Raw genomic sequence first — 144,179 nt, forward strand, 5'->3', positions numbered from 1 at the left:
AAAATAAAAGTGGGTAGTAGGGATTTAGAAGTCTGCGTAAAATATATATGTGGCACTCGATTACGGACTAGTACCATTAAACTACTAATTAAAGTAGGGTGCTTGTAATTCGCTGATCAATTTATAATTGCAGATTTTCATCGATTGGCAGTCTTGCCATAAGTGACTGGACATGATGATATATCCACGATCACGTAAACGAGGCAGTAAGTTTAGAGTAGACTCCTTAATTTTTCAATTTTAATTAGCATACATAAGAGTGTGACGAATTTATATCAGGTTGCGAGCATAACTATCGTCAAGTGCTATTGCTCTACCGAACCGGTTGTATAACAACTGAAGTTAGTAGAGTAATGGTGAGGATATATAGTATGATCAATGATCATTGGCAGTACCAGTGGGGACTTGTACGAGAAATTCTCTAAATGTACCTTAAGAAGTCCCTGCACTAGTACACTATATTTTGTAAGTCTAGACATGGACTACTTGAAGAAGTCTATGATCTAGTATAGCGATGCTATGAGGATTATCTGAAAAAGTGGTAAGTCAATACTTCCACTGGACTATAAATTTTATTAGAGCGAGTGTGTAGGATCAACAGTGTAGTAATTAATTGATACAAGTCATTACAGCTTTATGCCTGTTCTATTTCCTCGCTACCAGCTTAGGAGCTACGTATTAAAAGTAGGAGAAGCTGACGGAGAAATAACATAACATGGAATGTACCTTCTTTTATAATAGTTCATTAATTAAATATAATTGATGGATATTTATTGACCATTTGTTATTGCTAGAGGGCTATAAGATATACGAGTATATGACGTTGATCCATCCTATCTGGTACAGTATCCACAGCGCACAACAGTACAAAGGGGTCTATAAATCGCTGCCAAACGCTAATTTAATTTGAAAGAGCGATTCTAGGTAAGGTTAGGTAGGCAAGGCGTAAATGCATGTATCGTTGTTATTTGCAAGTCACATCCTACTCTATAGACCTAGGCTACATGGTTGTGAGATGATGATTGACTATCCATTTTTTGGGGGCAATTCATTAAGCTTAGAGTATCCTCGTATTTAGGTGCTAAACATAGTGGATGTATTCATGCCATGCAATCATTACAGTATATTGAGGGATGTACGGTAGCAAAAGAAGTGGCTGCTACGTGTTTTTTTTTTATCAATCAATTAAGCATGGCAGGCATTCCATCAGCCAGCAATAAGATATTATCAAAATTGAATCATTACTGCCTAAAATACAAAAAAATTTCTCTGGTACAACCATACTGCTACGACTGGGCAGATCGATGAAATTGATCAATGCAGTTTGCATCTTTTTAATCGTAATACATAAAATTTCAAGATAATGTAAAACTTACTCCGATCATTGAACCGGCATGTGAGGAACGTGGAAGATTATGCCGGACCAAGTCAAGGCCAAATTGTGCTGTTTTGTGCCAACGTTGTGTTTGGCTGAATGCTTTTGTAGATAACTGTAATGCCATTTTAGAGAACTCGTATAATAACGTTGATTGAATCAAGAGGATGAGATCGGTAATTTTACGATAGGAAAATTAAATTTGGAGTCTGTGTTGCGGTTAACGTAAATAAAAAACCAATATTCCAAATCAGCAATTGATGATGATATATCCACAACGATGAAGAAGAAGTCGTTGTTGACGATCGAATTCGCTGTAATAATGATATCTTGTAATCTAGTTACTTATATACCGATAGACTGCTAGCAGCGATTCACTTAATCCTAATATACAATGATGAAAAGAATCGTCGGTTCTTCTTCCAGGTAGTACAGTACACTGAGTTGGTGGCGTCTAATGGCGAATCCGTTTACAATCACTCCAATCGATGTTGGTCTCGATTGAAAATGTTGTTCTTGGCGATCGAATACAGTAGGCTGTAGTCAATAATGATAATGAATTAATAATGAAGATTGATTGTATCCCAGTAGAACTGTTCACAGTTATTAACTTGGACTAGATCTACAAGGAAGAGAAGAATTATTCTTCCAAATTTAGCCTAACGAATACGAATACAATCCACTATCTACGTCTAACCGTAGATTTTTAGCAACGATAGCAGGCGATATGCAAGGGCAACGTTGGTTGTGATCGCAATCCTTCTCCGGATAACCTTGATGTCTAGCAAGTAATTGGATGATGAAATGATTTTCCAGTCCAGCGATGAATGGAAAAGTTCAAAGGAATTTCGCCGATCTAAGATTTGAACCTCCTTGTCAGCAATGCTAATAATGAATTAATCAACGCTGTAATTAGTCATCTGATGTTGTCGGTATGATTTACTGGTCGATAATGCCGCTAGCCGATAGTAAATGATTTTGAAGTTAGCGCAGCGTTGGCGTCCTGCCTGCTGATGCAATATGAAATCATCGATTGACTGGCGGCAATCTGAGCGAATATTGCATAGTCGACGCATGAGCTAGATTGGACGTTGGGTCTACGATACCCCTAGTCTAGTGTGATCTGGTGTAGCGCCAAGTACAACAAGTTGAATCGTTGTGTTTTCTATGGATTTTCTACTACTGTTACAGTGGTTATCTGGCAATTCTATTGCAGTACTCTACCGATAATGGCCACAGAAAATTAAATTTGTAAAATCTTAGTCGAAAAGTGGTTCAAAGCTTAAAAATAAAAACACTTCTTATTTAGTATCCATAGAAAGAAGTTCTAGCTTTATGATGTATGATTATTATTAGAAGTCCCAGCTTTATTATCCTGTTTCTATAGGATAGATGGGAGATATTGAACAGGTTATACCACACATAGATTATTGTATGTTGGCAAATAAATCAATTAATATCCCCTTTAATGAATTATTATTATTTTTATTGAAACATTTTTCTGCAATAATTACCAAGATGAATCAATGTTTCTACATTATCTCCTATTGCGTATGCTCTTTAGCGATATATATTGGGGTAGAACTACTACAGTAAATCCCTCTTCTTAATCTAGCTAGCGCTTGATATACCCAAAACAAAAATGATGTCGCCCCTGCATCGTGTCATTGGTATCGCTTTCGATATTCTGTTTTCTTCTAGGCTATACCTGAACTCTACCCCTAGGAATAAAAATAATGTCGTCAATTCCTCTTATTAGTCTAGCTGCCGCTTGATGTACCTAAAACAAAAATGATGTCACTCCTGCATAGTGTCATTGGCATCGCTTTCGACATTCTATTTTCTTCTGCACTATACTGAACTCTACTACACCTTGGAACAAAAAAATATAATATCGTGCCCGCTGGAGTGTAATTAATGCGAACGATTCCGGACAGCATTTTAGTTCCAGATTTGTACCTTTGCCCAACAGCAGTCTTGAAAAGAAAAGGATCAGTTTGAAGGACAGTCCATAACTGCCCAGAAATTGCACAAAAATTGATAGATGATACTCAGTCATCCATAGATAGCTTTACATTTACCAGACGCCTGTGTCCTCCATTAATTTCCTCTAGACTACATAATACTGTAAACTCTAGCTATTATCTATCAATATAGAATTTAGAAAGCCTCATTGATCTCATGGACTACAAAATACCACCAACTTAGCAGTCCATGATCAATGCGTCTTCAATTCGTTTACTGTCCTCCATTAACTTCCTCTAGACTACATAATACTGTAAACCCTAGCTATTATCTATCAATATAGAATTTAGAAAGCCTCATTGATCTCATGGACTACAAAATACCACCAACTTAGCAGTCCATGATGAATAAGTCTTCAATTCGAATACAGAGTATTAAAATAAGTCAAGCTGATTGCATGGAGGGTGGATAGAGAGAGGGAGAGAGATGGATTGATTTCGACTTGTCCTGGACAAAGTCCAGGAATTCATGGCAGCAAAACAGACAGACACACGAACGGACGCACTCTTGATGTTGCTTAAGTTTGCGCACGCGTGATGCCACCCCTCGGTTCCCTTGGAAATATCTCTCGCAAACGAATGCCACAACTGAAGAGAGTAAGCACTAACAGCATTAACTATACTATTTTATACTACCGGAGAATAGCATAAATTGCCTTCGAGTTAATATCAGAGTTAGCATTATCGACTGGTTAGAGGTATACAAAAACCAGTAAACACCGCTTAGAGTACATTGTGACATATCGGTTATAAGGATGCCGTCGGGAAAGGTAAATATAGGAATAATAAAAATGATCTGCTAGTAATAATCACAAATAGTAATAATACGGGTAGAGGATATTGAAAATAGCTAGATAGTCTTAATTTTATCATGGATCGAATAGAACATCGAATAAAGATTACTTGATGACTTCATGTCCTTACCCGTTCTATAGACAAGGACTAAAGAAGATACCTGGAAGGAAGATGATTTAAAAAGAGCTATTAAGGTAAGATGCCGCGATACGGCTATCCTATGCTTTGCTTTTTACTACTACCTTAGAAATCTTTTGCTTTTAGATAGAAGAACATGGTGGTAAAACTTTTATTGTTTACAGTGATGTTAGCTTTTTCTGCTAGAATTGATTCTAATACGGTACCTGTATAGTCGTAGGGTACATGTATAGGAACGCATTCTGCGGTATTGCAATAATGAGAGAGAATAGTATAAGACTTGATGATAGTACTGGAATAGTCAAACTTTTATCATTAATTTATGACATAATATTACTTTCATATCTTTATATTAGGGTAAAGATGAAGGAAGACATCGAAGTGAAAGGAGGTAATTTCAGTAAATTAGTTTTCTAATGGTATTTATGTTTTGCCGGATATACAGCACATAACTTACTCAATACTATCTCTTGAGTTTACATGTTATAATTATCGATGATGATAATGAGTAAATAATAAGAGAAATACATCATCACTGACTATATTCACAATATTACCGTATACTTCTAAAAGCAATAATATCTACATTTGTTTCTATCTTATAATCTGCGAATATCAACATGTAATAGACTACGACAGCTTATTGATTAAACAGGTCGTGTATTTTCCGCTTATACATTGGCACTTCATGGAATTATCAAGTCTCGCTGTCTCTTAACTAACCCATAAAATAACAAATATCATTGAACTTCAATGCACATATCTTACCATTATCTACTTAATACCAACATTAAGCTAAATATTGAATGCCAACGTGTTTATACTGTATTACATAAGAAGTCGTCTACATAAAAATGTAAAAATGTTATGAAATTATACAGGATGATGGACCATCAATTGACAACTGATACCACTTATAAGCAATATTTTTTTTTAATAAACAGGAGAAATCATGACGATGATAAGGGTTCCAGCAGACATGCTAGAAAAGAAGAAGGTGGCCAAGTAGGAGATGATAAAAGAAAAGAGCGACATGATCGACCTGAGCATAGAGATAAACACAGGGAAGCACGTGAAGGACGAGAGCATGAATCGAAGAAGGATAGAGATGAAAGACATCGAAGTAGAGAAAATAGACATGATCGTAAGATTCGTCAAACTAAGGATGATTACGGTGAGGATGCGAAACATGATCGAGATCGAAAAAAGAAAGATGATAATGAAGAACGGCATCGAGAAAGAAAAAGAGATGGCAAAGATGCTGATAGAGAGAGGAAACACCGTGACGATAAAGGCGATAGCCACGATAGGCATAGGTCTTCCAGATCAACCGCTAATAATCAAGATGATTCAGAAAGGAAATTAGAATCCAGTCGTAGACATAAGGAAGATAATCATTCTATTGAGCGCCCAGAGAGGCATCCCCGTCCTTCTGAAGATAAAGAAGCACGAGATCGGCGCCGTGATAGGGATAGAAAATATCGTGAGAAAGAGCAGAAAAAACAAAGTGAGGAATTGAAAGACGATCATCGACCAAGACACAGAATAGAGCGACCGTCACATGAGGGTGTTGATAGACAGGATAAAGATCGAAGTAGAGATCGTAGACGACATCACAGCAAAGAGGGTGGTTCTGAAATACAGGACAAGGAAAATCGCGTAAGTTTTAGAATTGGAATAGAGTTTACCCATTCAAAATAGTCATAGTCTAAGTACTATCGATAGGAATAGCGATTAATTAATTACTCCCCTTTCGAATAAGTGTTTTGCTGTTATTTAGAAATAAAAGTCAGTTTTGTCAATTTACATAAAGACTTTATACAATCTTGGTCAAGCATGCACTAAGTTATTAAAAGGGAATGATAGCTACTAAAAGATCACGTCCAATGTTGAAGTACCATATAACCTTAAATCATGCAGGAACTAGGCTACAAGCAAATACTGTAGGAACTTTGCTCTCATTAATGTCTATTAATTTAAAATCATTATATAATGTATGGTATTCAGTCTAGAGTAAAGTTTTAATCAACTAGTACTTGAATTATCAAATACACCTCCCACATGTATAAATCAATATTTGATTTTATACGGATACTATGAGTATTAAACGTAAATTAATACCAGTTATGTTAATTTGAACATTTGGAAATTGATATGTTTGTGACTCAGCGCTCTATGAAGTTTTAATAAGACCAGTGCTAATACTATGTATATCGATGATATACAGCGACTTCGTGATGCAGTATGAGAATAAATAAATACCTCAAGATAGTACTTTAATCATTATATTGCTACCTTTTACTAGGATGAAGATAAAGAAAGACATAGAAGACATGAGGTAGGAATTTTAATGTTAAAATTTTTCGCTATTGTATGAGCATATCATAGTTAATATAAAAGGATTGCACAGTATATCAAACCGTTAACTTATTTTCAACAGACGGAGGAAGAAAGAGAAGAACATCGACGTAGAAGAAAGGAAGAGGTTGATTGTGACGTTAATTAGACTATGCTATAAATAATGAAATAAGAATTAAGGATAGATATATTATTTTAACAAAGACCGAGGAAGAGAAAGAAGAGCGCCGACGTCGACGAAAGGAAGAGGTTAATTGCAATTTTAACTAGACTATGTTAATAAAAATGAAATAAGAATTAAGGGCAGATTTACTATTTTAACGAAGACCGAGGAAGAAAGAGCTGAACGAAGGAGAAGACGGCATGAACGAGAGCAGGTATAAAAAATTTTGATATCATCAAAATGTCTGCAGTGATGGCTAATATTTGATACATTGATAGGCTGATGAGGAGAAGGATGAACATAGAAGACGAAGAAAAGATGAGGTTTATATGAAAATGTTAAATTTGCCTTTATCTCAATCAGAATCTATTATATAATCATGAAATTCTAAAAATTTATTATTAGACTGAAGAGGAAAGAGAAGAACGTAGGAGAAAACGACGAGAAGAAAGAGAAAGAGAAAAGGTCTAGGATGTTTCTATGATTTAGAATAGACAAATTATTGACAAACTATTATAGTTCATCTATTTATTGCATAACCATATGAGCTACTAGATTTAGAATTAAAGCGCTCAAACTTATCTTCTATGATATACCTAATATATACGCAACATTATAGGAACACATTCATGAGGGAGAAGATCACCGACATCGAAACAGAAACGAACAACCAGAAGGGTAATATAAATGAAATTAAATTCAGTCATGATCATGATTAAAATATAAGGCAATATATTTACGTCCTCCAAAAATTTCAATTCTAATTTAAAAGTGAAGCAATCGAAGATTATACGAAGCACAAAGATCGTCCCGATAGACCAAAAGTATTTCTTTCTTTAAATTGCTTCATCGTCTTTATTTCAGTCAAAGTTGAGCTCATTATTTTTATAATACGTCTCTAGAATCAACTTGACATCGCTTATTTTACTTCTTAATCTAGGAGGCAGGGTCTAAACGGACAATTATAACTGAAAAAGAAAGGTAATGAGCCATAAATTCAGTTGTATTTGAAATTATTTTTACACATTTGATAGACAAATTATCATTTCTTATCAAGATCGAATGATAAAAGACTTGATTTAATTCTATTATTATGTCTATATGCAACAAGTATTTAAGTATATCCATAACAGATTTGATCGGAATACATATGTCTGCAGACTTGTAATAGCATAAAACGACGTCAATATCGTACATTTCGGTTTCTAACCGTAAATTATATTGAAATTTGGACGTAAAATATTAAATGTTCAACACTAATTATTAGGAGAGCGTATATGGCATTAAATGACAGCGATGATCAGAAAACTGATAAAGAGAAAGAATTAAGGATTAAGGAGAGAGAAAAGGCCATGCTAAAACAACTCAAAAAGGAGGTTGTCAATCAATACGAATAAATATGATAGCTTTATTTTAAAGGATAATTAACTCAATATACCCGCTTTGCCTATTATTTGAGAATTGAAAAATTTAAGCTGTAATTCATTATCAATTACGACAGCAATTTTAATATTTTGGCGTAATTTTCTTAATAACAGGAACGCAAGAAAGACATTTTAACTACTGATCTAAAGTTCCATACTACAAGTGCAGAGAGTGCAGTAAGTGATTCGATTTTGTTGTAGATTACTGTCATGGGATTGGAGTTATCAGCAGGCAGACAGGCGAGATATTAATTAAATCTTTATTGGATTATATGAAATAGGATGTAGTAGATGACGAAGAATCGGCACCGAAAGCTGCTTCGGCAGTTAGTGCTGCGGAAGCTAAAAATCTATTACAAGATAGTGATCTACAGACATTTGGTAAAAATGGCCAGCAAGAACCACAGGATAATTATGAAGACGATTTTGAGGTATTCAAACTGCAATTTTCTTTAAACGATCTGTCAAGATAGAATTTGGTGAAGGAAAAATTACTTCTAGCTCAAGCATTACGCTGTTAATTACTGCCGTTCATCCTTTACAGGATTACGAAGATGATTTTGAAGAAGATGGTGACGAAGACGTCGATGAGGTAAATTTTCGACATTAGTAAGATATGGAAAATAGTCAAAAGAAATGTTATAATGGCTTATTTTTCAATCAATCATGTTTCATGCTTGCCTATTTTATAATTCCTAGGACCTACGCGAGGTAAATTTAGCATGATTCAAAGTTATATAATCCTATATTATTTGATATAAAACAAGAAATAGAAGGTTTATCAATATAAATCAATACATCATACAATCTGATACCTTCATATTTTAGGTAATGCAAGCCATGAGAAAAGAAAATGAAAGCTTAAACAGAACAACAGCGGATGAAATAATAGGTAAAATCGGGAAATTATGATTCGGATCGATAACTTTAATAGTCCTATAGTAAATTAAAGAATGAATTTAACTTGCCTTGCCACTTTAAACTTCAGAATCTAAAACAACGGAGAAAGAAGCACGACCAACTAAGGGATTTATTAATTTTACCGCTGCAAAACAACGAACATTAAATGCGAAAGTAGCTGAAAAAACTAAAAAAAGAGGAAAGGTAGGGAACTTCCGATACTTTTACATACTATTTAGTTTATGTTCTTATCTATTAAAATTATTTTAGTTCATTAGCTAAAATTAATGCTGTACGATTAATCGAAATTTCTTTAGGAATTATTAAAGTTAATTGATTTGGATAGCGTTGGATTTAATATGTTTGAACTTGAGCCCTTGAATGAGTATTCCCTATATATGAAAAGTTTTGGTCGGACCAACACCGATCAAGCTTATGTCCAATGCGGTGATGATAATCTTGATCAAGAAATTCAAACTGAGGACATTACTACTACGGATAGATGGGTTCAATTTCCAGCTGAAGGAACCCTTAGTCACGGCGCCAGTCAAACTAGAAATAGTAAGTTTATACAGAGACTCCGTATTCTTTTAATTTTCATAGCAAATTTATACTCGTCGATCTTCATTATCATCTGATGAATGAAATGAACAGTAAATTTAAAATTAAATATTTCTTGATATCTAATTTTATAGATGACGATTTATTCAGCGATTCTGAAGCTATAGTAATGCAAAATGATTCATTAAAATTGTCGCAGTTTCTTCAATCTGCTGGTCATGTTTGTGCCGCACTGTTAGAGGAAGAAGATGCATACCGACAAGGTAAACGGGTTCAAACTACAAATATAGGTAGTCAAGTCCAGACTCAAGTCAGTGGTGATATCTTCACTTGCGGTAGTAAATTATCATTTTTACAAGGTAAGAACTAATCGAGGTTTACGTAGTTGCATACGTGACAATAAATCCATTTTCCTTTGGTAAAGTCAAACAAATAGTGATACATTTATAATTAATTTTAGGTCGGCCAATCTCTCGTATGCAATTTTTGCATAATCAAACTCATCTACTGTTGACTCTCCACCAACCAGCAGCTAATCCAGTTTCGGTTAGATAGACTAACTCATTTTCGTCGAAATTACATATAGAAATAGAAGCTAAAATTGGGTTACTCCAGTCTGATACTATTAGCTAAGAATCTTTTTACTGTATTAATCTATCATTTATATTATCATTTATGTAAAAGGTTAAATCCGCCATCACCAGTGATATGTCATTTATATGCTTATGGAATATCAACGAACCATCGCAGCCCCAAAAGTATATTCCATAAAATACCGATTTAATGACTTATCATAATTAAAAGAATATCTTTGGATTAAAAATATTAAGGTTACAAATACATTTACTCTTATAATTTAATTAGAGTACTTATTAGTGACGATATGCCAAATTGTTGCTGTATGTCACCCCAAAAAGCATCGTTGGCGTTCGCTGGAACGGTAAGTTATAATGCTTGCGATGATATAACTTGTTAGCCCTTTATTAATAACATTTCTACTGTATGGATTTGATTTTTATGATTACGTTATCTTGGTGTTCTAATCTCAGATGGATGGTGCGGTACTGGTTTGGGATCTTCGTGAAACGTCTTCACTCCATAAATCTTTCACTATCGATGGTGTCGACTGGTATTTAAGACATCCAACTTATTCTACAAGTAAGTAAAAGGATATAAAATTTTCATAAATAAAAATTTAAGCTTTATTTATGAAAAATTTAATATCAATGCTTAGAATATAATTGGGATAGTAAATCTGATACCATATATATTTAATCATCTAATCTCATTGCCTTAAATTAATAGATGGCACTTTACAAGATACTAATCATCACAGTCCTGTCGTATCTATACTACCTTTGGTATCTCTTGATAAGTATGCTCATAGATGGAGCCATTGCTAATTATTTTAGGCAAATAGCTCCTAAAATACACCAAATTTTTTCCTGCCATATGAACAAGTAATATCATCGAAACTAAATTTTAGATTTTTCTTATTGATTTATCAGCAATGTCAAAAACAGTAATGCCACCTCTAAGAATAATGGTAGGAATGAAATAAATGATAATTTTTATCTTACGATAGTTGATCAGTAAATAGAGAATCGAGAATTACTACATTACATCCATTAATAGTAATGACAATTAACTGGTCTTAGATATAATTAAAATATTATTAGATAGTAAGTGTACTGTATTTAATGATATCGTTAGAGCGATATTGCCGTATTGGATAGATAAACCAAAGCCTATTTGTTATAAATTTCACTAATGTTACTTTCTTAATTAATATTTAGATGAATCATCGGGTTTATCATTTCAACTAGCATCATTAGAGAGAGAAGGAACAATAAATATTTGGGTTTGTTCTTTACTTTGATTGATGTCAACGATTACTTTACTTCAGTACGGACGGATCTCGTTTTAGGCTACTATTATTCTTAGATTCAATTTATTTTCAACTAGGTCGTAGTGGAAATTTCTCGACCAGATCTCGCCGGATCTACAGTAGATCTTGGTAAGCTAAAAATAAAACAATTATTTTGTCTTATAGCAAAAGCGAATTTAATTTTCATCAATATCTATAGGATTATTACCTGGAGGCCGCGTTAAATTATTAAAAACCTCTTGGATAAATATAAAAATTCCACTCACACAGTGCGTAATTGCTCAAAAGCTTCGCATGATTAACAGATGATGATTTAAATGTTAAGCTTAACAAAGTTGAATGTTCTACTTTAAGGAGCCTCGTAATGCCTACAAGTATTTCAACATTGGGCTTGCAGTTGGCACCAAGTGATCCTAATCACTTTTACATTGTCACCGATATGGTAAATATAACTGAAATAGCTCTATCATAATTGAAAAGCTCTATACACATTATGTAGTATCAGATTTATTCTTTGACGCTTTTGAGAAATTATATTTACAACATTTTTTTAATTGGCTTTGTGTGTTATATTCGATTTAACTATAATTTTTAGGTGTATTATGATTAACATACGTACTTGTCTGTAGGGTACAGTAATACATGATGTTCGTTCCGGTAGCCGGCCAAGTATTCGATTACATAGATCTAAATACGGTTTGTAAAGCAATGGAATGCTGATATTTTTGCTATAGATGAATATGGCAGAGCAAATATCTCACTTAAATATAATTCTTGACATCTTTTGCTTTAGCATCTCCATGTGAAGTGGTCTCGATTGAATTCTCTCCATTTTTACAATCCTTTTTTATTGTTAGTTTTAATAGCTGTGTTTGCATTCTTGTAGACATTTGAAGCCCTTTATACACTAACCTATTTTAATCTAACTTATACTTATGGATGATCAAAATTATTAATTATAATCATTTCAATCAGATTGGATGCAATGACTGTACGGTTCGACTATATAATACAGCGACAGGTAGCTATAGTTATAGCTTTTAAGATAGATAAATATTTCGCTTTGCCATTTATAGATGAGCTAGCTTATTATGATCGTTTGCGGTGTATAGACCTTCCTTTGCTTACGTTACGTACGAAGAAGGCTGTAGTTAATGCTTCATGGTCTCGTAGTCGACCAAGTGTAATCTATGCCGTAGATGAAAACTCAACATTTTATGTTTGGTATGTTGAAATTAACTATTTCATAAATATACATGGAATAATATTATTTTACGTGTCCTTTCATTCACAATTTTTTCCATAGGTCACTTCTGGAAACTGCTGCTGAGCCAGCTATAGTTGATAAATTCACAAATAGCAAGTAAATTGATAAAGAAATAATTTAATTCATGTCTGTCTTTATTGTTTTTAATTAATAACTATAATATCCATAGTAAACGAATAATATAATTAATATTTTAATTAGGATAACGACATTTGTATTGTCGAACGATGTTGCAGCTTTGGGTTTAGGGACTCCTGGCAGACCACCACAAATGGTCAGTATTTTTGTGCCATTATTGCTACGATTTTATTCTTTATACATCTAACTGATATATATCGGTTATTTTATATCAGGCTATTTCATATGACAGTGGTCGAATGGAAATTCACACTTTCAACACACGATTTGGATCGCCTGTAGAAAATGAGCTTCAAAATCTAGAAAGTTATTTTAATAAGATTGTAATATAAGTTTCATCTGCAAAATTAGCGTCTTCATTTATCTTAGCAGTCAGAACTTGATAATCCAGCATTTGTATCTGCATTTCGCTATACATGAATATACACACAAATCACTTCAAAATTAATTACGAATGTACTCTTTACTTCGGCATTACAATTAGATATCAAATGAGCATATCTTGAACATTCTTAATAAGAAGATTGTTATTAAGGACAATGTTTATAACGCGATAATAGAATCTTCTAGAACTAGCATGTTTAAATCTAAATATATTCAGGCCAACATAGCAACTTAACTATGTGAAATTTTAAATTTATGACAATATCTTGTGATTGATGTGAACATTTGCCTATATCTTTCTGTAATCTATTTTAATGCGTAAATCATTAACTGTTTGACCTAGAACATGATGTGTACTATAGTAGATCACCGGTTAGGTTCTTGCTATTGAAAGTTTTATCTCTACGTTGATAAACTAATTTATTCCAGATCGATAGTTTCGACCGCAGTTATCAAGTTTATGATCACATTCAAGTTTTTTAAATTCTGTTTATATCTAGTAAATTATTTTAATGTCAGTACTTCAGAAAAAAATAATAATTATATTCGACTAGGGCATTATAATCAAGATACGAAGATATGTCATAAATTGATTATATATATACTCTGATAAACAATTGTCTAGAGTTTCATTGATTAAAATAATTTATCTCTGTACATTTAAGCTATTATAATAAATTTATAAATACTGCCAGAAAAATTGTGTAGCTAACATTATAAGATAAATTCAAGAAAACTAACATCTATATGGATACAGCATCTTAGTTATCATTTTAAATAATTAATATATACTTAATTGGCTACATCTATTACCCTATTGCAGTCAAGCACAAGCACCTTCGTAGCTTAAAACATGGTTAGACTTGGTATACGTTTGAATGTACGGTATGTGTAAATAAATGATATTCTAAAATGCCGTTATACCGAATGTGTACAATATTTTTGCTTGGTACGGTATACACTTTTATACAAATATACTGATCACTGATCAGTATACGTATCTTTAGTTGATCAAATTTGTTTTATTGCAGAATACCTCAAATTAAACTTTAAAGCGTATGCCTGGTTTATGAATGTGTATTGAAATGATATCATAAAAATATGCTTGAGATCTGTATATCTTGAGCCAGACTGTATGGCTTAGGTTAATTATATTTTGTTTGAGCTTGCGCGTTGGTTACTAAAGGGAAGCTTGCCTCAAGTTACCATGACAATAAGCGATGAATAATGGATTGCAGTTTGTCTTCTTTATCCATTGCCACATATTCATCATAATTAAAGAAAATTTTATAACGGAGGAGTGAGAAATAGTAGGATAAAATTATTGAAGGTTCCGCAGAGCTATACTGGATTATGGTTGTGTAGTTAAAATAGTTCATTTACTCAGTATTCTTGTTACTGATATTGGGTGAAGTGTAACCGCTTTTACAATATGAACAGCTCAAGGAATAATAATTCAGCGGACTTAGAGGATGGTATCGTAGCTTCTAGGGTAAATTTGTATCGGAATAGACCCAAAAAGAAAATAAACAAGACATCGTGCCGTGGCAAGAAGCATCAAATAATTAAGAAATGTAACACGACGCCAAAGATAATAACAAGTAACGTTGATAGTAAATCACTAAGATCGAAGACAGCTCCGGCTAAAGTTAAAATCCAACCCAAATCCTCAATAAAGGTTAATTCGAAGATAGACAGCTATAATCTAAATTGCAATGTAAATAGTAGCAATGCTCAGATTAGTCCACGAACAAGAACTCCTAATATTACAGCGAAATCAACTATCGACTGTTATAATCCTAATCGAATATCGATTAGCAAGGGAGTTAAGATCAATTTTGGCAAGAAGATTATTACTGGCGATGTAAGCGTTCGAGTTGATTGTCACAAAATGGACTATAGGCCACCTAGGACTGACATTAAATTGAGCCCTCGAAAGGAAAGAATGGATTTAAGTAAGGTGAAAAGCTTAGTAGACTGCCATAATAAAGTACCTCAATCCACCCTTGAATGTAAAGCAAAGATTAGTAAAATACGAACTAAAATCAACCTGGAAAGTGTATGTAGCAAGATTGATAATTACAACGATAAGAGTTTAACGTTAAGCTCAAGAAAAGCTAAAGTTATCAGTAATAAATCAAGACCCAACGAAGTCCAAAGTAGTCGTATTGACTGTCGAAATAGCAGTTATAATCATTCAGCTAGCAGTGTTCAAATCTTGAATGAACCATCCGTAAAAGTCGAAGCTCATTCCCGTCTTCCTATGGATTACGCTGTAACTAAAAATCATTCTAAAGATCATGTAACTATATTTCAAAATTCTGTTGATTTTAATCCGGTTACTGCGAAGGTTGATAGCTGTAACTATAACTTTAACAATTCAGCAAACAGTAAAGAGAAAGTGATTGTTTATCACCGTTCTAATGATATTGATATAGATGATATTGGTCCGGCGATAGATTGCCATAACAGGTCATTTGCTAATTCTACTAAAGAAGATACGAGTACTTTGGTCTATGATAGTCCATTAGATATAAGTAAAGCGAATACAAGTAAAATTGATCATCACAATATTACATATCATCCAAAGGAGAGCTATGCTAATATTAAGCAAGACGCAATTTGCTACCACGTCGATGCAATAGTTAGTTCGATAAATCATTCGTATCGTCACAATGAAAATAATGACATTAGTGTTGTCAGTAGTACTGCTAACTTTAACGAAATTAAAAGTAAGATAGATCATGAAAATAAGAATTTAAATCAGGATAAGAAAGATTTGGCAAGGATTAAATCGAGTTTGATATCCTATAAAGATATTCCGGCGAAAGTCAGCAATATTAATCCAAGTTATATTTTATCCTCTTCTAATGTAAATATCTGTAATTCCAAAGTTGAATGTGATCAAGTTGTACCTAAAATCGATTGCCATTTAACACAATATCCTACTCGGTGTAATATTTCATCCATTATTAGCGATAAATTAGATTATTCTAATATTCCAGGCAAAGTGGATCACAGTAATATCAAGTGTCGAAAAACAAAAACGAGAGCTGAAATTGTACAAGTGCAAGAGAATCGACAATATTACACTAGACCAGAGATGAATAAACGTAGATATAACCGTCATTACGATAGTGTCAAGTATACGTCTACATCAGATGTTGATACTTTAACGAAATATCATGATCCAACGAATGTTCAATTTGTAAGCCGAGGCAAAAAAGCTATTTCTTCAACATATCAGGCTAATATTTTGACTTGTCCAAATGATCATTATAGTAATGTAAAGCCTAAGGTTGATTGTTTTAATTTTATTAGTGATAATTATCATCGAAAGCAGTACGATAGTGCGCGTTATACAACGATGGTTGAGGTACTTTAAGCTAGATTTTGATAACTATTCATACATTCGACATGATATGAATCTTCTAACTGTATATTTGTATGCTGGTGTTTATGCATGTCCCCTTGTCCATGTATATTAGCGAATGCTGTGTCATATTAAATATTTTATTAATGGCTTGATAATATGAATTTATTGTTGCATATTAATTATCCAATTTAATTTAGTATTTAGAATATGTTAGGATTAGATGCAATAAAGAAGATGAACAGTTTTACCATGCTATTCTGAGATTGTACTTGCATGGAGTTTTGCATGTATATCAGTATACTCATACTGAAGTGAACTAGGACAGTCATGAAAGAGTATAAGTTCTGCTTTATCGGTTGGATATCTGTGATCATTTCAGGTAGTCGGCATGTGCAACTAGGCGTACAAAAAATAGGATATGTATAGAAGTGATCCGGTGATCCAAAGAGTAGCATCATGTTTAGGAGAGAAATCTCCATATTTTGTGATTCGGAATTTCAAGGTATTTTATTATTACTACAATACGATGAAATAGAGAGAGAAATTTCAGTTATCCTTGATTGAATAAGGAGATTCCTGGTTTGGCTATCCAGTTACTCCTTAGCTGACTGAAAGGAGTGCAATCGATAAAAAATCGATTAAAATCATTAAGGATGGACGCATGAAACTTTTAAAATACTTGCTGTACTTCCTGAACTTCTCTCAATTCGTTATTGCTGCATGCAACCAGTACACTAGTACAATACTGCGTTTTTTATTTTAAAGTTTAATATCTCTAAAAGTACAAAACCTACAGCTTTAAAGTTTTCAGATTATGATAGGTTATTTATTTATTATTACTCTACTCGGTTTGATATCAATTACATTAGCAATATTTTATCTGCATGAAGGCAGTCCATGTTGAATTAAACAATAAGATGCCGGTATCTTCTAAGCATTTTTATTTTATTTCTTTTGTTCTAAACTTTTGACTTTAAATCCAATTTCCTCCGTGATGCGATATCAAATCTTATTCCCGATTTTTACAATCTAATCGTTCAACTATTCAGCAATGTACTTAAATAGTCTGTTTTTAAGGATTTTACCTAGTTTTACTCGAAATTTAGTATTTTTTCGTAGCTAAACATTCCATACACCCTCATTTCGGTACATTTTTTTGGCAAATTGCTGTACGATTTGGCAATACTAATTTTAAATTTGTGCGCTGGGATAATTTTTGGACACCCTGTACCTAGACTGGATCCTCCCTTGGACGGACAGACATGTGGTTATATTTGGTCAACAAATTGTGTCAAACACTTCAATTTGACAGTACTTTAGTATGCACACGATACCCTTGCGCAGTTCAAGGATAGTAACAAAAAAAAAATAAATCGGCGAGATTCGCAGTTTTCTGATGAAAATTATAACGTTATCTCGCGTTGCGCACAGCTTAAATCTAGTTTAATTTGCTTGATTTAAGCGAGAATGACTTGGAAAAGACTTCAAAAAACCTACAAAGCAAGCACTGTGAACGACGTGTTCAAATAATTGCGATCAATCCCAGATGACCTAATGCACACTCATTATTGTACTGCAGACAATCGATTCTGAATTCACAGATTTTTTCTAAATGGAGTAATATTACATTGTATTCCATTACCTGTTAATTAACTAAGCTCTGCTTGCAGGCAGTAACTTTAGATCCTAAAGTGTTCTTTAACTTAAATGAGTACAAGTGATTTAGAAAACAGATACAAAAGATCCATACTGAGTAACTATTTTTCGGCCTTGTCTGGTATGAAAAGTCCGTCCACCCAAAGTCCATGTGTTTTTCTAGTGGTCCCTGACCATAGAAGAAAGAAAAAATCATATAGTACAGTATTACAGTATGGCGCTAACTTACTGTACTGTACAGTGTACAGTACCAGTACCAGTACTCAAATAGTACTGTATTAGTGTATTGTACAGTACTTTACACACATGTGCTTTACAGTACAGTATACTGTACAACTGTACAATACTGTGGTAAAGTTCTAGATTGATCCAGAAAACGAGTGCAGTAGAGAGCTATTGATACACAAAGCCAAGCATTGTCTCTATTAATAAGTACTACAATAGCTGTTATTGTTCATTGTAATCTGGAAAAGTCCTGATTGTTCTCATCTCAAGAGCAGGTAAAATATATAAGCTTTGCGAAATGAATTAATTTGCAAGTTTGCAGTAAAATTTCAAAAGTTATTCCGAAATTATCGTATTCTGCAGGAAATTACTGTATTGTAGTGAATTTTCATTAAACTTGATCACAGTTGACAACTTCTTTACTCTATCTCAACTTGAAACTGTACCGCCGTATTTCAAAGTTGAAATTAAATCATTATCTGGAATATTTTGTTGACAAAATCTAACTATTGCAAGCAATGTTACGTTTCAGTCATCCGTGGTTCGATTCTGTTATGCCCTTGAATAGAGGTTTTGCTGGAAGATACGTCAATCAACCCCAAAGAAGAGGTAAACAATATATAGATACTTGAACCAGCTATCCAACTACAGTACGAGAATGATGAATCGATGCATGCAGTACATTAGTAGTAGCATACTGGCTGGCGTGTTATTTAATTGAAGCCAGATTGACTTCATTATACAGTAATTACTAATTTAGATATTTTTCAATAGTGTCAATTAATAATCAGAACATTAATATCATACTCGCATAGACTTACCAGCATCTAAACTACTGCTTTTATCCCCCATAGGCTATATCAACCCCTTAATGGATGATTATCATGATGAAGAAATGGAATACGGGCCCAGAGGTTATCAGACTTCGGAGCCCGAGCAATCATTTCTAGCGTTTTCCCCATTTGAAAATCGATGGCCGATGTATTCATCTCATTCTACTGAAAGCCGATATTGTAGCGAATTTCCTAATCGCTCGACGAGCAATAATTCGATACCTCGACAAAGAAGGAGGCCTACAACAAAGTCTAGAAATACGTCTCATACAACATCATCACCTCGGTCATCAGCAGCTGATCATAAGCGCGATACCATTGAATCTCGATTCGATCCATTTGGAATTTTTCCATGGTTTTCTAATCGTTATGATGAAAAAAGTGATAATATGCAAGAAGATAGTGATCCAAAACTAGAAGAAAATGAAACTTATGGTGCCTGTGAGAAAAATTTAGCAAATATTAATGAGCAGCCATTAAAGAATGCAGCTTCGGTATCGTCCGACGAAGATATATCAAGTGGCTCAGACGACGATCAAGCAATGGAGAAAGAGGTAAACAAAGATGCAATGGTTGAGCAACATAGGTCACTTAATACCGAGAGCACCCAACAGAATTCTTCCTCTCTTCCAAATAATGACCAAGTTATCACCTCGTTGACTTCTGAAGAGGGATACGAAGCTGACAAATCATCATCATGCAGTGATGAAGACGGTATTCATAAATCAGATGTACCTCACAACTGCCAAAGTAGTATGGTAAAAGAAAGTAACGACGTTTCTTCCGATGAAAACCATGAAGAAAGTGAAGACCAATCTAAAACTACAGATGAAGAAATGACAACAGAGATAGTAGACTCCAATGATACTAGTAGTGATAAAGAATCCGCTGAATATTGTACTATGCAATTGGAAAAGGTTAAATCTCTAGAAGATACCGTTCAAGAGTTAGCATTAAAAGTTGAAACATTTTACGGAAGCAAAAAGGATAAGGAATACCTCTATATTGATGAATCGCTCACTCGAGTACTCTTAGAGTTAGATCAGGTTGAAACACGCGGAATACAGCAAATTAGAGATGCTCGTAAGTTAGTTGCAACCTTTGTGAACAATATTATTGACGAATTGGAATTTCGAGTTAATTCACATAAAAACGATTCGTCATAGTCATAGATGATATTAAGATTCCATTTTGTGATAACTGTTTATAAGATTTTTAATGTGTATATAATTAGTATCAAGGTATTGCTCTATTGTATGGTAATGGATGCATATGTTTGAAATGCGCTGTATATCTAAATTATATGTCAAATCATGCAGCTAGGATCATTTTCGGCATCGTTCGAATTAAGAAATGTTAAATTATTATGATTATTCTATTTGTAATGTAATTAGATAAATATTTATTCATCGTCTTACAATTGGTTATTATTAGATATGGTGTATGAAGATTACTCTTTCACCAATAAATATCATTATTATCCAAAAAATGGCCTATTAGCTTGCTAAAATAGAAATTTATTAAGAGCCTGACTACCGTAGTAATCGATATCCGATAAATCAGACCTTTAGACTGGAATATGTTAACAACCTTAAATTTTTACTTACGCGTATGTTATATACAGCAGGATTTCTTGCCAATTATGTTATCGTGCTCTTCCCCGTATGAAACAAGAATAGTTATGCTGTTTAAGTTAAAGGATAAATAATATCTACTAGTTAGCACCTTTACATTGGGAATTTTACTAGAACGAGACTAATATCTAGGAATTTGCTATCAGATCGATTTCAGAAGTTATTCAATTTATAGGTACCATCGTTTATTATATATTAAACGTTATTCTTACTGGAATAGCAAGAACTAGTTTAATAGATTTCAGAGTACTGTAGCTGAATATAATGCAGCAGTAAATTGTTAGAGGGTATGGCCACGGGCCTATGACTGCAGACTTGTAGTTTATGATAGGGTACTAGACTAGCCTAGTTTTATTATATAATTATTGCGGCACAGTAGAATGCTGCCATTTCAGATTTACCAACTGTGAATAGTTTACAATGCATTTTACCGTGTTGTGATAACGTAAGAAGTTTGAAGTACCTAGATGTTGGTGATTATCTTTTTTTAAGTTATTGTAATGAATGTTAAGACCTGAAAAATTAACTCCATGCAAAAGCTTCTAATAATTGGAATTGGAGATAATCAACCTTAGTTTATTACAAGATTTGAATTCATTCATTCATTAATTAATTAATCGATCAACTTGAACACAAGTAACCACAACTAAATCATAGTTAACTATAACAGTCAAAAATAAGGGTATTAGAATGAGCCACTGCTAACCGTAGCTATGATATTGCAATATATAATGTCCAGATTGGCAATGGCTTGTACCCGCCAAGTTACAACTTCAATTGAATATAAATGAATTTTATTTCACTGATATTTTCTTAATTTATTGATAAAACATTCTTCCACAGGAGTGATCATTATAATAATGTTGATACAGTTGGAAGATGTATCCACATGTCTTAAAAGATCAATATTTCTTAAAATGGACTCTAACAATGGAATATATGGAATAAAGTTTTCTAAAGTACAAAAGGGCCTATTCTGAGCAACAGTTTTCAATCGTTGCCGCTATCTAAATCCTATAATCGATAATGTTACAATATGGTCTACAGATAATAACGGCACGATAGCCCTATACGGCATATGCTTGAAGAAAAGAAAAACAAATATTGTCTAATGATGTTTTGGTGTTTCAAAAAAATTTGACTTCACCGTTTAGATAAATTTATGCAATTCTAACAAGTTTTGCTCGTCAACACGGAGTTAGTAAATTTCTATCAAGAACGCGATAAATTGTGACGGTGCGTAGAATAGGCACCATAAATCATGAACCGATATCGTACTTTGATTCGCGTGCAAATGCGAATGTTGGATAGTAACTATCCATTTCTATAGTGATATTTACAGCATCGGTAGCTACTTTAAGCCAGCCATAAGTAGTCATCAAGTGCTTCTATTGTTTGCACGTTGAAATGGTGGCGTGATAGCTATATCGATGTCATCACTTTAAGATCAATTCGAGATAGAAATTGTCATTCATAACCACCAACTCACAATCGGTAGCATAAGTAACCTGGATCCAGCCGGAGATCTTTGGTGGAAGTACTGTTCGTCAATGCGGATAGAAAGTTGCATTATCGTATTCACCAATCAATCGAAATGACAAGCATCAGCAAAACCCTACTGGGCTAATAAAGTAGTGAGCTAGGTTGTGTTGGAAAATGAAAATTTTACTTGTATTTCTAGTCTTTTGACATTTCTGGATACAAAATGTGGACCTTGTGTTATTATGTCTACGCAAGAGCAAACTGAAAGTGTCTAGGGTATCAGCTATAATATAATTATATCCTATGCTTTATTACTGCGAAATATTTTGTCTGTCAAGTGTAATGTAATCGCAGCACTTAAGGTATAATAATTAATAACGTACTTGATAGCAGATGCGTTCATTTGAATCTATTTACAGTGTGAAACGTTATTAACGTCGTCAAGGTTCAATTTTTTGATATTCCACATTGATGTGGCAATGTATCTTCATGTTGTACCACATAGGAGAACTTTATTATGTCGTGCTATCGATGATATTGCAATAGGTTTAGCCATGATTGACGAGAAATGGCGACTCATGATCATTATATAATTCATTATAAAGAACGTCCAATATATTATTACTGTATATTATATTATGATTTGGATATCGTAATTCATAAAGTATAAAAGGTATAAGTTATAGGCACTAGCTGTGCCAGCTTTGATGAAGATTGAACTTCTATAACCCAACCATGTAATCTGGGCTACCGTCGGCAACACTTTTAAAAAAGCGTGATCGAATTTCAGCATTGACACGTGAAGCTTTCCGTTCTGCATTTATCACTGGTTCCTTGTCCATTCGTCCTATCCAAGCCCATGTATTGGAGAAGCTACCACGAGGCAATTCAAAGGTTAGGGTGAATGCCCGTTTTAGTGCTGGTATTAACTCCAGCCATGACCACACCATAAAATCGATATAATTGGGCTCATTGCCACCAAAGTATGGACTACCTTGTTTTTGAAGTCGATTCTCGACACGTAGTAGCTGATCTAATAAACGTTTAGCTTCAATTCCTTCCATCATTGCTCGTATCACAGGAGGCAAATTGGTATAAATCTCATGTAAGAATATTCTATCCATTGCTCTAGTAGCTGGATCAGATGATCGAAGTGGTTTATCCGTAAATGTATCTTCAAGATATTCATAAATGATGATTGTTTCATAGACAACGGTATCACCATGCTCTAAAACTGGAATTTGGCCATTAGGATTTAATTGTTGTAGAAAATCGGGACGATCAGACATTTTGATGGAGTAGAAATCGAAATCTAAACCTTTGCGTCTCATAATTAAGCGTAAAGCCATTGAATACGGATCAAATCTCATGCCATAAAGTTTTAAATCTTTGGTAGATGAAGGTTTGCTATCGCCTTTCTGTAATTGGATCACTTTCGCCATGGTCGCCAATTTGGAAATAAACACTGCACTCTAGAGGTACCGAAAGAAATTGGTATTTGCGTGATCCAATAGAAAACAATGTGTCAGTACCAGTATACAGTAGGAATCTTTTACTACCAGTAAAGCCCTTTAGCCACTTGAAAAATTGGATGATTTAAATGGAAAGGCTAGTTGAGTCAAAGATGGTTAATTGACGATCACCTGCTTCTTGTTGGCTAATTCAATGAATAAATAAACTACTGCCCTCGTTGCAAAGCCATTAGTCTCGATGTGCTGTATACTCCTAATTATATACTGTACTGGATATTGACTGCAGTCGAGTGCTTTCTACCAGTTATGATTTTTGCTTACGTCTGGCTGACAAGTGATTTTCAATCAAAGCGGACTAACCTACTTGATGCAGTAGCAACGAGCAAGACGCCACTGATAGTCATCGTGTCCATCCAGTAGTACAATCTCATACAGTACGGTAGATGTGTGATTGATCCATGTGTTTTCCTACAAGAATGCTGCATCAGCATCACGTGAGAATTATATAAGCATGAATAATTGGGAGAACTAGTCACGTGACTAGACGCCAGTAGCGACCCTCGATGATAAATGGTCTCTCTAGTGTAGACGATAGTGCAGCAAGGAAAATCGAATCGGCGCCATAGACTGGCTCGATTGTCAACTTGCGAATTCATAAATGAGTTGTATTGAATTCAGAGCGAAGGGGCAGCACTAATGAAGTCTTCAAGTTGTTCAGTTTAGTAAAAGCCTAAAAATATCACGGGTTCGAGAACGTTCGATCACTTCGTTGTTAGTCCCAGCTGCTAACCCTAACCCCAGCTATACCTACTGTATGCCAAATGCAGTACACTATATACTGTACTGTATGTAATTGTCAGCAGTATAACTAGAGTTCGTCCGATGATCAAGTATTGCCAGTAAGTCTAGAAACGAATATCAATCGGTGAGATAAATTAAAGCAAGTAGAGTACTGTATAGTAGTATTATCGCTGTTGAATTAATTAACAAGTCGAGAATTGAATGACAGGTCCCCACAATCCCCTTTCAACCATGGCAATAGTATCATGACCGCTAATACTCAATTTTTAGAAGAATTGGATGCTCTAATGCCTGATATTACTGAAGATGTCCCGTTAATTTCGACGTAGAATTGTTTATTTATTTTTCATTTGTACAATATAGTAGGATCGTTCATGCAGGCATATTACACAAGTACTATGTTAATCATCTATCTCGGATTCATCGTGCTGTCCTGCCGTCCATACAGTAACACGTACAATGTACAGTACTGTACATTCCGAACTACTGTCAAAACTGTGCATTGTACTGTAGACTGTTTGCTTAATAGACTGTAGAAAAAGACAATACTGTACAGTGTATATCCTTGCTGCAAAATACCAATGCAGTTTTACAACGTACTGCGCTACAGTAAGCCAAGTCTCAGTAGTTTTACAACTTGAATCTAGTATCTTACTAGAAAATATACCAATTTGGGGGTGAATATCAATCAATACTAGTCATATACTAAGTGGTAAAAGTTAAAAGAGCTATCACACTTCAGTAGTGCCAAGGTAGTACTGTAATTTTCGATTATTCTCTAGTCAAGAAGCAGGATAAAAGGGGATCGGATGGACAACTTATGGGTGTTATTAATCCTCTAATTGGATAACAGCAACACTACGCATAATGAACATCCAATTTCCCTGCATATATACCTATCATGAACATGTAAAACATTTTACAGGTCCAGACGCCAACTGTACTAATTATCAATTAGAATTGGTTTATCGATGATCGAAAAATACTAGTTTGTCTCAACCGAATTCAATAACACCCAAGATATGATCTGGATGCGTTCCAAGTGATACAATGTACCGTAATACTTTTACTAGTGATACAGTGTCATAAGAATTACTGTACTATAGACTGTTATTGTCGATACTTGAAGAACCAGTATTCAAAGTTTCAGTGTCAAAGTGATTTTGGAAGTAAATAGCCCACTTAGCAGCTTCTACCAAATTTCAGGACAGATACAGTAGAATGTTTTTTATTGTATAAGCATAAGAAAAGCGCACAAGGACAATCTTTTAACGCTATATTGTAAGATCTTAAATGATCACAGATAAAAAGTATCCTAGCAAAATTATCTGCAATTACTCACGATCATCATTCAGTGCGATGCACAATTACAGCTAAATGTAAACTGTTTTCTTGTGATATAGAAACTTGCGTCTATGCTAATACTGTATACCTGATAATAAATTACAGTACAGTATACTCCATGTTGACGAGATTTTATTCATTGAATCTGTCATCTTCTTTAGAATTCTGGGCGTTCAGACTGTCTGTCAGTGTTTGCTTTCACAAATTCTTTCCTATCAACCACCACAAACTAGAGTTTGCGAATAATGCATCAGAGAATAATAGTCAATAGACACGCCAGATTCATGTCGATCAATACAGAACAAGAGCAAATTATTGGCATAGGATAGAAATGACAGAAGATATATTAGCGAAGGTTATAGAATAAACGCAAATTCTCGTATTACTCATTTTAGCAAATAAATACGCAGTCATGTTGCCATAAGATATCGTAGGTAGACACTATAGCAAGTTAGCATTCTTACCTTTGTATTTTCATTGGGACCGACCTCTAGCCAAGGATAGGGATTCTTCTTACGATTCCAGCTAGAAATATGTTTCAAGAATAAATCGCAATTAATATCAATTTATAAAATTTGAAAAATTCAACCAATGATTTAAAGAAGCTTTTCATAATAGATTGGCAAGTAGCAACACACCATACGTACTAGCTGTTGGTGAAATCATACCAATATTGTATATACAAAAGCTGTACAGTACCGTATTGCATCAATTTAACAAATCAGCAATTACTATAAATTCCATTTCAACCAGTTATTCAACTAAGATAAACGTCTGTAAATATGGTATAGTATAATTACCGTTAAGAAATAGACGAAGGTAGTGTACATTATATAAAGATGCGATAGGAGCAAGGCATCAATAATTCATTGAAATCTTTTATAGTGATTTGTAAGCAATCGACTTGACATTATCCATTCTACTTACACAACATCGGTTGTATGAGTGGCAAGTCTGAAAGTGTAATAGCCAGCACCGGCGACGCCAATTCCGATGATTACAAACAGTGGGATTAACTGTTTTAAACAATTTCAAAAAAGAATCAGTTAATGGAGGCGGTTTCATTGAATTAGATTACGTCCAGTGTCAAAATTGATCGAGTGGAAATAAGAAATTATTGGATTCCTTGCTAAAACCGGTACATGTTTGTTTTACGTTTCAAATGCTTCGCACCCATTAAAACGATTCACCTAATTTACCTACACATCCTATATCTGAAATGCTGTATAATCTATTGCATTTATTATATTGATCGCTACATATTAACTGATTCAATTGATTTACTTGACGAATACTGCTAATTCCTTACATTGGTTACATTGGATTTTTTTTGGAGGGGTGGCTATACAGGGTGCATGCGTGCGTACGTGCGTGTGTCTATACTGTGACTGTATCTGGATGGTGGATTATCATGTCCCAGTGGGTGTTTTTAAAAGATCTGTAGCTACAAATTTTTCGAAAAATGCACGAGTATATAAAATAGAGTGGAAAAATTGGACTACAGTGTAGGAAATGATTCAAAGGTGTTGGTTTTATGTTACTTCTTCAAGTAATACTAGACATTGCTACCTACTGCCAGCGCATGACTGCAAAGTGATGCCTTTTCCGATCGGTTACGATGAAAAAAACACACAGTCCAGTACAGTATCAACAGAAGATGGGCATTGTCCGGAAAGTGCAATGTGATTTTCCACAGTTTTTTATGACTATGTTACATCTTTCACTTGACATTAAACTATCTACTCTTGATGGAGTTTGATGATTAAAATAGACATTACTTACTCCTGGATGTTTAGCACCAACGTGACGTATGTTTAAAAGAGAGACCATCTTGAAAAGGAGAGGAAATTAGTCAATATGGCGGTCAACAGCGGCGTTAATGCGTTCCAACAGCAGTAGAGTACAAGTATGTTGCAGCGTTGGGGAGTCACCAATTGTTATAAGCGTCAACCGGTCAACGTATCATCCGTGGTGGCTTCATACTGCAAGACTGCCGATCCAGGGCTACAGTACTGTACACTACAGTACAGTACACGGTAGCACAGTATAGTACTGTAGGTAGAGATCCTAGAATATTTTGGGAGCCAAGTTTTATAACGCGAGTGCGCAGTACAGGACAGTATAGTACGGTACTGTACTGTATTGATTTCTACTCTACGATACTGTACCGTATCTGAACTGTTGACAAAATCGTGGGACAGCATCGTTCAGACAGACATTTTCTATTTTCAACAGCCTCAAAATAACAGCATTGCTTTCAACCATACTGCCAATCAAAATGTCTACATCGGCTAAAAGGGTCTATTACTATAAAGTCGGATATGAAACAAGGAAGAAAAACGTTGTGGAATTATGCAAGTAAGTCAGTAACAGTACGTGGAAGTAAAAAGATACATGGATCGTACTGTATACGACGCTAACTTCATTAGCACCATGACATCACTATCTCCTACAGTATCCACTTTTCATCGACGTTAGATAAAATAGATAACGTCTATCATGATGGATCGATTCACCAACATTGGATCAATTATTTCCAATCTTGGAGATGGAAAGGGTAATGGATTCCTATTTAAACTATAAACGAGCTATAAATTTATGCAAGAGTACGTCGTAGCGATCCACCAATGGTGAGCGTGATTGGCGTTAACTTCATTAACATCCAACCCTATCAATTGACATCACTGCGTCGTGTATCATCAACATGGAGAGACTAATGAAGTCAATCCAATTGAATAGATATCATATCACCAATGGCTAATTATTTTCACCCTTCGTAATGGAAGAGCAATTAATTCATTAACAGATACTATTGTATAGGATAGCCCAGAGATGGAATAACATGTCGTAGTTTCAACATTGCTAGATTTCGTCATTCGCGTGGTATTCTCCTACATTAATGACACCTTCAGAACAGCAATTCAATAAAAGCGCCATCATAATGACTGGATAGATCTATCACGATTTTGCACCCCAATTATTTCTAGACTCAACAGTTGAAAAAAAAAACTACGCGTTTATTATCAATTCGATAGAAAATACATGTCGTAGTTTCAACATAGCTAGATTTCGTCATTCGCGTGGTATTCTCCTACATCAATAACACCTTCAGAACAGCAATTCAATAAAAGCGCCATCATAATGACTGGATAGATCTGTCACGATTTTGCACCCAATTATTTCTAGACTCAACAATTGAAAAAAAAACAAACTACGCGTATATTATCAATTCGATAGAAAATACATCACCAAAGAATGCAATAGGATACATTACTTTCAGTCAATAACTTAGTCCTAATAACAATAATCAATATATTGTATATAATCAGATCAAGATATCAGTCTTCTGTCTTGTAAGTAGCTAAATAAGCCCAGATAGGATAGCAAGTGTTTTCATCTAGTCCAAAGTAGTTCTTTCCAATTTGCTTCATAGTTTGTTTTTTGGAACCATTTACTCCTAAGGAAGGGATAATAACATTGCTGTAGAATGATAATCAATACTTCTCGCACTCTGTTGCTCTTTGTCAAGATGGATAAATGACGGTGTAACTTTCCTAGAAGTAGATATAAGTGACTAAAATAGTATATTCTTCACCAACGGTTGTTGTTATTCACAGATTAGGAGTTAAAAGCATCCTCAGTAAAGCAGCCCTTGGATCAATTGATGATAGTAGCACAGAATTACAAAATTTTTGTGTCGCAGTGGAACAGATGTTAACACTAGGACTAAAAGGTAATCAAAATGCTGTTATTAATGATCAATCACATAATGGGCAAGTGACAACAGCTCCGCAATTAATTTTAGATTACAATCAAATAAACTGTGACTATGATACGGTTATATGCGCTTTGATTTTATACATGCATCATGACAGCGTAATTGCGGTACTTGTGAAGAAATGAAGGACTCAAATTGAAGTAGATGATAATAAGCGTGCACAATGTCCTTATTAAAATAGTCTTACATATCTTAACAATTGTCAAGTATCACAGGCAAATTTTAAATTTCCCTTTATTCTGTACACCGGGCCAATGACAAAGATTGTAAAATTATTAACAATGCTACTGCTTCTTTTATAGGTGTTAAACCTTGGGCAATGCACGATACCAGCATTACATTTTGGAATTATATAAGAGATGCATGTAAGGGAATACCGCAAAATTGTATTGCTAGTATCTCACAAATGTCCAATCCAAAAACACCGAAAGGAAAGGTAATTCGTAAACACAAAAAATGATCAACTATAATCTATTGATTATTGATGATTTTCATTAAAAAAACGTAAATTTCAATTATTGATTGTACGATCAGGTTCATTAATAAATAAGGATTCATTATACACTCAACAGATTATACGGTAGCAATAGCGTGTATTATTAGTAAAGAATGACCAGCCACTTTTCTGCCAGTAATTTATCGAAATAGCAGATGTATCGATTTACTTTGAAGACTTTATACTGCATACTAGTCAGCTATCACTTTGAAAGGCGATGAAATGAGATACCATACGACAAGATGGACTAGTAGCTTTAGTACTTCAATTCTTCGTATGTAGTATATTATAACTTATACTATTTTGGTAATTTGTTAATAACGATGACGCTAATTTTTTCTTAGGTAAGGGCTTGGATTAGAATGGCACTGATGGAGAAAAGATTATCAGAATACTTAGCAACAGCTGTACAAAATAATTATCTAACGAGGTAAAACTAGCGAAATGTATAAACTTTTTGATTACATACTCTTACATTAATTAAAACCCATAAAAATATTCGTAATGGCTACCTTATGTAATCTCGTATAATATACGTACTGTATAATTAATAACTTGTTTCTACAAGATTTACAACATTTCGATGCAACCTAATACTTCGTAAATAATTTTTCTTGATTATAAAATCTGCTTAACCTGTTTTTAAGATATTTACACTTTATCAGTGTGCTCGCATGAATCTAACGTAACCATTGATGCACTCCTAAATTCTTGCCAATCCGTATATTTTATAAAATAACAGGTTACACTACCACGATGATGCAATAATACTAACTGAAGATGGTACCGTACTTATTGGCTATTTTAACTCATTGAAAACTGTTGATTTTACGTAAGCTTTCTTTCTTACTACTTTATGATCTTAGCTATAAAGTGGCATACTGAAAGTATTACTCGTCGGTAGTGATTACAGTTTGTGTATAAGAAAACGTAACATATTGTTTACTTCATTCTATATAGTAATAATTATTTAAGGTTTGTTTAAAAATTATTTGAATTAAGGTTTTAAATTTCTAAACACTCTTTAGCTTATTCCTTAAGAATACAGACTTAGATTTGCAAAATACATTAGAGATCAATTATATTCCATATTTAACCTTCAAGGAAAAGTAAGTATGGCCTACATTAAAATAATGACCTTTGAGCTTTCTCGGTTAATAATCATTAAAAGTCACTAGCAAGTAGCGCTTGCGTTGTTTTAAAAACTCACATTTTTATTTACATTCTTGCCATTTCGCCATGTAGTTCAAATTCTGGAGCCTCCAACGATTATGAAAGAGTTACTCTTTCTGCACAAGTTACTACTGTGTCCGAAAGTGAGGGTAAGAAACAATCGGATGTCATAGAGAAACAGTTGAAAGCCAAATTGGATGATTTAGAGAAGAAATATCTGAGAATGTCAGAGCAAAAGGTATAGTACTAGTATTAGATATCATTCATGAAATTAAACATATATCTTTTAGGTAAAATATTGTAATTGTTGATATTTAGAACTATTTAGAGGAAATATTGAGACAGAAAGATAGTAAAATTAAGGAAGCTGTATCACAACAAGTGAGGTTAATGGATAGATTAACCACCATAGAGAAGAAAGCAACGGAAGAAAAGCGAGAAATGGAAGAATTAATTGATGAATTGCAAGAGGAATTGTAAATTGACTAACAGAATTTAAGAGAGCGCATTATATTTTATCATATATTTATTATCGTCGTGATACAATTATAATAATTTTTAAAAAATTGACCCACATTTGCTATTTTCTTTATAAGGAACTATTATAAAAACCTTACTGGAAATAACGTTTCTAGACAAAGCATACCGCAGCAAATAAGCGGGGAATATCACGCAGATGTCTACAATCCTCAACCTCAACAACCTCCTTATACGCAAGATTATCGAATTCCACCGGCAGAAGAGTTGCAAGACTATAACCAAAATGATAACTATTCGGAAGATTCATTTCAAATGAATCAACATAACTATTCGTCGAAGGAAAGTTTGAATGAACTAGATCATAATCAGCTTGATAATCAAGGTAGATAATAAAATGTAGTCATTTTGTAAAATCAATAGTTAAGTGATTTCTTGTAGATATGCAATGTGATATAGCTAAGTAAATTAGTAAATGCTAATAAAATCTATTATGAAGTTAAAATATTGTTGTAATCATGTCAGAATTAATTGTCATTACACCTCTAATACTTGCGATATTATATTACAGTTTCAACAAATAATCCTCCAAATGAAACTGAAACGCATCACATTACTGATGATGTTACAGCTTCAACGAATAATCCTCCAAATGAAACTGAAACGCATCACGTTACTGATGATGTTATAGTTTCAACGAATAATCCCCCAAGTGAAACTGAAACACATCACGTTACTGATGATACGCCAGAAAAAGAATCAAATCGTAATGATAATGAAAGTGAACATAATGCTTAAAACTAATGCAAAGATGCTTTCAATCGTGTAAATTGCTGTTGAATACCAAGATCTGTTAGCGAAATTTGCCACCGGTAATACCTGCCCTACGATTAAACTTGAAATTCGCATTTGGTAGATTGGTTATTGATAGTAATAGTCTATAATCTACCTGCTATTGTATTGTTCTGTTCACAGCTTTGCACTTTCATTACATCTGTAATATTATACTAAGTTGATTATTGCAATAGTCTAAGAGTTACTTTGCATCGTTATTTTGTTGTTATGAAGGAATTGCTGTATTCATACAAGTAATAAGGCGTATGTATAATAAGTGTGCTCGATATAAAAATTCTATGGTAGATCTTTATTATTGTACTTACTGATTATTATCAAGGTATAAAATTTTTAGCTTTCTCAATGTAATATTATTTACCTAATATCATATCAATAACACTACTTTCGTTTTAAATTTATATTTTCTTGTAATTTCTAACGCTTAAGAACGTTAGAGTGTCAACTATTATCTAACATTATATTCTGGTTAGAATTTTTTTTAACTAGTAGCTATGAAATGAAAAAATTCTTAATTAACGTTTTATTATTGCCGGTATAATCACATTGTATAGGCAACGACCGATTACATAAATATTGATGTTAGTGTATGAAATTGTGCCGTCAAATTTACTTATAAATTCGTATCCAAGTCAGGAATGTATCGAACTACGTCAATTACAGGTTTGAGACGATCACTTTTAACAGATCTTTATTAGAGTAAGAAAGCTGGATTTTCATCAAGAAAATATAAGTTTTAATGTTTTCAATCAAGAATACAATACATGAGATCAAAGATACAGAAATCGAATAAATAAACTACATTATAACAATAAATCTTAATGTTAAGATATGAATTTTTATACTTAAAGTGAAAAAGCAAGCGCATTAGTGATAGATAAAGTTATAATAAATTTCAATGTATTGCTATTTAGGGAACTATATCTCACAAGGAATAAGTACAGATATTAAATAATAAAAAAGGCAAAAAATTCTAAATTCTAGATTATAGTTTCTCATGGAATGCAAATACTATGTATCAAAATTTGATTTCGAAGTATAAAATTTTGAAAAAAATTACTATTTCTTTGTACTATTGTTAGTAAAATAGTTTTTCAATGGAAAAAATTAAAGAGAATCTATTTTAATTTGATAATTACAGTTATCCATGTCAGTTGACTCCTCTGTTTTAATTACCTTCGGTAAATGTTCATTACCACTCTACAATAACATATGGAGGTCAGTGCATGTACGTATGCAACACGTAGAATATTTAACAGTTACATGGTAATCTGAAAGAAATGATTGTTTAAATACTTTGATAGAAAGAGTTACAAGGATACCTTTTCATTATTTATCGCAAGTTTTCTTTTTTTACCAGCTGGCCAACCTCTCTTCCTATCAGAGCTTGGACGCTAAATAGTAGTCAAGTTATGTGCATTAGTTGAAAACCTTGTTTTACTTGCTAATCATTTGACTATTTATATAAACAAGAGAGTAATATGAAATCTAAAATCTAAGCTTACTTTCCATATATTTTGTGGTGTGAAAACTACCGTTGGTTTTCTGTTTGATCTCATTTGTCTAGGAGAATTTACGTTGGTAATCATCAGAGCTTCATCATCGCTATCGTCACTTTTTACGCAATCGGAACATTGCCTTAATGTGAAGAAGTTAGTTTTTCGTTATACTTTACTTAGCATCATCTAGTAAGCAGAATCTGAATTTGATGCTTACCAGCCAAATTTAGCTGTTTTCCTGGGCATTTTCATTAAAGGCGGCGATAAACACGCCAAATGATAGTATTTACGACACGTGTCACAAAGCGCCATAGAATATTCACTATCTGGAAGTCCGCATATTGCACATCTAAACAATACAAGTGTGATCATTTAATTTGTAAGATTTCAGTATATATGATTGTGGGAGTTATAAAAAATTTGTGCGAAAGAATTGGATAAGCAGGAACAGCTAAACAAATTATTCAAGAGAAAGGTTATAAGATAAAGTGTATTTTATAAGAAAATTTGACTACTTAGCCATAGTGCTAACAATTCTAAAAAATGAGGGATAAGGTTAACAAATACCTCATCTTAGTATCTTTACTTTCGCGCTTATTGTTCTCAGCAACTAGGGAATCTTGTAAAGATTCGGGAAGTCGAAATGGCTGAATACAAACAAAATAAGTTCATCAACATGAAATTGTTTGATATGCTACAGAAGTGAAAGAGAATGCAATAAAGAGTATAGTGAAGAAAGTGCTTTCTTGATACCTTATCGGATATTTTATTTACAATTTGTAAAAGCTGCTTTAAAGCTTCCATACGTGACTGTCTTTCGTCTTCATAAGTTTTAGATTGAGCTTTAAGCTAAATGTAATATAGTGATTTACATATATTAATTAAATTTGATAGAAGATGTTGCAGACATGTTACTGAAATAAAAATTAAAATAAAGTAATTAACTCAATAATTACACTTTCTAATTCTTTTAAGTATTTGCTTTCCGTTCGTAGAAGTTCTATTTGCTTCTTTTTCAAAGTATTAATATTTTCTTTCAGAAATGCAACTCTTGATTTACGTTCTAGTAATACAACATCATAAATATACAATTTTAATTGGCATCGCAGAATAGGACTGCAGCGATTGAATGAATTTCTTACCAAAGTAGTAGCACACAAATTCGCAAGTGAAGGATGGTACAATACTCCATCTACGTCGGACTGATTTTATGCTTTCAATCGCACTATCGATAATATTACTCTGTAAAGTTAAATTGAGATTAGCTTATTATACGATGTAAAGAACATACAATTTCAGTTTCGTAGCGTAAAGTAAGTGTTGTACCTGTGGAGCAATTCCCATCAAGTCTGCTTTAGTATGCAATTTTCGACAAGCTGTACAGGGAAGATTATATCATTTTTAATCGGAGAAAATTTTCTGATCATCAGTAAAATATTTAATGTTTCTACAAGATATTTTAGAATGTACAAATACCTGGTGGGCTTGTACATAAATCTCGTGCTTCAAATTCGGTATAAGCTATTGGTAATACATAGTGAAAATATATTAAGTTTGAATGGGTTACTCTTACTATTCATAAGGTATTCAATACTTACTTATAGGCTTAGGAAGACTTTTTCTATAATTGGAATATTTCTCTTTAGCGCGTTCAAAACATTTTTGGAGTCGTTTCTACAATACATATCAAATATCGATGCTAAATTTAGTTAACCGATTTAGAATGCTAACTTAAATAAGTCATACTGACATCTTCTAGAAATTTTTTCAACGGTGATGTTTGCATAAATAAACTTCGACTAGCTAACCAATTTCTTTTCTGATGGAAGAAGGAAGAATAAATTGGAAAGAGTTACCTTTTTCCATAGTATTAAGAGCTCGAAGCAACTTTACCTGCTTTCTTGCTAATTCTTTATCACAATGTAATTTACAATAGGCAAAAAATGGATCTGCAACTTCCTGATACGGTAAATAAGAAATTGAAATCTCAATAATTATATCATACATATTGCATCCATTCGGAGAAATACTATTACCTGTTCGCTAGTTTCTTGAAGAAGAAGACCATTGCGTTGTGCACTAATAGTTAATAAAGAATGACTCTGTCAGTATATTAGCTACTAATAATAACAGCATTAACGTTTATTATTTGATGCACCATTATGAAAGGAATTTTATCAATTCAACTTACCAAGTTACGTGAAAATAGGTTTTACACAATCCAGCATCACACGAAATACAGATGCCAGTTTTAGCGAAGCGTTGATCTTCACAGATGTAGCACTCCTGAACAGTGAATACATATATTATCATACTTCTGGGTAGTTTATAGAATTTCACATTAACTCTCAATTCACGGAAATGAACTTCCAAGTTTATACACGTTAAAGCGTGCAGTTTCGTCTAATAATTTTTATTTAAAATTTACCCGATTCTTCCATTTTTCGGACGAAATTTCGGAAAGAATTACTGGCTTCAATTTATCCACGTCACCAAATGCTACACCAGCAGTATACAAGGCGCATACTAAATGGACCCATCTATAGCATATGAAAAATCCATCAGCGTAGACTAGCAGAACTTTGGCATTCAGAATACATTTTATGTAAATGTAGAAATCAGATGATGTCTATTGTGTGGCATATTTATCATTCTTAGCAGTCCTCGGAAGTTGAGTAGCAAGCATTTACCTTCCAGTATCGGTTTGTTTAAGTATACCACCGTGATTTGGGCATAGTTCGCAATCCTATTAGGATAACAATAAAAATCTTTTCTTAAAATTAAATGACGAAACTTTATTAATTTTAGGTCGGATGCCTAACCCTAGCGTTATTATCGTCTAGACAACAATCACAAAACCATGGCTCGGTAGTTTCTGTAGGATCATCATCTAATACAGATTCATCTTCAACGCCGTAACAGCCTATAAGTGAAATCAATTATACTATAGATGAAAATGAACTTGTAACTTGAAGGTTATAGATATTTAGTATAATATCGTACCTTCGTGGACTGATATACCACATTTATCGCATTCAATAATTTCTCCGGAGTCTTCGCTGAAATTGAATGATTAAAAATAGGCGTAATTAGAGTTGTGCGATCTTATAATTTGATGAAAATACATATAATTGATAGATGCTAACCTATTACTGAGACATATAAGGCATATAGGCTTGGAACGAACAATAAATGAGTTAGATTTTGCAATATTCTTAGCTGAACTTATGTTTGTAGTACTCTTTCCATGCATTTCGTTAATTGGCTATTGTGACATAAGCAGAATCGAGCTTCAGTATCAAATCCATCAGGTATTGTAAAGACAGTTTTATTCTATAGAGGCAAGTTACACTTACTTTATCATCATAAATATCTACATCGCTTTTATCTACAGAATCGTGACTATTATTGTCTTCTTGAGAAGAGCTACCATCAGAATCATTACTACTATCAGTGGTCGATGATGGTTCTTCACTTTCGATATAATCTTCATCGTCTTCGTCGTCATCATCATCATCATCATCAACATTGACGTTGATACCGTTATTAGCAGGTGAAAGTTCATTATCATCGCTGCCATCGCTATCGGTAGCGATAGTTTTGGAAGTATTTTGCACTATAGTTAAGAAATGATTGACTGTTAGCGTCAAATTGATGCTGATAGATTTAAATCGTATAATAGAGATTCACCATCATCTTCAAATTGGTAATCTTTATCGTCTTCGCTATCATCTTCAATTATAGGAACATCAATGATGTGCTTTTCTACCGGCTTAATGCGCCGTTTATTAGGTCCACGATCAACTATGTTAACATCGAATGAAAAAAGTTCATGTTATTTATTTTAATAGAAAACTATCATGAATGGCTGAGATAGATACTAAATCGGTGAAATAAGCAATTAAAAACGTGTTTCAGTATCTAGCTATTGCTAATTACGATTAGTTGTCGGTTTTAGTATATAATCTTTATTATAATGGTATAACAGCTAGACCATGATTGATGACTGCTTTTGGAGACATTTAAATAGGAACGATTTATAGTTTAGTAACGCGGCAATTTTTTCATTTAAAGTCATGAGTCATGATATCAAGTGTTAGGGGGTTAATTTAAAGTATGATTTACAAGTTTTACGATTAGAATTACGAACATCGCATTTAGTGAGGGTGAAAGAAATGTCTGACGAATTAAACAAGTCATATACAGCTTAAAAGTTGAATCCTCTGACTTTATAAATTTTAATATTTATACTGAGTATCACTAAAGTTTAAAAACTGTACCCGTCCATCTTATAAATTCCAGGTGAATTTCGCGAAATAATAATTTTTCAAGTGTACTGTATACTAGTGCCGGTACAGCAGTCTTGTATTTATTAATTAATTAATAAATACATCAACTTTGCTAATGTTGATTGTGATATTAAGTAATTTACTATATATTGGATACTTTAAAGTTGTTACTATTGCGTTTCGATGTTTTTCAATATTATATTATCTAAATAAGGTTCAAATAGCTTTAAAGTGAAAAAAATCTTTTAAGATCTTAGCCAAAATGATATTTCAGCATCTAAAGTAGATTTGGATTTTCTTTCTTCAGGACAGTAATGATAATAATGAATTGGGATATAGCCTATTCAAAATTTATAACATTGTCTTTTAGACAATTTATAACTGCAGCCTTTGATTCACATGTCGCAGTGATTGATAAATAGGAGAATATCGTAGTAAGTTATCAATGAAGTTATTGCAATAAAAATAGTAGAAGGGTAATATATTTAGACAGCTAATAATTAATATAATTATATTAGTCTATTTTTTTTATACTGTATCATCATAGATCTCTCACTAATAGGGCAAATTTTGATCAAGTTGTCGTCCATCATTGTAAGGCAAAACGATGATATTGAGATCGTCACGATAAGAATATACCGTACTTGTGCAGGGTTAATTGATCACTCCTTTTTCCATAAAAAGTAAAGTATAAACAAATCATGTAATAATGATGATTAAGGTTCTTTATTTAAAAAATTTTTTATTAACATAATAAATCGCGTCTTTATTTTCCCTTTAAGAATCGCATTCGTTGATACGCGTAATTCTATTTATTCACCAATAATTAATTAAAGTCCTCTCGTTGGCGTAGTCTAATGTTAATGTAAAGCCATTATTAATTAATAAATATGTCATATTCTATGCTGTTGCTTGCATATAACTTCGATTGGACAGAACATTAGACCATCTGTTAAGTGGTCTACACGTCAAAAAATTTATGATGCAATTTATGTATTAGGGATGTAATTTGCAAGGGGTCTATTGACATAGAGTAATATCTTATTATTAGGTAATTATAGAGCAATGAGTTGTACATACGAGTAGATATTAGATAATAGCAAATGGGTATTTGTTCAATTTTACACATTTAACAGAGCAATCTATGATGCTCTTGGTTGATGTTCTATCGTCATCAAGCATAATATGATTGTCATCTGAGATTTCAAGAAAATTGAAAATTTCATTTGCATGGTATTTACGGCTTGTGATACTAGCAGCACAGTAATTCTTATTTTAATCCGTATGAAAAGTTGCACGTAAATATTTGGTAGATGTAAAAGTAATAAGTGTAGTAGATAAAGAGAAATTTGGATCCTAACTAGTTGTGCATGAATTTCGATCTTAACTAACTAAATGCTACACAAGTAATGTAATCATAATGGAATTATATGATTATCGTTATTTGCCAATGACCTACACTATTATATTGGATATTATAAGATATATAATGACAATAATTTGAATTAAATAATTGGTCGCTTACATCTAATTGCCGCTAAAGGCAAAGGTGGACATACCCCCATTTATACTACATTTTATAATTTTTCGAATGGTCCGTAGACATATTCCGATTTTAAAATTGATGGAGTAGTCTCATTAATGGGCTACATCTACTAAAGAATGTTGAATTAAACAAATTAATGGATAAAAATTAAAAAAAAATTAAAATCTAAATAGGAAAACCTTGCCAGGGTAAAGCTACTAAGGAAAATGATATGCTAAGATATGGATACTTCACTTATACATGCTTTCATTCTAAAACTGTGAACTATAACTAGCAGTCAAGAATGTAACTAACTGAAATGCTTTAATAAGCAATTTTGATCGTTAAGCTCGTTATAGCGCTCACTTTATTAATTGTAAAGTGTATGAAATGATATCCCCCACCCCTGATAGTACTAACGGTGACTTGCATAGATTAAATACAGTATCATATTCGTATCCTATAAGAATGTTTATGTTGCGTTATTTTCACAGTAAATTGACTACATCGCTATTATCGGTGTCCCATACATGTCAATAAAATTAACATACACGTAATTCTACGATTGTGTAATACTATTTCAAAACTAAGTTCTTTTCCTTGATATTTCATGATTGCAATACAATGTACATATCTACTTTTATACAGTAATAAATTGATGATGGCGATTATTACAAATAGACATACATGCCATAGCCAAAAGCTATGCAAATATATCGACATTAATAGATATGAAAAATAATGCTCTATCAAGGGATATGTTGACTCCAATTTAATCTATTTATTATCCATTGGTATTAAGTCACCTGAATATCGAAATTAAAAATATCGTAACACAATTGAATGATCTTAAGGCTACTTGCTTAATGCTTAATAATTAATAGTTGCAGTAAAATATAAAGCCCATTTAGCGAGGAGCTTGATTTGAGTGATCTATTAATAACGAAGAGCGCAAAATTTGGCAATGTAAAGGAGATCAATTTACTTATTATTCTATCCAGATTTTCTAACAAGTAGGCTTAAGTTAGAAAAGAAAGATTAATGAGTATAAGTTGTATTGATGGCCATTTACAAATTGTTTGAGTGCCAGTCCATCGTTCACGAGTAAGTAGTAAGACGATCAGCTAATAGTCATTTTGTTACTTTTCTTCGAATATTAAGGGAATATTAATTATTGATTAGGTTACAATGTTCCAATAAGGGTAAGAGACTATTAAGTTATTCTAAAGCGATCAATCTGTTTAATTAATCTACACTGCAATTAGTGCTGTTACCGCCATACTAATAACCTTGGTGACAAGTAGCCTGTGGTGTATCCCGATGAAGGTATAATGGTGTACGTATATCTTCCGTGTACTAGATTATTTCATTTAACTTGGAAAACTTGATAATTTGTCCTAATTTGTCAAATTTATGATATTCTGGTCTTGCTTTACATTAATAGGTTAAATAAAGTATTTAATGCACAGAATGTATATTATATAAATAATATATTATTCTTATATGATATTATTAAATTATTCATTGACACGTTTTAAAAATATTTAGCGTCCCCGTCTTATCGTTACCGACAAAGAGAACCTCATATATAAACTATGTTCCGCTCAAAGATTACAGTATCCAATTAGTACTGTTATAAATTGACTGTTGATAAGCAAAATAATCTTAAAGCTAGTGCATCTACTTTCATTACTGATAGACGCGTACAGCAGATGAAAGTGTGCATAACTTAGAAATTATTTACTTGAATCATATATTAGCAGTATAAGGCCATTTAACCTGTTCATGATAGCTCGGCGAATTGATTTCAGTTTTACTCATTATCTTAGCAATCTACGGTATTTGCACAATCTCTCTGGTATGAGTGCTACTTTTTCTTCAAGGATACAAAATTGAATTCAAAATAAATAACATCTTTGATCAGTGCAATGGATAATTATAGTGATGGCATGATTTTCTTTCTGTAAGAATATGTCATGACGATTGTGTAAATTAGAAACTATATGAATGATGTTGGTCGTTAGCATTGTAGTCAATTGGTAGTATCTCGTGATAATTTGATAAGATAATAAAAGTATTGACTACCGGCAACCCATTTAATACCACAGTCTGTATATAGATATCTTTGCTGCAGAATATTGGCAAAGATTGTGATATAACTATATATGTACGCGTACTGCATATGCACGCTTCCAAGAATGTCATGTTGCTCATTCTATTTTGATAGCTTCTTTACATGGTGATGTGGGGATTGTTGGCGGTCGTGCAAATAATTTCGTAATTTGGTGGATAAAATGAATAGGATTTAATTGAATAATCAAACGTTGGTAGAAATTGTACAATCTATCCTCCGTTAATCAGATCAAGGGTATCACACATTATCAGAATAAGAAGTATTCTAGCCAAGTAGATATCAGTGGATGATATTTAGTCTTGTCGGTAGACAAGATATCACAGGGTCTATTTAATATGCTCAACATGAAATTATTCAAGATATTTGAGTTCATGCTTCCGCTACTATACGGTACGTAACAAGTATTTGGCAATGATTATAAAAGAAGAAAAAAAAAATTGCCGCTGTCTGTCATTAATTAATATGGTCAAGATTGGAGATAGCATATCAAAATAGGATGATGAATGCGATTTTAATATAACTGTATATTGATACATTTTATATTGACTTTCATTTTAATAATGGGGCATTTCCAGTACTCCATCCAGTAGCATAATTTATAAATGATATTATTAAATCTTGCAGTATCAGTACGTTATCACTTGGCTATTGAATTGACAGAGTACACAGAGTAGAGTATACATAGATACTGTACTGTATAGCCAAGAGAAATGACTTACGCATGGAAAACAGAAATGCAACTTCTTGATGTTGTCTATCATCGTCAGCAGCCATCTTTTTTTTACAATGGATAGAAAAGGAAAGAAGCAATTGCTATAATAAAAATAATTTGCACTTTGGATAGAATTTCTAGAAGGATGGTCGCAAATCTGATTTTAACTTCAACCAAGTCGATTTCGACGGCCTTTGTTTCGATGCAAACTCACCGATTACCCGGGGGTTCTGATGATTTGTACTACACCGGTTGCAGACCACACTGCCACTGCCCCAGCAGTTCGTTCTCCTTATAATAACAATGATTCAAGACTTGGCACAATATGAACTGTATGAGAATGGCGCTGCTACCACGGTAGTCTAGTCGATAGATAGACCCATGGTAGAAAGCACTGTAATGTCTGTACGGTGTATGTCCGTGTTCTGTAGGACTTGTACAGTAGTCCAAAGTCTGTAATGCTACAACATGATACAGTATGAGTAATTGTACAGAATTGGTGCCGACAGTCTAACGATAGTACAGGGCGTCCGGAAAGACGTCTCAGAACATTGCTGTTTGCGATATTAAAATCTCCAGAACACGATCTTACCTGCATACAAAATTTGGAAATAAAGTTTGTACACATCTTTCGTACAGAAATAAATTAGATTAGATTTGTCCAGACTTTCCGGACGCCCTTGTACAGTACTGATAGACAGACTATGGCACCGTTATGCTGTTCAATGAACATACTGTAATTAATTAATTCATTAATAATTAATTATTATTATTATTGTTATATATTGTCAATGATGACCGTGTTGTAATGGCGATTGACGAGCGAACGCATGAGCTGACCTCGACATCGGTAGCTGTGCAGATTCGTAGCATAGGACATCATGTCTGAAGTGCAGATGCAAAAGCAGTAAAATGCCGAAAGTTGTTATCCGAGAACATGAAATGTATTACCAGGATAAGGGGAAAGCATCTTCTCACACACTTTTATGTGGGATCATAAGATGTGGGCCTCACAAATTGAAGAACTATCCAAAAACTATCGATGTATCAATATTGATTTATGAGGCCACGTAGAAAGTGATGCTCGACCTGAAACACAAATTTCTCTAGATCAACTTGCTGAAGATACGTGGCAACTTATAGAGATATTGGATCTTAAAAAATTGGCCTTTATCCGATGATCCATCGGCGGTATGCTAGGAATAGCACTCGCTTTAAATCATTTAGAAAAGTTTCAGTCTTGAACAGTCATGAACTCGTACGTTGGTGCAGAGCCAGCCAGGACTCAACAGGAATACTTAGCTTTACTATCTAAAATTGGCAAGCTTGGTTTTTTCGCATCCGAATTAAGAGAGAGGTTATCACCCTACTTTTTTAGCCCTAAGACGTACAAATCTTGTACTCAACTTATTCACTCTTTTAAAGAATCATTAGATGCTATCGCCCCAGAGAAAATTGATACCATAGTAGCCGTAGGAAAAGGCTTCTTTACATGTCGTTGTTTGTTATCAAATCTAAATTCAATGAAAGTACCAATCCAATATGGAGTTGGTGCTGACGACGGTCCACGTCCTCCAAAAGAATCTCAAGAAATGGCTTCTTTAAATCCGATGTATAATTCTCAATAATATACAGTCTAGCTATGCAACATTGCAAGTATGAATTGGCTGATTTTTCACCAAAGTAAAGTCTGGGTTTAATACGTAGCTTAGTCTGGTGCTTTACAGCTTCAGTTACCGTGTTCTCCTAATGGACTCGCTATACGCTTATCGGCATATTCAATATTGTACGGTACATAGTAATACTATAGGCAACGTTGACAAATCCATGTACGAATGTGAACAAATTATGCTAGAATTGCTGCAAGTCTAATTCAAGCAGAGGCTTTTTCAACTTACTGCTATATACCTGTTTTTTATTCCAACAAGTAAAACCAAATTGGGACGATGCATTTTTATGCAAGTCCAATATTAATCCCTATTCCCTGCAACTAACTCAGAATATTATCGATGTCTTCAAATTTACATCTACTGTACTGTACTGTAATGGAGCAGTGCTATACTGTACAGTATGCACTGTGAGTGTAGATGATCAAAGTGTACAGTACAGTACTTCCCGCATTGATTACAAGATTACCAAAAGGTAATTTATAATTCAGCGCCTAGGGGACTCAACTCTATTTCAATTTGTGCAAAAGGATCCGCAATATTGCACCATTGATCTGATGCTAAAAAGGTAGATATCAGGTACTTTGCTTATGATTTAATCGATCACACACATACACTAGACAATGTTTGCATTATTTTAGTCCCTGATTTTATTATATTATCAATAGGGAAGTGCATTTGGATGGTAGATAATGATAAGGGCAAATAATATAATTATTATAATCTAATTACAGTATTGAAAAAAATATTGATACCCTCACTAGCAGTGACAGCTCGTTTCAAGCATTATTAGTGTGGACTTGAAGAGAAAGAGCACCTGTGGATGAGGGCTTGTAGCACACTATGAGGAATAGTATTATTAACATTCTATGACTTTGTACAGTATAAGATGCTACATTGATAGCGTGTAATATAAACTCTACAGTATTATGGTGTACAACATCATGCTGTTGCAATAAATAGAAATGATGGAAAAGTAATTTAGTTGTCTGTGGACTAGCTTGTCAAGGTCCGTGCACGTACAGTACTGTACTGTACGTGCAATGAAGAACGAAAGATGATTTCGCGGGAAAACGTACTGAGCAAACAAATAAAAGTCAATAAAGGCTTGTACAGTGTACAGTGTACAGTACTGTACAGTGAAGCAAAAGAGAAGTCTAAAAATGCCGTCGACAGTGTACAGTACAGTACTGTAAAATACAGGAAAAAGCACTGTACTGTACACAGTACTAGACATGCCAAACAAAGCACACTTGACTCGTGGTACAGTACAATACTGTACGGTAGGTAGATAAAAAGAGAAAAAAGTTTTTCCTTTCTTTTTACTGTAACCGTACAGTACAGCAAGCCTCCAACTACCGTACCTGTACTGTACTCTACAGTACTATGTCTGTGTCCTGCTTACTGTGCTGTTCCGTACTCAAGTCTAGTGCTTACAGCCATGTCTGTGACAGTGTGACTACAGTACTGCAAATGAATGTACATTGTTTGAAATCTAGTGACGTCACAAGTACCACATGCGCCGCCAAGTTTTTTTCTCTTGTCCTTTCAGTAATCGAACTAATTTTCACAAATAAGGCCTTTAAGGTATGAATATTTTATCTTGATTTCGACTCAGTAATAATGATTCTAAAGTTAATACCGTAACTGGCCGTAAGTAGAAAAACATCACTTACGCTACTGGTATCGTCTCATTCTAACGCCATCACCCGTTACCAGAAGTGGTTAGAGTTGGTGGTGGTCAATGCAAAATATCATTTCCACAATTTAAAGCTCTTTTTTTCATTCATTCTCAAAGTCCATTTCATATTGCCAGGTCTCCAATCAATTTAGAAGAACGTTGCCCAGTTAGTATACAACAACAACAAGATTTCAAAGGAGAAAAAAATCAAACATTAGACATTTTCCTATCAATTTTAATTTCTCAATCAGACTCCCGTATCAGTCTTTGACCGGGTATATAGCTTTCACATCATACAAAAGAAGTCAGCATCGCTCTTGGCGTCATCTGCTTGATCTCTCAACCTGTTTCGAAAGGCAAGTTTTGCAGATTGATTAGTTCTTGACGCTGTGTTTAGGTACATTCATTAATTCTAGCCTTCGTTTTGATTAAAATGTGGATACCGGTTAATTCATTGCTCGTATACTAATGGTTAAAATTCAATTTTGTTCGTAACGAGTTTGCCGTTTTTTTCTTCAACTCGTCACTGTGGTAGAATATGCCGCCGTGTTGTTTTTTTCAATCGTGCCTATAGTGTTGTCTTTCTAAATCTCTGGCTAGTCATAACTGTGTTCTGATTGCTGACGAAAATTGACCCCAATGTAAGATTGTACCAAGAGATGAAGTTAAAATGACGAGGGTCCAACGTGTTGACTACATACTGCTTGTTTGTTGCTTTTACTACTTACTGTACAGTATATCGCATCTTCCACTACGCCGACTACGGCAATCACTTCATTGATATTGCTTGCAAATTGAACTTGACTTTCAACAAAATCCTATCATTTTACGCTAGCTGATTCATTATTGGATCCTAATCCTTATGGTTGCACAGAACTTTGAATGAGATTCGTGGAGTAAGCTGCAGAATTTTCGCTGCTCTTGCAAATATGAAATGAAAATGTGTAGTTGTGTACTGCTATAGCACTTTATTGCATAAGCGGCTCCTGAAAAAAAAAGTGATGCTTTTTAATCTAATAATAATTAGCCAAGGCGTTGTGAAGGTTAAGCGCTATGAAGCGTCGCATCAACCTACCCGTTGATGCATCACTGCTCTTGTAAATAGTACCAATCAGAAATTTCATCAATAAAAAACTCATCGAGTTGTGCTGCAGTTATTTCAATAGTGTAACGCATTGGATCTTTCTGCAGGACTTGTTGGCATTCATTTTATTTTATTTGAAAAATTAAATAAACGGCTTAAAATTGTTTGTAAAATAACCTAGCAAACGTGATATGCTGCAGTATCCTTTTCCGTTTCTACATTTATCGCCGATCAAAGCAAATGAAATTTTTGAGTCTTTCAATCTTGATTGAGATAGTGTGTATTCACTTTCGAAGTACAGTACGTCAATGGCAGTTTTCGTGATCTACTGACTCCATTGATTTTCGATGTATGATTTTGATTCATTAAGATGTATCATCGATTACAAATCGGTTGTGTTACAAATATGCAAGTGTTGTAGTGCAATACAGTATCTACGGTAATCCAGCAAATTGAGGACGTCATTTAGAACTACATAAACTGCATTCTCTGACCTGCTCTGACTACAGTATGTAACCCTAGCAAAGGGTTATGATTTGAAATCATTGCCCAGTATCTCTTTGCACTTGACTATCTACTTCTGAAGTCAATTTTGAATCTGCTGCTATTGGTATTTTCTTGGATATTTATAGTTTTCTTGATAAATTTTATTATTTTAACTTTAGGTTATGGTATTGATATAGTTCGATTCTCATGGAATCCAATCAGAAGCATAGTGCAACCGATCCAGTAACCGGTGGGACAGTTGATGATGCGGCTGCTTCAGGTATTATAACCTTGATAATAAAATATTTATTGCGATCATGCTGGAGCCAATTTAGAGGCAGTTTATAGCCTAGGTCAACTTGAGCATGAATAATTAGAGTGTTTATATATTATCTACTCTTCAGTGGATAAGTATGCTGTAGTATCTGTGTCACACATATGTTGCCTAAATGGAAGAGTGGAGAAGGATGCCACTTTGACTGCTGAATTTGAAAAAAATGGACTCTACCCTAGCATCTTGATGCAATACGTTATAATTTGTAGCTAGTAGAAATGACATAGTATAGCGAAAAATAGGCCAAGTAATTCTACAAGTTGTTCATCGTTCGCATGGCTACATGATGCTAAATGTCCTTTTTCATTTAGCGTTATTTTACTTTTACTGCTAACCACCGGCTAGATTGATGAATCTATACCAATTAATCCAGTACCAAAGTAATCTACTCGTACTGTACCACTATCATGAAAGATTTCTTCCTTGGCCAGTGGTTTTGTTGTTGCTCGATAGGGGCCTACTGACACACTCGACCCTGCTGTATTCTTCTCTTTTGTTAACGTTGGCAGTCAGCTCACTTCCTTTATTATCGTCCACCACTGTACGTATCAAGTGTCATTCAGCTTGTGATGATGACCGTACTGTACTGTGAAGCGCACGCAAACTCCATCGTCCAGTCCAATACTGAGGCTGTAACGTTTTGTACTGTACAGTGCAGACTTGGATGGATGAATCGATCGATCGATACCGTAAGGTGAAGCGTTGTCTGCCTCACTATCCCCCCCCCCCCCAAAATATCCTCCAATGTTCACAGTAGCCAGGAACGTCACCCTAGTACAGGCTGTCCTGCCTTACGGTACTGTACCGTTGGAGACGGTTGCAATTTCACCATCAGACGTTTCTACAACCTACACGGCTAATAGAATATTGCGATATGCAGTGTGCCTGTAGCTACGTACGGTGCACATAAAATTCCCATTTTATGATCTAGTTGCCCCATAACTGAATTTCCTCTTTACCTTACGGTATTAGCACGTTAAAATAGGGATTATTCCATTATTTTACTGAAGGACAGCGTGAGCAAAATACACTAGTTGTATCGTGTTGACGTGCATCTATCCTACAAAGATGAGCAAAATCGATTTGTAATCAAAAATGACGTCGGATGTCGTTGGTCTTTCAATCAACGTTTCAATATTAGCACGTTAAATAGGGATAATGCCATTATTTTACTGGAGGACAGTGTGAGCAAAATACACTAGTTGTATCGTGTTGACGTGCATCTATCCTACAAAGATGAGCAAAATACACTAGTTAAATCGTGTTGACGTGCATCTATCCTACTAAGAGGAGCAAAATCGATTTGTAATCAAAAATGACGTCGGATATCGTTAGTCTTTCAATCTATGTTTTCAATATTAGCACGTTAAAACATGGATAATTCCATTATTTAAATGGAGGACAGTGAGAGCAAAATACACTAGTTGTATCGTGTTGACGTGCATCTATCCTACTAAGATGAGCAAAATCGATTTGTAATCAAAAATGACGTCGGATGTCGTTGGTCTTTCAATCGATGTTTGAAATATTCCCACGTTAAAATGGAGATAATTCTATTATTCTACTTGCCATCTGTAGGTCTAGTTATCAGCGATCGATAGCAAATTAATTCAATTTTTTCTCCTAATCAAAAATTCTGAGACTAGTTTGAATAAGACTAACTTTTAATACGAATACAGTGCACGAACTACTGTAGCATCCTTCGTTGGTTCACATTTATTTACTTAAAACAGGACCAGCTTAATTGCTCTCTTGATTTATCTACTTACCTCTATGTCATATAATAAATTGCCTGTGTAGAAAATCGATGAGCGGCCATATAGTCTTGTACACACCAACCTCTCATTGCTTTCTTCGTGTTTAAATATATCAATTCCATTCGCTAGCTGTTGGTACTTATAGGAATCGACAATTTTGCGTCTAAAAGTACGTCGTAATACAGTATTATAAGCTGTTACCATGTCGCCTACAGGTAATAGCTTAAAAGTAATACGATATAGGTCCTTAGTATATTTTCGATTGAACTATGTACCTACTGTATACATGTATTTTTACACTTGGATAAATTAACGATTAGTCAAAAAGTTACTTACTTGATTTATATATGTAGATTTACTCTTCGCCCTGATTATGTTGAGATAATTTATGATACCAACAACAGTATTACAAGATAGAAGGTTTTAGGATACCAGAGGGATTACACTTGAGTAGTAATAGTCATGATATTGGGTTTGTTTGTGTGGCTCTCATTTTATTTTTATTTTCATTATCCATCTTATCACTGTTACATATGCAAACTGTACAGCAGGGTGATAATGATGATGTTTCATTGTAGACTGATATCTTTATGTGCATGATAAAAGCTTTTGTACACTACTGCGCTCGTCAATCATATTATAGTTAAGAGCTGGTATTTCCTATTCGTGATAAATGACGACGTCTTATTGCTTGAATTCTGAAGTCTAGTTTATCTGGATTGAATTGATTGGAGCTAAAATTACTGGGAATATTCTCGAGATAAGAATAGATTTTATTTATCGGTTAGCAGATCAATCGAAAAAAAGAGAGAAAATGTTTCCATAGCTCTGCCAATGCACCACATTGTACTATGATAATAGCACGATTATTATGGATAGTTTCTCATTTTTATCCGATTTTTAACCGGGATATTGTACTGTACGTATATACTGACTGCACTTACGGAATACCACGATACAATGGAAAGTGATTAGAAACGTCATATGAGTGTAAATTCAAAGATACTGTTACGTTTTCAGTGAGAACTCATTCTTATGTCGCTACTCTACCTGAATTTTATTACTACAGTATGTGATTAAATAATATTCATGATTAACTTTGGCTATCCCCAAATTTAACCAACATGAAACGTGGTATAGCGTGGTATTTTTTGGCCTTTACAATTATGTATTGGTAATGTCATTAGTATACTCTTTTTAACAATTATGATGGCTAGTAACATTGTACTATGCCATGTCCTGATGCAGTGTATAGTATACCTCAGTTCATCCATCTTGCTGATCATATAAAGTGCTGTAGACTACCTGCATATGTTTGGTTTTCCTTATAGAAGATGTGACTTGTACTGTATTTTCAGTGCTAACCAAATTAGTTCTATTTACTACGAAAATTTGCTTACATAAGCTACTATAACAACTTTGTGACTCTATCTTTACTGATATGATGTCTTCTCTTTATTATGTACAGTACAATATAATAATACCGAACTGTACAGTACTCTATTTATTTGATCTGTATGCTTATTGAAGTATTTACGTTGTCCATTTTATACTTACGTCATGGGTACATGGCTATATATTCTTGATTGTGAATTTGCGCTATATAATATTACTGTACTGTACACTTTACAGCTCCAAACATCGAGTAGAAACGCGTTATCGGTTATTTTAAGATTTACTGCACTTACGATGTGACAGTAGACACTAGAAATATCCAGTAGTCTATTCCACGGTATAAAGATTATTGTTTCATTCATTAGTGCTGACTTGGTAGGCTGTAAGCATTGCTAATTTTTAAATATGTAAAGATACTGCACTGCTAGTCTTTGACGTTTTATCTAACTGGTAGTCAATAAAATTATAATAACTTTCATTTACGAAGGATGACATCCACGGCACATGGAGGTAGATTATAGCCTATTTTAGATTGCTGTACTGTATCGTGCGAGCATCAATAATAAAAATAGTGCATTATTATTATTATTAAATCCCAATTGTGCTACATTATTCACTTTGCCGTTGTAATAAATACCTTCGTCCAGGTGTGATTGTTGATCTAGGGCAACATTGAGATGTTTACGTTACTATTTTTATTGGATAAAGTTTATGATAGTTCTTATCCTTCCTTTAATTACAATTAACAGTATGCTTATATACTATTTATAATATACTATCGACAATCACATTAATTATTACGTATTAACTGTAAACTCGTATGCATTCTTTTTGCCTGCAGGAGTACATCCAATTCGCAATGTATCATTATCACACGTTTCAAGTACAAATTCAGATTGGTTGCCTTCAGCTGATGACTCTCAAAATTGTTCCGATGCTGGTGTGTCTTCTTTTCCTAACACAGATATGCATAGTTCTGCTTTTCCATCTGAAACTTTAAATGGTAATGCATTATCAGAAAAGTATCGTTCTTCGTCTAAGACAGCGAATACATTAGAAGAAGTTCGTTTACCTTCTAATGTGGATAAAATAAATAGCAAAGAGAAATTAGTAGGTGATGAAGGTACAGGTCTTAATCAAGCTATATCTAGTGCAAGCGACAGTGTTGAAGTTAATACATTAAAATCGCAGAAGAATATTGCAAACGGTAAAGGTGTACGACCTGCTGCTAAACGAACTGTAGATCAGTCGGATGCTAATAGTAGATCGAAACAGCCTCCAGCCAAAAAATCGAAATCCGAAGTGGTACCACGACAACAAGTCCGTCCACGTATAATAACACGCTTACCAAATATGAAATATAAGAAGAAAAAGATGGAATCAAGTGAGGAAAGTTCCAGTGACAATGAATCGAGTGATGATACTGGCGATAGTGATAATAGTGAAGAAGATGATGATGACAATGAAAAAGAAGGTGTAGAAGACGAAATTGAAGAAGAAGAAGATAATGATGATGATGAGGAAGAAGAGGATGATGAGGATGATAATGAAGTAGAAGAAGAGAAAGAAGATAATGATGAACAGACGACGGAAGATGATGAAGAAGAAGAAGACGTAGAAGTAGATGATGATGGTGTGGAGATGGAAGATGAAGAAAATGACGTTGACAGTCAAGATCGTGAAGATGAAAATGAGGAAGGCGACGATGATGAAAATGATGAGGATGAAGAGGAAGAAAGTTCTGACTCGGAAAGTGAAAGTGAGGAAGAAAGTAGTGATGACGACGATACTTCATCAAGTAGTAGTGATGATAGTGAGGAAGATGGTAGCAGTAGTAGTTCAACAACGACATCAACGTCATCCTCTTCATCGGATTCCGATGGCAGTGATGAAACAACATCAAGTAGTGATAGTGATTCATCTTCTACTAGTGATGAGGAGGAGTTGCCACCTGTTAGATCCCGTGGTAGAGGTAAATACAAAGCTAGGGGTCGGCGTGGTCGGGGTAATATGAATTTCTCGCGTACAGGTAGAAGGATTAACGGTGTAAGGAAACTGAAAGGGCCTTCAAAGCGTAAGTTGATTTTGTCTTGTATGTTATGAACGATACTTTCGATTTATTTGATATTCGCTATTTTTTTTTAATAAAGTTATGGTCTATCAAATTATTGACAGGAATCTCAAGTGTGTTTTTATTTCTGGTTTATGTTACTATAGCGACTCCACGTAAGCGCTTACAGAGTGTTGATGAAGATGACATCCAACTACCATTGGATCAAGGGTACTTGAAATACGTTAATGTTTGTTCGATATATGCACATGATTGACTAGCTTACGTTTAAGATAAAATTTCATCATATTTATAGATGGCGTCGTCAAACCAGGTTACGTCGGGTTGGTAGAAATTTAAGAGGAGACGTTTACTATTTTGCACCTTGTGGCAAAAAGCTTCGTATATATCCAGATGTCACAAAGGTAGCAATTTATAATACTATATACGATTTCTTGATCACTCCATCTGGCATCTATATAATATCACTACTGTATTATATTATAGAGCTATAATTATTAATAAAAAACATCACTGTTGACTTAGAAGATAATATAACCTTTTTCTATGCTTCTATATAGTATTTAAGAAAAAATAGCATCTCTGATTTAAATCTGGAGAACTTTAGTTTCAGTACTAAACTATACATTGGAGACTTTCAAATATATAATGAGGTAAGTCATATATAAGGTGTTAAAATCTTCTTTCTGGATTTATTGTCAGTTTATTTTATCAACGATAAAAAGTAACAACCTTAACATTGGTGATATACTAATTCTTTAGGATAGTGGTACCTTTGAACCTATGGATGAAGATGAACTACATCGGCGCAGGCAAGAGGCATCAACTAAGAAGAATCAAAAATTAGAAAAACTTCGAAAAAGAGATGAAAGAAAAAGATTAGCTGCAGGTTTGTAGATATAGATGTAGCCCTGATTTACCAGAACTTTACATTGCCATGTACATATTTATTAGGTTATATCGAATTACAACTTTGTTAGGTCTATAAATAACTTCGGAGAATGATAACACTGAAAATGAAATTGTATTTTATTGTGTTTGTTTAGAAAAGGCGAAAAAGATGCAGGAGGCTAAATTGCAACGAAAAATGGAGAAACAAAGAGCAGCAGCTGATAAACGAGAAGAGAAGAAAGAAAGGGGTAAAATTGAAAACAGACTGGTATTAAGTGTTGAGGCACGTAACTTAAAAAAGTTGTTCATCTTTCCTAATGTAATGCAAAATTGATCTTTTTTAAAATAAGCAATAAAAGCTGCTATGGAAAGGAAAGCTGCACGTGACCAGGCAAAGATGGAAAAGTTACGTGAAAAAATGGCAAGACACGAAAAGATTAAACAAGAAAAAAAGAAAAAAAAAGAAGCGCTGATTCAAGCTCGGAATAAGAAAAAAGAAGATGCGGAGAAGAAAAGATATCAAGAGGCGTTGCAGCGGCAAAAAGAAAGAGAACTAAAGAAGCAACAGGCTAAAATTCTTAAAACTAAGGAAAAAGAAAGACGAAAGCAGCAAATGTTATTAGTCAGATCATTAGAAATACAAAGAAAAGCGGAAGAAAGAAATCGTGTTAAGGAAGAAAAGAAATTACGGAAGCGATTAGTTAAAGAAAGAAAGCAAGAACAAAAACGGTTAGAAATGGCGGTGTTAAGAGATTTAAAAATGCCAGCTGAAGATATGAAGCTATCTCATGATCACGATATTCCAAGCTTGAAAACTGTTCCTGGATTATTGAGTGGGAATTGTTTTGCGGACATGTTATTAGTTATTCAATTTATCCAAACATTTGCTGAACCATTACAATTGGATTCGGATGATTTTACTTCATTACGTGACCTTCAAGAATCAATTCTTTGTAGATCAGATCCTGATGAAGATGTCTATACATATCTATGCCAACAGCTATTTTATAATGCTCTTAAAGATCCTGGTTGTACGGGTCCGCAATCTTATACTGCTTTAGGTACACCGTTAATATCAGTAGAGATTACTAATTCTAATGTATCGGAGTTGTTGCGTCGTTATATGTGGTCAAAGCTTAGTAAAGAACATGAGCTTGTAAAAACGTTGGAAGTTACACCTCTGCAGGCACTATCAGCATCCGATAAGTTAAAAATTTTAGTTTTTCTCGTGAATGAGTTATTATGCAGCAAGCTTATTTGTAAAGAAATTGAAAGTAACATGGAAGAAATATCAAATTTAAGAAGAGATAAATGGATAATTGAAGGGAAAGCGAGAAAGTTACGTGCTGTACATGCTAAACGATTTCCTGCAGTTAACAGCAAATCTACAGAAGCTAAAACTCGTGGAAACAGCCAATTAAACTCTTCTAGAGATGAAAGTGGCTCAGAGGGTAGCAATATGGATGTCGAAGTTGATGTAAACGTCGGAAGTGAGAAGAAAGTACAAAAAGGAAAAGCACGAAACGGCAAGGAAGGAGAGGATGTAGAAGAAGAAGAAGAAGAAGAAGAAGAAGAAGAAGAGGAGGAAGAAGAAGAAGAAGAAGAAGAAGAAGAAGAAGAAGAAGAAGAAGAAGAAGAAGAAGAAGAAGAAGAGGAAGAAGAAGAAGAAGAAGAAGAAGAAGAAGAAGAAGAAGAAGAAGAAGAAGAAGAGGAAGAAGAAGAAGAAGAAGAAGAAGAAGAAGAAGAAGAAGAGGACTCAGCCGATGATTCTGAAAGTGGGGAAGATGAAAATTATATGGATATCGATCAAAATTGTGAAGATTTATCTAAAGAAGACCTAGAAAGAGCTATTGAAAAGCTAGAAAAACAGCAGAAAGTGTATAAATTTAATCTTAGTAAAATACACACTACCCTTAAAGGTTTACTCCTTGGGCAAGATCGCTATCGACGACGATATTGGGTATTCCATAATATACAGGGTATCTTAGTTGAAGGAATGTTAGAAATTGAACATGAAGATGTTGAGGTAGTCGACACAGAAACTGAATGTGAAGTTGCTAACATAAATGAAAATGTTGAACCTGTGACTGAAGTAGAAGACAGAAAGGAAGTTGCTACCGCGATTGATAACACGAAACATTCTACAGAATTAAAAGTTGATCCGAAGAAAGAGACTGTAAACAGAGCCAACAGTGATTGTGATACTAAACGTACCAATAAGATGAATTTGCAAAACCTTGAAAACATGCTTAAACAGAGAGAAGAAGAAGAAAAGCAGAAAACTGAATTAGAAAATGGGCAAAATAAAGATGTGAACCCAGAAGATGAAAATGCTGTATTTCACTGGTTTGACTTATTACCCAGATTACCATGCACACGGGGTTCCATTGTTGCTCCTGTAAAAATAGAAAGTAAGTGTCAAGTTGAAGACGAGATTGAAACGAAAGTGCAAGAAAAATTAGCGAAGTTGCAAGCGCCGAGAACAGCTGATCCAATCTTGAATGACAGTAATGTCGAAGACGAAATTGCGGTTGATATGTCGTTCTTGACGACGCTTACTCGTGAGGCTTTTGTTGAATTGTTGAAGCGTATCCCGGATCATAAGCGTCGAAAAGAGTTGCAAGATTTGCTAATTTTGCCATCTGCAAAAGAAATCAAGGGTATGGATTTAATTTACTAAGTAATTTATTATAGTACCATAGTACTTCTTCTTATTGTAAACTAAAGTAGTAGTGAAACAGATGTTGATGTAACTTGATACATTTTTTGTATCAATTTCATAACCATTAATTGCTAATGCTATCACTGTAAATTATGATATTCCAGCTGCAGTTGCGGCCAAATTAGGATTGGAGGAGAAAATGATAACTGTTGATGATTTAGAAAAACGAAAAGCGCAAAGTATTCCTAATTGTAAGCCTAAATTAGACGAATCGATTAAACGCGTCTATTTTCTATTTTTAAAAGCTATACCTTTCATTGCTTTAGATTTTCAAAATAAATGGTGGCATGTGAAAGACCTGAAAGAAATTAAAACCTTAATTAAGTCACTCAACCCTCGGTATGATTTATAGTGTCTATTTACTACTCTCGCTTATGCTTTGCCATCGTAACTTTAGATTTTCTCAACTTGCTAATTTTAGCGGCGTAAGGGAGCGACAACTTATTAAATCATTGACGAAGTATAGCGAAAATTTTAACGATGTGGATGGTAACGCTGATGCAGGTAGCTTGTCAGCTTTAGAAATCATCGTCGTTATGAAAATGAAATTAATCTTCTATTACTGTAGCACTTATTAATGCTTACATCTTTTGATGGACTCGTTATAAATTATAGCGATAGGACTGATTACGATTGATGGCGAAGACGATATGGAATGTAATTATAGTCATGGAATCGAAGCAGAATTTCCTGAACAGAGGTTCAAAGCTGAGATTGCATTGTTACAGGAAATCGAAAATATGGAGGAGAAGGTGTCTTCGGCTAGCCTGCAAGTTAAGGTGATGATACATGCATTAAACATTCGACTTTGCTAAGATTAAACAAACTTCAGTAACATAATACTCTGATTTAGGGATGGAAAGCTCCATCAAAGGCATCCAAAAGTCTACGTTTTAATAATACTGGTTAGCTTTTAGCAGAGAAATAACCAATTGAATAAGCTTGCTTTTTATCACGCACTTTACTGTACTGATCATATGTTTATGTAATGCCTTCAGATGTTCAGCCCCTGGAAATAGCGCGAGAACGCTTGCAAGCTTTAGAAGCAGCGCTAGAAAGACGCTACGTGAAACCGCCCCTAAAAGAAAGGTAAGATATGAACATCTGTAAAGTGCGGATATGTACTTGTATGATGGACATATATTAACGACATACTTTTTAAGTAGTAAAGCCAATAACCAGAGTAATAGCGGAAGTGTAAATGGTGATGAGCCAGTGGACGACAATAGTGAACGGTAATTGTAAAATCTATCAGTGTATGGATTTTAAGGATACTGATCTGCGATTACTAAATTTTATTTTTTAATTCTCATGATTCGTTGTAGGAGTGATAGTGGAAAATCTGATATCAGTCCAGGACTACATAATTGGCGTGAAGCGGTCGTTTCTGCCACGTCTGCGGCACAATTAACGTTGTGTCAATTGCAACTCCATTCGTCGATAGCTTGGGAAAAATCTGTAATGAAAGTTGTACGTTTTTCTATATCATAAGGCAGCAATGTCTTGCTAACAAAAGGCATATCTAATCTCATAAAGAATACTCTCATTACTTACAGTTTTGTCAGATTTGCCGGAAAGGTGACAACGAGTCGCTCTTATTGTTATGTGATAAGTGTGATTGTGGTACTCATACCTATTGTTGTACAGTAAGTTGTTATAGTTACTCTCAATTTAATAATTTGTAATCAATGATAGTGTGTTTAAGCGGATATTGACGGGTCTGTACCTTTAAACTAGCCAAAGTTAACGTCCGTTCCGGAAGGGGATTGGTTTTGCCCGAAATGTGCTAGCGAGGTATAATACTTGATATAGTTTATTTAGGTATGAAATAATTAAAAATGATATTAATGTGATTCACAATTTCTTTTGTTTCTAGTGTGACAAAGATTACTGCTGTATTTGTGAGATCGATGACAACGAAAAAGCTATTGCTTGTGAAAGATGCAACTCTGTGTATCATTTGGCCTGTCTAGATCCTGTTATAAAACGGTATAATGATTTCATATTAGAGTTAGGTATGCCAAATTGTTATTTTATTAAATTTTGTCAATACCTTGGCTACATATTGCAGATATCCGAAAACTGGTTGGTATTGTCGCGACTGTCGAAAGGTTGTAAATATAATATTTAAGTTAAAATCGTTCGTAATAACTATGGCTGATTTATTTATCTATGTAGTTATAGCAGCATATAATGTAATGTCTATTGTAATATTATTTTTGACAGCGTATTTATAAGAGACAACCTAAGAAAGGATACGTTATGAATGAATCTGATATGGAGGATGAAGATAGTGATACGGAAGATAGCAAATTATCTACCAGAAATTTTGGCGTCTGTAGAATTATTTTAAATGAGTTAGAGCAACATGAAGATGGTTGGCCGTTTAATGAACCAGTTAGCGATAAAGATGTTAGTGAGGCGATAGCAGTATATAAAAATCTTCAATCTTGTTAGTTAAAAAGATACTTATTTTTTCGTAGTGTCCAACGTATCATGAAGTTATATCGAATCCAATGGACTTGCGTACAATGAAGAATAAATTGCGTGATTTGCAGTGAGTTTATTTACACTGTTAATTCTGTTAAGTTAAGGAATCACTGGAAAGTAAATTAACGCGATACATGCGTATGCATTTGTTTTAGGTATTCTTCACACAGTGATTTCCTTGTAGATATCGGTTTAATCTTTAGTAATTGCAAGTTATTTAACGAAGATGATTCTGAGGTATTGTAATTCACTGTACAGTAGTACATAGCCCTGGTTATAGCTTTATTTAGAAAAGAACTAAATTATTGTTTTTGCTTGCCGTACAATTTTCATTCTTAAGGTTGGTATAGCTGGTCAGAACTTATCGAAATTTTTTGAAGAGCGCTGGGCTGAATTATGTAAAGATGTATAATAGTATTACAGCAAAGGATGACACGATGACATAACATGCGATAATGATAGTACTAGCCAATAATAACTATAAATGGTAAATCTGTGTGACAGCTTAAGCTAGAAAGCTGTACTTGGTATGATTTTGCCGTTTTTTACTTTAAATTTTACGGATAATAGTTCAAGCGTATTATTAATATGTTATTTTATTATAAACTACGTATTTGATGTTGCACTAATTGGATGAAGTTGTATTGTATTGTATATCAGCCGCAGTAGAATTTGTGTAATCTGTATAATTGTAGCCATCTATTAATAGAGAATACGCTATTGCTGTATGTTCGCTTTACTAGTTTATCAAACCTTTTATTCTATAATTTGATAATATCTATAATCCTGTCCGATATACGAAACGGCGAATAATTTATTAATGCGATTCATGTTTGTTTAAATCGAATGTGAAATGCAAGATTGTACCAATTTTCTTGCTCTTAAAAATCCCTAAAAATATTTGACAAATTTTTTACAAGCAAGTCGAACAAGTCATATATGGTATATGGTTATTTCTAAAATTTCGCAAACACCTTATGGTAACATAAAATACTGCTAATAGTTTAAACTGTTATCGTAGTAGCCAACAAAGGACTACTCTAGAGTAGCTTGCATAATCCCTTATGCTTTATGATGATAGCTTGTGATAGTGGTTCACTTTTGATGGGTAATTATTATATTTGCAGTTGTGCTTGTTATGCGAAGTACGCGTATATTTGCTGGCTTTACCTACGACGTAGACTTTTCTTAGCGTACAGGAAATTATGCATAACTTATATCCGGTGTAATATTATTTGTATTTTCACCCGGATGTACGTATTTTCATCTAGTCATTTAAATCCTATCATTTGTGCAAGGTACGAAATTATAAAGTAGGAAGGATATTTCATTTTGTTCTTTTGTGTATAGTATTTTTTTGTTCTAACTCTTAAATTACTGTTATGGTGCACAAACGATTTCGTTATTGCTGTTGTATCATACAAGTCGTTAATCAAATCGAATTTGTTCTTTATGGTGCAGACGACTAAAAATAAACATTTGGCCGTGACATATTTAATTATTGTACTGTAGCGAAGATATTGAACTAGTTGTATATACTACGCCTGCATACTGTACTGTATATTAAATTAAACTAAATACGATGTTAGCAATAGAGGCAAGGAAATCCTCATTTGCCGCGCACAGCAGTAAATTTTAATTATAACTCGAACATTTTTTCAATTCGATTACTCTATATTTGTGTATCAGTTAAAAGAAAATCCTTTCATGATGATCAAAGTAAGTTTAGGCACAACTGGATATTCAGTGAACCTGCGTGTATGATTGATTGACATATACTGTACAATGATGGACATCTCACAATTTTAAGTAGACGTCAGGGGTAAATTTATCACCATAAAAGAAAATGATAGCTACTAAAAGATAAGTTGAAGTTAAAAATTTATTGAAAATCGTGGCTACAGATTAGTAAGTTATTATTAACACTAGGATCATGATAGTTAATTCTCTTCATCTTCGGAATCTGATTCTGAAAAATATGAAGTAGAAAAATTTAAGAACTATTCTAGCGAAAAATGTAAGAGTAGAATCATAATGCAATGTAATAACCTTCTTCAGCATTTTTTAACCATTCAACCATATCTTTCATCTGTTGTAAGAACACACTTTTCCCTTTCGGTGAATGCGCTTCGTTATACCATTTTAAAATGGTATCTTCACTTAGAACATCAGCTGAGGTAAAAATTAGTAACTAGTTTTAGTTGAGTTAAAAGTGCATAGTTATTCTCATTAATGTTTACCAAAGAATTGAACGATACCTTTATAGAAACGCAGCACGATTTTATGAAAAACTTTAAGGAAGTTCATGTTATCATAACAAAAGTCCTGTTATCAAATTTATGAGAATGGGGAAGATTAATCACAGATATCTATCTATATTACAATTATTGTACTGTATAGTCAGTCTATTCAGTGTTTACATTTACCTGAACGCGGACAATAAGCGTTAACTCTGATCTTCCCTTCGTAGAAAATGCTTCGAATAACGGTGTGTAAGGCTATAAATAAGGAAACAATGCACAGTAGTCATGTAGTTATATCTGAGATCAATCAAACAGTTGTCAATAAGAGAAGATTTTGTTAATAAAATTACTCTCAAATGTCGCAAAGATTGCTCAGCAATCAAATCTTCTTTTTTACTCCATTCCATAGCTCCCATAACTGTATCCCAGATCTGTGCGGATAAGATAGTACGATATTCTATTAAAATTTTGTTGTAAATGCCACAACTAAATACGAAAAAATAACTAGAAATTTTATACCTTTCTAATCACAGTGACATAAAAATGAATACTTACGATAACAACAACATTGTGTTCTTTAAGAGAGTATGATTTCATATCTTCTTTAGTGTTCGCTATCATCTACATGGCATTAAAATAACATATAGCAAATATTTTAAATAATGCGTCCCCAATGAAATAACTCTACTACGCCACAAATACTAGATAGCTATAAATTACGCACTTCTTTAACATTTGACCCACTTTCCATTTGTTCTTGTAAATTCTTTTGCAACTTCTTCTTTGATACCGCAATTTGACGATGGCGCTATCAAGTAGATTTAATTTAAGCAGTAAGTGAATAAAGAAATCTAATAATACGGTAACTAATTCTGCAAGGTATAGCAGAATTATTTAGATGTCTCTAATATCTGAGTATTACTTCAAAATCAACAAGTTGTTCGAGTCCGACTCCATTAAAGTATCCTTCGAAATGCTCCATTGATCGTTTGTTGAACGGAAATAACTCCTGTAATTGAAAATTTAAATTTTATAGGTGAAAAATAAAGGGAAGGAAAGAAATCTACTTACAAGCAATTTACTATCTTGGTGTGATTTTTTTAATGCCGAACTGATATTAGATATGTCTCTTTCTTTTAGCCATGAAGTAAACATTAACGTTGCAAATTCCAACGATAGGCCTGCAAAATGAAGGTACTATAGTTACAAGTATTATAGTTTCTTAAATATCAAATCTAATATAAATTAAATTCTTAACTTAAACCAGATACCAAGTTTAAAATTAAGCCCTATATGATAACTTACCATCTCGAACAAGAATATCATTGGTAAATAAGCTAGTAAAAACACTCGGTGTTACTATCCCTACGTTGTACAATTAAATAAACAATTATTACAATGGTTGCCTTTATTACGATGGTAAGTTAAACAATAGTAATAATTCATGAATACTGTAGCACCGCAACCATGTCTAATTATAAGATAAGCAGAAAGGTTATACGCGTAAAGCCAAGCTTTACCATTAGCTAGAAGGTGTCCTGTTATGATGGCTAATTTTTTTCGTTGCGGTTCAGTAAAATTCTTGATAAAACCAATAACTTTGGTAGTCTCTTCTTCCAGACTCTTCTTTAGGTATAAGTAACGTCTTAATAACTTGTTGAATATCTGATAAAAATAAAACGCGAGTTAGTTTAAAATTATATTCTATCTGCCACATGATTTTATGACAGATTCATTGCCATATCATCGTCATGTTTGTTAACGTACCTGGAGGAAAGCTCTTAATCCTTCATGGCTTTCTTCAGCTTCGAATACACAAATGTTTGTATAGATCGAACCTTTCGATTTATCCCCTTCATCTTGTAGTGTACCACCGGGCGCTGCAAATTTAACAGTACAGAAATCAGGTATGAATATGATGACAGAAGACGGCTACTTATTTAGATTTTTAAAATAATTAAACATACTATGCTTATATTATATCAAGATATGGTCATATTATTGACGACGATGTATATCAAGTATTAAGAATTACCTAGAACACCACCAGCAAATAAGATATCAAAAAGTGTTTCTGCATATCGTCGATAGTCTAATTTGCCGCCAGCACCATCCAGAAAACGTTCCACCTGATCAAAGTCAGATTCGCATTCGTTTAGACCGGTAATTATAGCGTCGCGAAATGTACTAGGATCAAATTTCTCTTTTTCATCTGTAAATAGTGATAAAAGACATGACGAAGTTATTATTAAAATTTATACTATAAATTACCGAAAAATCGCGGAAAATTTATAAAATGAACCATTGATAACGTTATAGCCCCTGTAACATTAGTGGATCAGTGCATATATCACGGGTCAAGTATGAATGTCAAATGTATGTATGCGTACATACATTTGACATTTATATTTCTATAAGTTGAAGAATATTAATGTAATGAATGAGTATGCCAGTCACTGGTCCACCATGAAATCGTTAGTATATTCATATTTAACAGTATTGAAATTTAACGTACATTTATTCGCTATCATACAGTTTAATCGTTAACTAGTGAAAATGATCAGTTATATATCCTGCATGTTTACTTGCCTCTTTTTCGTGCTTTAATGCGCACGCCCGTTAAGGAAGGTTTTGGTTGCTTCTGACTCATAAACTAAGCTGACTTGAAAAAACAATCAAGAGTTAATATATCCAGAAGCTGCGATCACATTCAAAATAGTAATTTAGGCCACAGAATATCGATTACTATTTTCTTTGATGCATGTATAAATACACATATGCAACTTGTATGGTTTCGATTATTTGTTGTAGATAATTCAGAGACTCAGTAGAAGTTAATAAATTTATGTTGGAATATAAGAACACGTGCTCTATATTACACACTTATTGTACCTACTATAAATTGGTGTCGAATCAAGAGCGTAAAATATACCCTTAAGCCATATTAAACGTGGTTAAATTTTGTGCCCGTAGTATAAGAAAGGATCGCTTTTTAATTTGTAATATATCATGATAATTTTTTAAGATACATTTTTGCTAATACACAAAGGTATTGAAGACATACTGTACAATGTATATTGATGGCAAAAGCATGCGAAGTACTGTAAATTGTTCGTTAGAAAAATGATGACAGATTCATTTTGTTGATAATTTAAGTTAGGATTAGATACAGTAGGTGTCAAGACTTTCACAAATTGTCATAAGTTAGAAAGTAGAAAGTTTAAATATTGGTCACCCTTGATATTGGCAAACGGAATTAGTTATTTGAACGACAGCATCTACTACGTTAGAGCATCGGAGAAGGTCACGAGGAGCATAACCCATTAAAAATAATTTTTAGCCTTATAGCAAGATCTGTCAAAATAGTTCAGAATTTGATTTCTAATTCATTTGCATAGTAATTTGTTTCAGATTCAAAGTTAGTTAATTTATACAAACTGTACGAGCGCAACTACTGATAAAAGTGATTAGATGAAAGGAGGAGGTAATCAAATCCAATACTGTAGCCGAGTTTAGTATTGCAGTGAACATCTTCAATTTTGTCAACGAAAAAATTAAAAATTTGCGTATGTACAGTATGTCTTTCTTAATTCTGCTAGCTTGAAATTGGTACAAGAGACTAAACTTTGAGTGCTAGCTCCGGTAGTAGACTGATAATAGCCTATAGGTAGTTTTGTTTCATCTAGTAACAATAATTAATTAGACAACCATTATACTGTAGTACAGCATTGAAACTACTTTTATTACCCTAAAAAAACAGATCACTGCAGTCCGTGAACCGTGTAGTAATGTATTCTATGAGGATTCATTTGTATTTTCACAGAATTGAACACTGTACAGCTGAAAATTTTATTATTATTACAGCATTGAAACTACTTTTATTACCCTAAAAAAAACAGATCATTGCAGTCCGTGAACCGTGCAGTAATGTGTTCTATGAGGATTCATTTGTATTTTCATAGAATTGAATACTGTACAGCTGAAAATTTTATTATTATTACAGCATTGAAACTACTTTTATTACCCTAAAAAAACAGATCACTGTAGTACTGTGTTCTATGAGGATTCATTTGTATTTTCATAGAATTGAATACTGTACAGTTGAAAATTTTATTATTATTGTTCAATTTGGTGTTTATTCTGAATTACTTTTACCTGTCAAAAATCTTGAAGCTATTATTTAAAGTTACAGTTTTAACATTACAGTTAAAGTTTCGGGCAGCTTGAAAATTGATTCAATGTGCTCATAAACATATACGGAAAGATCAATGATGAGGGTAATGACTGCTTTCATCATTGTAGAAAGTAACATCGCTCATTCCTTTCATGTTTCAAATAGTTGCAAATAATGACACAGAGATGATAGCATCCAAAATAACACTTTTCTTCAATAGTCTACTACCTGAATTTTTCTACAATCTATAGTTGAATAGGTCATTGCAATGCTCTTCCACGTTTACTTAGTTTACACGTATATCAATCTGCGGATGTAATTAGATTAGCATGATTTAGGAGTATAGTACCGTAAAATAACTACAATATCGAAACTATAGATCAAGATCGAATGGCATCATCCACTCATCTCTCATGTACACTGTGCAGTATGTGTCAATGAATAAACACCATTTCGATGCTATACTGAGTATGATGCCGACAGAAATAATGATGGCTGCTACATTGATCAATTTCTATCCATTGATCTTTCTGGTAGTCTAGCTCTGTTCAACATGGAAACTACACGTGTTGATATGGGTACAATTGTCAAACAGTGATGGTGTTGTCACTACTGTAACGTCACTCTTGTATTGGTACCTTTACAGCTATAGTATCAAATTTGCCAGGGTAGCCATCATCAAGTGCGCTGAATCGATCTTTATGGTGGGTTTAAAGTTGTAAGAGTAAATTATGACCATTTTACTAATTGTACGAGTTTAAAAAGAATTATTCTGGCAGTAATCAAGTGGCGAAGCTGATTTCATTTGGTGCTGTATTGGCTTTTTTTTTTAACAAGGAAAGGCGAGTTAGCAGTAAATCTACCAAAGGCAGACAGTTGGCTCTATTCCAGTCTATAGCGTGTGAGCGAGTTTCAACAGTCGCTAGCAAAGGCAATTTGGTTCTTGTTATGGATAGTCATGCTTTGGAAAGAGTTGGATAAAGTAAGATAACGAAGGAATAAAGTGAAAACATGTTTTCTAATCCTTTACTACTACACACTACAGGATATTCTTGCACTTGTCCTATCGCGTCTACACTGTAAGCGATTTGATTTGGACATTTCACTGACGCTTGAAAGATGGAGAGTGAAAATAGTACGGATTTCATGGCATAAGTGAAGCCATTTTAGCGTATTTTTATCACTCAATCAGTATTTTAACTTTAAGTTTAGAAATTCAATGTAGAGCATACTCTCAATCCAACAAATTTAATGGATTACATTGGGTTGAACATTGGCTCAATGACAGTCCAAAAATTGCAAAAGAAAAATTTTACCTTTCTTCTTCTTGCACAAATCGGTCGGTACCAACGTACTGTATGAAGTGAGTGATTGAGGATAGAAAGGCTTGGTGGTGTAGTCGTTGATAGGGTTCGTCTTTCACTGCACCGTGGTGTACTGACCGGTACTGTCGAGTGAAGTGTGGTGCAGCACACACAGTAGTGTGACGGTGCAGTACAGTACAGTACAGTACAATAGGCAATCTACAGTACACAAAGGACTACAGTGTATAGTCTACAGTACTCTGCTGTAGACTCTGCATGAACAGGGAACAGGAGTAACTGTACCATACTAACTACGGTATTTTACTACGAAGTTAACTGGCTAAGTACTGTATTGGTCAATAACCGGTATCCAACGGCTGACACTGGTATGATTGTGTTCTGATCGGATTCAATCTCACAGGATGGATGACTCACTAGACAAAAGAAGAAAGTCATTTCTATCCGATTACTACTGTGTACTACTGTCACACTACTACTGAGTGTGTAGTGTTCATAGAGGGTCTCTCGTGTGCACTTGCGCACTAAATGTGCACAAAGATTTGGACACACGAGTTGTACTGTACAGTACAACTCGTACAGTATGTAAAATCTTTGCTTCCCCTTGCTGTACTTACAGACTGTAATGTGTATATGGGGAAATTCGTAGCTTTAGCTATGAACTGGACTATTCATGATTTGAAAAGTGTGTTGTGTTTTAAAATTGAAAAGTTCAGATTGGAGTAGTTCAAACTCAAACGAATCGCTTGAATGAATGCAGTTGCACAGTATGATAGTATGGTGCACTGTGCTGAGTTTTGTTGGATAGATTTTATGGAGAGTATTGCTCCATGATTGCAGTCGGGTTACCGCGATAACGTGTGGTAGTGACAGCATGCATGCAGACTCGAAACCAGTGTACTTTTGCCGTATTACAATCTCTACAGTATACTGTAATCATGATGAAAGCGAGATTACTTTTACTGCATTAAGTGAACGATCTCCTTTCTGCTAGTGCTGGATGACCAGCTCGGATAGAGGAGACAACTGCAATTTTTCACATCAGGTTCCACCATTTGGCTTGGCAAGCGTGCTGCAGTTTCGCGCCATACTACAGCCTACGAGCAGCAATCACGTGCACGAGGCTTGAACCAGTACCATACCGTAATGAGTAAGTACTGTACTGTACAGTCTGCGCTAAATGCGCTGATTGTAGAGTGAAACTGAACTGACTGTGTCGCACTGAGTGACTGCACCTTCAGTTCAACTGGACTACTAGTTAGATCACATGATTCGATTCCAAGTGGACCAACTCGAGTCCGATATTCAAAGAGATCAGAGAGAGTTGATTTGATTTCGTATCCATGATACAATGTCTAGGAAAGAAATGCCTCCCGCTATCGTTAATAATTCACTTGCTAATAGTCCAATTGTCAAGTTAATGAGTCAAAATTTTAAAATCCGAGGTACTGCTTGTTGATAGTCTATCATGCGCATACCCCTTTTTGTAGCTGGTACTCCTTGGCGCATCCAACGTACACCTGTAGTGGTCAATTCTTACAGTAGTATTCTGAAAATTCAATGTGCCCATCTGAAATTCTCCATCTGTTACTTGCTGTAGCCTTGAAAAATTGTTTCTTTTAGCGAGTAGGAATTGCTCAATACTGGATTAAATCAGTAGTTTAAAAAGGGCTTTCAAGACATTCGTATCCATTTCTAAATTTCCTTTTAATGCTATACAGGAATTATTCCTCATAGGACGGAAAACAGTCTTACTTAATGTTATTAATTGTAATAATAATAATTATTATTAATTATAGGATCAATGCGTCTCTATATTAAAATGGATCACTAGATCTTAGACCACTACATCAAGTATCTAGTGGTCTAAGATATTGCAATCATATCTACTTGTCTATAGCATTCTGTATTGCAAATTTTAATGAAGAATAGACGCGTACATTCCATTTTTTTATTTTTGAATACTACTGTACAGTTATGACGCGTACAGCTGCTAGAGGTGGCATAATTACACTAGTATACATGTATTACAAATGAAGTAATTTCTAACCTACTCGCCTACCATTGCCTAGATCTATTTTGCATGTATGGTATATTGCTTAGACCAAGGACTTTGAAGTTGGTTCCACTTTTAATAATCTAATGTACGCGTACATTTTAAACATTCATTTAGCAGTTAGTGTAATGTAGCCATTGGACAAGTTGCAACTCCTGCACAATTTACACGTAATAGTTTGTTCTTTTTGAACAGGAAATAAGCTCATCAGTTAGTAACTATTGAATTGGATTTTTTCTCTTTTTTCACCATTTTTTATAGTTACTGCCGCAACTTTGGAAAATACGTGCATATTCTCCACGGCTTCTCTTGCTTTCATAATCTTTGAAGCAAATAAATTGCATTCTTCCGGACAAGGAAATGTCGCATTAGTTGATAGCCAAATTGTTACTTTGTTAGTATTATTATTACGAATGATAATTGTATCAATTAATGGCAAATCATGTCTATGTAATTGCTCTAACAAGCCATAATCTCTCTCACACTCTTTCAACTCTTATATACGCTTCGTAAATAACATGAGATATTCTGCATAGGTAAATAGGCAAAGAAATCATCATAATTGATCAAACAACCATTCTCGTACATAAATAGGATACATAGAATAAGCAGCAACTAGTTGATAAAATACTTACAAATAATCCAATTTATTATTGGTGAATAGGTATGAGTTATAATTAATAGGTGGAATCGTATAATGCAGTATATTGATATACCCGTAGGATCGATAGATTTAGCAAACAATTGAAGAACGCCTACATGATTATACTGACTGGAAATCAGTTGAAGCAAACAGAAATGCAAGCCATAAATCAATTACAACATCGGTAAGTAGGAATATATAAACCATTAATTAATTATTTATCAACTAACGAGAAGAATGGTGCAGCTGACACTTCCTTTATGAAATATCGAATTATTTACTTCTGACTTTCATAGTCACAGCACTATAAGTAAGGCTTTGGCACAGTTTACAGCCTCTATTCTTATCTCTTAAAGATATGTATATATTCTATTCCATACCTTTTGACAGATTTCTAACTTCTGAAATGAAGATGATGTTATTGCAATATGACTTAGATTGTATACGAAATATGAACTACATGGTTCAGGTAAATAGATTTCGTAATTTATCCTAAACCTTGAGTGGATCACTGCTGAAATCTCCAAGGGTTAGAAAGAAAATAAATGAATTTCTTTCTATATATCAGCCAAATATAAAGCAAGTAATGTTATGCTTACTTGCCTATTTGATGGTATTTTATAACATACCGTTAAACTAGTATCTACGTACAATTTCTGCTTCTTAACATGATATGAATGATGGCCGTTTACAAAATAGAATTGTAGGCTTGTGCTTCTGATTTTGTGAACTATATCACTTAATTTCAAAGCATTTATCCTTGTTGTTGAACGCGTGTAGAGATTAACCTTTATACAACATAATTATGTCATGGATATGTGACGAAAATTCAGCATTTTTTTAAGAAAATGATATCACAATAATGGACTGTCTTGAACCATTAGAATACCATCAACAGGACTTTAACCGAAAACTGTATAATCCAATCCTTAAATCGTAGTGAAGATATGGAAACTGTATACCAAATTTTGTCATCAGTTGGACTGAACGATTATGATATCCTTATTTACCTGTGTGATGGTATTATAAATTAGTGTACTGTACTATGTTACTGATGATCTCTACATAGTTATATAGATATTGTAATTTTTGTGCATAAGTTGCTAGTTTACTGTATACTAAATTTATGTCAGTGTTTGACTTCAATTTAATGCGTTATTCCTTGATTTACTATCTACAAAGTCATCAAGTCCTAATTCATTATGGTACGATAGCCAGTGTTGCTTTGGCTAATACTCAACAATTGATGGACTGCAACTTAAGCTTTGAAACTGCCAGCAAAGTTATTTCGTTTTTCTCTGATTAAAACATTGATAAGTTTATTCATTTATTTAGTTGTCCGTTAATATTTATTCAACAAAGATAGTTGTTAATCATGCTGGAATAGAACCGAACAAAGGTGTTACTGATTATTACTGAAACAAAATATAAACCAATTTGCTGCTTCTTGTAGTGTACTCGCAATGCATAGACTGAATCAGTACAGTCGCCTATAATTAAAAATGTAATCGCTGAAATAATCAATCCATTTGTATAAGTTAATAAATAATAAATAAATATAGTTATATATGGTTATATCGCTCGAGACTAGAGATTTCATCATCCCATTAATCAGTCACAAAATCCTGTGTCGGATAGAAGAAATTTTGTACACAGATACACTGTAAATTCTATAACATTAGAAATTATTCTACATAAATTTACGAGCGCTCATCATAACCATTATCACGGCAAATTAAGTCATAATTGATTCAAGATAAATTTTTCAAAGTGATTAAAATAAAAGCTATACAGTTAAAGAGTAAGATAGCAAAAATTAGAAAAAATTTGAACCATTTATAGATAATTAATTTACATTAAAGATTTGCTTACGCACATTGAAATAATTACAACAGTAAAAGATGATGTCCAAAATAGAGCTCGGAAGATCACCAATTGTAATTTGTGAAGCGCTTTTTGAACGACATTAAATACAAAAAGGTAACATGATATTAAAAACAAGAAACTACTTCTATACAATGTGAATCAACACAATTTCTTAATCCATTAGATGTCATAACTACAATAATAAAATAAATGTTAGGAAATCTCGAATCCTTTTTGAATAGTTTATTGTATCTCAGTCCAATTTCAGGCCGGCACGTTTATCAAATTTTTTATAGAAGGATGCTAGTTGCAAACGAGAATATAAGGCTTTCCGAACGGAAACTGTAATTTGGGTTACCAAGCAGAAAGCTGTAGCTCCCTCAAATAGAAGATTGTAACAGAAAGTCAATGTGACATTTTTCAACCAGTCGAATTGACCAAATTCTCCAAGTAGATCAAATTTGGTAATGCCTAGTTAATTTGAAGACGTCAAAAATTGCATAAAAGCGTATCCTAAATGCAAGCTATTACTACTCGCTTGAATGTTTCCAATATTTAATCAGATTCAAATTTTACCTAAAATTTTTGATAGTAGCGGCAGAGCAGAGCTTAGTATGAGCAAGACGATACAGTTTGCAATGATCTATTAAAATCCAGGACGCCGCATTGAGATATGTATACGTTATTTACATGTGATCGCATAGCATTCATTTAAAAAACATCGTAATAAATGCATAACTTACAATTGGCATAGACGAATCCTTTTTCTGAGGAATCATTTGATTGAAAGGAAAGATATTATACAAGCCAACCAATGATGCAGCCATGATATAGCTTAGCAAATTTATTAAGACAAATTAAATCTTAATATATTTTATATATTTTAAAAGCATTATGAACAAAATATTGGATAATTTTATAACTATTTATTAGAAATCGGATACAATATTATCAGCATTTGTAAAAAGACGCCAATGAATCCAAGTTTAGAGTAAGAAACTTCCCCAATAGTGTACTGCATGTGTAAAGTTTATAAAAAAAACAGTTTTCGATTATCTTGCATACTCAGTTGGGCAAGTTAGTTGAGATACTTATTATCGTAACTGTTGATTTAAAATCACCTTAGGTTTGTTTCCTACCGTCTCGGTACGAAGGACTAATTCGAGACAATGTAAACCTACCATTAACATTGATATTGCCTATAAAGAAGAAATCCAACAGGAATTATAATAATATAGTTGTCATATGTGAACTGCTATTTAGAAAGTCAATAATCAATTACTGTTAGAACTAATAAAATAAGTAGGCAGAAAGGGTAAACTAGGTTTCTTTGTAGAGGTGATGCTTCTTGTTTCCTTTCTGTTTATTTACAATAAAATTTAATAACGTATATAAGTACTTTCTACACTTATAATAGTTGATATCGGAGCAATTGCATTTCTTATCATATCTATGTTTTGTACTACCGAGTTCCATGCGATATTTTTGAGCAAGTTTGAATTCTTCTTCTAGTTCTGTTCGTAGGCCATCCGTAGCAGCTATTGATAATAGAGTTGGGTATATATTGTTTAACTAGACACTGTATAAACTACGTAAAGACATTGATGAAAACTTTATTCACGATGAAGCAGTTAGCGTACTTGAGTGTTTTCTACTTAGCGTCTCTTCTTTCAATTTCGCAATGTAAATTTCCTCATTTAGATTTTGAAAAAACTATTGAAACAAATTATGGTGGTTTATGTGAACGCCACGATCAACAACTCCTGTGCGAGTGCATATTACTTTCTTTTTAGAAATACCTGCGGCTTGACTACTAGCTGACCAAGGACGGAAAACATTTTACTTAGTCCAAGAGGGGTACAGACTAAAAGTAATCATTTTTAAGCGAGTATCATTGTTAGCAAATATATACATAGAGATTGAATGACACTTTAAAAACGCTTTGGTGTATTTAATTCGAATACCTAAAAGGGTCATCACACCTAGCGAAGCCAGCCCAGAATACAGGTGGGGTAGATAACCCCAAATATCTAAAAGTCGTATTAGAAAAGATTTGGCATATTTCGTCTAATTAAAAGGATTTTTGTGTCAGTATGATAATTGAACAGTGATATTAAGTTATTCAATACAAATATGTAAACTGGACTAGTTCAGCTAAAAAGTAAGTTACCTGGAATATAATGTGATTCACTTTTACTATTCCAACCAAATGTAGATAAAATCACCCAAACAAATGAGAGCAGCATTCCCGTAAGCAAGATTAGGATGATGAATGCCTCTAAAGCTCTGGCTTTCAAGCCCTATTAAAATACTCAATATTAGAATTTTACTCGACAGTATAAGACACTTTGCAATTATTGATGGTAAACCTTTCTAGAACCGCTAAATCCCTCAGATTCAGTGAAAAAGTAAGCGAACGGCATAAGAAATAGTAAGGAAGTATTGGATGCAAAAAAAATTTTTTTCCATAATCCTATTTTAGTGAAGTAATAGCGTATCAGTAACATGCGTGATTGTTCTGTGTGTTAAACATTAGAAAAGCAGAAGTACCCACATGCCTTTTAATAATGATTATTGTTTACTGTCAATACTGTAATAGTTATTATCATAATTACAGGATAGGAAATAGATATTAAGAGCTACAATACTAGGGAAGTGCAATTTACTTATCATACCATAAATTAACGAAGTATTCAACCACTTCACGTAGTAACTATTTGGTAAAGCCAGTAGTACTTCGTTGCTCAATATTGTGACTGGCAATAAGAGAACAGCACCAATAGCAGTCGATAATGTGAACGTGCATAGCCATAGCCTTAAATACAATTAATCAATAAAATTGAATGTTAATCTTCAAAGCAACTCTATCTACAGTATATAGGATGTCATTACAAATAATATTTGCATCGTAAGTCTAATCTTCTGTTGTTTGCATAATAAAGTCTAATGAAGTTGTAATGTCAACATTGGCGAAATGACGGCTAACATACACGTTGGTAGACTATTTCATTCTATCTGATCCAATTTTTCGTATCATTATTCATGCGTGTGGTTATGATATTAAGAACTACACAGTAATTATTTCTTTCATATTAACATATTAAAAGAGATATCTAAAATGTTGCTAGATGATATATTAGAATACTAATTGATAAAATAAAATAGTGCAAGGCTAAACATTAATTGAACGTCATATAATAACATGGTGAAACAAAAAATTTTAATTGCTTCTTTTATCAGTCTTACGCGATGCGATTGACAACAGCATCTTCGTTATCTGCCAAGAAAGAATATATCAAAAGAAAATCAATTGGTAAAATATCCGTAAAAAGAATTACTGGTTGTAAACAAAAGAGTACTAGCTATTAATTCTCCAAACAGAATAGAAGTTAATCTAGTTATAACTTATACGTATTATGTAACAGGCTGGCTACATTCTAAGGAAATATCTAGTGGACATTTACTAAAGTCTGCGATACATATCATTGGCAATTTGATACAATTTAAAGTATCTTCAAATAAATTGAATTACCAAGAATATCTTCGGTAGGCTCTCTTTTTCTAAAATGGGTTACGATAGCATAAGAAAGGACATAGATGATCAAGAATAGCAAAAGGGAAATCTGTGTAGTAATAAGATGAAATTGAAATTATTAGTTAATAAGGTAGTTACGATGCATACGTGTAAAGAATCAAGATAATATTGATTCTAATTATTAAAATTGAAGTCAAAGAAAGAAAAATTAGCAGCTGCAGTAGTAGTGGATAGACAGTACTGTACGTAGTCGATTTCACATGAGCCCAATGCTCCATTTATCTCTTTTGGATGTGTGTTTTTATAACTACAATATAGCTCTTATTTTCAAGTTTGTAGTAGAACATAGGTAGCGATTGATACATTATTATTATTATTATTAGTGTTACCGAGAGAAAAATAAGCTTTCTACATATACGATACAATATGCCTCCATGACTATATTTCAGTGTTACAGAAAACTGGCATCATCTTTTGGAGGCTGATGGCTATACGAGTATTTAAGCAGCAGTATACAATGCATTTCCTCTTACCACATATTCACGAATTAAGTTATAAAATTGCTCTTGATCGACATCAACTTCGGATTCCATATCATCATGAAGTAACGAGTTTGGTAACTGTAAAGAGAAATAAATAAGAAGACCGAACGAATTAAGAAGGGTATTGATGCAGTCTATATAATTAATGCACTATATTGAGATGTGTGGATGGTCGAAATGATGACCATGAGCGATTATTTGCTCATTATAAGATTATGCCAATGCTTGCTATGCAACTGAATTGTTTAGCATTCAGGTAGTGATTAGTGCAGCATGTTCAACATACATGAGAAGTATCTCAATAGCAAGTACTGTATGAAAGACTTGCAACTAGGCGTGCAATCCGTGCCATCCTTTCAACACTAACTTAATAATATTGAACAATAACAAAAATAATAATCCTTGATTGCTCTTTCTTGGCTACAGCAATTGTTGTAATTATTCAGGTTGACCATTGAATATAGGCAGAAATTTGAAAATAATTGAACAATATTGACCAACTATGCTATAATAGTTTGAAAAAATGACGATAAAAATAAATTATAGCTGTCCCCATTTGCATTATTTTATCAGAAATCAAGTTTGATCGAATGAACAAGTCCTTGGCAAAAGAAAGCAATCGCTTGGACTGTCGTTGGAGAAAGTGATCAACGAGTGGATGTCAAGTTCATTTTTTTTCTTTTCCAACATGTGACTATCATCATCGATCAATTATGGATGGAATGGGCAACCATGCTATTGGAAAGAGGCATTTTTGAAGCATATAGGAGTGGAAATGAGCCTTTTTTGCCGTCATGAAGAATAATGAATGTAATGATGAAGAAAAAGAATAATAATGATAATAATAATAATGATTTATGATCTTCAATGTGAATATTGGCGCACATTCCGTCCATGACGAAGTCGACCAAGGTAAAATTATGCGTAATACCTACGTAGAAGAAGGGAAATTTTCACTGTCTAGGCAACGTTGATGAAAGCTCGATCTCTGCCTGTGTAGAGTGATCGAGAAAAACCAGTTGCAAAGTGAATTATTACAAATAATTCCGGCCGGTTGCCATGTCAATAGGCTCCACTTGCAGTTGCGACTTCATCTTGCTTATGATGCTGACGCGTAGATAGGCCGTCAACGTTGGTAGCAATGAAAGCCAGTGATTGGCTATTGTTTTCGACGCTTTCCAAGAGTCATTATTAGGGATTGCAACCGGTGCCAAACTGGGCACCCGGGTACCCCCTTTCAAACCATCACTCTATCCAAATTGGCCCGGGGTATTTTACCCGCGTGTGGAAACACCAGGTGCAATCCCTAGTCAGTACAGTCGATATCAAGCGTAGTGTATCGGGTCTTGACTCACTCACTCTTCAACTTCATACTGGTAGGGGGCGTCGAGTTTGTACTAGTGTCCGTACAACTGGTTGACCAGTTTAGTACAGTTACTACAGTAGGGGTCCAGCTGTCTGTCGGTGGCTAGCTAGCTGTGTGCAGTGTCCACCACCAACAATAACAATTTGGCAGTAGAGAGTTGAAGATGGAAAGATGGGATGAGTTAAGAGCTTTGGGGATCAGAATCAGATGTAATCTACGAGTCGCTAAAGCTATTTCTTATAATTCGTCAGTGGTTTGATTTTTATGAGCTATAACATACAATAATCAACGATCACCTCAGTGTTCCAGCTCAGGTGAACTCGTACTGAAAATAGGGATGGTGTATCAATGATTCACTACAATACAGCGACCTTTATTGGTACATTTTTGTGTCGGGATCCCCAGAAGTTTGAAAACAGAGACTAGCAAAAGGGAGACGGGCGTCAAAAATGGCCCTTTCTATACTCCAGTTAGGCTGCTGAACCCAACCCTTGTAATGCACTTGCATTGTTAGCCAAAGCCTGCCAGGTTGATTTTCTACAATACAACGTATAACAACAGTACTATAATACAGTAAAACGACCATCCAATAGTCAGTTGTACCAAGAGAATAAATGGACTAGGCACTACTCAAAGTGCTTAGGCTTGAGGACGGTGGCGGGCCGGGCCAGGCCGATCCGATACCGTACCGTTCTCATGTACAGTGTACAGTGTCCGCTGTACAGTACATAGTACTGCTTATCTTGATGCAGGATACTGTACACACTGTACTGTACAGTATGGACTACTACTATCGATGCACATAATTTAGTAGTCGCTGGTTTGACACTATCTGTTGACTTACAGTATGAACTTATGTCGTAAAACGGCAAAGACCTTAAAAAGGATCTCTAGCGTACAGTCATGGACTACTGCGTTCAATCTTGCCGGTAAGATTCAGATTTACTCGGCTAAAAAGAGAGAAGGTATGGTATAGTACAGTACTGTACAGTAGAGAGTAACTGTACAGTGGACAGTATACTGTAGGATCATTAACAAATCTTGCATCACCTTTTGTCTTAGTACCTTACACAGTACAGTGTACGTACTGTACTGTACTGTAGTCAGAATCAGCTACCGTATTGTACGGTATCATGCCCATTCTGATCGGGAGATTGCGTAATACAAAGATTGCTGTTGAATGTGGTAAATGTGCTCGCCAAGCCCTTGTGGGACCAGTTGCTAGTACAGCTTCGGCTGCAGCCAGACAATTTAGTCGACAACTTCAGCAAAAGCATCTAGTAGTACTCTCTGATGCTCAGAATAATGATAGTCAATTAAGGCGGATAGTACAGTAATCGTTATGATTCAAGAATTCAACGGAATACACTGGAATTCAATCATTACAAAGTAACCATTTCAATATCATATCAATCAATATAGGACGAGAAATGAGCAGTTGGTTGATCTCCTTCTCCAAGCATGGCATGCGCTTGTGTAGATCAATGCCCAACGAATATCAGGTATGTCTGAAAGGAGAACTTTTTAGTTACCCTCATATTCTATCTTGAGTAGACCACAACTGTACTTTGATTGGAAAGAATTTTACTAGCAGTGAAGGTCTTGCATCTGCGACCATTCAAAAAATTACAGTTGTACAGTACATAGTATCGGTCCGTGTTGCACTGTTATCTACTATTCGAATACATCAATCCGTACGTATAGGTAGGTATAGCAGCTATCTTTGCGTTGTACAATCAATCAATCAATTATGATGATTGTGGCGAGCTGTGATTCAATCACAGCATAGAGTAACAACGATTGTAGACTATTCTCGTATTTCGTTATTCCCTTCGATCCCTTATTGAATTTATTGAGTATCAGCTTGTACAAGAACAGTCGTTAGAGTTATGATTAGTATAGAGGATCGATCATTATATGTGCACCACACAACATACGTGTACTCAATGGCCTGGTGTAATTGTTAAAATAATTACAATCAAACGATCAAGTCTTGTCTTCATATTCTTTTTCTATTCAATCTGTACAGAGCCACTATGGTCTAGCATGTTATGTCTTTAGCCGTACACTTGTAAATCGGTAAGTCTAGTAAAATGAATAAGAGACTCATGTTATGTTGCCCTCTCTGATGACAGCCACTGTAAAGTTGGATCAAAAAGTAGTGTGTCAATTAAATGGCGTTATGATGGGATACAAACGTAGATAGACACAAAAGCAAGTCAATCAGGAAATAAAGTCATCCAGGATTTATATTGTATATATACCAGTATGATTAATATCAAGTACTGTTGTATCAAAAATCCCCACTACTTGTACAAATTACTTGTGGCACTCTATTCAGTGAAGGATGGCATGACACTCGAGTTTCTAGGATCTGTGATTGTCACAATTATATCTTCTAGATATAATCTTACCAACTATACGCGTATATCAATTACAGATTGAGCAGCAATGCTCGAAAATATCAACAGCCGGACACTGGCTTTAATAGAGATTTAACAACTTTATTAACTAATATTCGTAAGGTTTGTACAAAAATATCCATTTGCATGAGTACTATGCTTACGTATTATATTGCTTTTATTACTCTTGTATTGAAATTCGAATGGAAACTTAACTGCAGTTGTGTTATCCTAGGAATTAGTGACTATGTTACCTCAACTGCGGGAAGTCAGTAACTATCTATTTGATGAACGTGGTAAACAAATTCGTCCAATGCTAGTTTATTTGACTGCAAGAGCTTGCAACTATCATACCGATCCAAAAAAAGAGAGGTAAAACGCTTCATAAAAGCTACCTTAAACTTTCCAGATCGAATCTATAAACTAGTTTCAACGGCACAGATCATTGAATGCATACGAGTATGTAGAGGATATACAAATGAATCGTGGGAACGATCATTTGTATGCTAGATTCAGTTTACAGAATATTTTACTCTGAATGGATAACAAAAATAAAGCTTGCAGTGATTGCTTGTACAATGAAGGAATAGAGCTATAATTGCTGTAGTAGTTTAGCAAATGAGTAATATAAGTGTAATAGTTGACAATGTTCTTTACTGCAATAATCATGTGTAATTTCTGACATTATACGCCTGCATATAATCTAGTGGACAAGTTGGTAAACGCTAATGACGTATATTTATTTATATTTTGGGGACAAGACCATTATAAATTTACTGTCTTTTCAGGAATGTATCATCACTGTAGTGTGTTTGTAGCATTACACTTTAGGCTACTGCAACAAGTAAATCATATCTACCAATTTGTGCTCTAAACTATAGCAAACTATGATGATACCAGTGAGATGCTAATATACTGTACATCTTATTTTATGATCATTCCAGTAAATTGACAGAAGGGCAGAGTGCTATTGGTGTAATTTCAGAAATGATTCATACAGCCAGTTTAATTCATGATGATGTCATCGATGCCGCCCATATTAGAAGAGGCAAACCAACCATCAATTCGGTATGGGGTCAAAAAAAGGTAAATACAGCTTTTCCCTTATAATGTATCGTAGTATTCTCCTTTGCTGATCGTTGATTTACTATATTAGACCTGTATTCAAGATCAAGCCTTTCTACTCCGCATAGTATTTTCAGATTACAACGATTTTTATCATTACTTCCTATTATTTCATATTATAGGCTATTTTAACCGGTGACTACATCTTATCAAGAGCTACTGTTGCCTTATCAAAGCTACGCAACGAAAGGGTTGTTATAGTACTATCACAAGTACTAGACGATCTTGTGCAAGGTTATAAAATAGCTATCACTCTGACATTTGAAATTAATTACTGGGATAGAATAGACGTGATGGTCTAAATTAATTCTTATATACGCGTACAATAACGATCGGTTTAGGTGAATTCATGCAGTTAGGATCTAAAGAGGATCGCGGCGAACGATTTAATCATTATATTAAAAAGACCTTTAGAAAAACCGCTAGTTTGATGGCTTGTAGTTGTAAAGCTGTAAGTTGGATTAATTAATCAATCAATTTATTGAGAATAATTTGGTTGAATTGCTGCATTAATCCTGTAGTAGGATATGATTATAAATTTAAGGCATTGCACTTAACGCATTGATGGCTGGTTGGTTCATAGATTATCATATTATGATTGCGTTCGCAGGTTGCCATACTAGCCGACCCCCTAAATCAATTCTTACATGATGTTGCTTTCAATTTTGGAATGCATTTTGGTATATCATTTCAGGTGAATATTTTTGATTCTTAAAATGTGATTTTAGATCATTTCAGATCTACCATTCTAATTTCAACACTGGACTTATTGGTGTACATTAAATTTATTAGTTAATAGACGATTTATTAGATTTTATCGCATCTGATGATGTTATGGGCAAGCCAACATCGACAGATCTCCGATTAGGATTAGCGACTGCTCCTGTGCTATATGCATGCGATCGGGTACTTTTAACTATTAGTATAATTTAATTATTTTTATGTCGTTGCTATTTCTTGTGCGACTGTTGATATTTGATTTTTGGTCGGTCAATATTGAAAAGTTAATTTTGGGGGAAAATTTTTAAATTATAGTTTCCAGAACTAGATGCTATGATTATGAGACGTTTTACTCAAAGCGGTGACGTACAGAGAGCTCGTGAAATAGTTGATCAGGTATTAATTAATTTATTTTGCATCTATCATAGGTAATACGGTGTCTGCTTTATGTGCATATTGTAATTAGGTAGATGTTAACGAAGGATCGCTCTAAATGCCTCGTAATATTAACTGTTTTCATTGAATGTTCTTATGTACAGAGCGATGGTATGGATCAAACTAAACGTCTAGCTTGCTTCCATCGTGATGAAGCAATCCGATTTATATCTCAATTAGGAGAATCAATGGAAAGAAATGCTTTAATTCAATTGTCCGACGACGTAGTTACCAGACATAAATAAAATATTTTATCATCTTTACCAATAAATTATTATGTATGAATGTATGAATTAATGTTTTAGATTGGCTAATGTACATAGATGGCTAATGTTATTATATGTGGAGTTGCTAGCCTGGATTGATAATAGACTTAATCAAGGTACCTTGGTACCTTCTTATGCGACGATTAAAAATTTACTTGGAGATCTTTTAATGAATCGCAGAAACCGAATCATTTGCTAAAAAAATTACCAAGCTTTAAGTTCCTCATTTCAGTTTCTCTCGGTTGTCAGCTTGTATGAATTATTAACGCGTCCGCTGTTACGATTGTCGTAAATCGATTGTTATAGCATTTTATTTAGTTCAATCTAGCAGTTACCGTATGGCAATAGTAATTAGGTTAAAATACTTTTGATTTTCACGGATAAGATACTGCAAAATTTTACTATTATAACTGAACAGAAAAGTCTATCATCAAATAATTCATATAATACACATTGGAATTATAATTTTGCTCAAGAAACAAATTGGTTGGCTTTAAACAGGTTTCTTGATATTATTGGATTATGTATGCCACACAGCTGAAAAAGTAGCCTGCGATCGGGTAGCAATAACCAGGTTGACGTGATAATACTAATGTCAATAACATCAACAGAACTGCTGATTGCAGAAAGAATATTATACCCCTAGATAGACGCAGTCATCGACCGTCTAGCTGGCGGCAGCCATGGTCATATGTGATTGATCGTTACCACTGGCAGTAGAATCGGGATTACCGAAGTTAGGTACAATCTTTCCACATATTCGCCAGGGCGAATTAGGCTTTGCGAGATGTCTCTCAAAAACGACATACTCCGTCGGCTGTTTATAACGATCTTCACTTCCAGTCAATAAACGGTTATATTGATCGTAAACTGCTAAAATCTATGCGTTTTGTATCGAATAAAATAGAGAATTAATCTTAAATTAGAATAAGATCCAAATTATTTCATTAAATCCGACACACTTGCATGTGTAGTACCACGTCTAAATATGGATTGTACATTTAATTCACCAACCTGTTTTAATTGTAACTTAACAGTGATTTGGGCAAACGTATTGGTCTTATCTTCCAAGGGTATAACTCTAATGTTAATAATACGTGGTGCAGAAGCAGTTCCTAAGCATTGCCACTTTATCTGTCTGTTCTTGAATGCACTCCTCAATTCCTTGTAAAGACAAGATGATATTATTGATACAGTCGGAAATGAATAATTTCTTATGGAAGAAATGTTTAATTTCTAAACTTACATGAAATGCTATTTCTGTTGTTAATGTATGTAATCTGGTTTTATCTTGGCTGGAGTATTAAGTATAAAACAAGTAAATTGATTACGCAACTTTTTTATTATGAGGTGAATAAAATGTGGTTACTTTATTAAAGTAAATACCTGGCTAAAGCTTCATTTGTGGCAATATATATTTTCTCAGCTTGCAGTTTAAAATCAGAGATATTGAAGGGTTTAGCCTTTCTTTTAATAACAGCCACGCTTTATACATCAAGATTGATCAAGAAATTGATATTAGCTGTGAATTAACATGAATTACTCAACCTTATGAATAATGATATTCATTCTAGTATAGATAACGGAAAGCATAAATGGAATTTATAATATGCAAAACGTACCAGTAGGTCGATTTTAGAAATGATTTAAATGCCTGCCATCTCTGCTTCAAGCCCTTTTAGCATTAAGAATTGAAAAGTACGCGTATGATTACTTACGCTTTTTACCAGGCATAACATGAGTACATTTAGTTATCAATACTGTCTACGTTACGAAAATTTGGCGTATTACAACATAAATTGCAGTGCTCTAATTGAGCGAAGGTCTTAGATGAATTAGTCAAGTATTCTATCTGATTTCTAATACAGACCGTTGGTGATAGGAAAAAGTTTTTCTTAGATAGAGGGATATAAGGATCAATAATTTGACCTAGTTATTAAAATAGGAGGCATACAGACAAGGAAATGCGCGTTATTAGCGAAGCAACAATATTAATATTGTATAAACTAATTTCCTTTAAGATGTATGAATTGATGATAGGTGGATCAGTTCTGAATCATAAAAACAATTAAAATAGCCTATGTCTATTCAATTCACCTAAGGTACTTATGACAAGAGGTCTTTTCTTGAGATTTCTTCTCGATTTACTTAGGCCACTGCGAAGGAATGCATCATCGATCATCTCCATTTGCTTGGCTTTGGCTTTGCGATTCTTATCAGAAACTGATGGATCTTTTTTAGTGTAAGCTGAAGATACTTTACTTCGATTTGGCAGTACCGTTGCAATTGCTAAGAACTGAGTTTGAGATGCCTTGGAAGCTGATGCTACAACGACCCCTCTTCTACTTTGTAATCGTAAAATAGTCTGCAAATTGAAAACGACAAAATACGATCTATTTAACTCCATTACTAACGAGAAATGTCCAAGTGCTTACTTCAATTTTGAGTCATGATTGAAAATTGAAGACCAGTAATCCTACTATTCTAGATAAGTACGAACATTCTAGTTGATGACAGTCATTTTAATACCTGCAATCTCGTAAATGTCGCCATTGATGTGGTTAATTTCAACCTTTTTCTTAGCTTGTATAAGTTAAATTAGAAGGATTCTGCAATCCAACTTAGCAGCAACGCATAAGTCAAGCCTGATCGTCGGCAGCACACTTTCCGTTTTGACTGTACCATCTGTACGCTGTCAGTCTACTCCGTACTGTCTGTACCCATGACTTGACGGTACCGTACCGTTACGTGTGAGGTTGATACTGGTACAGTACTGTACTGTACTGTACAGTACTGTAGTACAGTACAGGGTGTAGAAATTCGATCTAGATTTAAAAAAAACAGATAAAATGATCAAATCTTTAAGCAGATATACAGTTTTATGGGTTTTATTCGAAAATAAATCATAAAAATATTCACTGACTTACCTAAAAAGAAATTCTACACCTTGTATGTACAAAAGGCTACAGTACATAGAAAAGTAATACTGTACAGAATGAGCTTCGTACTGTACTATACATTGCCGTAAAATGGCGATTTTTAGAAGAATTAAGGGTACACTGTTCATCGTCCAAAAAAAACAGTGGAAGGCTAGTATTTCACTAAAATAAACTGCATAAACAAATTCACCAGACCTTCTTCTTTCTAAACGTTTAAAATTTTGAGAATTTTACTACAAAAATCTTCATAAAAGTATGCACCTATTTCTGTAGAAAGAAATTCTACACACTAGAGATTGAATTATACAAGTTATCCTAGCTCGACTACTGTAATCGATAATTATAATGAAATACATAAATTAGTCTATTTTCTTGTTCTGTAGCTCATAATAATTATAATTGTTCTGCTTATACGTATCGCCACGGATAACAAAAGCTTTTCAATCCGTTTACACTTGTCATCATTATGTATATCGTCGATATACGTACGCCTATCTATAAGCGTACGGTATATATTCTTGTGACAAGGATACATCAGACGCACTCGTATTTCCCTGGTCTTCTTTTATTGTAAAGTATTCTTCACGATCATTACTTCGTGATAACTATAAACCTTTTACTCAAACTTCACATCAAGGCAAATATAGACCGTCTCCTTACGCGTAAGCAATAAATTAATCATGATTAAACTTTTATTTCTTTGTGCATTAAATTAAGATTCAATACTGTTAACACGTTTCTTATGCAACTCTATTTGCGCAAACCATGAAACACCGGTCATATCATCCGAGGCTGATAACATACTCGTATTACTACTTTATGTCGAAATTAAAGAGCCTACTGTCACCATAGAACACTAATTAATATTATCCAATTAATACAGTACATAGTCTTATTATATCATATGCAAACACTCACCATAATAGGTATTAATCTAACTCTAGAAATATACATCTGTTATATTATCTAAACATAGTATATGTTGCAGCTATTTCTAGCATAAACAGAACCATTTCTATAGGATCTCTGGTGGATTGAGTCAAGGACTACTAGAAGAAGATCTAAGATCTATCAGTCATTAACTAAGTCCTACCTCTATGGTAGCACTGGCAGGCAGTACTGTTACAAATTTCAATTCAAAATCAGAACAGAATTAAAATTACAACCAGGGCTAAACACGATAAGTCTACTGTCAGCTTTGTCCTTCCCAACATCTACCTATCGTTAGGGGGAGCAGAAACACCGCTAGTCTCTCCTAGACATATACTGAACACAAATTTTATTAAAATGTTGTCTAATTTTTAGTAAATCTACGTAAAATATTACTTATATTAAATTCTCAGTTCAAAGACAATATTGTAAATTTAACTATAAAACAATAGATAACGTCATCGATAATGCTATTCTCCAAAAATATCAAAGGATGTTATCAGATAAAAATAATAATATAGGTATTAGTTAGCAAAATCAATTCGCGATAATGATCTATACAGGTTTTTGGAGTATTGAGACCACCGTAGAAATATAAGAAAATGTCTACGGAAACTACTAAAGAAAAATTTCTTTCTCTCTCTATCTTGATTACCGGTAGTTCGTGTCAGCGGCATGCTCTAAGAGTATGTCAGCTCAATGCTACAAGCTGAAAATACGTCTATTATTACAGTCTTCAGATTGGGAATCTGTTACCAAATGAAACTAAATTAAGCGATGACTAAAAATGAGAACAATACCCGTAATTAAACCAATTTTTTCTTCCATTATTCAACACCGTAATAGAATAACACACAATACAGGAAACTGCCAAATTAGAAACATTGGAAATGATCATTTACGTAAAATTTAATTTTGGTGACTCAATTTACGATAGTAGCCACTCATTGATTTTTGATTTAAACTACAGTATAGAATCTGCTATATAGAGATTAAAGTTAAAATACTCCTGGAATTCTCAAAATATTCTAGTATAGCTATGATTGAACAGAAGGCCTATTGAAATTATAAATTTACTAGAGACTATTTTAAGGGATAAAAGACAATGGCATGATAAAGGCCCTCCAAAATATTATAACAAGAACTACGATGACTTGTAAAATTTTACTTTATTACAAGATTAATTCGTCTAGTAATATCAAGAACTATCTATTTTCGATGGAGTTAATTATAATAGTTGTAGGATTACTTTTAGCAAATGTGCCATATCTTGCCGATTAAATCACAAATTATTTTGATGTTAAGCTAATTTTAGGACAAAAAAGTGATACATTTAGACAGGTTGGGTCGTAATCATAATACGTTACAGGATATCGGATAAATTAAATTTCTTATCTTTAGATTATGTAAAAATTTCATCATTGCTTATATTGTATCCATATTAATCAACCGCGGATTCTTATACTAGCTTGTTATACAGGCACTTTCTTTTCTCTTTCTCAGCCTAGGAAATGGATTAATGTAATAAATTTTAAAATCATTAGACAAAATTATTCTTAAACTCTGCAAAATTACCATGGATAAATACTTCTCTACTTGTTGTCACGGTAGTATTGCCGTTGATTAGCTATAATAAAACTTACTTTCATATTAAGTGTAGACTTAATGGATAAAATCTTATTAATGCTAACCAACTCTTAAGTTAGGAATAGATAGATTAAAATAGTAGTTGCGAACTAGTTTAACCAGAGTTTATTGTTTTCCTTGATGATACTAAATACTAAAAGCATAATTTTTAAATTTAAATGAAATGTTCCAGTACGGCAGCCTTATATAAGTTTACTAAATTATCCAGGTGTTGATTAATTTTCATTCTAAAGCAGAAGTTTAAGATGTTAGACCGTACTTTTGACGTTGGAAGTCAATGAAGGTTTAGTAGGATTAATTACGTAGTTTTGATTATCATCTAACTAACTGCTAATTTGTATCGGCCAAAAATTTATCGTCTAGTTATTCCTGGAGTTTTAAAGCACCTCACACCACATAATTTGATTTGTGTTACATATTAAATCGATTTTCGGCTGTCTATGATAGCAGAGCTAGATATGATGTATACTGTAAGTAAATAAGACCAATTCCATTGATGGCTAAATATGTTAATATTATAATTATCGATAGGCGATTATAAGAGGTATTTTATGATAGAGCTTATACTATTCCGTAAATGTAACGTATTCAGATATATGAGCTACGCAAGGAGGAAGGAGTATTAAGTACATTTTAAAATGTTTAAAACTTGGATAATCAAGATGTGCGTAAAGAAATTGAGGCTTTATGTTAAAAAAGCCGAAGGCACAAGATATGTCATAATTCTTTACTTTAGGGTATTATTCATACTCACTTCGTTTAGTAAAGAATAAGTTTTATAGTTCCAGTACCGGAAATGAGCTTGAAAATAATCAAGTCATTATATGATATTCAATCATTCAGCTACAATTTACGAAATATTCGCAATTGTAACCTCTCAATTATGCAGCTAAAATTGTAAATTACTAGATGTAAGAGAACTATTCTAAAAATAAAATTTTTGGATTTAATAAAAGCGACGTCGATACGCATTAACAAGATTTTTATAATAACTTATATTAATAGATAAACAATTTTAACGGATTAAATGACAGCTAAAGTCTATCACGAAAAAAGTACAGTCAAATACATTATTAAAACTACATCTGTAATCCTTATCCATTATCATATTGTTCAAAAAGTAATTACTATGAACTCGACAGACTTCGTGTGAACATATAGTTCTAGATGTTATAACTTGTTTTATTATAATTTCCTGGTGAACGTATTCATCTATGATTTTAGTTGACATTACTTAATATAATTTAATTTATATAATGTATAATTCACAGTACGTATATTTTTCAGGTGCTATTACAGTTGTCTTTGTAACAATTTGATCAATACATGTATGGCATCGTTCAAGTTTTAATCATACTGTATAATGATGCCTTTCTACAACGAGACAGCCAACGTTATATAAAATATAATTAATTTGTGATACTGATACCATTGAAATAAAATAATTATCATTAAAATATTTTATTTTTGATTTGGAAAGCTTGAAGAAATTCAAATACTGTTATCTACCTATAGATCATACATTTAACGCTCCATTTGCGCCTACAATATCCAAGCGAAACACTTGGAAATAAATCCTTAAGAAGGCTAGTGAAGATAAATCTTGCTGTGGAACCAATCACCTAGAAATAAAAAAAGATACAACCATGTTTTTCCGGTTTTCATAATTAATGAATAGTATGCGTATCTATTCATCGATTTGAATTCAATTAGCTTAGTCATTAACATCTATTCTTGCTTAGAAAAATTTTGATTAAAAATTTTCAATTCACCTCAAACTTCAATTTCGGAAGAAAGCTGGATTTAATTTTCGAATAGATCAATCAAATTTCTCGTTCTTTATTGTATAGTGTAAAAACGGTATATGAATGTAAGATAAACGTACCGGTTTGGCCAATGATTTGAAGTAGATGACTTAAGAAAACAAGAAATCAAAATCTCATTTGGTATCGAAAAATAATTTTTCCTGAGAGTTACTTGATCCAAATTAAAACTTAAGTTAGGCGATCAGCCTATCAAGCCTACTTCGAAAGGATAATATTCGTCTTCAAGCAAAATTTATAGACAGGATTATTTTATTTGGCAAATCTTTCTTAAAGAGAGCCCTTACATTAATACCGATATAATGATAAAATTCATTATTAAGCTTCAATTCTACGTGCTGCTTTACTCCTTTTCCAATTATGGTAAGACTTAAAATTTTATGATCGCATTCCTATTTATTAACTCTGTTACAGCAATCTTATTCTGTAACTGATTAATTTACCAAAAGGTTAATTTAAATTGAAAAATTCTCTTAAATTTAACCTCCATAAATATAGACTTTAAGTTTTACTTGCAACAATGTTACCACTGTGTAGGCAAACGCAAAATTATAAGTATAGTAAATAGATCAATTGATCTGCATCAACAGCAGTTTTGTAAAGCAAAACCGCGAGTAGAATAAGGAAAATGTTGTGTTTATTTATAAAGTTGCATACTACGCACTATTATTACAAATTTAAATTTGCAACGAAGAAAAGTAAAATGCCCACTATCAGGTTTATCCTCCTAACATCTTCCTACAGTACGAGACTCTAATTGCCGACGATCGGAGATTGTCAGGAGGAATAGAACTCCACTAGTCTCTCTAGCACAAAACTGAATCCAAACTTGATTGAAAAATCAGTCAATTCATAGTAAATCTACATCAAGATTAATTATAATTATCAGATTATAGATAGTACTATACGTCTATCTAGTTATCTATTAAAAATACGTAAAATGCCGTAGATAAATAAATACTAACACATTTCTAGATAAGTTATCTCACGGAAATTATATCACGACAGTTATGCAAATATTACTACACAATACCGCTATTATCATATTATCATATTATTGCCTTAAGTATACTATTAATTTCAAAGATTTTAGTAGAAATACGGATAAAATGTTATAATAATGTAATATACCAGATAAATCGGATCGAAAGACGTTTGTTCATTACGCCCCTAAACTATTCCTAAATCTTTAAATATTCTATATGCTTAGTACTAGTTACAATCTTAACTGATTGACAGCGATAAGATGGAACTCCATCCGAGGATTTTATTCGTATTAATAATGATTTACAATATTCGATATCATCGTTTTTCATGTCCATGATGATTTTAAGCTTGAGGATATTATAACAATAATTTGCACTAACCTTTTCAACTTGAATCACATTACATCAATGTAGGTTACAGTGTTATACACTGTAATATCTAGATTAGAGTAGAAATATCTATGTTAGGATAATTTTGTTGATTTACCCTTGTTCTAATAGTTTCTAATTTAGATATATGATGTTTAAATATAGCACTAGCGTTTATGTGGATATATATAATATAGATACAGCCTACTGAAATTAGAAGTTTAATTAGGAAATCGAGAATAAACTTCTTACAATTTAAATCACTGTGATTGTAACTTACTTATGGTAGATTGTAGATTATCATAGAAATGTTCCGTGATAGAATATATTGTAGTCTGACAATTTTGTATTAGTCATTCGATGTCTATGTTCCGTAAATTCTCTTGTCTTCATTAGGTAGCAGTAGATAAAATTAGCTTCTGATTCATTAGCAGGTTTAACTTTAGTATTACTAACTAGGATGCCTTTGCTATTGCAAAAGAGTATTTAAATACGATATATCGTATAATAAAGGGAGTTCTTAAGATTAGTGTTAAACATAAGATACGAGGCGTCTAAGTCTTTTTGTAGTCTACTAGTCTAAGAAAAGTGTTCCTAAAAGAGTTGATATTGCTCCCTGATACGTGGTTTAAGGAATCGACTTATTGATCGTACGTTATGTTACCTTGTTGCAAAGCTATTTTGTAACAATATACGACACCACTGCTATACTTTCTAGGTATACAAAGTAAAACGCCTGATTGTGCAATGTATTGCACTTGCCAAAAGGAAAGGATGGAATGCCATAGCTCTAATTTATATACCATGCCAACTGTAATAGCTGAAACTCAATCGAAGCTTATAACTTTGTGAGAATAAAAGGATATAAGACATAATAAGAAATACTAGTTATTAATCATGACTCTATTTTTTTACCTAGATCTTACATTACTATATAGCTTCTTTTTAACAATATCTCTTATATAATTAGAAAAATTCTAGGAACGGGAATAAGAAAATTATCGAATGCGAGCTTTTTATCCTATCAACGGCTACGCAATCTGTAAAATAACTTCCATCCTCCTTTTAATATAAGGAATTATTCTATAAATAATAAGAATTTTAATAAATTTTCGCATATTTTAATAGATATTTGGAGTTTAATAAGATTCAATCAATTGAGGAAGGTTCTTTTATTGGCTTGGAAAGATTAACTAGACTGTAAATCAGTTGATAAATCTATTGTATATGTCGAATTCACTCTTGACTGATTAAAGTGTTCTATCCGTTAATACATCTGCTTGATTATTAAAATTCTTGAATTATCTTTCTTATTAAACTGATAAAACTAAGGGATAATTTTGTACTTTTATGTGCATTAGCGATTTAACTGGCAACAGAATTAGCATTTTATCCCAAAAGATGTTTACTGGATTGAAGAACCTCCAGAGATTGTAAATTGGAGATTTTACTATCGTTTTCGTTTTTATTACCAAAAATTGGGGGAAAATTTCTGTTAATATATTCTAGAAGCTTTACTGTAGCGTAAAAAATCAAAATTAAAATTTGATTTCTTAATATCATGTTTCTATGCAAAAAATTTCATTAAGCGAAAATATATCCGTACCCATGATAATCACTAATAAACTACCAATTTAGTCATTTAGTTATTTTAACCATTTGACAATGCTAGACGATTAATATGCTATTTTTAGTTGTATGCTTCAATGCAAATAGGTGGAAAGTTTATCGATAACAAGTAGTTTTGTCTAAGTCTTCATTAACGATTGATCTTGATGTGCTTATAAATTTATAGAATTTTAAAGGATAACACAATCACTCAAATCTTTGTCGATACATTTAGCCAACTGAAGCAATTGAGATTGGTGTTAAGTATTCAACATAAAATATATCAATGACTATAACTTTATATATCTTTTATTATTATATTTCTCATATAATTTTATTTCTTTCTTAAAAATTGTTTACAGAAACTTAGATGTTAATCGAATTACAGAAATCAAATCTCGAACATTTTATTATAATAATCAAATATACTTTTTGTATGTATTATAATTGTCATGATGAGCTGAGAATAGTATTTAATGTCTTTGATATCAAGTGATCCTATATGGATTAATTACTGATTACTGGATTTCTACGTATAATTTCATAAGTCAGGAGTTGCTTTATTCTACTATGATAAAGCAAAAATTTCATCGTGGTCGTTACATGATTACATCAGTTTCCAATATTTCAACTAATTATATACCATTATGTCATTTACTGTCGCGTTCAGTTGATTCGATTTTAAGTTAGCCACTATTAAAGGTAGAAATTATGCTATTGTGAATTTATTCTACTGTATAATCAGGATTTATCGATAAATTAGACGAGTAAAATTACTGATTAGGTATATTATCTAAAAAAATTTTAGTGTATACTTCTAATCCCTGATTGGATTTATTCTAATTAATATTAAGAAGATATTTGTACTAAGAAGTAACTGTTTGGTTTGATTTCTTAAGTATCAGCACCTAATACTTTTATTTTTTGATTTAAAAGAAACCTCAGGTATAACTTTATCAGGAATTTTACCCATGCAGCTTTTAGTGAAAACAATGCACTTAAAACTTTGTAAGCAAATTAAAAATCGAAATATTTTTATACTGAACAAATTATATAATATTGTATTTTGAATATAGCCTTAATATTCTAGCACGACGCATGTCATACATGCAAATATTAATGCAGTAAAGTGGACTACTAGGTTATTTTAATCTTTATAGCCTACCATTTCTTTTCGAGCAAGCCTACTTGTTAATCTTGTATAAATTTATCACTGTTTATAAATTAATCTAATTTAGAGCTTTGAATTATTTCTTCTTTCTATTTTAAATATAACTAAGGAAAGTAGTTCGATTTATTTTTAACAACTAAAAACTATTCCTTCGTCGTTAAGTAATTCATCAATCCTGTTCTATAGTGAAAATTAACACATTCCACTTTCAAAACTATCTTAATTTATCATTTATTACGTATTTTTCCTTCAGGCAGCTCAATGACAATTCGATTACTCAACTTCGACCAGGAACAATTGACAGACTTCAAAATCTAAGTTCTTTGTAAGTTAAATATATATAAGGTTAATGTTATCCTAATCATATGTTAGTTTTATCATTGTTACGGTGATATTTAAGCTGATATTATAAATTTCTAAGCCGTCTCAATGAATTATTCGGACAATTAATCTTAGCAGAAATATTCAAGATGATCGTTACAATCGCTAACGGGTTATTCGCAGTTTTTTAAATCTACGTTGGATTTCTGTCAGAGTCAAATTCAGATAATAACTATTTGTAATACAATCGTAATTTTATTAGAGTACATTAATGCAGAAATGAATATTGATGTATTATTTCAGCAAGCCATTGTTATAAATCCAGATTTTTAACGAGCAACTTAAACTGCAACTAATCTAATATCAGGCTTATTTTCCTTGATAATTGCCTACAGTATGACTCAATACTCATGATCTCTGATAATTATTAGGAGGCGATAGTAACTATATATCTCTTTCGAAGTAAACTATAAACTCAAACTCAATTGAAAAACCAACTAATTTATAGTATAATTAAACAAAATGTTAATTATCAGTATTTAGATAACATAAAATTCCGCTAATATCTATGTAAGAACATTTAAAACGTCATAAATAAATCGTTACTAGTGCATTCCTAAATAAGTTACCTTACAATAACTATGTCTTAGCCGCTATATAATAGTTTATATTGACTCGAAATACCCACATTTTCTTGATCATAAAACCCTGATTGCTGGTTTATATAAGTTAATTTCCCTATAAGTATTCTAAAAATAAACACAGTGTGTATTTATTACATTCCTAGGTATATAGGAGGGAAGCATTTCACAAGATTTAAGGCTGACGATTTAAAACAATTCAAAAATTTAAAATTATTGTAAGTTCACTATCAGTAGTAAATACTTCTTTTGATTTTGAATAACTTTGAACAAATAAGTATGCAAATTATGGTAAAATCACTAATTAAGTTGGACTATTTTACCGAATAAGTAGGTAAATGAAGTATTTAAAATAGTAATAAATTGATAGAATATTATTTACGTTCTTTTTGCCTGGTAAATATATTGAAAGGCAGTCTACGCACTCTTACCCTGTAATATATATGAAACAACATTAGAACATTTAAATCCGTTGCATATTTACTTAGTGATGCTTAATGGAATAATTGTTACCATTTTTAGATTATTTGTTTAAAATTTTAAATTATGATCAATTGGTTGCGGTAGTGCACATAAGTTCATTATAATAATTATCGATTTCAACACTAGTTTCGTCACGATAGTGTCCTTGTGTAATATGCAGTAACTTTATGAAGGACTTATCAAATCAGAATAGAGTATAGTTGTTGCTAATACTACATAATAAAAATGGCTGAAACTAATATGTAACATCTTGGACATGATAGATACGTCCAATTTGGAAATTTTTCTTCTCCTCGGATCAACTTTCAAGCATTTGGCAATTTACGTGCTTTAAGTTTTTTGTTAGTAGCTAATAGATCTGCGCAGAAATTATTCAATAACTGCATCAAGCCATAATATAGGACAAATAAATTGTCGATTTTTAAATTATATTTTAGAGCTTAAAATAAATTTTCTGTCAATGTCAAATACGCAGATTGCGAATTATTTTTTTAAATCTTTGGTATTTAGATTCATCAAAGCAATTGATAATGGGATGGTTACGATCACCTCGAGTGCATTTTCAATGAATCCAAATTTAAGAATACTGTGTGTATTAGAAAATAAAATATATTCAGTCTAAATTTAAAAAGTTGCTGTTGATATATTAACTTAGTTTTTACGAATTCCTTAATTTTAGTTCATCAGTAGTGTTGTCTATTGAATTTTTTAAGCTCCTGATATCGAGCATGTAGTCACATTTACTTTGAATATAATTAATACCGATTATAGCTTCTACAAAGTTAAATATCAGAAATTAAACAATATTAAATACGTTTGAACTTTCGAAGTGTACAACTGGCATATGCTATAACGTGCTTTTACTTTAATACAAAAAATGCAATCTTATCGCTAAATTCTATGATTCATACTTCACGATGTAAATGGAATTCTGACGCTACTAATAGCGTAATTGTGTTAAATAGAATCTCGATTTGACATTTTTTATATGTTGCTCTAGTTTTATAGAATATTGCTATGGTGTTCGGTATATAGAGAAAGGAGCTTTGGATAAATTAAAGAACCTTAAGTTCGTGTAAGTTTCTTACTCAATTTGTTTCGAGATTGTATTTCTTGCATACTTATTTTAAGCAATATTATAGCAATATCATATACACACAAGTGGAAAATTTACCAAATGGTCTATTTAGTGAAAAACCGAAATTGGCAAAGTTGTGAGTTGACTCTCTTTTTACAGGCACAAAAATAATATTTCTATTTTGATATGCCTTGATCTAGCAATTTCTTCGAGATACGAAAGTGAATTTAGCAAAATAAATCTAGGGAGTTAATAGCTTAGTTGAATGTCAGAATTTGCAGCTAGTATTAGAATTTCGGCATTCTGGTGCTTAGAAAGAGATTCTAATTTGGGATTGATAGTCAATCATTTAATTTTTATATTGTAGAAAGCTACGGATGAACAGCATTAGAGCAATACCTTATGGACTTTTTAATGGCTCAACAGCAATTCGAGAAATGTAAGTTCTCACCGTAGCGAGTTATCAAAGGTCTTAAAAATAGTTATCTGCGAAACATTATAAATTCACTGTAGTAAGTATTAATTTCTTTATTTTATGCTTTAATTTTATTTTTATTGTTGGTAAAAAAATTTAAATCTGCATCGTATTTACTGTAGCTAATTCTATGCCCAATCAAAACTATTTTTATTAAGAACAAATAAAAGAAAGAGAGCACGTATATCATGTTTTCTAGGTGAATGGATGCAATTTCGCTGTACCTAGATTTGCAATAATCTTGTATTGATTTCCGCTAATTGTAGTAGTATAGCAGGTGGCTAATAATAATAGCAGGAGACTATTACTCGGTCACTACAAATGTGCAACCCAGTTTTAAATTACTCTTTTAAGGGTTCTGCATAAAAAATCGAAAGAAATCATATTTGTCCAGTTATAACCGGTTAAAGTATTAAAATATCTCACTCAGAACTTTTTCAAATCCAGCGAAGCCTAAATAAACTCAGATTATGTCTCAATCACGTTTACAATTCAAAATTATCCGGAGTAAAACTAGATTCTACTCTCGTAACCTCTCACCTAGCATCTCTAATACACCGTACTTAGTTTAGGACCTTAGTCACAGCCAAACACAGATTTGAAACCTAGTTAAATCATTTTATTACAGAGATAACGGGCGCTGCTAAGTAACTCCGATGACAACTCGTCTTTAATTACTTTAGTATCTGACTTATATACCTGTATATCGCTATTTACAGATTTTCGTGTAAGGAAATATCAATGAAAAATTTAATAGATAAGTTACTTGACCGAATTCGGTACAATCTCTATGCTAAAAAATCATAAATTACTTAGACTGCTAGCACTATTTATGGTTCTAATAAATTTCGAAGCTCGCATTGACGTTCTTATAGAAGTATAGCCAAATTACTAACTTTAGGCTAGTAAAATCATAATACTACATCAATCACTCATTGTTGTTGATATCTCTAACTTTCATTACACCCACTTATTTCTCGTGCCGAAATACATCCTACTCCAAAACTATTGCAAAAACTATAGCGCTCTACTATTGTGGTACTAGTACAGCAATTATCCTTTGCATCCTCTTATTGTCAAATAAATACGAAAATTTATTTTGATAACAATATCTAGTTAAATAGTAATCTCCTAACTCAAATGACGAGCTTACTTTCAGCTTATTTAACAAAATAATATTGAATGTAAGCTATGTGATAATACTTGTATGCAGTGATCATAAATTGAATAAATTTCATGTATAAGAAAATGTCATCGTTTTGGCTCGTGTACTAAAATCTGAAATAATATGCATTTATGTAGGGACTTGTATAAGAATCGAATTGCATTGATCCAAAATGGAGCGTTTCGAGACTTAGCCAATTTGAAGTATTTGTAAGTAAATTTTAATAAATTTGCTTTCGTGCTAATTATTGATAATATCAATCAAACAAGGTTGATCATTTATTTACGAGAATATGTACAATTTATTATTTATCAATTTTCATTTTCTAAGATGGTATATTTAAAGTAATGTGAGACTACGAATTTAGATAGTAAGTTGTTGACACATAATTGATGATATTGCGATTTAGATACTTGAATAGTAATAACATCAAAACCATTGGCATGGAAACTTTCGCTGGCTTAACTAACCTTCAGCGTTTGTATGAATTTAATAAATAAGAAATATTATTTTACTAATTGATAATTATTATAATGCCCGTATTTATATTAAATTGCGTATTTGCTAGAATTTGCTCATCTTAGTAGAAATTATATAAGAAATTGACGGTAATTTACAGTACGACGTATTAATGAAATACCCATCTGTAAATATGCTTTACGTTAATAGTATCTGATATTAGTATTCTCATTTCTGATTAGAGACCTCAATCATTTGCTAATATAAATTTCATCTTACTATAGCTTAACTTCTTTATGGCGAGGATATAGTATACTTTGGTGTACTTCATAAAATCTATTATTTACTTCTATCGCCATTACATATGGACTTTTTTAATTGGCTTATTGCTTACGTTATGAATATATATTTTGATGTGTTGATATGTACGCGGTCGATATTTACATTTTACGTAAACATTAAATTAATGAGATGGTTTACTTTATAAACATTGCCGTAGCTTAATAGTAGTCTCATTATAGGAGGTTTTCAGGCCGATTACATTGTCGTTTTGAATGTAGAACCGCCGTTGTCCATTTCTTATAATTTCATACTTCTTAGTTACAGAATTATTATGTAGCTTAAAAATTTCATTCCAGTCGCATTAGTATAATTTAACTATCTTCTTACATTTTAAAATTTAGAAAGTTATCTTCCAATCAAATCCCTCAATTGGTTAATAACACTTTTTCTGTGCTATCTTCACTTGAAGAGCTGTAAGTCTGGTTCAAATATAAATATTATAGTAAGAAACTTTGAATAAAATTATATTTTTTGGATTGCTGAGATCATGCTTCATGTTAAATGGAAAATTTAGGCTGTCACCTAGCCAGACATTAAGATGTTTTATTTTCATTATTAATAGTGAATTGTCTAGTAACCTTATTGAGATTATTGAATATCATGCATTTACTGGCTTGATTAGTATCAAGATTATGTAAGTGGTAAATTGATTTTAAATATAACCTTATTTCATCGTCTGAAGCTATTATGAGAGCAACGACGATTTTAAAAAATAATAGATGTCTTGGTTAAATATGCTCGAATAGTAGGGTTAATAACTTTTGAATTATAAAATCATAAAATGTTATGACATATATTAGAGCTCTTTCAAGTAATAACATCAGCAGGATTGAATGGCAAACTTTTGCAGGTTTTCCTAAGTTGGAAACGTTGTAAGTATATCTTATATAATCTTGGTAGCATTACCATTTAATACTCATTTTGCAAATAAACTTGGAAAGAATTTCTAAGGAGTAAACAATATATGTTTAAGTGAGCAAATCATTATAAGATTAGATTATATACTGATTACTACCTTCATAACGCACTAGCCTTTGCATTACTTATAAGGTATTTAGATAATAACGCCATAGACAGCATTGAAACTGGAGCATTTGATGGCTCAAGTAGATTAAGAGAATTGTAAGTTCTGCAGATTATTGTCGTATTTTGTATCACAGTGAAATTAAGTTTGTGAATTGTCATACTCATATAAATTAAAATTTAGATGGCTACAGGGAAATAATTTGATCATTATAAGCAGTGGTATGCTATCGGAATTAAATTATTTACAGATCTTGTGAGTATCGTTACAACTATAATTTTATCAATTTGAATTTAACTAAAATTAAATATCAAACGGAATAAGTTCAAGTCCTATTTTTATTATCGTACGTGCTTGTATCTCTATGTGAATATTTCAGTCAAATGATAGTCTTAAGGCCAGATATATAAATATTTTTTTAGAATAGTACTACTGTGATGAGTTAATTGAGATTATACTAGGTATTATAGTGGATGATTTATCTAATTTATTATCTTAGACAATTATCCGACAATCAAATAAGTCATTTAGATAATACAAGCTTAAATTCCCTAATTCATCTGAAGCTGTTGTAAGTAGCAATCCGACATATTTAACTAGAAGGGTATCATGATTTCTATAGGCAAAAGATTATAACTGAATTGACTAGTGGTTATACGGTATTTAATACGGGTGTTATAGTTACTTGTGAAGTACAGTATATATAGCTCATTATTTAATAGCATTTATGCTTAACTGGTAATGTGTTTATTCCTTAGGAATTTGGCCAACAATAGACTTGCGAGTCTTTCTGCCATTGCCATGAACAGTTTAACTTCTCTAAATGTCTTGTAAGCATTAAATATATTGATCAATCTTGTAGTTATGATGAAGTAGATTTAACAGTACTAGATAAATGCGAAATGTATAACATCGATACAATATACTGTCATTTCTAGTTTATAACAATTTTGTTGTATGAATTTAATATATCATATATAACATGTTTGTCTAGATACTTGGATGAGAATGGACTAAAAGAATCTACTTTTATTCAAAAATTACGTTTACCTAAGCTGCGTCAATTGTAATAGGATACTTAATTGTTTTAATGTCAAATTACTCTGAAAACTATCTTATATGGACGCTGATTTATGATTTGCGATTGGTCTTGTTTTCTCTTTGGAAGATATTTAAGAAACAATCAGATTAGGGTTTTGGGACAAATTGTAATAGATGAATTATACCAGTTACAGGCTATGTAAGTGCTGCTTGACAAATTATAATTACATCCCTAAATTATCATTTCTAGAGTATAAGTGGAACTTAAATTAACCTTATTACAAAGGCTTGAGCTTTAAATTGCATCACGGATGTCGGTTGGCTACTCACCATTTCAATTTCGTTATTTCGTTTATAGAGCGTTAGATGGCAACTTAATTGCCAGTTACGATAGTATTTTATCGACTCATAATATTAAAAAGATGTGAGTAAAGACTACATTTTATATGCTTCCTTACTTTTATAAATTCTATTATAAGGTCAATTCAAGCTGTATGTTTTTTCATCACTACATAGTATTGACAGACATACATAATATTGTTATTTCATATCTAACTTTTCTTACCATTATTAGATCGTTATCCAGGAGTAAGATTAGTAACCACTACCGCCAATTGATGAATATTTCCTTAACCTGTCGTAAACTGTATGAAAATTATAGTACACAATAGAAAGAGATTGAAAGTTGCACATATATCGAACATAGTTTCTTCCATTACAGATTTCTTGATATTAACTTAAATAAGGATTATTATTCAATAACTTTTTATCGAAAAGTTGTTGAATGGAATAGATTGATTGTAACAATCATTGGCAATAACAAATATCGAAATATATTGTCAATTGCCATTTAATGGTACAGCATCTAGGAGTAAAGCTAATATATCGTACTCTTGATGCTATAGGGATCTATCGCACAATTTTCTCTATGACTTACCTCAATTTAATCCTCAAGATCAAATAAAAATGTTGTAAGGCTACTTTTGTTTTTATCAATCAACATTGACTAGATTTTAAATTGTTGAAATATGATATTTAACATTATTGCTTAACGCAGGTAAGTTTTAGTCCATAAATGAACATTAGTTCATTAGACTATACTATTGAAATATCGGAATTATATTCATTTAATCTTACAGAATTATAGTACCTGCTATTAGAAGATTATTCAGTTAATGCACACATATGATATTGATAGTAATACACAGTAAATTTTCGGTATTCGATTCAAACCATTTTCCTATTTTCCTTTAGAAATTTATCCTATAATAGAATAGCCTTTCTTACCGTGAAACATCTATCAAGTTTAACTTTTTTAGAACTACTGTAAGTTTATAAGTCTCATGTAGGCTAGGATATAGCACCATTTTTTGCATAATAAAGGCAATTACGATTTTTACTAGTGATTTAAGAGGAAACAAAATAGCAAGTATTCCAACAGGATTTTTTCAAGGGTTAACTTGTCAAAAGTATCTTACAGATATGTAAGTAGTAATATATATATAATTTATGCTCGTTATTCAGGCCGTAGTAGATCAATCTAGATGAAGATTTAAGATCTAGCTTTTATCAAATACAAGTGATTGCAAAAAATAAAAATCTGAATTGTCTTATGGTAACCTTAATGTATAGCAATTTATAAGGAAATCGGCTTGCTCATTTTTATGGAAACACATATAGTTCATTAAGCAATCTAGATTGTCTTATTATAACCTTATTGTATAGCAACTTATCAGGGAATCAACTTGCTTATCTTCGTGGAGATACATTTAGTTCATTAAGTAATCTAAAGCACTTGTAAGTTTAATTGAGATATAGAGAACTTTCAATTTAGGTGTTTTGATGGATTTAGTTCCGTACACAAACATCAGCTATTAACTGTATTTTCTCGTCAATCACAATTTCTAATAAATTTTCTTTCAGACGAATTGATAGTAATCCCATCGACTCTAAACCATTTCTTAAGAATGTTTCAAGTTTGATAAGCCTGTAAGTTACATTATCTCTTTTCTATTGTTTATTTCCCAAGCAGTATAGTGAGCTATTACTTATCTATAATAGTAGATTAATAGCATATTTTCATCATATATGAATTCTCTCCCTGTATTAAATAGGACATTAATCAATAACAAAATTAAATGCCTTAACGAAATCGTTATCAATGATTTAAAAAATTTGCAAAACCTGTAAGTTAACCAATAGTTAATTCGATAAACTGTTCGATGCGTAGTCCAAATGTTTCTATATAATAGCAGAAATAATCTATAGAATTCATCTTTCTATCTTTAACCGCTAGGGTGGAATTTCTTTGCAGATAGACAAATTATTTATTTCTACTAAAATATGATATCTTCTAGTTATATTCTGCAAAATAACTAATCTATCGATGATTTTACTTTTAAGATCTGTACGACAAAATTTCATAACAAAGTTAAAATCTGCTTTATTTAAATCGCTGAAGAATCTTACTCTCCTGTAAGTTATAACATCTAATTGTATTAAATTATTTAATCGCTACTTTTAGCCTACTTTTTTCTGTCTTTTTCATGTCGATGCTATTATTTTTCGTACGTGTTATTTTTATCAATCGCATGACATCTTAAAACTAATTAATTTATTATTTGTTGACCTTACTACTGTTAATGTATATAATTGAATACTGCTATTTCTCAGAAATTATTATTGGTAAGCATTACTATTTGTAATGTGCTTATGAGGATTTAAGACGTTAAGTTTAATTCTATCCTAGCAAAGATGCCGATTTAAGTAAAAAAGGATGAAGTGTATAAATTATTCAGTCTCTTAAAACTTGCAAATTTTACGTATATATGTCACAAACCAGCTTTGTGACAAAGATAACGTAAAAGAAATCTCGAAATTACTATAGTCTCCAGGATTCAGTATCTCTTAACTATCTCACAAGAATTTAGACGCCTTTGCTTCTACGTTAAACAACTATAGAACTCTTTTTATTCTACTACCTGCCGAACTTGAATATCCTTCGGCAGCTGCTATCATATATGAGTCATAACAGTTCATGAAAATTAGTTCATATTGGATAGCTAAATTAATACAGAAATTATTCATAATCTTAGACATGTACTGAACGACTCTAGATAATTAGATTACAGTATATCCGTACACAGAATTATTTATAGTATCATCTATAATTGAATATCTTCAGGATATTCATCACAAGCCTTACAAGATATAACACTGTACACTACAATCAATTAATATTAGTTACTGTATAAGAACTCTTACCACAGTACAGCGCAATTTACTGTAACAAAATAATAACTTCTGCAGTTCTTACTGTAAGTTATTATTAGTTGTCTCCATATATAAATGTTAACCACCAAATTTAATCATTTAGTCTTCACGGTAGTTTGTACCGTGGCAATATAATACTAATTTTTATGCTCTACTTACCTTGGCCAAATGGCTAATACCTTAAAATTTGGTTGTATGGTGTCACGCTTAATTTTTCGTAACTCTGTAGTAAAATTATCTTGAAGGGGAATTCTAAGGTTAACCTTTGTTAAATCTCACTGCCGTAAATGCAAAAAGCTATAAATTAAGATAGAAAATTTAACGTGTCATCTCAATGTGGCTGATTAAAGCTGTAGTTAGATTTTACTGAAGAAATAAAATTATAAGCGATATTAGAATTAGAATGTATTTGATGTAGGTCCTCAAAACCTGTACTTGATTATTAGAGACCTCTCTTCGAATAAGATCAGTATCATCGAGAACGGTACTTTCGATGGACTGTGCCAACTTCAGCTCCTGTAGGTATCTAGTGTATAGCCAAAATTTATGCTATAAGATATTTGAAAAAATTCACTCTTTCAATACAATAGCAACTTGAGCATAAGATATTATATATAGCTGTTGATTTCCCATTCTATAAAGTTTCAAATTTTCTACCTTATAGGTCTTTAAATCATAATCGAATAGCAAGTTTAACATTTCTCCGCTTTTCCAGTTTAAAGAATTTGCAGAAAATGTTAGTTATACTCAAAGCGAATTTGATTGATAAAGCTGAATAAACTTGACTTTTCTTCACAGATCGTTAATTGATAATCAAATTAAAGAATTAGATGAGGAAGATTTTAAAAGTCTTAATGGCCTAGAAGCAATGTTAGATATAGATCTATTATTGATAATAATAATGACATTTTCGATTTATTTTACGATTCTAGGAGCTCATGATTACGGCGTAAAATTATACTTATTCTATTTATCTTCGTAGTTATTTGGATTACAATTCTATTTCGAGCATAAAAGATACAAGTTTTACTCAACTTAATAAACTTCAAATTCTGTAAGTAGCGTACTATTATGAATGAGAAAAAGCGTTCTTCAAACACATATTCTGTTCCTGTATTAGTAGTTTGAAAACTAAGCGTCAATTTAATTCGCTGCTGATTTCAATCATTATTTCCATATTTCTAAATTAGTTCCGTAAGCCATAATAACATCAGAGAATTAATTTGCAAGTGTCGTTACCACCAACTACCAGAAATCTCTTTAAAATCAATGTAATTCGTGAGCCATAAATATACTTGAAAGTGAATGCGTTAAATCATGATGTAGATTATCAATATGGCTATTCATTTTACTAACTTTCCGCCATCAATATTATTTTCACTGGTTAAGGTTCCTAAAATATAATAATATTGAATTCATATCAGATCAATGCTATTCCCTCTTTGAAATTCTGACTGATGAATTGTAAGCTTCATGGAATATTGCGTACTTAATTATTAAGGGATTAAATATAAATATTCAGTATCTATGCGAGAATATACTTTAGCGATTTATGGTAGCATGTTTGTTATTTAACTTACGATTCTTTTAAATTTCAGGGATGTCAGTTTTAATAAATTGGCTTCTAATGTCCCTGAATTTGTCGATCAAATATTTCGTCGAGATTTAAGACTTATTCGGCTGTGAGACTAAATTTAAAAACGGATACTAATTTTAATCATCGAATGTGCTATGGAAATGTGTCGTTAATATTTTAAACCGTTCTGTTCGAAGAAATAGATTATATTGGAATGACATAATTAAATATGTTTTACATAAAACTTTTTTTTATAGTGGAATTAGCGGAAATAGAATTACACATTTATGGCAAGCATATCAGAATGGTCTCTTTAGAAAAGAAATAGGATTGTAAGCTGTTCAATTTATTAGATTAATTACTGAGGTTTTCGGTAAATTCATTATCAATTATTGAGTTTGTCATGATATAAATCTCCAATTTAAATCTTGGTGCTATTTCTTTCGTTCCAGGGATATTAGTTACAATGATTTACCAATTGATGAAGTACAACGTTTGATTAGCAATGTGTTCCCTCTCCACTCTTGTCATCGCAACGCAATAAATGGATGGTATAATGTCTTTGTTACACCATGGGTCTTCCGCTGTTGGTTTATGTACTTGTATGTTAGATATGTTTCGTTTTAATTCTTTGCTGTTATATATTCTAAATTTATATGTAAAATTTCTACAAATATATAAATTGGGATAGTAATCTATTTGTGCTACTACTACTGACAGAGGTTTAAGCGGTTTAAAGTTACAGAAACTTCCAACCAACAGTTTACGAAATCTAGAAGGTTTAATCTACGCATTGTAAGTAGATGCTAGTCTCAATTTTAAGCCGTTTGGTAGTACTGTATAGTCTAGTCAGAAATGGAAGCTATTATACTTATACTATGTTCATGGTAGTTAATATCTAGTTTGAAGAACTTTTAACCGGTGAAAACAGTGATTGTAATAAGTCCTACAGTTTTATAGCAACCCTTTATTAATATAATATGATCATTCTCGTTGCTTTCTCATTGCTATATACTGTACTTACATAAAAGTAATTTTAAATTCATTTGGGTTTTAATATTTCCACGATCGCTTATCTACGCAGCGTGAATTTTGCATAATTTTCATATAACTGCTAGTACTTGGCTCATAAAGTAACAAACTACTAGTCTTTTTTTGCAATATGCCTAAATGTAAGGTATATCTAAATTCTTACTAACGTTTTGAGATGTCTGCTTCGTATTAAGTTTGGAATTTACCGTTATACATTGTATAATTGTATAATAATAATATTAAGCATACGGTATAAATTTGTAGCTAACGTGAAATATTTAATTTAGGTATTTGAACAATAATAATTTGACTGAGTTTGATGTTGAAGATATTTTTTATGGAAGCGATAGTAATATGCGGGAACTGTAAGATCGGAAAGCTAAAATTTATAGCGAAAATTAATGCTTCTACGTTTGCTCGCTTGAGCAATGAATAAGATAATCGAGTAGTTTGTGATAGTCTCTTTATATTTAAAGATATACATAATTTGTCGTTTAAAATATATCCTAGCCAACTTTCCAGTAACAACTTGAAAGCTATTACAAATAGACAGAATATTCGCTTCTTAAAATTGCAGCTCTTGTAAGTTCACAAACATAACGATTATCATACGTAAATATATTTATCAATTTTAGTTAATACTCGACAGTCTACCTGTAGTCTCATACTTGTCCTTGTTTACATCTATGAATATATCTTGAAGTGGTAGCTACAAAGTTTTCACTTCATAATACAAAAAATACTTGAAGCAATAAAAATATATGCATTACTGATTTGCTCCAGGAATATATCGGACAACGATATCTCGAACTTTTGCAATAATGACTGGCAGAAATTTGCTCCAAAGCTAGAAATGATGTATGAATTTATGATTAATGCAAGCATTAAATGTTTAAATTCTTACTTTGAAATATGAATGCTATATGTTATCCTCAGATGATTAAAAAAAATTAGCCGTTATTTATTTGAAGGAATACTTTTACGAGTATATAACATATCTCTGCATTATATATATAATTAATTAATTAATCGATAGTTTCGTATCGATAAATTTGGAGTAGAAAATGCATATTGCTCACTTCTTTTTGACTGCTTTTTAATTATTTCATACTATAATAGCTATGCTGATCGATCAAATATCAAAGTGTTACAATCAAGGTGTCTGCAAAGGTTATCTAATCTTCGGTTACTGTAAGTACTGTCTTTTGATGATTTTAATCGATTTAACTATAAATTAATTTAAAAATATTATACCTGTACTAAAAGATCATTAAAGGATAATCCATTAACATCAGTTCATGCGCAGTCTCTTTATGGGCCTCTAGACTTATCAACAACGTAAGTTTAATTTAGGAAGCTATAAGAACGCATTAGGGAATAGAGAACTAATAAATATTGAATAGCACAAATGTTTTCATCCTTAATCTTGAAATAGCCTCGTAATTCCTTCCATACTAGCACTCTGACTGTCAGTAGGTGAAATTCTAGTTAATACGTAAAGCAAACTATTATATTAGAACATACCTATGTCGAACAATGTTCTTATTTTCACCATAGCTTATGCTGTAACGACAATTGCAACACAGATAATTTCTCTGTTGAAAGTATAGCTAGTTCTAAGTTGGCTGCTACTAAGCGTTTCTAGTCATAACGACCTAGCTTTACTACATTAGTCAGCTAAATACTTAAAAATAGCTCCACACTAGGCAAAAAAGTCTTTGTAATAAAATGGATTTTCACTACGGTTTCATCTAACATTTCTCTTTACATAGTTAATTATGAAACTCTTATATACCTTTAACAAGAATAGCCTGTACATCAATGATATTTAAAACATATATAAATTATATAGTCTTTATAAGATAAAATTAGTATAGATTTATGTGAGACGCATTCTTATTAATTCATTTTACTCGCTATTCAGCTCGACAATTAACAACTAGCTATATTTTCTCGCTCTGTTATACGAAAACAACCATTTTAAATTCTATCACTCCAAATTCCCATTAAAAGTATAATTTCTTACCAATATTTATTATTATAACAGTTTCTGAAAATTAACAATTTAATCATATTTTTCATTAACAGTTTTATGAGTGCATTAATGATTTTATTATATCTTTAAGATATCTATACCGCAACACTTACTAACTTATAGTAACCCTTTAGTATTTATTTGACTACTGTAACATCTCTTCTAAGATAATCTATTAGAGTAACCTTAATCATGCTTTAATCTACGGCAAACAAGACTAATGCAAAATTGAAGAATATATAATTATAATTCTTTTAGCGTTATAGGAACATATAATTTAATTTAGAACAAACTAGGTCTATGAATCTTTCCACGACTATTACGTTACCTAGCTTTAGCTATTACAGCTATTTTTTAAATTAATCAATTCCATCTTTAATATCGCTTTACTTTGGAATCTAGTCTGACGAACCGTGACTACTTTTGCTGTATGGTTCCGGCTAAAGTAACAACGTGTCAACCTATAATTATTGAGTCATTATCAAGTTGTCAGCATTTATTATCTCATTTATCCCTGCGACTCTATATCTGGATTGCTGGTAGCATGGCATTTGTTGGTAATATATTGGTATTCTGCTCCCATTGGAAAACTTCAGATAAAGATCGATCGAAGAAAATTTTTCACTTACTCTTAATTAATTTAAGTGTAGCCGATTTTTTAATGTCTATCTATTTGTTTATAATCGCGATTGCTGATCAATTTTATCATAATCAATATGGTCAATATTCAGAAAATTGGTTAAGAAGTACACCTTGTCTATTAGCCTTTTTTTTTGGTAGTTTATCGAGCATCATGTCGGTCTTGATGATGTTGCTAATTAGTATTGATCTTCGCTTACGTACTGTTCACCCAATTCGATATCGAAGCCGAAATCATAAATATAACAGTTTCAGAACGATAATCATCCTGTTCTGGTTGTTATGTATATTCTATGTCGGAATAGCTACGATTACAAGTACTAATGCTGCTGGTAACGATCGAATTTATAAATATAGCAGCATTTGTATGCCCAATAATATAGAGAATGCTTATTTTAAAACGTGGATTTTAATTATTACATTTTTAACCGTTTGTACATGGTTAATAATTTGTGTATTATACTATTTAGTCTTCAAAAAAACATATCGAAGTAGTGCTTCAGTATATCGCACATCAGTAGCATCAGATCGAAAACTAGCAAGGAAATTATCCGTCATATTATTAACTGATTTAATGTCGTGGCTTCCTTACTATTTTATCATGTGCAAAGTTCTCTTTACAAATTCTCTGGATATCTTTGAGCTAAAATTTGTAATCATAATTGCATTACCGATTAATTCAGCTCTTAATCCGTTCTTGTACAGTTATAATTATTTTATTACGCCATGTATTTGCCGAATAGCTCAGGACGGTAAATCAATGGCACCACATCAATGTAGTAGATTACCGGCTTCAGTTCGAGACACGAATCTTAATCGAACTTTTACTATGAGTCATGGTCGTTATGAAGAATATAGAGTATAAGATGATATTCCGAATAGCCCGAAACGAATACATGGCTGAAAGAATTTTGATAAGTTATAATGCCATGCGGTTTCCTGGAGGTAAACAAAGATCAATTGGCGACCCGTATTTTGGATGTTTAAACTGCGGAATTGTTTCTTCCTATGTGGCAATATTTCATAGTATTTTATATCATGGAACTGTTCGAATCGAGTCATTCTAGTATTAGTCGGAGGATTTTCATGACTATCAATATTGTAGTATTAATTTATTTATTAAATAAGTCTGAACTGTTAAAATATTAGCATGATTGATTAATGTTCGTCAGTGCCGATAAGTACTGAAGTAAGCTAAGTAGATAATTGAATAAATTAATTCTCTAGTCGTATAATGTAAAAACAAAGGTACCGAAGTTCTAGGGAGAAAAGAGATCCTGGATCTCGAAGATTTATTGTTACGTAACCCTCGTTACGCAATTGCTTTGCGATAAGATGTATAATCTGAAAAGATTGATAATATGTTATTACATGTTATGCGCTATCCGGAGTTAATCTGCTACTAGTATAACTAGCTCTAGCAAGCCTACTAGCGCAAATCAACATTTCTGAAGAATGATAATTTAGATATTGTCTACAAGAATAAAGAAACTACTTACATATACACAGTACTTTAAATATTTACAATATAAAGATCATGGATCGAAATTTTCCAATTGCATCTCATAAGACTATCTGTTATACGCATTTGAAAAAATTCTACATTTTTACACGATAGTAAGATCAACATAATTACCTTGTTACAAATATGGCTGATATGAATTGATTGATGCCAATTTCCAATTAAATTATTATTATGTCTAACTGTCTGGAAAGTAATCTTCGTGATGTATACTTTATTTCTATGCTACATTCTATATGTATTGTATTTCAGAAATTTTTACGGTCTTGTTACTGTGTTATACACTGTAATATCGAGATTAGAGCAGAAATATCTAGGTAAGGATAATTTACAATTCAAATTATTGTGATTGTAACTTACTTGTGGTAGATTATAGATTATCATGGAAATGTTCCATGATAGGACATATCGTAATCTGACTAATTTGCATTAGTCATTAGATGTCTATGCTCGTAAATACCGTTGTCATTAGTAGGTAGCAGTAGATAAAATTAGCTATTGATTCATTAAAAGGTTTCAATGTAAATATTACTAAGCAGACTGTCTAACTATTGTGAAAGAGTATATAAATGCGGTATATCGTATAAAAATGAGAGTTTTTAAGATTAGTGCTTAACGTAAAATACGTGGCGTCTAAATCTTTTTAGAGTCTACTAGTGTAAGAAAAGCGTTCCTTATAGGGTAGATATTGCTCCCTGATCAATGATTAGGGAATCGGTTTATTGATCGCATATTACGTTATCTTGTTGCAGAGCATCTTTTGTAATAGGTTTCCTTAATTGTAACTTTAGTGATTAGCAGTTGATATGTTAGTAATTTTTAATTTAGGATTTGACAGACCAGGATAGTAATTGCCTATTAGTTTAACAGGGTTGTATCTATCACCTCCAAGATTATTAAGATTTAAAGTACAATTTCTAAGTTTAGAGGAAATATCTTAGTAGGATAGTGTTACGGTGTCTGACACCGTAAGCTAAATTAATATTTCTAATTGTTTTTAATGTTGTTTATCAATTCTTGTCAGTTGCGACTCGCTATTGCTAATTGAGTTTCGGATTATTAATATTAGATGTAGATGCACCGTCTATATTGTTGTCATAGAATTACTTAGCTTAGTATTAAGTAATCTAATGATAGGCTATAGCACCTATCAAAAATATGTTGATATAGTGTAGAGCTTGAGGGCTTTAATTGGTTATTAATTGATTTATTCTAATTAATGTTGTTTACAAACTTTGTCTATACCAAGTCCTGTTGTCAATTGTAAAGAAATTCTAATATAAATTCTAGTAAAATAAGCAGAGCCCAATTCGCTACAATGCACCAACGGCCTGCACCAAGGGTATAAAAGAGCGAGCTCGGACTAGCTTGTTCAGTTCCTAATTTCGATCGAAATAGACAGGCCTGCAACCCGGACTTATATATATTTACTAATAAAGTATATTATAAAATTAAAACACTTCAAGTAGTTCTATCCTCGACAGTAATAGCCAGTTTACAACGAGATTAATAGTAACTAGAGAAGTTTAATTGCTCACGAAAAGAAGATATTTGTGACAGATAGCCTAATATGTATTTATTAAACTACTATTACGAATTGATTAATTTAATACTGATACAGTAAATTTAATAGGATCAGACTATGTTTATTCTGTACAGATAGAGGCTCTTTAGAGTATTTGGTTAATTTCTAATAGACGAGGTGACTTGTGTAATTAAACCGATTTTAGGTAGTAAAACCTATATAAGCGGTGACTTCGCCACTAATAAATTAGCTTGTGATTTTCTAGAAAGTTTGAAGGTCTCTCGGTGTTGAATCCTATCTGCTGAGCAATACCAGCTGACTGGTATTCCAAATAACAACAATGTAGGTCAGGAGATACTCTTTCAACCCTTGTTGCAAGTTAGGGCTATTCCTAGCTCGCATCACCAACTCTTACAAAATATACTGACAATGACAATTAGTATAATAGCGAAAACTTATCAGGCATTTTGTCAAAAATAATTCTTTGGATTACAATGCGTACAAGTATCCTAAAAATTTAATTTATAATTATCTTTATTTCTTAAAGAGTTTCTCATTGTACAGGGTATAGCCTATTCGTAAACAAGTTATTGTCGATTATAATTATACTAGTCTTCATTTAGCCTTGAGCCAGTTAATTAATTATTAGTTTATTCTCACGGACTACTTCCTGACAAGTTTACTAGTCTAACATAAAGCACTTACTTTGAATTGCTTCTACAGATTACTACCCTAATCTGCCGAAAAATCTAATTAGAATATAGTAATGCTACTTAACGCCTAATAACTACCCTTCTAAAAGGCTCAAAACCAGTAGACATGCTGTACTATAGTCTACAAAACATACTATAACACTGAAACATTGTCAACAACAATACTTTCTTAAACTCTATAATTTAGGCAACGTAGTGCCGTAACATTTATGCTCTTACCTAATTCTAATTTATCATCACCTCTTGTCTAAATCAAGTATTCAGACCTATTGCATCAAATATATCGTTCCATTTATTATAATAAAAACAAATTAAGCATACTTCCTAATAAATTCAATGTCTTAATTAAACAATACTAACTATATTTTTGTCTATACTTTATGATGTAAGATAGGCTAGAAATTAAGTTGTTAATGGAGTTTCAAATGTTAATGTAGAATAGCGTATTTTGTACGTTAGCGATAGATAATGACTAGATATCAATTGTCAAATCTGAATAGCATATAAGATGAATTAATAAGATTCTATTTGATATAAATCCATGTTCAATATGTCTTCTAGAGATTATACATTTTTTGATGTATTTCAATATTACTTGTGTACGGGCTAACCTTTTTAAAAGTACTAGTAGACTAATCATTCAAATTACTGGGAATTAAAGTCCGAGCCTGAGGCATACCCTATATTTGAGAGTTCATCATGCAGTTTGATTGAAAGTATTGCTATGCCTGACGTAAAGTATGCCATTGTATATAATATAAATAAAAATTTGAATAAAAAAGATCTATTTTGTAGAGTAGAATTATAGGGGAAAACCCAGCTAAATAATAATGAACTGACTTTGAGGTTAGCTTAAGCAAGCTGTGGTAAAATTTCATTTTGTTTTTGATAAAAGATACATGCATATTCTTGTATTTAATTGACTAATATAGTCTGTAATAAAAAAGAAAATAATCTGTAGGGCAACTGTGGTCGAGACAATACATAAAAATATACAGTGTCTAACTAGCGCACACAAATCAAGAAAGATACTGTTTACCAAAAGTAATCTTACGAGATAAGGATACAGCTCTACTGCAAAGCTAAATACAATTTACGGCAGTATTGATTCTTTTGACAGAAAATGATGACGTTCAAAAATATTGTTTTCTTTCAATTTTTCTAAGCTCAATCAGAGAACGTCCAATGCTGGGTCTGCCACACTAGAATTGAATGCTCTACTAGCCATCTTGATATCCTTTCGACGGCATACTTCGAAGATTAATTGGAAAAAGTGATAGAGACAATTGTCGTGTCAAATAACCTAAATTTCCTTCTTATTAATTATTAAACAGTATATATTGATCAGATTTGCTTCAAATAACTTTTGACATCCGCTCATGTTTTGAAGGAACATCTTTGAAAATTTTCAATTTATATCAAGAGCTAGTTTTCATAGTAGGTTGGCTTAATTAAAGATTGATTCGGTTTAATATTTCTATTATAAGCATACCTAGCAACGAGAGTTCAGAAATTACGATTAGCCATCAATTGACTTAAAGTGGGCAACTTGAGAGTGCATCAAATTACAATCTTTCGCAAGGACATAAAAATTTCTTTTAACTGATCATATATTCGGATTTTAAAACTCCTTGATAGAAGATCATTCTGTTATAGTGGTTACAAAAAGTTCATTTTCGTGAAGTAACTTATTATCTCAACGTTTCTACTTGGTCAACGTTTCCTTAACGGAGCTACCAATAAAATCAACATGGAGATAAAACACATCATTCTACTTTGTTGGTATATTTTACTTTGCTCTCTTTGCAACTACGGTAAAGGAAAAATTTTATGGCCGTGCTATTGCTTTTAAAGTCTCTGATTTATTAAATTCACCCTAGAATAGATTCATTTATATAGCGTTGACTTGAAATGGAATATTTTAATTCAATTTTAAACTGCATAAATACTTCATACTATCCAGTAATTTACTAAGTATTGCTACGGTATAGCTAATATCAAATTTTGACAACGGTAAATATCGTAAGCAAAATAGCTGACAGTGAAATGGGTAAATTGTTATTTATTTCTGTCTATGATATTCGATATTACAAATTATTTTCGTGCTACGTATAACATTAAATATAATCTTATGTCACAAACCAGCTTCGTGACAAGGATAACGCAAAATAAATCTCTAAATTACTATAGTCTCCGGGATTCAGTATCCCTTAACTACCTCACAAGAATTTAGACGCCTTTGATTCTACGTTAAACTCAACTAGACAATTGAGAACTACTTTATTCAAATATCTGACGGGCTTATATACCCATCTACAGCAGCTAACATTCACGAGTTATCTTATAAAAATACTTAGGTGAGAACATCTACTAACTAGTTTTTCACAGTCGGACTACAATATGTCCATTCACAGAATCATTTCAGTGCACATTACAGCACAGCATTAAATTTACTATAACACATTTATAATTAGAGTAATTCCTATTGTAAGTAACTAGTTGTAATATAATATCACTATATTATATTAACCAAATTTAGATGGCTATTTCTTCACGGTAGTTCGTACCGTGACATCTTAATATTACAGTCGATTTTAATAATGATTACGGGAACTTTGATTAATTAAATGATAAAATATACTTGATGGAGTGGATTAAAGGAGATCTCTTTAGGTGATAGGCCAATTTCTTTATCCTTAGTTTATTATGTGTAATTATCTATCATAGTTTGATTCGTATGAATCATTTCAGTAGAGACTCATTTTTGTAGCTGAAACAGAATATATTTTTTAAACCTGTCAATTTGAGTTCTATAGAACGACAACAATGCCTCTTAAATATTTGATTTTTCGCCATCATAATTTAAAGTTCAAAGGCCGTTAATAGTAATTCAAATTAACCTCTAATAAATACTTTTCAAATACTTTATTTTTTAGGTACGCAGAGTAAAACATTTGATTGTGCTGTACATTGTACTTGCCAAAAGGAAATCATGCAATGCCTTGGCTCTGAAATGCATGAAATACCAACTATCTTAGAACGAAATCAATCTAAATTTACAACTTTGTGAGGAATAAGGAATAGAAGCAGAGTTATACTAATCAATACTTTGAAAAAATTATTATACTATTTTGCAATTCATGACTTACAAATATCACTTTTATTTTATCTATAATATAACATAATTAGAAAGATTAAAAGGACAGGAATAGAGAAATTAATAAATGGAAGTTTTTTATCCTATCACGGACTGAGAAAGCTGTAATTTTTGCCTTTTATCGATAAGTGACAGTATTTCATGATCGGTGACAGCTCTAATGCTTTTGATGTATCTTCTGAAATAGAAACTTAAGATTTAATAAGATTCAATCTATTGAAAATAATTCTTTCATTGGTTTAGAAGGATTATCTGAACTGTAAGTTATTTATTCAGTTTATGTATTAAATTTACTTCATTTTTAGCTAATTAATCTATTTAATCCTTTCGTTATGATAATACGATTATTAAATTGCTAGAATTATTGTCTTATTAAGTTGATAAAATTTGAGTAGAAAAATTATATTTTTATTTACACTAGCGATTTAACTGGGAATAGAATTAGCGTCTTATCGCAAGAAATGTTGACTGGACTAAAGAATGTATGGAATTTGTAAGTTAAACTTGTTACTACATGTTTAATTTGTTATTGAATATCTCTCGGATTTACTTTATCATATATAATAAATAGTAAGGATTAGTAGTTACAGCTCAATATTGTGTTTATTTAAAAAGCTAATATTTAATTGAGATATGTTCGTATCGTTGACAACGGACAACAATGGACCATTTTATATGAAATAGATCAATATTTCATAGATCTGTGATGAAAAATTTTCGCGAATCTATATTAATAACTGACAATGATGTGATCTAAATTTATAGAATTTTAATGGATAATTTAATCACTCAAATCTTTGTCGATACATTTAGCCGACTGAAAAGTTTACGTGTGCTGTTAAGTATTTGGCCAAACTTCAATTTCTATAGCTCTTCAATTTTCCATACGTACGCGTATTTACATTATATTATTTTTATATTCTTATTTTTTGAATATAACGTATAGAAACTTAAGTTATAACCGGATTGCAGAAATTCAACCCAAAACATTTTATTACAATAATAAAATGTTCTATTTGTACGTATAAAAAATATCATGATAAACTTAGAATAGGATTTATAGCTCGAAGATACTCAGTAATCATATCCAGAGCTAAGTACAATTTTTTATTAAATTGCCAAATTCTTTCACACATCATCTACTTCGGGTATTGTATAATAAGGATCTCATATTAGTTTTCATAAAAATAGTTATGTTGACTACAATTAAAACGTAGCTGTCAAAGCAATTACATTGTTGCCGCAAAGCTAAGACTTTACTGCAACCGCCAAATAGTTACACTGATTTTGATTATGTTAAGTATTTAGGTATATACGTTCTAATTACAGTTCTTAATATTCGGTAGGCGAGTACTACAAATTAATTTTGTAATAAAGTACGTTAAATCTTTCAATGTCGTTTTTGAATAGCATAGCTATTAATAGTTTTAGAAACAATTCCATGGTTACAACGTAAATATCTTATGACTAAATATAGTATGCGTAGACTACATAATGTTCATTTGAGAGACTGCTATCAGCAGTAAGTACTATATTTAATAAAAAAACTTATACAAACTAGAAATTACCTGAACGGGGCTAAACTAACAAAATTATTCGAACGCGGTAATGACTATTGATCACCATAGTAGCATAATACTGTAATAGGAATGTTATTATATTAGATAACGTTAGAAAGCTCAGAATATTTGATCATGAGCTTATTTCGTAACCAGAACTCCGTCGATATTTTGTAGGAGTACAATTATTGATATTCTTTTCCTTAAACTTTTTCAGAACATATCTTCAAAAAATTATCCAATAGCTAATTTTATCTATTGAAATCAATTAAGAGATATCCGTAATACCTAAATTTTTACCTTTTACTGATCAGTATTCATACCGATATTAATTGATTTAATAGGAACTTAAAACGTAATTTTATGCGAAGTTTTACATCTGAAGCATTCAGTAAAAACAATACTCTTCAAAACTTGTAAGTTGGTGAAAAATAGTTTAATTTTGAAGATATTCTTGTATTGCTGTTTTTTTGATTTGTGATAGTGGATAATCATACTGGAAATAACTTTATTTATTTATGCAGTTATATGACATTTCTATCTTCAATTAAGTCATCACTTCTGTTTACAATAACAATTAAACAGTTTTCATTTCATTACTATCTTAATTTACAGTCTATTGTATATTTGTAAATTAGAAAATTGCACGATAATTTCATGGTGCAACTTCGTCAAGGATCAATGGATACAGTTCCGAACTTGAATTATTTGTAAGTTGAATAGATAAAAAATTGAATGTATTTTAGCCACAATTTTAGCTGCGGTCTTGATGACGGTGATATTTAAATTGATTTACTAAATTTTAAAGTTATAATCTGAGCAAATATGGTACCGATAATTGTTTTTTATGTTTGTATATCTTTCCTGTCTATCTAAAGAATCTATAAATGTGATATGATTACTACTATAGAAGTCTTAGCCGATCAACGAGATAGTCAATATTTTTGTATCTATATATACATGCTCTCAAATCATAATTAAATTTTGATTGATCCTTCTCTAGAAGAATCGCTTATCTTAATCTAAGGCTATAGCAGATTAGTCTTAATTTCCAATCTGTTGAAGATCATTATATCTAACATCAATTGGATCAGTAATTACGAAAAGATCCTTATATTTTTATTTTCATTCGCTTCATCACCTTTCTATTGATTTAATGCAGCTTCATCAATAAAGCTATGTATATATAATATACGTGCATCTGAAAGTTTTTAATGTAGAAATGACAAATCTTATCTTACTTCCGGAACTTTTTAAAATTAATAATAAATGTCTTACATCATTCTCAATGATGCAACATTAAATGATGTTTATTCATCTTTTAAATCTTAGATTTAAAATATAAATTACTCAATAGCGATAACTTTATACAATCATAGTTTGGTTACTGGGTAGCTAAGGTCATAATGAATGCTAGTATTTCATATAGCCATATTGTTGCTCTTGTATGCTTTATTTCTTGGTTTAATTATGTTAATTTCTATAACAGAGTTTCCGGAATTCATTATAATCTGTATAATTACATATTTAGGTATATTGGAGGGAAGTTCTTCACAGGATTTGACGCAAACAGTTTACATCAGTTTAATAATTTAAAATTATTGTAAGTTCCCTTAGCGATATTAATATTTGAACCACATTAAAATATTTTAAGCCAAGAAATAATGCAGTTGTCAACGATTTTATTGATTAGCTAAACTATGACCTATAATGTGCTGAAATAATGCTTGCTATTGCTTCAGATTATTTGTTAGATGTACCAGTATTTTTTAAAGGCTAGAATTTTTGCGTAGGTTTATTGTAGATTTTTACTTTACTTTAGTTAAGGTTAAACTAATATGGTTGGATTTTATTTTGTTAAACGTGACTGTATTCGATCAGATTTGACTAGAGAAAAAGGTATTATTGATATTTGTAGAAGATAAAAATAGCTGTAGTCAATATAATTTTTTTGTCGTTGCAGATACATTCGATTTGGAAATTTTTCCGCTCTTCAGATCAATTCTCAAACATTTGCCAATTTATCTACTTTGACTGACTTGTTCGTAATTTTTTAAATCTATGTTATTCAAGAATGACATAAATATTATTGTTTATTAAAACCGAGTTTTGATTTCTAATATTTGATAATATATCGTAAATCTTGGACTATGATCTAATTTGCAGATTACGAATCAGATTTATGCAATCTCGATATACTTTACTATAATTAGAAACATCGGAGCAATTAATACAGGGAAGATTACAATTGCTTCTAAGGCATTTTCGATGAATCGAAATTTGAAGAGACTGTGAGTAGCAGCCAGTAAATTTTATGCGTATCTTTCATGTGGTGTACTTTTATGCTGTCATAAAGTAACGGTAAAGTTATGGTGTAGGATTAGACATCAAATTGTAAGTATGTTTCTAGTACGTTAGAATATTGCAATGGTATCTGCGGTATAGAAAATCGCGCATTGGACCGGTTAACGAAACTCTTTTCGGTGTAAGTTTTTTATTTACAAAGTCTAGTCGAGTTTATGTATATCAGCGCTATGATTTGATAAATCAAAATAATTATAATTTAAAGTTTGTTTAAGCGCTAGATAGTTAGATCTTGTTGACATAAATTAAATTCTAATTATAACTATATTAATTCTTACTCTTATTGTGCATTTCTTTTATAATTATTACGTATAATTTCAAAGTAATATCAGGTACACACGTATAGAAAATTTGCCTCTTGGATTATTCAGTGAGAAACCAAACCTAAGAATAGTGTAAGTTGGCTTTCTTTATGCAGTACAAATGTGCAATGGATCGAATCATAAAATAAGCATGAGCTATTTTAAAGTAATTGCAATTATAATAAAAGTAAGAAAAAAGCTATGCGGTTCTTTGATGATTTCATAGCTTGATAGTAGAATTTGGTATGCTCTTTAAGAAGTTGTTACCCTCCTGATTGATTGTTAATCATGCATTTTCCTATAATTTCTATACTGTAGATACCTACAAATGAATAAGATTAGAGTAATACCAGATGGAATTTTTAATCATTCAACAAGAATTAGTAAAATGTAAGTTGCTTTTTCAAATAGTACTTGTAATGTTGTTAACGAACTAATTATTAGCGTAACTAGCTAAGTATACCTATGGTGGAAATAAAATTTATTGAAATAGTTGAAAATGGATTACGATCCTAAAGCATGGCCGAAGCATTAACATTTCGCTCTCGAATATCCTTCAAGAGTGAAAATTTAAGTCTATGACATGTTGTCAATTCTAAACTTGCTGTAAATTTGTAATGGATATGTATCATATCTGAGAGAGTAACCTTTATCATATAGAATCTTTATATCGTCACTACTAAGGCATACAATGTAATGGCTCATAGCGCCAATGTTCATCTCCATTTATGTGAATAAGTTTTATAACTTTATTCGTCCTTTAAAATTGAATGCTTCTGTGATTACAATAACTCTCTACACGTACAGTGTCGTGTTATCATGTCTTTACATGATAAGCGATAATACCTAACATTTGCGGTACTTATCAGAGAATTTACATGTTTTCTTTGATTGGAATAGATATCTAAATGATAATCAGTTAACTAAGCTAACAAGCTCCATTTTTGCTCATTTATCAAAGCTAACTATAATGTAAGTTATAAAACGAAATATCTTTATGTAAAGTAAAAGATTGAAATAAATTTCAATCGTAGGGGACGTTACAAATATTTAACGTTCAAATTAAAATTCGAAACAATTTTATGTTTATATAGTGATTTATATAATAATCGAATTGCATATATCCAAGACGGAGCTTTTCGGGGCTTAGCGAAGTTAAAATATTTGTGAGTTGTCATAAAATGTCACAATTTCATCTTGCTAACTAATAATTACTCGTCCAGCTTCTAACGAAATCGAATAATATTATTAATAGCTATTCGTTAGTACATATTATTCATTATATTACCTTATCATGATTTAAAGATAAGTATTTAAATCAAGTCGGACCTTTATTTCTCTGGTCACAATTTAGGTTATTGGACAGAAACAATATCAAAAGTATTGATATGAAAATCTTTACTGGTCTAACCGGCCTTAGACAGTTGTATGATTTGTTCTAAATAGTAATAACTGTTTAGCAATATGTTATCAATGCTTATATTTATTGAAAGTCAACCAGAATTGTTTTAGCAGCAAAAGCTATGCTACATATGAATGCTATATTTTTAAATTTTTCGTTACTTTATTTACCTATTGCTAGATGTATTATTAATACATGCTTAGACAGAAGAATTCCACGTAGCATAGACAGATAGTTTAATTCTTAGGAATCAGCATAACAGACACATATCAAAGATTAATAATATAATTTTAATTTTATAGCTTAAAAATAATTTAATAATGATTTCATTATCGAATGTCATTCTGGGGAAATTATATTGTTAGACCGTCGCATTTCGAATGTAGAACACTGTTTTCATTTCTTATACGTTTATATTTGATCTCTATAAATTTTACATTCACCGTAATTAACAGATTTTAAAGTAAATATGTGTGTTTCAAAGTAGAATATTGCCCTAATTAATTGGCTCTTTTATTTTGAAATTCAGGAAGTTATCCTCTAATCGAATCCTTAAATTGGTTAATAGAACTTTTTCCACGTTCATTTCACTAGTAAAACTGTAAGTTTATTGTACGGATAAATCTAAATAATATCATAGAATAATATCTAACAAAAATATTGCTTTAAAATTGTAAAGATATATGTGATATTAGATTAAAAACTCGAACTATTGTCAATCAGCTATTGAGCATCATTTTATATTAACAGTGAATTATCCAGCAATCTCATTGAAGTTATTGAACGTAATGCATTTACTGGCTTGATTAATATTGAAACTATGTAAGATTTTATATGATTTAGCTTTTAAAAAGATGTTCGTTCATTTCAGTTTAAACAAAAAATTTTCAATCACAGAAATAATTAAATTTCTTGATTAAATACAAATGTATTGAGAACATTACCTCACAATATGATTCATGATAGAGATCTGTCAAGTAATAATGTTAACAAGATTGAAAGTCAAACTTTTTCCAATTTATCCAAATTAAAGACATTGTAAGTATATCTATATTACAATCACAGTTATCATTTTCTCGATTCAATATTTCCTTTGCTATTGCGAAGTGAATATTAAATTGTATCGTTAGACAGAAAAATTACTGATCGAGCTACATATATGTATCTTAGTCTATCATAAGATAAATTCGCCTTTGCAATTATATTTTCGGCCTTAACTTAACTCTTTATGAAATTTTTTGCAAGCAGAAAGATAGGCAAGATATTGACGCTTAGCTGTTTTACGAGTACTTATTTCATACAATCTTAATAAAATTTGGCGGCATTCTTTACTGTGCTATATTCCTTTCAGAGTTAATAAGCTAGATACTTAGAGCATGAGTATATGACAGCAGTACCAAGGATTTACCAATCAGTTTTTAGGATCGTTCGCCTCGAGGAAGGCGCACTGTTAGCATCTTGATCAGCAGGTCTAAATTATTAAAATAAATTTACAAGTATTTCTAGAACCAAATCGTTTAATCTATAAAAAGCATGATAAGAGTTTGTTTACGAAAGGTTATTTTGTGGCTTTCATATTTTTGAATTAAACGATGCATCCGTTCGGTACTGATTAAAACCGTGTTGAATCTCTAATCTTAGCGTAATACTTGAAAGATTCTTAGATAATAATGCCATCGACAATATTGCAGTTGGAGCATTTAAGGGATTAATTAGATTAAGAGAATTGTAAGCTCTTAAGATTTTGAAGTATTTTCGTCTTATATTTCGAGATATGTCTTTTTGTAAATTAATATGTACATTGAAATTTAGATGGCTGCAGGGAAATAATTTGGCATTTATTAATAGTGGTATGCTGTCATATTTAAGCAATTTACAAATCTTGTAAGTATTATTAGAATAATCATTTTCTTAAGTCAAAATTAAATGAAATTAGATATAAATGAGATTAGATATAAATGAGATTGGATAGATATTTTCATTCGTATTAGTGTCTATTTCCGTTTGTTACTCAAATTCTTAAAAGATATGTATTAGTTATACGAACATTTATTAACGGTACTTAATATTTACGAGAATATAGACTGCAATAATGATGAGCTGTTTAAGATTAAATTAGTTATTTATAAGTAATTTATTCCTAATTTGCTAATTTAGGCAATTATCTGACAATCAAATAAGCTATCTGGATAATGACAGCTTAAGTTCCCTAATTAATCTTGATATGTTGTAAGTATTAAATTGTTACATTTTATTTGTGGGATACTTAATATCGAGCGATTGCATTTAAAACTAATACGAGATATAAAGTTTATTGTCTTAACTATCGAATAGAATTCAAGTTTAATAGGTATATATTTATTGCTTAGAAATTTGGCGAATAACAGACTTACTAATCTCTCCTCCGCTGCAATGAATGGTTTAATTGCTCTAAGTACCTTGTAAGTATTATAAAAATATTTACTGGCAATGTAATAATTGTTGAGTAACTTTGCTATTGCTTACAGTTAGCAGCATAATTTATTCTGTAACATCATTCCTTTGATACTGCTAATTTGATAAGGTACCAATCTTCTCTCACTTTAATTTCCATTAAAATGTGATATAATAACTAGGTATTTGGACGAAAATAGGCTAAAACAATCTAACTTTATTCAAAATTTACATTTACCAAAATTACGTCAATTGTAAGCGCGTACTTAGCTGTACGAAAATCAAAATATCTAAATTGAAATTATCGTACAAGTACTGGAGTTAAAGGTTTACAATATTCTATTACTTTTGAAAGGTATTTAAGAAATAATGAGATTAGAATCTCGGGACAAATTGTGATAGACAAATTATATCAGTTAGAGATGATGTAAGTGTTAATAAATAAATGATGCTAAAGTATATTTGTTTTATTCTTTCTTATTACATCAAAGTATAATGTCAACTGACAGGTATTACAGATATGTCTTAAAGTTTATTACAAAAGTCAACAACTAATTTTAATCTCATTTCCTCATATTTAGTGCATTAGATGGGAACTTAATATCCAGTTATGATAGTATATTATCATCTCAAAATAGTATCATTAAAAACATGTAGGTTAAGATAGAATTACATCTGCTACTTTTAATTTAAATCTAAGCCTTAATGATACTTATAATTCTGTTCTACTATAGCCCTAAACAAGAAATAACAGGCTTTAATTATGCTGGAATATAGAACTTTGTTATTTAATGTCTTCTGCTTTTACAATATTAGATCGTTATCCAGGAGTAAGATTAGCAATCACTACCGTCAGCCGATGAATATTTCCTTGAAATGTCATGAGCTGTATGAATTCCATACTTAAATATTGAAAAAATTTAATATATTTAACTTAAGTTTTCTGTTTTACTTCTAATATACTGTATATGTAATTGATGTATCGCTTTAAAGAAGTGTATTTGAAGTTTGTTTGGATGATATATTACCTAATCGTAGTGATGCACCCATACTTGATTAAGTTGATCACTATATTTGATATAACTGAATTAAAATTATTAGATGTTATCGTGTTGCTAATATTAGAAATAATCCTAGTTCTAAAATTAGTCATTGCTGATTTTCGATTATTTTCGAATATCTGAATATGGTTTGTGACCTATAAGAATAGATGTGCTGTAATTGTGAAGATATCCAACACCTTGCGATGTTGGACTATTAACTTAAGAGTAATCATACCTCTTAAGTAAATAGATTTCTACCGTAGAAATGTTGCTTATTTATTTGAAGAGAATAAAGAAATTGACTATCAATCATATTAAATCTCTTTTGAGATTGGTAAACCTTATATATACGTACTGTATGTATTTTTATATTGCAGGGATTTATCATATAATTATCTTCATCATTTACCGCAATTTCATGGGCAAGATCAGATAGAAAGGCTGTAAGGCTACATTTATTGATATAAGTAAATTCTTTTTATTATTTCTAGCCAGCTAAATTGCTGGTTCCTTGAATAGTATTTATTAATATAGCGCAGACTTTGCTTAATTATTATCATGTAATTCGTGGTCTGTAACCAGATCAACAGAAATTACGTGGTTACTTTAGTATTAGTAGATGAGCGTAGCACGGTGGAACAAGGTAGCGTAACAATCAGATTATTTTGATACAAGGATTCCATGTATTTACTTGCATAAAATTATCTTCTATAAAAGGAATTATTCTATGAATATATGAATTTAATCTGTTACTATAAAAGTAGATTTTATATTATTTTAACACACTGCTTATTTTATGTCATCTAGAAATTTATCCTATGATAGGATATCTTTGCTTTCAGCGGACCGTTTATCAAGTTTAAGTTCATTAAAATTGTTGTAAGCTTATAAATTCTCATAGAAGCTAGGATTAACGCCATTTGTTGCACCTAAATTTAAGATAGTTTCATTTGTCAGTGATCTAAGAGGAAACAAAATAACAAATATTCCAGTTGGATTTTTTCAAAGGTTAACAAGTCAGAAATATATCACAGATATGTAAGTTGGAAAAAATACTTAAATTTAGCTGTTTGTCGAATGCCAGTGATAGGAAGAGCTAATACATCTATCTCATATAGCAATTTATCAACGAATCGCCTTGTTTTTTTTCATGAAGATACATTAAGTTCATTAAGTGAATTAAATTACTTGTAAGTTTAATGGAAATATTGTTAGATTCGCAGCTACGAGTATTTTAAAGAAAATAGTACGTAGGTGTTGATGATGTACTAAATATAATTTATACTTTTACTCTTTTTGATGCTTTTCAGACAAATTGGTAGTAATCTTCTTGATTCTATCCGATTTTTGAAGAATGCTTCAAGTTTGATAAGTCTGTAAGTCAACTTTGTATCTTAATGTCACGGTACGAACTACCATGAAGAAATAGCCATCTAAATTTGGTTAATATAATATAGTGATATTATATTACAACTAGTTACTTACAATAGGAATTACTCTAATTATAAATGTGTTACAGTAAATTTAATGCTGTGTTGCAATGTGCACTGAAATGATTCTGTGAATGGACATATTGTAGTCCGACTGTGAAAAATTAGTTAGTAGATGTTCTCACCTAAGTATTTTTATAAGAGGACTCATGAATGTTAGCTGCTGTAGATGGGTATATAAGCCCGTCAGATATTTGAATAAAGTAGTTCTCAATTGTCTAGTTGAGTTTAACGTAGAATCAAAGGCGTCTTAATTCTTGTGCGATAGTAAAGGGATACTGAATCCCGGAGACTATAGTAATTTAGAGATTTATTTTACGTTATCCTTGTCACTAAGCTGGTTTGTGACACCCATCTCTCTATCTTTGAATTTTTTTAATGTGCATGATATTATAGTGCATTGCTCTAAATTTTACTCGTAGTCAAGATACAGGGCCGTCTTTCCTAACACGCTTTTTACTTTGTCTTATACAGGACGTTAATCAATAATAATATTGATCGCCTTGACAAAATTATTCTGGACGATTTGAAAAAATTGCAAAAACTGTGAGTTAATTAATGATTCTTTCACTTAACAACTTTAATAAATAGCCATATATTTTATATTGATAAAGAATGGTGATTTATAGAATTTACTATAGTTTGCACAGCATTTGTTTAGTTTTCATAAATCTCCAGCATTATGATTTCTTTGCGATACATTTTAGATAAATAAATAAAAATAAACTAATCCATCGATAATTTCACCTTAAAGATCTGTGCAACAAAACTTTATAACAAAATTAGAATCTGGCTTATTCAAATCGCTGAGAAACCTTACTAATCTGTAAGTTTGAAAGATCTTCTATACTTGCTACGTTATTTTTGGTCATCAAATCTAGTTTATTTTTGTCTTAATAAAATACTGCTGGAATTACTTTCGCACCCATTTTTTTGGACCATGCTATTCCTTAAATCTTAAATTATTTATTTCTATGGATCTTACTGCCAGTAATTGAGCTATAACTACTCATCAGAGATTGTTATCAGCAAGTATTAACGTGAATATTTTGTGTTCTGTGCATTTAGCATTTTAAATCTATTTAATTTACCCAATATGCTAATTTCAGCAAGATATTTTTCGGGTATGAATAGCTTAATATGTTGTAGCTTAGCCCATTTCTTGGTCTGCGATATTGATTTTAAGGAAGTACTAATCCTGTATAAATAATGTAGTGTCTTGAAAAGTCATGCATATAATTTATGATTCGTGAGCACTATTTAAGTTCAAGCTAGTATCATTCCATTCATTTTTATTCAATTTATTGTGCCATCCTGAGACTTTTATATATTTCTCTTTTGTGGCACCAACTATCACAGATATAAAAAATTTGGACATTTTTCATTATTCTAGATACGAAATCTATAGTTATGATTGTAATCGTAAGATAATTTTGATATCAATGGATCTTTTAGTTGGATTGTTCCCTTAATAGAATAATGTAGGCCATACTAAAATCATTTTGATATAGATTTTGCGTTATTTATTGTAATTCTTGCATAATAGAGATCTCTCATCAAATAAGATCAACATCATCGAAGAGAATGCTTTTGACGGACTAGATCAACTTCAACGCCTGTAATTGTCTTGCTTATACATGATCTAGATATATACCATAAAATGTTTAAAATTTCGCTTTCCAAAGTATCTAACAATTTACTGTAATAGACAATAGTATTTAGACTCTACTTTTCTGTCTAGTCTAATCAGTCTTCTTATTTCTATTTTAAAGATACCTGGACCATAATCAAATATCGGACTTGACATTTCTACGTTCTATTAGTTTAAGAAATTTACAGTTAATGTTAGCAATGATCTAGGTCAATCGTCCGTTATAGCTGGAGTAAATTGATTTTTTCACTCGCAGATCGCTAAGGGAAAATCAGATAAATGAATTACATGGCCGAGATTTTAAGACTGTTCTTAGTTTAACGGCAATGTAAGTTTATCGACCAGTCGATGGTAACCTTGTTTCGCGTTTTTCAATCCTAGATTTACTTTATTATAAAATTTTTTACTTTATTTATCTTTATAGCTATTTGGATTATAACAATATTTCAAGCTTAATGGATACAATTTTTAATCAGCTTTACAAACTTCAAACTTTGTAAGTGACGGTATTAGTTAGAGTATAGGTCTCTCATTTTATTTGTGTCTTATTCCACTCTTATATTTAATTTATTTTTGTCTAAACTATTTTTTCCTTATTTCTAAATTAGCTCCATAACCCACAATAGAGTAAAATCATTAATCTGCAATCGTTATTATCATCAAATACGTCGAATTTCTCTAAAGGCTATGTAAAAATGACATAAATATATTTTTGTGATAATATGTTAAAGGACTATGTAGATTGGCAATAAATTTCTCCATTTTATTAACATTTTGCGGGCATACCATTTTTTCTGGTTAAGGTACCTGACATATAATGATATTACATTCATATCAGACCAATGCTATTCACTTTTTGAAAATCTGTTGGGTTCGCTGTAAGTTTCATGGGCTTACATGTATAAAATGATGTTGCATATTTAATTTTCAGAAGAATGAATTATCTAAAAATATTTCACATTTGTGCTACGATTAATATCTTAGTGGTTCATATCTATAATTTGTTATTTTAAAGCATATTTTCTAAATTCCAGGGATATTGGATTTAACAATCTGGCTCAAAATATTCCTGAATTCGCCTATCGCATATTCCGCCGCGATTTACAACTGACTCGGCTGTAAGATTAAACCTATTTTCCTGTTAATTTAAAAATGGTTTATGTCATGAACTTGTTTATGAAATTATTACGGTATAACTTTTCTGTAGCAACTTGTACATGGTTATGATATGATAACTTATGCAATATTATAGTTATAACGGTTTATCCATGACGTTACATAATTTCTATACTGTAATGTAAGATCGTATGATAAGCAAAGGTTAGAGAGGACAGGCCTGACAGCAGGCTCATAGCGTGCTTAATTTTCTCCTTTCAAATCTCGATTTTGTAATATGGATATTGGAGATATATCGTTGATTCAATCTTAAAATTAAATATTTTATTGATTTAATTCCCTCTTAAAATTAGATGGTATCAAAATTGATAATAATTACATTATGAAAATCTTATTTCGTAGTGGGATCAGTGGAAATGGATTTACTCACTTATGGCAGGCTTATCGTAATGGTTTTTTCAAAAAAGAGATCGGATTGTAGGCGACTCTATTTGATTGATAGATTTTTAAAATTTCTAGTTATACAAAGTCTTATTGATATCTCAATTTTTCATTCTATAATTTCTTATTTATAACTATTGATATCAATTTTGTTTTAGAGACATTAGTTATAACAATTTACCAGCAGATGAAGTAAAAAACCTGATTGGCAACATCTTTCCTCTTTACATTTGTCGTTACTTCAGAAGGATTGGAAGAGAAAGTATATTATTATACATGTCTCGTTGCTGGTCTACGTATTTGTAAGTTATCTTTATTAGACTTTCTACAAAGAGTCACAGAATTTCTAGAATATATAATAAAATTACGGTAGCAAATACTTACGAATACACTCTCACTTACAGAGGTTTAAGTGGTTTAAAATTACGGCAACTTCCAGGCGACGGTTTACGATCTCTAGAAGGCTATATTTATGCCTTGTAAGTAGAAATCAACAAGTGATTGAAATAATTATATGATAGAGTAAATAATACTTGATTTAAAAAAATTTTAGCCGGTAAGATTAGGAATTACTATATATGTACTATTATATAGTGACAAATACTTGACGACGCCTCTATATACTTTCAAATTGGTAAAAGTTACAATAAATATAGCAACATTTTACCATATTTTACATATATTCAGATTACTATTAGAAATAACATTTTACAGAGGACTATTGGCAATCCAATTTAGAAATGCCTGCAGTATTTGCGTAGATAATGTTTCTACCATTCAGAGTATAGTAAACTAACAATATCCTGATATATGAATTATATTTCTATTTTTGCCTCTAACTTTAATAGTAACGCGGCACTCTACTGCATGTGCTTATCTGTGCTCTAGCGTAGAATCTTGCAATACAGTTTATAGCTTTGAGCTACTAAATCTATCTTAATATAAATATAGAAAGTTACGCTATCGTATATCGTACTAAATATGGCTAATAGTTTACAATCCCAATACTAAGTTACGTTTCAAACATATATTAGAGCTATTATAAAAATCAATACAGATAAAAATATCGATGCAATTACTCATCTAAGGTGCACTTACATAACGCTACTTTGATTTGATTATTCGACCTATGAAGCAATGCAACAGAAGTCTACCGTAGTAAAATTGCAGTTCACAGTAAACATCTATTTAAGTTCTAGATATCTGGCTAGAGCAACAATTTGGAATCTTTACAATCTTAAATTCTATTATAGCATAAAAAAAGCAAGCATTAATTTGTAGCAAATGCGAATTGTATAATTTAGGTATTTGAATGATAATCAACTTACGGAATTTGATGTCGAAGATATTTTTTATGGAAGTGATAATAATATGCGAGAACTATGAGTCGAAAAAAAGATTGTAATAGTTAAAATAGCGACTGTAAGCTCTACCTTTAGCTTACATGGAGCAATTAACGAGTTGGTGGCATCATTTTCTAGCTATTATTTTACGTTTAGAGTTCTATATGAATTACTGTTTTAATTGCATTATAGCCAACTCTCCGGTAATAAGTTGAAAACTATCACAAATAGGCAGAATGTTCGCTTCTTAAAATTACAGCTATTGTAAGTTTATAAAAAGGATGATAAAGACTAAATTAGGGGTAAAAACATTTTACTGCTTTAATTATTTGGCTAATAGTATTTTTGAATATTTTCCTTTATTAATAATATTTCAAGTCTGCAGCTAATATATTTTTGCATTGCAAGGCTCACGCTGAAGGGTGTAATATTGATAGCGTTTCTCATTTCACTTCAGAAATATATCTGATAACGCCATCTTAAATTTTTGCAATAATAATTGGCAGAAGTTTGCTCCGATGTTGGAAATGATGTAAAACTTGATATCGATACAATTTAATTTCACTTTAATTTTGAAAGCTTTATTTTTGAATAATAAACCTAGTTCATTTTCTGAATACACACAGATATGATGCATTTTTGCTTTGATGCATAACTAATTATTCTGTATTTTTTATATCCATAAGCATAGAATACGAAAAGTTTGTATTTTTCTATCTAATATATTAAATATTATATGTTGTGAATAGCTATGTTGATCGATCAAACATCAAGGTATTAGATTCAAGGTGTTTGCAAAGGTTATCAAATCTTCGACTTCTGTAAGTGCTGGCCTAAGAATTGATTTAAATGTGAATAGATTTTTGAAATGTTAATTCTATACGGATAGATCACTGAAAGACAATCCACTGACATCAGTCGATGGACAGTCTCTTTATGGGCCTCTAAAATTGTCCACCATGTAAGTTTAATTCTGGGTAATTGTTATAGAATTATATTAAACTATAGATATCTATTTTAATGTTACAGAATAGATCGAATCTACTTATTTTTATTGCAATTTTTACATACAATCTATTTTAATAGTGTATAAATAGATTCATTCGCCTTATTTTTGCAATTTTTATATATAATAAACCATATCTTGCAATGACCGTCAATGAAGTAGATTACAGTAAACTTGTAGATTATAAATCTATTAGTTTAGATGTCTATTTTATTATACAGTTTAAATTGGTTCTCTTTATTTTAACAGTTTTATACATATAGCAATCTCTATCTTGCTAGAGCAATAAACGTCAACGAACGAGATTCTAGTTAATTTGTAGATTACAAATCTATTGATATCGATATCTATTTTAATTGTACAGTTCAAATTAATTCTCATTATTTTTCCAGTTTTGCTTATATAGTAATCTCTATCTTGCTGGTGCAATGAACTTCAATAACTAGATTATAGCTAATATGTCGATTGTAAATCCATGTATTGAAACGTACAATGATCACTGCACTTACTCTTTATGATTTTGTTAGCTATCAGCATAGGACTCATTATTTGCAGTCATCCTTTAACAATTACTTAACTGCCTTAGCACTAGTTATAAGCCACTCTTAGTTATTGGAGCTAGCCTTATTTTCTTTAACAGTAAACAATATCGATTGATTAAATACCAGATTGTTGTCGATTAATAATTCCATTGTAAGACAACAATCAGTATTTTGGATATAACAGTTAATTTTAACAAGGAAACAATAGCTACGGAATGCACATGTAAGGTTTTTCAGTAACATGATAACTTGCACTTTTATGCAAGACTAATGGCTTTATCTGATCTATTCGAGACTATTATATTACTGCAAATAGCTTTTACATATAATTGTTGCTTACAATGCTAACTAAATCTTTTAATATTATTACTGTTGGAGTATAGCCTAACAACACGCGACTATTTTTGCTGTATGGTTCCGGCTAAAGTAACAACATGTCAACCTATAGCTATTGAATTATTATCAAGTTGTCAGCATTTATTATCTCATCTATCCCTACGACTTTATATCTGGATTGTAGGTGGCGTAGCATTTATTGGTAATATATTAGTATTCTGCTTTCATTGGAAAAATTCATGTAAGGGTCGACCGAAGCAAGTATTTCGCCTATTGTTATTTAATTTAACTGTAGCCGATTTTTTAATGTCCATCTATTTGTTTATAATTGCGATCGCTGATCAATTTTATCATAATCATTATGGCCAATATTCAGAAAATTGGTTAAGGAGTACACCGTGTCTATTAGCCTTTTTCTTGGGTAGTTTATCGAGTATTATGTCGATCTTGATGATGCTGCTTATTAGTATTGATCTCCACTTACGTACTGTTGATCCGATCCGTTATCAAAGTCGGAATTATAAGTATAACAGTTTTAGAACTACAATTATTCTATTCTGGTTGTCATGTCTATTGTATGTCGGAATACCTACTATTACAAGTGCTAATGCTGCTGGTAATGATCGAGTTTATAAATATAGCAGCATTTGTATGCCAAGCAATGTAGATAATACTTATTTTAAAACATGGATTTTAATTATTACATTTTTAACTGCTGGTATATGGCTAACAATTTGTGTATTATACTATTTAGTCTTTATAAAAGCATATCGAAGTAGTATTTCAGTACAACGTACATCAGCATCAGCAGACCGAAAATTAGCGAGAAAACTATCCATCATATTATTAACTGATTTAATTTCATGGCTGCCTTACTATTTTATCATGTTCAAAGTCATGTGTACTAATACCATCGATATCTTTGAGCTAAAATTTGTAATCATACTTGCATTACCAATTAATTCTGCCCTAAATCCGTTCTTGTATAGTTGTAATTATTTTACTACTCCATGTTTTTGCCGAAATGCTCAAATTGATAAACCAGTCACAGTTCGCCAACGTAGTAGATCGTCTGCTTCAGTTCGAGATACTAGCCCTAATCGAACTCTTGCTACTAATCATGGTTATTCCGGTGAAAATAGAGTCCAGAATAATTGTAATAGTTCAAAACGAATGAATGCCTTAACAGAGTTTGGTCAATCTGAGACACGTCATAAAGTAATGACGATAAGAAGTAATGTTCAGTCGATGGCTAAAGTTTCAATCATTTAAACTTTGGGTTCATTTCTATTTTTAGTGGAATATTTCCTAACGGTTATGATATTGTTTAAAGCGCTATTTAGTAGTAAACCCCATAATTGATAAAATTGGTAGCTGTATTTGATTTGTTTGGTTAAAAAATGCTAGATATTATTGCCTTACTAATATCAGAAAATATTTATTGCTGTATCTAATTTGTTTATTTAAAATATCAGATTTATTATTTTGCTGATATCAGAAATATTGATTGCAGTATCTGATTTATTTGGACTACAAAATATTAGATATTATTGCGTTGCTTATATCAGATAAAATTTGGAATTGCCGATATTGGTCGTTGTTGATTATTAATAATAGTTGATCTAGCTATAGTATTCCACATAGCCTGTGCGAATGGATGCACTGTAGATATGAAGATGATCAACATCATTCTTGCGGCGTTGGACATGAATAGAGAAATAAATGGTATCTTAAATAGATAGATTCGTACTGCAGAATGGATTGCTTATCTACTATGAGAAAAATGTTCTGTTTAATTATCTTAACCTGATTACATGTGGTTTTGTGGCTCTGAATTGATCGGTTAAAATTATTTAAGAGCTGAATGGGATCTCATGTAATTTATTTGAGTTCAGAGCACTTTGCAATAGATTTATACTACTAGGTAATTATAATTATTGCTCTACTACTCTCAGCCTCGATATGAAAGCCTCTCTTAAATTCTCACTTGATTTAAACAATTTATCTTGTGAGAATTAGATTGTTTAAATCCCATAAGGTTAGATAGAATAATTGCATATTTTAATTACACGCCGATACCTACAAAGATTTCAGTAAATGCTAATAAATCCTAACTTTCTATAGATTAGAAATGATGATAAATTTCAAATTGCTAAACTGATTCTGCCATTAGTGCAATATATCAGCATCAAAAGAATACAGTTCGAAAAATTAATGTATAATTGCATTAAATGAGTATTTAATGCTGATATTAGCTATTTAAATTACCATTAGTAAATAATTTCTGTTTCTGAATGGTGCATCATCACATATTAAATAATATATTAAGGTTTAGTACTCGCAGCAAAAGATCCGTTTCTATACTGTAAGTGAAGCTTTACACTATGTGTTTTTCTTGTCGAAAGATTTTGATTAAATCATTAAATTTTAACGTTAGTAAGCTTATATAATTCCCGACAAACATCGACTCATAAGCTGTATCCCATGACTTGTTTAGTGTTATCTGGCGATATGGGAAGGATTTCAGCTATTGATGATGCTTACTTGATTGGCTTCCTTGCAAGCTTCATTAAATACATTTAAATGCTCGTAAATTTAAATTGTGTTTCATTCTTGAACTATGAAATAAATACATTTCCATCTTTTTTCTACAGTAGTTCTTTTAAGTCTGAATATGTGACAGAAATTGACTGAAACTTCATGCAATCAATTTTATCATAATCATTATGGCCAATATTCAGAAAATTGGTTAAGGAGTACACCGTGTCTATTAGCCTTTTTCTTGGGTAGTTTATCGAGTATTATGTCGATCTTGATGATGCTGCTTATTAGTATTGATCTCCACTTACGTACTGTTGATCCGATCCGTTATCAAAGTCGGAATTATAAGTATAACAGTTTTAGAACTACAATTATTCTATTCTGGTTGTCATGTCTATTGTATGTCGGAATACCTACTATTACAAGTGCTAATGCTGCTGGTAATGATCGAGTTTATAAATATAGCAGCATTTGTATGCCAAGCAATGTAGATAATACTTATTTTAAAACATGGATTTTAGTTATTACATTTTTAACTGCTGGTATATGGCTAACAATTTGTGCATTATACTATTTAGTCTTTATAAAAGCATATCAAAGTAGTATTTCAGTACAACGTACATCAGCATCAGCAGGCCAAAAATTAGCGAGAAAACTATCCATCAACATAATTAACTGATTTAATTTCATGGCTGCCTTATTATTTAATCGTGTATAAGGTTCTATTTACTAATAATATTGATATCTTTGAGCTAAAATTTGTAAACTTACATGCATTACCAATTAATTCAGCTCTTACTCCGTTCTTATATAGTTGTAATTATTTTACTACTCCATGTATTTACCGAATTACTCAGGCTAACAAACCAACTATGGTACGTTAACATAATAGATGATCGAGCGCCGTTCGTGATACTAGCCCTAATCAGACTTGTGCTACCGGTCATAGTTATTCGGGTGAAAATAGAGCCCAAGATAATAATCCTAGTAGCTCGAAATCAATGAAAGCCTTCGAGAATTCCGATGAAGCTGCATTTCAATATGAATTTATGACGATAAAAGCTAATGATCGATCGACGATTCGAATTTCAGAAGTTTAAACTATGGATCTACCTCTAACTTAGGGAGTAATATTTCAGTATGTTAGCGATGATATTATACATAAAGTGTCCAAGGCTCATTGATATTTCTATAAATTTTAATGCCCCATAAATAAATTTTAAGTATTGGAAACAATGGTAGACTCTAACTTACCGAATTTTTGGCAATACTGGTATAGTAGTCAGTGATGACGAAAAATTGGTGGTTTAATATAAGAAATTAGTAATTATAATAAAATGAATTTTCATGTGCCAACTGTAATATTTGTACTATTGACAAATAATTTCTGCTTACATATGAGATGCCATTGCCTATTTATTACTTACGTTGATTAATTATTTGTGTTAGAAGATTCCATGATGTATCACAATGACACGATTAAGGTTATGACACTAGAAGATGCTATGAAATAAATATATTTTACCTTTGTTGTTCTAGTAATTCTACCTCGCGTAACATAACTTAGTATAAGATTGTAGATTATTAGTTTTGTTCATTGTGATGTACGGTGTTGCAGCCTTCCACATTTATCTAAGGCATATTTAGTAGCTCATAGTCATAGACTGTAATTAAATTCTATGTTTGAGTATAGATGATCATGTACAGTTGGGTATAGAGTCAATATTGGTGCCAGAAGTAAAAATAGATATGTAACTTATATATTAGGTTATGATTAGTTCATCATACTTTGGCTGGTAGAGATAATATCTACGTTTTAATACTGTAGCTGTTGCCGCGTTGGATTAACTATTATCGATGATCCATTGTAAAGTCTTGTTACGATTAATCATCTGAATGAGTGTAAAATCTGGTACCAAGTGGTTATGCTGATTGTAGCTGCTAACACTAAAAAATAATATAAGCAGACGATTTTAGATTATTCGATCGTTCTATTCAGAAATTTTTCTAGTAATAATTATATTCAGCTAAAGATCAGTGCCGTTAATGTAGTTTGACGAAAAATTAAAAATGAAAAAATTAGTAATAAGTTGTAACAAAATTTCATGTGCATAATATAATAATTATACTAACAACAAATGATTTCCGTTTATATTTATAAAATGATTACAGCTAATGAAATTGATATCTTCGAGCTTAAAGTTGTTATTATACTTGTTTTAACTATTAATTTGGTCTTAAATTCATTTTTATTCTGCAATAACTTTCATTAATTACTATCGTATAGTTATAGTATCTCATCGTAACTGTCGTGAAAGTAATCTTCGTGACCTATACTTTATTTCTATGTTACGTTCTATATATGTTTATATCTCAGAAATGTTTTACGGTCTCCTTAATAGTAATTTTAGTGGTTAACAGCTCATATCATTAATTTAGGATTACATAGACTAAAATAGTAATTGCCAACCAGCTAAACTGGATTATATCATCGCCTTTATGGTTGTTAAGGTTCAAAGTACAATTCCTAAGTTTAGAGGAAATGTCTTAATAGGATAGCTTTATATGTATCCGTTCAACTATAATAAGCATTCAATATTTTAATACTGTTACAGTAAATTTAATAGGATTAGATTCTATCTAATTTGTACAGATAGAATCTCTTTAGGTATTAATTCAGTTAATTTCTAATAGACGAGGTGACTTGTGTAGCTAAACTGGTTTTAGGTCCGAAACCTATATAAACGGCGAGTTCGTCGACAATAAATTAGATTGTGATTTTCTAGTAAGTCTTGAAGGTATCCCTGAGTTAAACCCTATCTGCCCTGGAATACCAATTATCTGGTATTCCAAATAATAGTAGTAAAGGGTAGAAATCACTCTCTCAATCCTTGTTGCAAGTTAGGGCTATTCCTAGCTCGCAACAGTAATAAAAAAAGAACTGATGATATTCCAAATTAGGCAGAAGATTGTCATCATGACCAGTCTCTAAATTCGAGTCAATCTGATTATTACACCAGCCGAACACAAGACAATATTTATCCTCGTGACTTCGTATAATATCTTGTTAAGGTATTACCTGACCGTTAAGATAGTTTAATAGTACTAGTTAAGATAACTAATACCTTAACGTGGATATTGTTTGTAATAGTTTATTGCGTATTTGATTTTGATTGTTATTATATGTATAGATAGTAGGAAGGTGATTCAAGTTCTGGATAATGATAGGTGAACTAGACAACATACTTAGATTAAGATTAAGTATGAGAGATAGGTTAAAAATATTTACTGATAGAAAAGCTATGTAAGGAGCATCTCAGTTCGAGATGTCTCTCCTGGTAAGGTATAATAATAATAGTGTTATTTACAAATTAGACGGTTCCTATATAAATGGGAAAATTTTGAGTTATGTTAAGGTGTGAAAAGTTGTAGAAATGGCTATGCTAATAAATGCTCCGCTCCGTCTTTATGGTAGTTTGCTATATATGTTTAACGTTTAATAAAAAGTCAGTAGTTATTTATAGACTTTTACCTTACATTTCTTTGTCGCAGAGTTTAAAGTGTGACTTCGTCTGATCAGAGATTGCATTATATTACGATTATGTCATGGTTAATAAATTCCAATACGCGATAACGCGAGCATCTAATGTTAAAACCATGAATACTTTTTAACATCAGTTGGAATGGCAATCTTGTAATGGTAGGATTTATTAAGATCTAATAAAATAATATTATATTCTTAATCCATATTATAGCTCATGAGTAACTAAAATCTTTAATTACAGGACAGTCAACGGTATTCGATTGCTTGATTACGACTTACGTGAGTAACTTTAACTGAAAATTAAAAGTTAGAATTGAAATTGTATCTTATTAATGTAGTGGCCAATGCAAATTCTATGTTGTAAGATGTTATCACGATGTTAAATTATTTCACTAAGGTATTGTACGAATTACAAATGGATTAATTGACGGATACCATTGTGGATTACTGCTATTGGCTGGTGCTATTTTCTATGTTGTTTATAAGACCAATAAGAAACTTTAATATGCTAATTGAAATAGATAGCTGGATGATTATTTAGATGCTAAAATACCCTAGTAATTGCTTTCACTTCGAAAGCTGCAATTTAGCAAATAACATCAAACTTTTCATCTCACAGTTCCTTATTAAAGCTTATCTATAATAGGTTTCACTTGTTTTTAGTTTAAAATCATGCCTGATTAACATTCTAATCCTCTACATAGTATCAATATATTCAAGCATAGTAAAAAAATCCACTGTTTTACATTTACTGTTTATTAATTGAATGATAACTTAAACAAACTAACTCTAAACCATTAATGCTTATTAACCTATAATTTGTAGCACCTGCTTCATTGTTTAGTACCGATCAGCAGGTGCATTTACAATAAAAGTTTTCTATTTGTTTTACGTTTTATTAATTTGGCAGAGTGTGAATTATTGATAAGCACGAACATTTGTTTTTTTACTACTTTGCAATATGTCTCAACGAAAGTGGTCATTTTAAAGCGGATGATAATGAGAATTGCAACCTAGCGATGATGATATCAGCAGATTCTATTTCAACTATAAATTAATTATTTTGAAAGACTATTATTAAACTGTCAATCAAATCATAGTTGCTATTTGCAGCGATAGAACGAGAACACATTTATTTAGTAATCAGGAAATGATCGCTGGAAGCAGAAAATTTCCAATAAAAGAATTAAAATTAAAGTGCCTGATCAACGAAAATAGAAAATCATTATTCTTGTTTATCAGGTTTATATCTTTCAGTATAAGCAGGTCAATCATACTAGCTAATACACAAGCATAAATAGTAACAAATATTGGTATGGTGTATTCATATATATCTAGTGATAATAAAATAAATTCAATAAAGAATTATTAAAGTTATCAAATAAATTGATTTTTATTTTAAAATGTAAATTCAAAAATAAAGCAAGATTAATTAATCTGAGAAAAATGATTAGTAAACTCTTGATTTCGTTATATGATTTCAATTTTAAATGTAACAGTTAATTATATCAAATAATTGCCATAGTCAACATTTGTGACAGTATTATATACTGTATTAGAGTAGAAATATCTATATTAGGATAATTCTGTTAGCCTATTCTTATTTAGTTAACTTCTAATTTGGATATACTGTGTTTTAATATAGCACTGACTTTTTATGATAGTGACACATATACACATACTGAAATTAATAGTTATAATAGGGAATGCGAATCATCTACTTACAGTTCGAATCGTTGTGATTGTAACCTACTTATGGTAGATTGTAAATTATCGTGGAAATGGTCCGTGATAGGACATATCGTAATCTGACTTTTCTGTATTAGTCATCAGATGTCTATGTTCGTAAATACTGTTGTCTGCATTAAGGGAGCAGTAGCTAAAATTAATATTTAATTCAGTGAATGATTCCAAAGTTAATCATACTAACTATGACTCATGAACTATTGAGGAAGAGTATATCAATGCAGTATATCGTGTAATAAAGAGGATTCTTAAACTTAGTGTTTAACGTAAAATACGAGGCGTCTAAGTCTTTGTGTAGTCTGCTAGTAGAGCAAAAGTATTTCTGATAGTGCAGATATCGTTCCTTGATACGTGGTTCAAGGAATTGACTTATTGATTGTACATTACGTTATCTTGTTGCAAAGCTGTTTTGTGACAATACTGTACTTGTTTATGTCTAATAATATCATATGCGGGCAGATCTAAAGATGACAGCAAGTCGGATCGCTTTTGTTTTTGGTATAGACTCATGATTATTATTTTATAAGCCGCATTGATGCCGCAAAAGAATATTATTTAAATAGATAATACTAAAATTTCTTCTTTCTTCATTTACCTTATTTGTCAGTGAAATACTTTATACCGTAATCAGCAATGTCAACTTTAACCCCAATCTCTAAAGCTGATTGTATATATCGATGTTGCAAACGGTCGTTAGTAGAAATGTACACAGGGCTTTATTTTGTCATTTACTACAGAATAAGCTGGTATGTTATACGCGTATGCGTATAATTATATATCACCGTGGGTACATGTGGAACATTATATTTTAATTTCATAATTAAAATTTTGCATTTTACTTATTTAACATTGAATCAATTTTGTTTAAACTAGAAGCCTTAAGAATGGTTTGTGAAGACGTTCATCTTATGATCCCGGAACATACCAAAATCATGATTGAAAGGCAACAGATATTATGACAATATATTTCTTAATCTATTTTTTTTTTAAATTCTATCATTAATAAATAAATTCCAATTCCAATACAGAACTCTAATTGTTATTTCTTATTATAATATAAATAGAGAAAATCCTATTCATTTTTTAATCAGTTCCCTACGACTGTAAGACTTTCCCCATCCGCTTTTTCTTAGTTATTAAATCCATCTAGTTACTTTTCGCCATGAAAATAAGGTTACTATCATCATTTCAAAGTTTGATCATCATCTGCATTGCTCTATTTTGTGGTAAGAGGACATTAAGTTTGTACGATGTAAATTTGATATAAATAGGTACGGCCTAAAATTCACTTAAAGTCTGTTTAATCTTAAATAATAAGACAACGATAATAGGTAACTGGTGTCACAAACTCCCGTGTGACAAGATAAGGTTGTGATCTAATCTACGATCTCTTAATAATTCGTACGCCTTCGATTTCCGTTATACTTTTAACCTTAGGAACTAAGAACTAACTTTTATTAATTTGTCCAATCGTTTAAATAGATTTTATCTACAAGCTTTTACACACCTCTTAGAATACTACTAATCCAACTATAGATATAAATGACCTTTAATACATCACAATTTAAATCGTACCGTCTACAATCTATATCTGGTTACATAATCTCCTCGGCTTACAATATCATTGTACCCGCAAAGCATGCTTTATTTTGGTACGGTGAGTTAGCACCGTGACACTGGATAAAATGTTCAAGTATAAATTTGGTGCTAAACTTTATTTTATGCCGTAATCATATCTATATGATATTCAGATAGGCGGTTTGCCTAGCTAAGTGCAGATATTGTCAAGGTTTTAAAGACCATCTTTAACTATAAATGTCTTGTTTTGATCGTTATACTGATAGTACATGAATTAGAGGAGTTTAGAAATCTACTGGTAAGATCGCCGTATTTTTCTAGGCATTAATATGCATATCTCAATTCGTTTTTCGATTTTGTCTTACTCTGCCCATTAAATTGGTTTATCTCAACAGCTTGTTTATATATAGTACTATATCTGATAACAATAGTTAAATAATTTCAAATTTGATATAATTGCAACTCTTTAACATCTTGAAATGGAAAAACTCATTTTTAACCGAGTAATTGCAATGATAAAATGAATTTTTTCCAATATCTCAGAAATTAACTTACGAGTCGTATAGTATAGAACTGAAAGTTAAATACTTATTAGCCAATTCCTTACGAAATAATCTGCTTATACTTGGTAACTATATAATAATTTTCAAATGAACCAACTTATTATTATTTACGTAATTTATCGGAACCGCATGTTCAGGTAGATGCACTCTATTTTGTAGAATAAAAATTTTAAATAATTTTACGTACATTTATAGTTATTTTTGTGGTAGTAAACCGTCATAATCATCGTTATACGTTTATATTCTATAGTTTTGGCGTTATTTCTTAAATTGTCTATTTTTCAAAATGTAAGTAAGAGAAAAATAAATACTGTTAACGAGTACAGATTGACGGATTGGATGGTTGCAGAATTTATAAAGTGATGGAAATTGTGATTGAGAGAAAAGTAATGCTTTCCAGTTTGTTGCCGCTTTAAATATATATATACTACGGCTATGCCTAAGTATAGAGTGAAATATGATCAGATTCATTCAAAAAATACTATTGAGGGATTGAATTGGCTATGTATGAATAACATGATTAAAGGGATATCGAACTTCAAGAACCGTTGTCACAACCCTCACTTGTGGCAAAGGAAAGTAAAGAACTCTAGTGTAGTTACTTAAAACTTGGGTTATTTCTCCCAGTACTTTCAGTTTCTATGAGAGAAGTATTTGAGAACTCGATTTCTCGGCTGATCTCCACAGATAACTGACTAATTATTACACTATTCTTCACGATATGAGTCTTGCCGTTTCTTGAGCAATTACCTTCTTTAT

General features: G+C 32.0%; 16 protein-coding genes across 16 annotated transcripts in view; 11 read left to right on the plus strand and 5 right to left on the minus strand.

The window, feature by feature from the left end:
- Positions 1-4,154: 4,154 nt before the first annotated feature.
- TRIADDRAFT_53780 (uncharacterized protein) lies at positions 4,155-13,363 on the plus strand (the record flags this gene model as incomplete). Its single annotated transcript, XM_002109558.1, has 32 exons — positions 4,155-4,169; positions 4,335-4,388; positions 4,689-4,723; positions 5,277-5,991; positions 6,638-6,670; positions 6,773-6,817; positions 6,895-6,939; positions 7,017-7,067; positions 7,132-7,176; positions 7,259-7,318; positions 7,473-7,531; positions 7,626-7,677; positions 7,794-7,834; positions 8,121-8,229; positions 8,392-8,454; positions 8,559-8,708; positions 8,822-8,869; positions 9,106-9,169; positions 9,266-9,381; positions 9,495-9,738; positions 9,873-9,953; positions 10,029-10,097; positions 10,199-10,284; positions 10,423-10,496; positions 10,603-10,678; positions 10,788-10,896; positions 11,535-11,599; positions 11,704-11,755; positions 12,703-12,850; positions 12,933-12,989; positions 13,095-13,167; positions 13,247-13,363. 32 exons carry the CDS (start codon positions 4,155-4,157, stop codon positions 13,361-13,363), a joined length of 3,051 nt encoding a protein of 1,016 aa, XP_002109594.1.
- A 1,484-nt stretch (positions 13,364-14,847) lies between these two features.
- On the plus strand, positions 14,848-16,800 carry TRIADDRAFT_53781 (uncharacterized protein; the record flags this gene model as incomplete). Its single annotated transcript, XM_002109559.1, has 1 exon — positions 14,848-16,800. One exon carries the CDS (start codon positions 14,848-14,850, stop codon positions 16,798-16,800), a length of 1,953 nt encoding a protein of 650 aa, XP_002109595.1.
- Positions 16,801-19,190: 2,390 nt separating this feature from the next.
- Positions 19,191-20,671, plus strand: TRIADDRAFT_53782 (uncharacterized protein; the record flags this gene model as incomplete). Its single annotated transcript, XM_002109560.1, has 2 exons — positions 19,191-19,281; positions 19,527-20,671. The coding sequence occupies 2 exons, from the start codon at positions 19,191-19,193 to the stop codon at positions 20,669-20,671; spliced, it is 1,236 nt and encodes a 411-aa protein (XP_002109596.1).
- A 2,672-nt stretch (positions 20,672-23,343) lies between these two features.
- Positions 23,344-24,063, minus strand: TRIADDRAFT_21044 (uncharacterized protein; the record flags this gene model as incomplete). Its single annotated transcript, XM_002110093.1, has 1 exon — positions 23,344-24,063. The coding sequence occupies one exon, from the start codon at positions 24,061-24,063 to the stop codon at positions 23,344-23,346; it is 720 nt and encodes a 239-aa protein (XP_002110129.1).
- A 4,453-nt stretch (positions 24,064-28,516) lies between these two features.
- TRIADDRAFT_53784 (uncharacterized protein) lies at positions 28,517-32,960 on the plus strand (the record flags this gene model as incomplete). The annotated part of the gene is made up of 10 exons (XM_002109561.1): positions 28,517-28,596; positions 29,856-29,971; positions 30,319-30,452; positions 30,857-30,942; positions 31,255-31,344; positions 31,541-31,621; positions 31,758-31,923; positions 32,004-32,161; positions 32,282-32,547; positions 32,734-32,960. The coding sequence occupies 10 exons, from the start codon at positions 28,517-28,519 to the stop codon at positions 32,958-32,960; spliced, it is 1,404 nt and encodes a 467-aa protein (XP_002109597.1).
- Positions 32,961-33,318: 358 nt separating this feature from the next.
- Positions 33,319-40,367, minus strand: TRIADDRAFT_53785 (uncharacterized protein; the record flags this gene model as incomplete). Its single annotated transcript, XM_002110094.1, has 24 exons — positions 33,319-33,375; positions 34,191-34,214; positions 34,337-34,408; positions 34,520-34,652; positions 34,731-34,862; positions 35,081-35,160; positions 35,267-35,362; positions 35,470-35,576; positions 35,656-35,755; positions 35,840-35,889; positions 35,990-36,034; positions 36,112-36,187; positions 36,264-36,332; positions 36,407-36,472; positions 36,550-36,592; positions 36,705-36,799; positions 36,942-37,053; positions 37,204-37,259; positions 37,336-37,436; positions 37,517-37,572; positions 37,660-37,778; positions 38,047-38,129; positions 38,204-38,317; positions 40,328-40,367. The coding sequence occupies 24 exons, from the start codon at positions 40,365-40,367 to the stop codon at positions 33,319-33,321; spliced, it is 1,926 nt and encodes a 641-aa protein (XP_002110130.1).
- Positions 40,368-44,423: 4,056 nt separating this feature from the next.
- TRIADDRAFT_53786 (uncharacterized protein) lies at positions 44,424-44,801 on the plus strand (the record flags this gene model as incomplete). Its single annotated transcript, XM_002109562.1, has 1 exon — positions 44,424-44,801. The coding sequence occupies one exon, from the start codon at positions 44,424-44,426 to the stop codon at positions 44,799-44,801; it is 378 nt and encodes a 125-aa protein (XP_002109598.1).
- Positions 44,802-52,065: 7,264 nt separating this feature from the next.
- On the plus strand, positions 52,066-60,163 carry TRIADDRAFT_53787 (uncharacterized protein; the record flags this gene model as incomplete). Its single annotated transcript, XM_002109563.1, has 22 exons — positions 52,066-52,087; positions 52,419-53,651; positions 53,753-53,858; positions 53,944-54,052; positions 54,209-54,301; positions 54,411-54,537; positions 54,695-54,787; positions 54,890-57,199; positions 57,366-57,600; positions 57,659-57,765; positions 57,877-58,040; positions 58,115-58,166; positions 58,260-58,350; positions 58,587-58,731; positions 58,818-58,907; positions 58,999-59,055; positions 59,138-59,250; positions 59,333-59,372; positions 59,488-59,673; positions 59,745-59,818; positions 59,907-59,988; positions 60,092-60,163. 22 exons carry the CDS (start codon positions 52,066-52,068, stop codon positions 60,161-60,163), a joined length of 5,601 nt encoding a protein of 1,866 aa, XP_002109599.1.
- A 1,528-nt stretch (positions 60,164-61,691) lies between these two features.
- TRIADDRAFT_63688 (uncharacterized protein) lies at positions 61,692-64,299 on the minus strand (the record flags this gene model as incomplete). The annotated part of the gene is made up of 14 exons (XM_002110095.1): positions 61,692-61,720; positions 61,801-61,923; positions 62,010-62,076; positions 62,178-62,249; positions 62,345-62,425; positions 62,550-62,615; positions 62,719-62,802; positions 62,917-63,003; positions 63,066-63,175; positions 63,300-63,359; positions 63,515-63,659; positions 63,762-63,874; positions 64,030-64,206; positions 64,266-64,299. 14 exons carry the CDS (start codon positions 64,297-64,299, stop codon positions 61,692-61,694), a joined length of 1,248 nt encoding a protein of 415 aa, XP_002110131.1.
- An 8,009-nt stretch (positions 64,300-72,308) lies between these two features.
- TRIADDRAFT_21081 (uncharacterized protein) lies at positions 72,309-75,678 on the minus strand (the record flags this gene model as incomplete). The annotated part of the gene is made up of 15 exons (XM_002110096.1): positions 72,309-72,526; positions 72,632-72,698; positions 72,799-72,889; positions 73,000-73,070; positions 73,177-73,254; positions 73,338-73,414; positions 73,522-73,593; positions 73,696-73,768; positions 73,855-73,919; positions 74,020-74,085; positions 74,226-74,355; positions 74,425-74,528; positions 74,731-74,870; positions 75,302-75,332; positions 75,588-75,678. Coding segments are annotated over 15 exons (1,374 nt in total), but the record flags the coding sequence as incomplete, so codon positions are not given.
- A 4,469-nt stretch (positions 75,679-80,147) lies between these two features.
- On the plus strand, positions 80,148-82,425 carry TRIADDRAFT_20625 (uncharacterized protein; the record flags this gene model as incomplete). The annotated part of the gene is made up of 8 exons (XM_002109564.1): positions 80,148-80,272; positions 80,845-80,986; positions 81,148-81,259; positions 81,367-81,476; positions 81,636-81,719; positions 81,818-81,931; positions 82,061-82,141; positions 82,285-82,425. 8 exons carry the CDS (start codon positions 80,148-80,150, stop codon positions 82,423-82,425), a joined length of 909 nt encoding a protein of 302 aa, XP_002109600.1.
- Positions 82,426-83,113: 688 nt separating this feature from the next.
- TRIADDRAFT_53791 (uncharacterized protein) lies at positions 83,114-84,999 on the minus strand (the record flags this gene model as incomplete). The annotated part of the gene is made up of 8 exons (XM_002110097.1): positions 83,114-83,326; positions 83,461-83,610; positions 83,693-83,741; positions 83,833-83,931; positions 84,069-84,121; positions 84,317-84,375; positions 84,544-84,811; positions 84,976-84,999. 8 exons carry the CDS (start codon positions 84,997-84,999, stop codon positions 83,114-83,116), a joined length of 915 nt encoding a protein of 304 aa, XP_002110133.1.
- A 10,590-nt stretch (positions 85,000-95,589) lies between these two features.
- On the plus strand, positions 95,590-108,474 carry TRIADDRAFT_53792 (uncharacterized protein; the record flags this gene model as incomplete). The annotated part of the gene is made up of 30 exons (XM_002109565.1): positions 95,590-95,606; positions 96,365-96,439; positions 96,810-96,881; positions 98,220-98,291; positions 99,225-99,296; positions 99,446-99,517; positions 99,684-99,755; positions 99,934-100,005; positions 100,091-100,162; positions 100,407-100,478; positions 100,666-100,737; positions 101,076-101,147; positions 101,307-101,372; positions 102,203-102,274; positions 102,352-102,432; positions 102,674-102,745; positions 102,872-102,937; positions 103,063-103,134; positions 103,352-103,423; positions 104,886-104,957; positions 105,020-105,091; positions 105,204-105,275; positions 105,820-105,903; positions 106,055-106,129; positions 106,250-106,399; positions 106,518-106,592; positions 107,117-107,194; positions 107,340-107,411; positions 108,096-108,167; positions 108,387-108,474. The coding sequence occupies 30 exons, from the start codon at positions 95,590-95,592 to the stop codon at positions 108,472-108,474; spliced, it is 2,223 nt and encodes a 740-aa protein (XP_002109601.1).
- A 6,539-nt stretch (positions 108,475-115,013) lies between these two features.
- On the plus strand, positions 115,014-132,100 carry TRIADDRAFT_53793 (uncharacterized protein; the record flags this gene model as incomplete). The annotated part of the gene is made up of 30 exons (XM_002109566.1): positions 115,014-115,077; positions 116,200-116,329; positions 116,608-116,679; positions 116,842-116,913; positions 118,324-118,395; positions 118,618-118,689; positions 119,511-119,582; positions 120,676-120,738; positions 120,964-121,035; positions 121,546-121,617; positions 122,577-122,648; positions 122,798-122,869; positions 123,689-123,775; positions 123,860-123,931; positions 124,205-124,276; positions 124,417-124,488; positions 124,663-124,734; positions 124,836-124,907; positions 125,901-125,966; positions 126,834-126,899; positions 127,488-127,559; positions 128,921-128,992; positions 129,089-129,160; positions 129,699-129,782; positions 130,183-130,257; positions 130,380-130,523; positions 130,626-130,700; positions 130,775-130,777; positions 131,757-131,828; positions 132,022-132,100. 30 exons carry the CDS (start codon positions 115,014-115,016, stop codon positions 132,098-132,100), a joined length of 2,232 nt encoding a protein of 743 aa, XP_002109602.1.
- A 1,423-nt stretch (positions 132,101-133,523) lies between these two features.
- TRIADDRAFT_53794 (uncharacterized protein) lies at positions 133,524-135,052 on the plus strand (the record flags this gene model as incomplete). The annotated part of the gene is made up of 2 exons (XM_002109567.1): positions 133,524-134,666; positions 134,993-135,052. The coding sequence occupies 2 exons, from the start codon at positions 133,524-133,526 to the stop codon at positions 135,050-135,052; spliced, it is 1,203 nt and encodes a 400-aa protein (XP_002109603.1).
- Positions 135,053-142,821: 7,769 nt separating this feature from the next.
- TRIADDRAFT_53795 (uncharacterized protein) overlaps positions 142,822-144,179 on the plus strand; it is a gene marked incomplete at both ends in the record, with an annotated part of 6,634 nt that continues 5,276 nt past the window's right edge. The window contains one exon of the mRNA XM_002109568.1: positions 142,822-142,936. Within this exon, the coding sequence (XP_002109604.1) occupies positions 142,822-142,936 (115 nt within the window). The remainder of the gene's footprint in view (positions 142,937-144,179) is intronic.

The sequence above is a fragment of the Trichoplax adhaerens genome, genomic scaffold (assembly GCF_000150275.1).
Source record: "Trichoplax adhaerens TRIADscaffold_2 genomic scaffold, whole genome shotgun sequence".
Taxonomy (NCBI): Eukaryota; Metazoa; Placozoa; class Uniplacotomia; order Trichoplacea; family Trichoplacidae; genus Trichoplax; species Trichoplax adhaerens.